We start from the raw sequence: 135,000 nt of genomic DNA on the forward strand, positions 1-135,000 counted from the left end.
GCATGACAGGTCGTACATTGAGTACATACTGGGAGTGTCATTGGGATCATAAATAATAGCAGTCCCTTTCAGGGCTCTTATTGCAGGATGGGGGTGGGTTGGTGATGAAGTGGTAAGAAACAAAATCTGCAGTTAATGGTCTCAAGTCAAAAGCAGAGCCAGCAACTCCAGTGCATATAAAATGTGGCTTAAACTTGGACTACCCTGTATGGGGTACCCTTGGGAAGGGCCACCCACCTCGCCTAACTTCAATAACCTCATTTCTACGTGGGAGAACATGGCGACCAAAGAGCACTGACAGCTTCAGAGTGCTGGGAGAATTAACTAAGAAATGATTGGGAAGCACTTGGCAAATGTGAAGTGCTATATAAATGCTTAATAGTAACAACCACCCTGTCAGGAATCCAGGGTTGCTTTTGAGCCCTGTGGTCCCTGCGTAATGATACTGAACCCTACAAAGTGCTTTACAAATAGTAAATAATTCATTTTCAGGGCACCCGAGGGAAGCGAGAAAGTATTCCTCTTACTTTAGAGGAATGGAGATCCAGCATTTGCTGGGTCTGCTCTGCCAGGAGGCCTTGCAAAGCCAAGTTTGGATCTTCACAGCCCTCTGGGTCGGGCCAGGCCAGGCCCAGCTGCTCAGGCAGAGAGTGAGCCTGTGCTCCCTAGGGATCTGGTCAGGCATTTATCTGGCTCTGGAGCAGAAAGCTGTGGCCTAGAAGAGTGAGAATCCTAGGAAAATGAATAAACATAGCTGGAAGTGGAAAACACACAGTGGCTTCTTGCTGTCAAGGCACTTGGCCTTTTAGTATTTGGATGTTTCTAGGGTCTCTGAGAAGGGAAGCAGCCAAGAAAGGGAGGAAATTACAATTCAGGGTAATTATAGTGAAAAAAGGACACTGATTTCTGTCATTTTTATATAAAGTTCAGGAACTTCCTCCTCCTCAGAGGTAGTCCTGAATTCAAGAGGGAATCCATTTCAGGCAAGACTTTTACCCTGACCTTAGACACTGAGACAGAACTTAGGAAAATAGGAAAAGCCTAACTTCCAGTGTGCTAAAACAAGAACCTCACTTCAGAGAGGCTGCCACCCCAATTCTCTGTTGTCTGGGTTACTACACTCTGAGAAGAAGGATAAAAAGGCCTGTCCACTATCCTCCCAAGAAGTGGATGTGCCAGATGTGCCAGGTGATCTTCTCCTCACTAGTGATGTTGCAGGTACCAGTAAGAAGTCCTAGGCAAGACAAGATGGCTCTGAGTGTCTCCAAAGGAAGCCTCTGAGTTAATTGAAGATATTAATAACTCTTGCTCCCTACTGGCTCACTGTGTGACACTGGACAAACCTCTTAACCCCCTTTTCAGTGATAAAAAGCAGATAACCATCACTGCCACTTTGTCCCCCATGTGGAGAGCAGATGCCCTGACAAGCTAATGGACTCTTGAATGATAGTTCTCTAGTACTGGGTCACTGTCTGGTGCCACGACAGTAGTATGTTCCTCTTCCCAGGTCTAGGGATGACACTTCCAGTATAACATAGCATCTGTACCTATAAAGACTGAGAGGAATATGGAAGAAATAGGAAGTAAAGATCAGTGCAATAGATTTAATTTTATATATATATATATATTTCCCTCCATGGTTATCGATGGGTCTCAGTGCCTGCACTATGAATCCACTGCTCCTGGGGCTGTCTTCTCCATTTTGTTGTTATTGTTATTGCTGTTGTCTTGTTGCACAGGACAGAGAGAAACTGAGAGAGGAAGGGAAGACAGAGAAGGGGAGAAAAAGATAAATACCTGCAGACCAGTTTCACCACTTATGAAATGACCCCCGTTAAGTGAGGAGCCAGTGGCTTGAACCGTCTTTGCACTGGTTCTGGCACTTCACACCATGTGCACCTAACCCAGTGTGCTACTGCCCAGCCCCCAAGATTTAACATATATATATATATATATATATATATATATATATATATATATATATATTGGATAAGGACAGCCAGAAATCAAAAGGGAAGGGGGTGATAGAGAGGGAGATAAAGAGACACCTGCAGCACTGCTTCATCACTCACAAAGCTTTCCACCTGCAGGTGGGGACCGGGGGGCTCGAACCCGTGTCCTTACACATTGTAATATATGTGCTCAACCAGGTGAGCCACCACCCAGCCCCTCCAGATTTAACTTTTACTAGAGCAGTGCACAGTTCTGTCTTATGGTGTTGTGGGGAATTGAACCTGGGGCCTTAGAACCTCAGGCATGAAAATCTTTTTGTATAACCAATAGGCTATCCCCTCTGTCCTAGTGCAGTAGATTTTTAACATGCATTGTTTAGCTCATTAAAAAATCATTTAAAAAATAAGGGGCACAGAAATTTGAATTATAATTAATAAGATTGTACTAACAGGTACAGCTTAAATTTTGTGCCCTAAAAAAAATACAGGTGCCAAGGATGCTGGGACATTTGTAAAACAAAATTCTAAAAAAGTGGAAGCAACACAGACAGCAGTACAAACCAAAACCCAACAGAAATGAGAAGTTGACAGCAAAGTTTAACAAACAAAAGAAAGTTAGACCCACAGGAATAAAATAAAGGAGGGAGAGTTCTTAAGCTGAATCATACAGCTTACAATTTCAATTAAAGATTCTTATAAAAAAAAAAAAAAAGACAAAAGCCAGGTTCCAGATGCCACCAGGATGCTGGCCAGGCTTCCCTGGATTGAAGACCCCACCAATGTGTCCTGGAGCTCAGCTTCCCCAGAGACACACCTTACTAGGGAAAGAGAGAGGCAGACTGGGAGTATGGACCGACCAGTCAATGCCCATGTTCAGCGGGGAAGCAATTACAGAAGCCAGACCTTCTACCTTCTGCAACCCTCAATGACCCTGGGTCCATGCTCCCAGAGGGATAGAGAATGGGAAAGCTATCAGGGGAGGGGGTGGGTTAAGGAGATTGGGTGGTGGGAATTGTGTGGAGTTGTACCCCTCCTACCTTATGGTTTTGTTCGTTAATCCTTTATTAAATAAAAAATTTTAAAAAATTTAAAAAAAAAGACAAAAGGGAAAAAAATATCGAATTTCAAAGACTGAAATATAACCCAAAGTATTTATTAATCTATTCTATCAGTGAAAGAATGAGCGAGATCAGATCCCCACTCAACTCTAGCAAATAACAGTGCTGGTAATCAAACCCAGGTCTTCTAGAATGCACGTTCTGTACTTTACCACTGAACTCTCTTCCCAAATCCTGTACATATAATTGAGGAGCATGACAATGGGGGTTATGTGAGGGGAAGCTTAAGTACTTAAGAAGAGGTAGATACAAACAGCAGAGATTAAAAAAAAAAAACCAGGAATCAGTATAGAAAACAAAACAATTAAGCTGAAAGAGACCCCCCTCGATCCTGAGAGGAATATTTATTTATGTAAATCCCTTTTTACACTGGAACTTTGCAAATGGGTTGGGGGAAACAGAGTCACTGTAAAATAGATAATTCTGATAAATCTAATCCAGGAAAAAGAGTGGCACACATAAATGCTATTAGTTGTGTGAGATGAGATGTAACAAAGGTAAGGAAATTACAAAAATCATTACGGAATTTCATGCTGAAATTGACTTCCAAAAGCCCAAGTGTTCACAATGGATGGAACTGGAGGTGATTATATAATTAGTGAAGTAAGGTGAAAGACAAATACTGATGGTTTCACTCATATGTAGAATATATAGAGAACTGAAGCACAAAAACATGGAAAAGGAAGGAGGGGAGGAAGGAAGGAAAGAAGGAAGGAAGGAAGGAAGGAAGGAAGGAAGGAAGGAAGGAAGGAAGGAAGGAAGGAAAGCCAAACTGCCTTTAAGATGTTGTTTTTTTTCCCTTTAAGATGTTTTAAGAACTATGGTGGTCTTCAGTGTTGAAGTGGTAGCAAAACCAGTATTATACCCACGTGGTCTTAAAATCTTGTAAACCAGTGTTAAATTAATGATAAAAGGGTAAAAGTGTGCAAATATGGTTCATCAATTTCATGGGAAACAAAAGGCAAATGGTTAATATCAGTTTCAGAAAATTAGGTAACCTGGGGGCAGTACTGATGCTCAATGTTCTCACTATTTCAAAATATCTCATAAAATTTGCTCCCAGTAGGGCACCAAAGTAAAAACCCTGGGTTGATGATGAGAGTGGATGTTCAGCTTCATGGGGTGGGAGGGGGGATTGTGGAAGAATGGTGTTTATGTACATTCCTATTAATTTATAGTCATAAAAGAAATTTAAAAATGCTCCCATAGCAAATGACTGTGTCTGTGTTTCCTGTCATGTATATATTTTTTAAAATAGATATACTATATCTTTATCTACAAAGGGTGGAATGGAGTGTGGTGGTGGCTTTCTCTATTTTTTTTAGTATTTTTTATTTTTATTTTTTAATTTATATATAAAATGGAAATATTGACGAGAGGGGTCTGGCAGTAGTATGCCCACATATGTTGCAATGCGCAAGGACCCGGATTCAAGCCCCTGGTCCCCACTTGCATGGGGAAAGCTTTATGAGTGGTGAAGCAGGGCTGCAGGTGTCTCTGCCTCTCACCTTCTCTATTGACCTCTTCCATCTTGATTTCTGGGTGTCTCTATCCAATAAATAAATAAAATTTAAATATATATATATATATATATGAAATATTGACAAGACCATAGGATAAGAGGGTATAATTCTACATAATACCAGCAGAGCTCTGTATCCCATCAACTTACTTGAAACCTTCCTATTCTTTATCCCTCTGGGAACATGGACCCAGGATCATTATGGGGTGCAGGTGGAAGATGTGGCTTTTTTAATTGTTCTCTGCTGGACATGAATTTTGAAAGGTCAATCCATGCCCCCAGCTCGTCTCTCTGTTTCCCTAGTGGGGCAGAGGTGGGGTTCCAGGAGGGGGTCATCTGCCTAGGGAAGTCAGGTAGGCATCATGGTAGCATCTGCAACTGGGTGGCTGAAAAAGCATTAAGATATAAAGCAGAACAAATTGTTTAATAATCAGGAACCTAAAGGCAAGAATATAGCAGATGAGATTTTGGATCTCAGTTTTGGAAAAAGTTAGTAGATCTATTTTAGGTACAATTACAAGGGGCCCACGACTTTACTAATTTTTGCCTGAGCCCAGCAGCTAACATGGAAGTGGGCTAAAGGTATTTATTGTCTGGGGAAATGTCAGAGTTTGAAATAGTACTAGAGAGCTGCATTGAATAGCTCCCAAATATAGGAAAAGTATATAAGTACCATTAACTGTAAACCCTATCAATTTCATTTGGGGCCTATATTAATTACAGGAGCCTGTGTAACCTCTGCATCCCTCTAGGTCTGAGTTTGCATTCTGTGGTCAGAGCTAGGAACATTCTAGGTTACACTCATTGCAGGACCCATCTTCCTTGAGTGGTAGAGTAGAGTATGTTGTCCCAACCGTCCTTCAGAGACTGGCTGTCCCTACCATTGTTGGTCCTCATAGAGGGCAACACTATGTTGTCATAGAAGGTAGAAGAGAGTATTCCTGTGTCTTCAATCTTTTGGAAGAGCTCAAAGAGTATAGGTATTAACTGTTTCCTGAAGGTTTTGTACAATTCATTTGTAAAGCCAGCTGGTCCATGACTTTTGTTGTTGGGAATTTTTTTTTTAATTTATTTTTTATTTAAGAAAGGATAAATTAACAAAACCATAGGATAGGAGGGGTTCAACTCCACACAGTTCCCACCACCCAATCTCCATATCCCATCCCCTCCCCTGATAGCTTTCCCATTCTCTATCCCTCTGGGAGCATGGACCCAGGGTCGTTGTGGGTTGCAGAAGGTAGAAGGTCTGGCTTCTGTAATTGCTTCCCCACTGAACATGGACATTGACTGGTCGATCCATACTCCCAGTCTGCCTCTCTCTTTCCCTTGTAGGGTGGGGTTCTGGGGAAGCAGAGCTCCAGGACACATTGGTGGGGTCTTCAGTCCAGGGAAGCCTGGCCGGCATCCTGATGGCATCTGGAACCTGATGGCTGAAAAGAGAGTTAACATACAAAGCCAAACAAATTGTTGAGCAATCATGGACCCAAAGCTTGGAATAGTGGAGAGGAAGTGTTGGGGGGGATACTCACTGCAAACTCTAGTGTACTTCTGCTTTCAGGTATATATTTTGCAGTAGTGTGAACATAAGCTCTCTCTCACGGAACCTGGTCTATATCTAGTTTTTGGGACTTTGTTAGAAAGTGAACCACCTGGCATGGAATTAGAGAATACTATGAAAGGAAAGGTCTCACCCGAGTAATGAAGCTGAATGGTTGTCATTCCACACGTGAAGTCTCTAGAAACAGTCTGAGCTGAAGCATGTTGAGGTGACAATCGTTGTGTCGATTAAGTTGCGACTGGCAGATGCAATATTATTTGATATAGATTGGGAGAGGCATACGGGAAAGTGGGCCCTATCCTATGGTTCCAGGAATGGGGGAAATATAGGCTCTATAGTGGAGATGTGAGGTGCTTGCTGTCTTAGGGTTCAAAAAGACAATGGATAGTTATTGTTATCAAGACATTATTTAGTAATTGGGTTAACTTTGAAAAGTCCTTTTGTTAGGGTTTGCTGTACAGTACCCAGTATCTTGTATATAGCTGTGCCACCGGTTGCTTCTGATCTACTTGGTCTAGGTTTTTGAGAGAGTCCGCATATCATACACAGCCTATATATTAAAAAGACTCAGTCTGTGTTTTAAAAATTCGAGACACACAATTAATTTTCCCCTCATATTAATTAACTAGTGATTTATATGACTACACTTTACCAGGAGTGTACATAAACACCATTCCCACCACCAAAAGACTGTGACCCATCCCTCCCACCCACTCCCACCCCTCACTGGCCCAGGAAGATGCATGTCTACCCCTCACCACTGGGTTTTTACTTTGGTGACCTACTTTCAATTTAGTCAGATTCTGCTTTTAGTTTCCTGTTGTATGCTTTACATTGGGTTCTAGCCCTCCCCCACCAAGAGAATTAGATCAGTCCAGTTAGTTTCGCGGGCCTGCTTGGCCCCACCCCGAAGGAACCCCGACAGAGTTCCTGGGTTCCTGAGTTCCAGAGTAAGAGAGAGTGCTTGCGCCGCCGCAAAGAGACAGCAGAGTTCTGTGTGGTGATTAGTTTGTCTTAGTTTATGAATCATTGTTCCTGAATAAAGAAATACAGCTTCCCTGCCCAGCTGTTGTCTCCGCGTCTCTGTTACCCGCCCGTGAAGCTAACCCGGCTAGAGCCTCCAAATTTTAACAACAGTTTCCCTTTCAGATCTTCTTAGTTAACTTCTGTTGATGAGTGGGATCATCCCATAATCATCTTTATCTTTCTGACTTAGCTCACTTAACATAATTCCTTCTAGCTCTGCCCAAGATGGGTCAGAGAAGGTGGGTTCATTGTTCTTGATAGCTATATAGTATTCCATTGTGTATATATACCACAGCTTTCTCAGCCACTCATCTGTTGTTGGGCACCTGGGTTGCTTCCAGGTTTTAGCTACTATGAATTGTGCTGCTATGAACATAGGAGTACACACCTCTTTTTGGATGGGGGTTATGGAGTCCTTGGGGTATAACCCCAGGAGAGGAATTACTGGTTCATATGGAAGGTCCATGTCTAGCCTCATAAGAGTTCTCCAGACTTCTCTCCACAGAGGCTGGACCAATTTCATTTCCACCAGGTGGTATCTTAGTGTTGTCTTAATTTGCATTTCTCTGACAATCAGTGACCTAGAGCACTTTTTCATATGTTTGTTAGCCTTTTGGATCTCCTCTGTAGTGAATGTTTTGTTGATATCCTCTGCCCATTTTTGGATGGGGTCATTTGCTTTTTTGGTGCTAAGTTTGCTGAGCTCTTTATATATTTTGGTGATTAGTTTCTTGTCTGATGTATGGCATGTGAAGATCTTCTCCCATTCTGTGAGGGGTCTCTCTGTTTGTTTAATAGTTTCTTTGGATGTGCAGAAGCTTTTCAATTTGATGTAGTCCCATTGGTTTGTTTCTGCTTTAGTCTTCCTTGCAATTGGGTTTGTTTCATCAACGATGTCCTTGAGGTGTAGGTGGGAAAGTGTTTTACCAATGTTTTCCTCTAAGTATTTGATTGTTTCTGTGCTAACATCCAGGTCTTTGATCCATTTGGAGTTGTTTTTTGTTTCTGGCATGATAAATTGGTTCAATTTCATTCTTCTGCATGTCTCAACCCATTTTTCCCAGCACCATTTATTGAAGAGAGCCTCCTTCTTTATTTAATACTCTGGGCCCCCTTATCAAATATTAGATGTCCATAGGTGTGGGGATTTATCTCTGGGCTTTCAATTCTGTTCCACTGTTCTGTGTGCCTATCTTTGTTCCAGTACCAGGCTGTTTTGATGATGATAGCCTTATAATATAGTTTGAGATATGGGAGTGTGATGCCTCCATTTCTGTTTCTTTTCTTCAAGATGGTTTTGGCAATTCTAGGTGTTTTCTGGTTCCAGATAAATGATTGTAGTTTTTGTTCTATTCTCTTAAAGAAGCTTGGTGGAACTTTGATGGGTATCATATTAAATTTGTATATGGCTCTGGGGAGAATATTCATTTTGATGATATTTATTCTTCCAGTCCATGAGCACAGGATGTCCTTCCATTTCTTGGTTTCAGCTTCTATTTCCTTGAATACTGACTCATAGTTTTCAGTATACAAGTGTTTCACTTCTGTGGTCTACTTTTTTCCTAGGTATTTTATAGATTTTGCTGAAACAGTAAATTGGAGTGAATTCTGGATGTCTTCTTCTTCATATTTTGTGTTTGCATAAAGAAATGCCACTGGTTTTTGTACATTGATTTTGTAGCCTGACACCTTGCTATACTGCTAACTTCCAGTAGTTTTCTGCTGGATTCTTTAGGTTTTTCTATGTATACTATCATATCATCTGCAAATAGTGAGAGCTGGACTTCTTCCCTTCCAATCTGCATTCCTTTGATTTATTTCTCTTGCCTGATTGCTATGGCAAGAACTTCCAATACTATGTTGAAGAGTAATGGTGATAGTGGACAGCCCTGTCTAGTCCCTGATCTGAGGGGGAATGCTTTCAGCTTCTGTCCATTGAGTATGGTGTTGGCTGAAGGTTTGCTATATATCGATTCCACTATCTTGAGGAATTTCCCATCTATTCCCATTTTTTGTAGAGTTTTGAGCATGAATGGGTGTTGGGATTTGTCAAAGGCTTTCTCTGTGTCTATTGAGATAATCATGTGGTTTTTGGCTTTGCTTTTATTGATGTGGTGAATGGCGTTGATTGACTTATGGATGTTGAACCAGCCTTGCATTCCTGTGATGAATCCCACTTAGTAATGATGAACAATTTTTTTTTATGTGCTGCTGTATCCAGTTGACCAAGATCTTGTTTAATATTTTGTCATCAATGTTCATCAGAAATATTGGTCTGTAGTTTTCGTTTTTCGTTGTGAACCTATTTGCTTTTGGTATCAGGGTGATGTTGGCTTCATAGAAGGTGGAAGGGAGTATTCCTGTTTCTTCAATATTATGGAAAAGCTTAAGAAGTATGGATACTAACTGTTTCCTGAAGGTAGAATTTGTTTGTGAAGCCATCTGGCCCAGGACTTTTGTTGTTGGGGAGATTCTTAATAACAGTTTCAATTTCTTTGTCTGTGATTGGTGCATTTAGGTTTTGTAGTTCTTCTTGGTTCAGTTTTGGAAGGGCATATGCTTCTAGGAATTCTTCCATTTCTTCCAGATTCTCTAGCTTGGTGGCGTATAGTTCTTCATAGAATTTTTGCATGATTTTCTGGATTTCTGTGGTGTCAGTTGTGATATCTCCTCCATCGTTTGCAATTCTATGAATTTGAGTCTTCTCTCTTTTCTGTTTGGTGAGTCTGGCTAGGGGTTTGTCAATTTTGTTTAATCTTTCAAGGAACCAACATTTGGCTTCATTGATCTTTTATATGGTTCTCTTATTTTCAATGTTGTTTATTTCTGCTCTAATTTTAGTGATTTCTATCCTTCTGGTTGCTTTAGGGTTCCTGTGTTCCTCTTCCTCTAAGTCCTTAAGTTGTGCAGTAAGGTCATTTATTTGACCTTTTCCTTGTTGCTTAATAAGTAATTGTATGGCTATAAGTTTCCATCTCAATACTGCTTTAGCTGTGTCCCAAATATTTTGATAGGTTATGTCTTCATTTTCATTTGTTTCCAGGAACATTTGTATTTTCCTGCTTGAGTCACTCTCTGACCCAGTGGTTCTTAAGGAGTATGTTGTTTAGTTTCTGAATTCTGTGACTTTTAATAATTTTCTGTTTGTTGTTACATGTTAGTTTTACTCCACTGTGATCTGAGAAGATACTTGGGATGATTTCAATGTTCTTGAATTGATTGATGCTGTCTTTGTGTCCTAACATGTGGTCTATTCTTGAGTATGTATTGTGTGGATTTGAAAAGAATGTGTATTCCAATTTTAGGGGGGGTGAAGGACTCTGAAAATGTCCAAGAGGTCTAGTCTGTCAATCTCTTCATTTAATTCTCATGTGTCTTTGTTGATTCTCTACTTTGTTGATCTGTCTAAGTGTGAGAGTGGGGTGTTAAAGTCTCCCACTATCATTGCATTACTAGTGATGTGTTTTTGAAGTTCTTTCAGCAGGTGCTTGATGTATTTAGATGGCCCCTTATTGGGTGCATAGATGTTAATAATTGTTAAATCTTCTTGGCTGATTGATCCTTTAATCATTATGTAATGACCTTGCCTATCTTTTATTACTTTATTTAATTTAAAATCTATTGTGTCTGAGATGAGAATGGCTGTTCCTGCCTTTTTTTTTTATGGTCCGTTAACCTGTATGATAGTTTTCCATCCTTTCACTTTAAGTCTGTGTTTATCTTGTTGGGTCAAGTGGGATTCTTACAAGCAGCATATGGTTGGGTTATGTTTTCTGATCCATCCCCCCACTCTGTGCCTTTTGATGGGTGATTTTAAGCCATTGACATTTATTGATATTATGGATTTAATGTATTGCAGTGCCATTGTTCAACAAATTTTTATTTTCTCTGATATATTGCAAGTATTATAGTGATGTTCTTGTTTATAAGAGGTCTTTTAGAACATCTTTCAGAGCCGGTTTGGTGATTGTTGCCTCCTTTAACTGTTGTTTGTCAAGAAGATTTTGATCCCTCCATCTAGTTTGAATGAAAATCTATCAGGATATATTATCCTTGGTTGAAACCCTTTTTCACTCAGGGCTCGATAGATATCTTGCCACTCCCTTCTGGCTTTTAGAGTTTGAGTGGAGAAGTCTGCTGATTGTTTTATGGGTTTTCCCCTGTATGTGACTTTTTGTTTTTCTCTTGCAGCCTTTAGTATCCTTTCTTTATCCTTATTTCTTCTCATTGTGACTATGATGTGTCTTGGTGTCTTCAGGTCTGGGTTGATTCTGTTTGGAACTCTCTGGCCCTCTTGAATCTTAATATCCTTTCAGATATTCAGATGTGGGAAGTTTTCTTCTATTATTTCCTCTAGAATGTTTGCTTCCCCTTCCTCTTTTTCTTCCTCTGACAGGCCAATTATACGAATGTTACTTCTTTTGAGATCATCCCATATGTCTCTGTTGTTGTTTTCAGTGTCTCTCAATCTCTTTTTAAGCTCTTTCATCTCTTTCTTACTTTTCTCTAACTCATCCTCTGTCTGACTAATTCTGTTCTCTGCTTCTGTTAGTCTGCTTTCCTTTCCCTTAATTGTTGTTTCTCTAATACTACCATTCCTTTCCTCCAATGTTGTTTTCATTTCTGTGATTAATAAGTATATTATTGCTTGCATACTTTTCTTATCTATGGTTATTTCTGGATGATTTGTAGTTTCTTCTGGGCTCCTGTCTTCATTCATTGCAGTAGCAGTTTTATTTGCTCTTGATCTACTCATTTTTTTGATTTATGTGTTTCTTATTTTTATGTTCTGTTGTTCCTCAGTTGTTGTGTTTTGAGTACAAGTTACACTGTATTAAATACCTTTATGACAAATGCAAACACCAACCTCAGAAATTACAATAGCAACTGAAGCAAGGATTCAAGCAGTTTAATCACTACCAGTTAGCCAATGTCTCCAGTCCATGAAAAAATAGCAACCAAGTCCAAGTGAAGAAGAGAGAGAAAGGAAAAAAGGGATAGCAAGAATAGAAAATTATGCAAATCTACTATCCACTGCATATTCTAGGGGTAGCAAGAGGAGAAAGGTAAGTAGAGCAGAGATACACACATAGAGTGTCCACTCTGAGTCAGATTTCTTCCCCACAATAATTCACAAATGAATATCAATGAATTCAGAAAGCCAAAGAAGGTGGAAGGAAGAAAGGAAGACAAGATAAAAAAAAGAGAAGCAAGAGAGAGAAAAGAGAAAAAATAAGAAAAAGAGCTGTAATAAAAGAGCAATGAAAGGAAAGGTTTTTAATTGATTAATTTATTTTTTATTTTATTTTTTTAATTAGCTAGGAGGGGGAAAAGGGGAGTGTGGGTAGAGAGGCAGGAGTAGTGAAACAAGTTCCTCTCACAATGGATAAGATGCCCAGTCCCCTAACAATGGAAGATACCCTAAGAATTAGTTCTGGTCAACCTAAAGGAAGGGGGAAAGATACACCTTTATATAATATTAATAATAAAATATAGCAGGGTAAAAAACCTGTTCAAGATTGCCTCAAGCCTCCTGAGCAGAGGCAGCTGATTGTTAAGAAAGTAAAACAAACAAACAAAAAACGGAAAGAAAAAAAACACCTCAGGAATATTCAAGAATAGCTAGAATAGACAAGTATAGCAAGTATAGACAGTTACGCAAATCTACTATCCACTGTATATTCTAGGGGTATCTAGAGGAGAAAGGGAAGTAGAGCAGAGATCCATGCAGAGAGAGTCCACTCTGAGTCAGACTTCTTCCCAAAAATCATTCCCAAATTTGTATCAGTGAATTCAGAAAGCCAAAGGAGGAAGGAAGAAAGGATGACAAGAATGAGAAAAAGAAGAAAAAAAAAGAAAGATAAAAGAAAAACGATAAGAAAAAGAACAGTAATAAAAGAGCAGTGGAAGGAAAGAGTTTTTATTTATTTATTTATTTTTATTATTATTTAATTAGCTAGGCGGGGGGAGGGGAGAGTGGGTAGGGGAAGTAGGAAGAGTGAAACAAGTTACTTTAACAGTGAATAAGACATCCAGTCCCCTAGCAATGGAAAATACACTAAGAGTTCATTCTGGTCAACCTGAAGGAGAGGGGGAAAGGGATACGTGTTTATCTTGTATTGATAATAAAATAGAACAGAGTAAAAAACCTGTCCTGTCTTCAGCTTGGATGGCTCCAGATTGCCTCAGGCCCCCTGAGCAGAGGCAGCTGATTATTAAGAAAATAAAGCAAAAAACAAAACAAAACAAAACAAAAACCTCTGGTGGTCTTTCCCTGTCTGAGTAAGGCTCTGCTTGGTGGAAAATTTGTAGTTGGAAATGGCCACTTAGAAAGAAGAAAGGCCAAGGGTTTCAAAAAGGAATAGAGTTGGAATTGGAATGACACCCCCTGATGGGACAGGAATCTTGGTACAGAAAGAAGCTCAGCAGGGGAGCCTGCTAGGAGCAGATCTCTGGCCCCCAGGGACTGGTTATGGGGGTGGGGTCAGGGGTGTGCTTCGGGAATAATAAAAAAATTTTTTTTCCTTTCTTTTTACTCTATTTTCTAACCCAAATTGAGTTATAGTCACCTCCTTGGTGTTACCGCTATGACCCCTTATTGACTGTCCTGCTAAAGGCAAAAAATCCTACCGTTTCCAGTAGATGTTGCCGGAGCTCAAGCCACTAGCAGCTTCTCAGTCTGCCACCTTCCGGAATTCCGATCGGGAAGATTTTTAATAACTGATTCTATCAATTTTTTTGTCTGTGATTGAAACATACAGGTTTTGTAGTTTTTTTCTAGTTTATTTTTGGAAGGGCATATGTATCTAGTAATTCTTCCAGGTTCTCTAGCTTTGTGGCATATAGTTGTTCATAGAAGCTTCACATGATTTTTTGGATTTCTTTGGTGTCTACTCTCTTATCCTCTCGCCCCCTCTTGCCCCCTCTCGAGGGGGTCGGGGGTGGAGGGAGGAGAAGGAGGGGACTTACCTTTCAGGCTTACCTTAGAGTAGGCACATCGGACTCCAGGGATTCAATCACAGGCCTCTAGCTTCATATCCAGCAACTTAACCTCTCGACCACAGCCATCAGCCATGCCGGGGAAAGGTTTCTAGTAATCTTAGCTTCTATCCATAATCATGAAAACCTGAGGACCCACTTCCTGCTTCCACTCACACCTTTCAGATGTTTTCCATTCTCCATCTCACTCTTGCCCTCTTTCTTCTCTTTCCATGCCAGATCTCGACAAAGACCAAACATCACTCAAATGAGACCTTTCCTTTCATAATATTCTCTAATTCCATTCCAGGTGGACCACTCCCCAATAAAGTACCCAAACCTAGATATAGTCCAGGTCCCCTGAGATAGAGCATAGGTTCACACGTGCCCATAAACTAGGGGAAAAATATATACCTGAAAGCAAAAGTACACAAAAGCATGCAGGGAATAGCCCCCAACACCTCATCTGCACTATTCCAGTCTTTAGGTCCATGATTGTTCAACAATTTGTTTGGCTTTGTATGTTAACTCTCTTTTCAGCCACCAGGTTCCAGATGCCAGCAAAATGCTGACCAGACTTCCCTGGACAGATGACCCCATCAATGTGTACTGGAGCTCAGCTTCCCCAGAGCCCCACCCTACTAGGGAAAGAGAGAGGCAGACTGGGAGTATGGATTGACCAGTCAACACCCATGTTCAGTGGAGAAGCAATTACAGAAGCCATATCTTCCACCTTCTGCAACCTACAATGACCCTGGATCCATACTCCCAGAGGGATAGAGAATGGGAAGGCTATCAGGGGAGGGGATGGGATATGGAGATTGGGTTATGGGAATTGTGTGGAACTGTAACCCTCTTATTCTATGATTTTGTTAATGTCTCCTTTCTTAAATAAAAAAATAATAATAAAAAGAAAAAGAGAGAGAGAATAGGGATATCATGCCCCCAACTTCAGCCTGTATTACAATTCAATAGTTATTAAAACAGTGTGCTACTGAAACAAAAATGGGTACTCAAACCTATTGAACAGAACAGCAAGCCAAGAAATAAACCAACACATGCAGAAATACCTAATATATGACAGAGAGGTCAAGACTGTTCTAACATTAAAAAAAAAAAAGATTGTTCAGTGGGGAAAAAAAGATCTCTTCAACATATGGTGCAGGGAAAATTGGACAGCCCTATATAGAAAAAAATGATACTAGACCACCACTTACCATCACACAGCTAAATTAACTCAACATGGATCAAAGACCTGGATATTAACCCTGGATCTATAAAATACATTGAAGACACCACTGGTAGTGAAAGCCAATGTTTCTGGATTCTAATATCAAAGACATATTTGGAGATTCAATCCCATGGGCAAGTGAAACTAAAACATGACTAATAAATGGGACTACATTAGGTCAACTTTTTCAGACAGAAGGAGACGGAGGTCAAGAGATAAAGAGTAAGACACCGCAGTACTGAACATCTCTCTTCAGTGCAGTGGGGCTTGGGCTGGAACCTTGGTTGTGTCCACTATCCAAGTGAGCTACTTTGTGGTCCTGCTTTGTTTCTTAACAGCCAAACATAATGATACCATCCAGTATTTGTCTTCCTCATTCTGTCTAATCTTACTTAGCATTGGCTTCTTCCAATTCTATCCATACTATAGCAAAATGTAAGGGTTTGTCTTTCCTTATAGTTTGATCTTAAACTTCTAGACTCCAGAGTTGTAGAAAAAAATATATATATTTTTCTACCACATCATTTATCAGCTCTGGCAGTCTGAAACTTGGACTTGGAGCCTCAGGCATGAGAGTCTCTTTGCATAACCATTATGCTATCTACCCTCACCCAATGTCTGTTTTTGTATTTTCTTAAGCAACTCAGTGTTACTTTGTACAACACTTCTAGAAAATGAATACAGGTGCGGGGGGCCAGTTGGTAGTACAATAGGCTAAACGCACATGGCGCAAAGTTCAAGGACCAGCATAAGATCCTGGTTTGAGACCCAGCTCTGCACCTGCAGTGGTGAAGCAGGTCTGCAGATGTCTACCCTTCTCTGTCTTCCCCTCTTCTCTGATTTCTCTCTGTCCTATCCAACAACAACAAGAGCAACAAAATGGGAAAAGAGGCCTCCAGGAACAGTGAATTTGTAGTGCAGGCACTGAGCCTCAGTAATAACTCTGGAGGAAAAAAAAAAAAGAAAGAAAGAAAGAAAAGAAAGGAAAGGAAAGAAAATGAACATAGTGTATTTGTGTAGGTCTACTTTGGAGTTTTCTACACTGTTCTGTTGTGTCTGTTTACCCAAGAATTCCACAATGATTAGATTACTGTAGGTCTGTTGCTAGTGGTCATTTTATCTTGTTTTTCTTATTATATTATTTAAATTTCAGTTTGAAAACACTTTAGGGGGTACGGTGGTGGTGTATTTGGTTGAGTGCACTGTTACCACGCACAAGGACCTGGGTTTAAGGCCTGGCTCCCCACCTGCAAGCAATGAAGCAAATCTGCAGGTGTCTCTCTTTCTCTCTCCCTGTCTTCCCCTCCCTCCCCTCTTAATTTCTCTTTGTCCTAACTCATTAAAAAAAAAAGTGCGGGGGGGGGGAAGGTTTCTGGGAGTGGTAGATTTGTAGTGTAGGCAATAAGTCTCAGCAATAACACTGGTGGCAATAAAAATAAATAATAAACAATAAAATAAAAAACAACTATTCTATCATTGTTTTTGCGGCATTGTTTTATAATTTCTTAGCACCCAGTAGGTTGATTCATGATCAAAACCATTGATGGTTTTCCTTCTTTCATTGCAACTCCAATTTTAACCTCTTTTTTTGAAAACTTTATCATTTATCCTTATCTCAATACCAAGTTCACATAGCACTGATTGCAATTGTTTTACAGAAATTCTTGCAGTTTGGTAGTCTAAGTCCTTAAACTTTGCTCTCCCTATCCCCAGATTGATTTCACAATTTTAGATGTTTGCATTTGTATCCAAATTTTGAATCAGTTGTCCATTTCTCACAAAATATAACCTGAAATATTACTTTAATTTTAATTGAAGTAAATTTACACATGCATTTGAAAAGAATTGATACACACACTCAATATGTAGTTTTTAAATTTTATTTATTACCTCACAGAGACAGAGAGAAGTTGAGAGGGAAGTGAGAGATAGAGAGGGAGAGAGACAAAGAGATACCTATAGCTCTACTTCACCAATCATGAAGCTTTCGCCCTGTAGGTGGGGACCTGGGTCTTGAACTTGGGTCCTTGTGCACTGTAGTGTGTGCGCTTAACCAGGTGTGCCACCACCTGGCCTTTTTTTTTTTTTAACTGAAATGTGTTAGAGATTGAATTTGCATGCTCGAGGGCCCAGAAATAGCAGATTAAATTCCCAGGACCCACATGAGCTGCTCTGCTCTGTCTCATAAAGATATATAAATATTTAACAATATATAAAGGTTTTGTACACTTCCCACTAAGTTTTATCTATAAAACTTTCACAGTCATGGTTGTGAATGGGGACTATTTATTTCCCTTTTCTAACTGGCAGCTGAGATCTCATTAGAATTCTGGGAGCTGGGAGTCAGGCAGTAGCTCAGGGTGTTAAGAGCACGTGGTGCAAAGCACTTGGGAGTAAGGATCTGGGTTGGAGGCCCTGGCTCCCCTCCTGCGGGGGAGTGGCTTCACAAGAGGTGAAGCAGGTCTGCCCGTGTCTGTCTTTCTCTCCCCCTCTTTGTCTCCCCCTCCTCTCTCCCTTTCTCTCTGTCCTATCCAACAACGACGACATCAATAACAATAATAACTACAACCACAAAAACAGCAAGGGCAACAAAACGGAAATAAATATTTTTTAAAAATCTTTTTTTTAAAAAGGGATCCTAGGAGCTCTGGGCCCCTTTTGAAGTTCTGGACAGTGGAGTAGACAGGTGTCACAGGGACCTCTAGGACCTGGGGTTCCCTTTGCCAGTGTAGCTGACAGCACCTATGGGTTTTACAAGGTCATGCACAGGAAAGGAACCTGACCTTATTTAAAGTTAAGAAAGACTTTTCTGGCTACAGTGTGTGTTTGGGGCACAGGAATGGGGCCCCAACATAGGCAAAGGCACTGGTTTGGAGAACACTTGTCTGTCACAGGAGTGGTTTCAGCTTAGATGATTTAGTAGTGAGGGAAGGAGTCAGTGATCCTAACTGAAGCTGCTTCCCTTTAATTCCTTTTCTTTGTTTTATTCGGTGAAACAGAAAGAAATTGAGAGAAGAGGGGGAGGTAGACAGGGAGAGGGAGAGAGAAAAAGAGAGAAAGACTTGCAGCACAGCTTCACAGCTCATGAAGCTTTCCCCATGCAGGTGGGGACTAGGGCTTGAACATATGCACTCAGCCAAGAACTTCCCAGCTTGCTGCTTTCCTAGTTGTGGACACTGTGAACAGGAAAGTCTTTTGTGTCTGACAGGTGTGGCATGTCCATATCCACCATGAGAACAGGTTGAAGGGACTTCTGGTATCCCCAGGACATATCTCAATTCATGTCTACCAACTTAGCACTAGTTGCCTATCATTAGCACAAACTCAATCTCAGAGGTCACAAAATGGGAGAGCCATGTGACCCCCAAGTCCAGCTGACAACTTTCCAAGTTCCACAGAGCTATAACCGACTCTGCAGAAGCAGATTTCTTGGTTCCAAACCACTAATGAACTCCTTCTAGCTTCAGGTTTAATTAGTTTTCATTGCAATATTAATGATCCTAGCAAACCATTTCAACTTTCCTGTTGCACAGCTGGAATTCTTTTATTTGGCGTTTGGTCTCTTTATAAGAAAATCTCACATGCATCCACCTCCCCTCCTGCCCCATCAAGAGGGAATAAGATCACATTCTTACTTTGCTTATCACTTTGGTCAGCCCAGGGACAGTCACTTTAATAATTTTGAAACTGGGAGCATTAAACACATCACACACTGCCATACAAATAACATATAATATAACTCCAGGATTTTAATTACAGTGACAAATATATGTACCAATCCTAAAATCTCTGTAGGACCATTAGGCCACATGCACAGACATTATTGGGAGGCTTAAAATCTGCACAAGGTGTGTCATTAGTTGATCCAAGACATTCCAGATCTTGAGTTCTCACCTGAGATTCAGAATTCATTTGTTAGGCACTTTGGACTGCCCAGCCAAATGTAGCACTATTTTCATTAATGACTATGAAAAATGACAAAGCCATGATGAAACCTTGCTACCAGTTCACGTGCTTATATGGAGGGCTGGTCTGGCTACCTGGCAAATGAATATCCTCTTGCCTATAGAAATAATGCAAATCTCATATAACAAATCACCAAGGACTTTTTCCAGTTAACTTTCAAATTCTTGTGTTGGGTACACAGTCTCTACTTTAGGTGTGACTGATGGATTTATAGAAGTATTTCAGTAAGCCAAGGAACCTGGGATGCCTCACTACTATCCAGTTCTTCCAACTCCCTACCAGCCTCCTTCTTAGTTTTCGAAGTCTCTAATCCTTGTCACTTTTCAGCAGCAACCTATAAAATCAGTAAAATACCTATTGAATTCCCAATGACATAATCCAAGGAAATTGAATAACTTATTCAAGAATTTATATGGAACTTTAAAAAAGCAAAAATAGCAAAAGTGTTACTAAGGAAAAAGAGGGAAAATGATGGGGTACATAGGGATGGTTTGAAAAAGGGGGTACGTAGGGATGGTTTGGTCTTTGTCGAGATATGGCATGGAAAGGGAAGAAAGAGGGAAAGAGTGAGATGGAGAATGGAAAACATCTGAAAGGTGTGATTGGAAGCAGGCAGTGCATGCTTGCAGGTTTTCGTGATTATGGATAGAAGCTAAGGTTACTAGAAACCTTGCCCCCAGCATGGCTGAAGGCTGTGGTTGAGTGGTTAAGTCACTAGCTGTGAAGCTAGAGGCTTGTGATTAAATCCCTTGAGATGGATAAGCAGGGGGCAGCTAATGCTTGTAACACAATTATTTCACTGAACTTGGCCTCCTTTCTCTCTTTTTAGTACATTTAAAAATATTAGATTCTAATTAGATATGTTAAACTTTAAAGAGTAAGGTTTTTTCTGATTCATTTCATTGATAAGCCCTTTGGTTATGTACTTCCCTTTGATAACCTAGGTACTAGTGACTCAGTCTGTGGTAAGAATACTGTTAACAACTGGATATTTATAAACATTAAATATGAATTGAATGCCCCCTCTTCCCTCTCACATTCAGGCTTAGAGTGGAAACATCGACTCCAGGGATTCGATCACAGGCCTCTCGCTTCACATCTAGTGACTTAACCTCTGGACCACAGCCATGCCAGGGGAAGGTTTCCAGTAATCTTAGCTTCTATCCATAATCATGAAAACCTGCAAGGATCCACTTCTTGCCTCCACTCTCACCTTTCATATGTATTTATAAAGTATAATGTATTTATATTTATAAACATCAAATATAAATTGACTGCCTGGCAATGCCTTACCTGAACGAGTGTCTGTGTTTGAGCCTCAGCATCACATGAGATTATCATGGATGGCTGTGGGGAAGATCTACAGATGGTGAACCTTGCTGTGCTGTCTCCTCTCTCTTTCTCTCTTTTTTCTCTTTTTTTCTCTCTTTTTCTATCTCTGTCTGTTGATTTCTCTATCAGAAATTTTAAAATAAAAAATCAGTTGAATCAAACATCTACAGAGGCTCATTGCCACACAAAATTGTTAATTATTGATTGTGTTCAGAAAAATTAGCAGTATTTTTTATATTACTCCTTCTACTTTTCCTCTGTTTTCACACATACACACATCTCTGAAGCCTAGAAAGCCTGAGATGTGGTTGCCTGTCTGACTGGGTTCTGGTGAGACTTTTCTTTGCTTACAGAGGTCACTTTCTTAGTATCCCTTTAAAAAAGCAAAACTAGCAAAAGGAAAGAGAGGAGGAATGATTGGGTACATAGGGATGGTTTGGAAAAGTGGGTTACGTAGGGATAGTTTGGTCTTTGTTGAGATACAGCTTGGAAAGGGAAATGAGGGCAAGAGTGAGATGGAGAATGGAAAACATCTGAAAGGTGTAAGTGGAAGCAGGAAGTGGGTCCTCAGGTTTTCATGATTATGGATAGAAGCTAAGATTACTAGAAACCTTTCCCCAGCATGGCTGACAGCTGTGGTCAAGAGGTTAAGTTGCTGGATATGAAGATAAAGGCCTGTGATCGAATCCCTGGAGTCCAATGTTCCTACTCTAAGGTAAGTCTCCTACCTCCCCTCCCTCTACGCCCAACCCCTTCAGGGGGTTGTAGGGGGGCGTATATTTCTATTTCCTTGAAGAGTGACTCATAGTTTTCAGTATTCAGGTCTTTCACTTCTTTGGTCAGCTTTACTCCTAGGTAGTTTATTGATTTTGTTGCAACAGTGAATGGGAGTGATTCCCGGATGTCTTCTTCTTCAGATTTAGTGTTTGCATAGAGAAATGCCACTGATTTTTGTACATTGATTTTGTAGCCTGACACCTTGCTATATTGCCCAATAACTTCCAGTAGTTCTCTGCTGGATTCTTTAGGTTTTTCTATGTATACTATCATATCATCTGCAAATAGTGAGAGCTTGGCTTCTTCCCTTCCAATCTGTATTCCTTTGATTTCTTTCTCTTGCCTGATTGCTATACTATGTTGAAGAGTAATGGTGATAGTGGACAGCCCTGTCTAGTCCCTGATCTGAGGGGAAACTCTTTCAGCTTCTGTCCATTGAGTATGATGTTGGCTGTAGGTTTGCTATATATAGATTCCACTGTCTTGAGGAATTTCCCATCTATTCCCATTTTTGTAGGGTTTTGAGCATGAATGAGTGTTGGATTTTGTCAAAGGCTTTCTCTGAGTCTATTGAGATAATCATGTGGTTTTTGGCTTTGCTTTTATTGATGTGGTGAATGACATTGATAGACTTACGTATGTTTAACCAGCCTTGCATTCCTGGAATGAATCCCACTTGGTTGTGATGAACAATTTTTTTGATATGCTGCTGTATCTGGTTGGCCAAGATCTTGTTTAATATCATCTATGTTCATCAGAGTTATTGGTCTGTAGTTTTCCTTTTTTGTTGTGTCTCTATCTGCTTTTGGTATCAGGGTGATGTTGGCTTCATAGAAGGTGGAAGAGAGTGTTCCTGTTTCTTTGATCTTATGGAAAAGCTTTAGGAGTATGGGTACTAACTGTTTCCTGAGAGTTTTGTAGAATTCGTTTATGAAGCCATCTGGTCCAGGACTTTTGTTGTTGGGGAGATTCTTAATAACGGTTTCAATTTCTTTGTCTGTGATTGGTGCATTTAGGTTTTGTAGTTCTTCTTGGTTCAGTTTTGGAAGGGCATATGCTTCTAGGAATTCTTCCATTTCTTCCAGATTTTTCTAGCTTGATGGCGTATAATTCTTCATAGAAGTTTCGCATGATTTTCTGGATTTCTGTGGTGTCAGTTGTGATATCTCCTCCATCGTTTACAATTCTATGAATTTGAGTCTTCTCCCTTTTTTGTTTAATGAGTCTGGCTAGGGGTTTGTCAATCTTGTTTAATTTTTCAAAGAACCAACATTTGGCTTCATTGATCTTTTGTAAACGATCTTATTTTTGATGTTGTTTATTTCTGCTCTAATTTTAGTGATTGTTTATTTGGGTTTTTTCTTGTTGTTTAATATGTGATTGTATGGCTATGCGTTTCCCTCTCAGTACTGCTTTAGCTGTGTCCCAAATATTTTGATAGCTTGTGTCTTCATTTTCATTTGTTTCCAGGAACATTTGAATTTCCTGTTTAAGTGTCTCTCTGACCCAGTAGTTCTTAAGCAGTATGTTGTTTAGTTTCCAAATTCTGTGACTTTTAATAATTTTCTGTTTGTTGTTAAATGTTAGCTTTACTCCATTGTGGTCTGAGAAGATACTTGGGATGATTTCAGTGCTCTTGAATTTGTTGATGCTGTCTTTGTGGCCTAACGTGGTCTATCCTTGAGTATGTGTTGTGTGGATTTGAAAAGAATGTGTATTCTAATTTTGGGGGGTGAAGAACTCTGAAAATGTCCATGAGGTCTAGTCTGTCCATCTCTTCATTTAACTCTCATATCTTTGTTGATTCTCTGCTTTGTTGATCTGTCTAAGTGTGAGAGTGGGGTGTTAAAGTCTCCCACTATCATTGTATTACTATTGATGTATTTTTGAAGTTCTTTGTGTAGGTGCTTGATGTATTTAGATGGTCCCTCATTGGGTGCATAGATGTTAATAATTGTTAAATCTTCTTGGCTGATTGATCCTTTAATCATTATGTAATGACCTTGCCTATCTTTTATTACTTTATTTAATTTAAAATCTATTGTGTCAGAGATAAGAATGACTGTTTCTGCCCTTTTTTGTGGTCCATTAGCCTGTATGATAGTTTTCCATCCTTTCACTTTAAGTCTGTGTTTATCTTGTTGGGTCAAGTGGGATTCTTGCAAGCAGCATATGGTTGGGTTATGTTTTCTGATCCATCTTCCCACTCTGTGTTCTCTCTCTTTTTCATAAGGCTCAAACTTCCTTTACAAAATGGCATCATGATTTCTTGTCTTGTCCAATTTCCTCTGGAATATCAACTCCATAATGGAAGGAGCACAGAAGTTCACAAACCCTTAGCCATTCTCAGTATTCTCAATGGATCAGCTCATCAGAGATGCAGAAACTGTACAAGGGAAGAAAACAAGACCCAGAGAGGTGAAGTCATTTACCCAGTTCGCTCAGGGCATCCAATCACAAACATTCTGGCTTCAGAGCCTAGGCTCCAAAGCATGAGCTCAGGTCTCAAAGAGGAGTCCGCTATGTTTATCACAAAATCCAGAACACAGAGTGGTCAGCCTGTAGAAGACCCAGCATACTGTGGTTATGGGAAGTGCATGGCACTACAAGAACTAAGAGAAAGAATTCTGTGCAGTGAGGAAAAGAGGGGAGAGGTAAAAGAGAAAAGAGAGATGGGAGAAGAAGGAATTAGAGGGAGTAATAGGATATGGAGGGAAGAGATAGCAGCTCTGACCTGGAATCGATGTATTTTGGGATGCAGACATGAAAGAGGAGACCTGATAGCTGAGGCGGCCATACAGGCAGAGCTGATTCTGAGACTCTTACCTGCTGGCAGTGATGGAAATCATCAACACATTCAGGTGTGGAATGTGATCAACTCTGAATACTCACTGGTGTTAGCATGTGTGTATGTTGGCGGAGGTGGGAAGGGGTGGCTCGAAGAGGGAGTCAGAGAGAAGTAGTGTCCAAGAAGCAACTGCAGCGACCCACTAGAGTGAAGATATGGCCTGCTGGGGGCTGGGCACTGGTGCACCCCGTTAAGCACACATAGTACTAAGCGCAAGGACCTAATGGAGGATCTGGGTTTAGCCCATGGCTCCCCACCTGCAGGGGGGGATGCTTCTCAAGCAGTGAAGCAGGTTTGCAGATGTCTCTCTTTCTCTCTTATTCTCTATTTCCTCTTCCTCTCTCAATTTCTGCCTTATCCAATAAAAATGGGGAAAAAATGGCCACTAGCAGAAGTGGATTAGTAGTGCTGGCACCCAACCCCAGCAATAACCCTGGAGGAAAAAAAAAAACTGTAGCCTGAGCAGGGGCAACAGGAGACCCCTCAAGATAAGATGGGGGGTATGTAAGCTCGTTTGGCTTATGTAATGCTTTGTCTTGAACAAGATATAGGTTAGAACCTGGCCTCTGCCACATTGAAGAACATTTTGATGCTGTGATCTTTTGTATTCTCTCTCTCTTCTTGTCTGTATCTATGAAAGAAAGAAACAGAAGGAGGGAGGGAGGAAGGAAAGAAGAAAGAATGAAAAAAGGAAGAAAGGAAGGAAGGAAAAATGAAAGAGATAGAGATAAGGAGGAAGGAAGGAAAGAAGGAAGGAAGGAAAGACATGGAGAAAGGGAGGAAGCAGTGGAACGATGCAGGCTTCTGTGAGAGGTGGACTCTGATTTCCACTCCAATGTCATAACCACTTTTTCACAAGTGCCTACAATATTGCAGGTCCTGGACCACGCTGTTGAGAGAAGGTCTGATTTCCTAACTATAGTAATGACTCGAGGTGGGCTTGTTCTTCTTCACTTTAGCGAAATCTGTTGAAGCCTCAGGGAAGGGCACTGAGCTATGGAAGGGACAGACCATTCCATGTGACACCAAAGTCTCTGTTCTCTCTATGGCTCATGTAATCACACTCTGGTCATTTTCACCCAGCAAAGAGCATGACACGGTGACAGCTGATCAGGCTTTGTGAGTGTCGTCATGGTGGAGTGCCAAGCTACAAATCATGCCACGTCACCACAGGAGCCAAAATAACAAACCCCTCTGTGTGGTCTGCTTACTCCAGCTGTCTTAGTTCAACCGGATCTATTGACAATTCACTAATCCAGCCAATAGCTGGGCACTGACCCGCAGACTCAGTGGATGCCAAGCCCAAGTCAACACGCAACTTGCGTCCAGCCCTCGGCTTAGGCGGTGTTAGTTCAACATTAAAGGGTCGCCTTCAGGATCAGTCTGATTTTCCTGGGCCCAAGGAGCCCCAGACAGTGGAGCAAGAAGCACTCTGTCAGTGTCCCTCTGTTGTAAATCCCTTTCTTGGACTTCAGCTTACCTGTCAATGGCCATTTCAGTCCATTTCACTTGTGACACCAGTTACAGTGGTTTGTCCCACCCCTCCCCTGCTATCCACCCCCAACATAGTATGATCATGTCCAATTCCATAGACCTTGTGACTGTCACCTTATTTAGGTATCCTGCTGGGCTCTAGAGCCAGTAACAAATGTCCTAATATAACAGCGATGTAGAAAGACATTCGAGATGAACAGAAGAGAAGGAGGCAATGTAACCGCAAAGATTTCAACAAGCCCAGCAACAAACGCAAGCCCCTAGATGCTGGAAGAGGCATAGGCAAAGGGAAAGTGACTCTGTGGACCCCTTGATTTTGGACTTCCGGTCTCTGGCACTGAGAGAGAATATACTTCTGCAGATTCTAGTGGCTCCATGTAACTTGTCAGGGCAACTACAACTGCAACTGGATAACACTCAAGCTGGCTTGTGGCTCTGATTGCCCAGTGTGAATTGCTATTTGCAGGCAAGTCTGTGATCTTATTCCTCAGGCCCACAGTCCATAGGATCCTGCTCTGCCCTTGGCTGGAAAGGGAATCCCGAAGTTGCCTCTATCTTTTGGGTGTGGAGCTCTGGACTGGAACAAGATGAGAAATGGGCCTATTTATAAATGAAGAGAGGCGGAGAGCAGGCACCTCAGGGTCGGACCAGGGCTTCACCAAGGTTAGAAGCTAGGGACAGGGAGGGACTTAGCAGAGAAGAGCCAGACTGGGAAAGGAAGAAGGGGGTGGGATCAAGGGGGCACAAGGGGCCTCTTGAAGCTGCAGGGCCACGGTCCATTTCTGAACAGCCTAATGCAGGAATGTCCAGCTGGCTTCCAAGTCATATCTGGTGTCACAGCAGGCCTGGCTGGGTGGGAGCAGATTCTTTCCCACTGCCTCATTGCTGCTCAGAGGGAGGAAGTGTGAGTGCCAGGGCGGGCACCCTGCACACAGCTTGGGGCCTGTCTGTGGGCTTCTGTAACCTCCATGTTCCTGCTGCCTCCGGGGGGACGCCGTCATGGTGAGTAGGACCTTTGTGCCTCCCTGCCTCTCCATCTGACTGTTCCTTTGGACAGTCTGAGAAAGACTTACTGGGTGGTGTCTTGGCCTTGGGCTGCTCCACAGAGGAGCTGGGTAGCAGGGCCTGGGGTAGGGGGAGTACGCATTGAGACTTTGCTGATTAGTGAGCAGAAGCAGGGTCCATGCTCAGGCTCTCTGGAGTTGGCACTGTTATTCTGAGAAAGTTCCACCATCCCGGTGAACCCTTCCACAAGCCTATCCGATGGTGATAGGCTGCTCTCCTGCAGCAGGGATTCTTGGAGCTAGCAGAAGGCCTTCTCCCAGAGTAGGAGCAGTCCCTAACCCAACTAAGAGGGCTGACCTATTCACACTTGTAAACTTGTCATGTCTCTGAGTCTTATAGGTGCCCTTAAGCACTTCTTTCTATGCCAGTGAATTTCTGATTAAATCACTCCAGCAGGAAGAGAGGGCTTGGGGGCTGGGGGGTGTGGTGGGAGGAGACTTTCACCTGCTTGGGCTCAGGAAGCACAAGGTTTTTTCAGCCTTGAATCTCAACTTTAACTCCTCTTGCTGTGTGACAATGGACAAATCACTCATCCTCTCTCTGAGGCTCATTTCCTTAATCTTCGAAGTAGAGATAACATGGTCTAGTTCAACAGGCTGCTGGAACAGTGAGATGGGAATGGGTCTGTGATCAAATACCCAATTCCCATCCATGGAACCAAGCCTCAATTCCCAAGTCTTTGGACATCTTCTGTCTTCTTAAAAGTATTTATTTATTTATTTAATAGAGACAGATAAATCAAGGAAGAGAGAGAAGGGGAGAGAATAAGAGATATCTGCAGCGCTGCTTCAGTGTTTGTGAAGCCTTCCCCTTGCAGGTGGGGAGCAAGGCTTGAACTTGGATCCATGTGCTTGATAACATGTGCATTCAATTGTGTGTCACTGTCCTGCCTGTTTAAACATAATTTATATTTAACTTTATTTTAAAAAGAAAGGAAGGAAGGAAGAAAGAGAGAAAGAAAGAAAGAAAGAAAGAAAGAAAGAAAGAAAGAAAGAAAGAAAGAAAGAAGGAAGGAAGGAAGGAAGAAGGAAGGAAGGAAGGAAGGAAGAAGGGAGAAAAGGTACACTGGAGCTTCAGGGGCCCAGTGCATCTAAGTTGTGGACCTGGTCACACAGAGCACTCAGCCCCATGGGATATGCAAACAGCCTCTCTCCCCCTTCCCGGGCACTTCCATAACTCAGCACCTGCAGCACACAGACACCCTCCCTCTCAGCCCTCTTCTCCTGCCTCTGGGCTCTGATCCAGCTGGTCAGAGTCAGGGGATCCAGATTCCAAGTCTGAAACCAAACCTGTATCTTTATCACTCACTTGTCAAGTCCTAGTTTTCCTGCAAGACTTCCATGACCTTCTCAGGGTTAAGCTCATTTAGAAGCAGACACAAAATCTGCATGAGCTAGGGGTTATCTATGGGAAAAGGACTTATCACCTCAGAGGGCACTGCTCCTTGATCTTGAACAAATCATTTTTTCCCTTTCTATATCCTCATCTTTAAAACATGATTCTAAGTCACGGTTGTTTGTTAAACACCTGACCTGGCCCTGCCATAACTGAGTGGACAGTTACAGTTAGATCCCTTTTCCTTCCTCTTGCCTGAACACTAATCTGCATGAGCACAGAGGTATGGCTCTGTCTGATCTCCCTGCAGGCCCCGTCTCTGCTGTCTTAGGTCAGACCCTCAGCATACCTATGGCAGTGTCATAACAGCCTCCTTGGTCATCCGACTACACCTCTTCCAGATAATCCTGCATTAGACAAAGAGTCTACTGCACAGGCTGCTCAGAGAACTTCTCAGAAAATAAGCATCATGCGGATCTGTTCACTGCTCCTCTAACTGCAGAGCCTAAGGTTTTCTCTTTCTTAGCATGTTGGGGCTGGCTTCCCCCCAGAATTGTGATTATGACTTTGTTCTGAGTATCTTTACAGACTAGGGTTGAAAAAAAAATCACCCTAGTGGACTTGACATTTAGTAACAAAGTGTTCTCGTAAAAGGTCCTCAGAGAGAACACTGAGTGATGGCACACCCGGTAGAGACTACATGTTATAGTGCAGAAGGAGACAGGTTCAAGCCCCCAAGTCCTCAAATGAAGAGGGAAAGCTTCACAAGTGGTGAAGCAGTGCTGCAGGTTTCTCTTTCTTCCTTTCTGTCTTCCCTCCTCTCAAGTTATCTTTGTCTCTATCCCAAAATAAATTTTAAAAATATATTTTAAAAAGAGACACTAGGCCTCATGACAATAGAAGTAGAAATTTGAGTGATGTAGCCTCCAGCCAAGAAAAGACTAGAGTTCTAGAAGCTGGAAAAGACTAGGGAGTTTCTCCAGTAAAGTCTTTCAAGGCAACTCAGCTCTGCTGACACCTTGATCTTGAACTTCAGGACTCCAGCACAGGGAAAAGCTGTTTTTTTAAGCCATTTGGTTAGTGGTAACATGTTACAGTGGCCACTGTCATAGTAAAATAGCCTAGAAATAGGTTGATGTACAGTTATGAGTTACAAAAGACTAAAATGTTAGTGAAAGAGTATAAAGATCTGGCAATAAGGGATCTGTATAGGTCCCCGCATTTACACAAAGAAGTAGGATGCAACCATGCAGAGACATTTGTGAAAAATTGTCAGTGAGGAGGCAACTGGTCCCCATTACAATGTCAAGTCAGACAGAAACAGAGTGCCAGACTAAAAAATGATGAATGTCATTTTGATTTTTTTTAGGTATGCTAAAAATAGGAGGGGAAATGGTATTGACCATCTCTGTGCAATATAATACCATGTTCTTTATTTTCTGTTCTTTTTTATTTTTTTCAAATTCTCTATTGGGGGGTAGAGCTGTTATAAAAATGATGTATTCTTGAAAATATTGCCTACAGTTACAAGAAGTTCCTGCTGTCATTCCATTTTGTAGGTGAGAAAACCAGGTTCCAAGAAATGATTTCTTAGCCACAGAGTCACTGGTGGCCAAACTGGGGAGAGGCATGCAGCCTACCTGCCTTTTGAGCCTTCAGGGGAGTTCTGCTCTCCTTATCCAAAAGCAGCCACCATCTGTCCTCACCTTCCTTGCCTGACCACACCCATTGCTTCGCCAAGTCCTTCCAGCCAAGATGGGGGATCTGAGGCTCAAGTGTCCTCTTGGCAGAGATAAGTAACAGATAGCAAGATCCTGGGATCCCAGTTTCCTGTTTCAACTGGAATCAGGGATAAATCATTTCAGCTAACTGTTTTTACCTGGCTGCAGGAAATGATGCATCACCATCATTTAAAAGAAAATTAAGCCTTTAATTCCATGGCACATATAATAAAATGGCACTTCAGCTCTCTGCCCTGGATATATGGCCCATCCTGTCCTAATTTACTATTTCAATGCTGACTGAAATGTTCTGGAGTTATTAATGTGGCAATATATTCATCCTTCAAATGCTGTTGAAGCACCCAATTAGCACAATGAATGGTCATGTGGGACCCAGAGGGTAACAGCAGGAGACACACCACCCAAGCAGAGTACATGGCTAACCCTGCCTCAGTTTACTCCTCTGCAAGGTGGGGATTGTGGTAGGAACTGGCAAGTGTCAGGTATCTGATCTGATGTAACCCTATGTAAATACCCTTCTCCCTCAAGACTAGAATGTTAAGTTGCACCTCCACTTTATCCTTTGTCAAGAAGGGCCCAAATGTCATCCTTCTTGCCCTGACTCTCTCATGGACTACTGGAGAGTTGCAAAGGTTTCCAAGACACACTAATGCTTAGTGTGTGTGCACACATGTACACACACACATACACACACACATGTATACATATAACACAGAGATTTTGCAACACAAAGTCTGAGCTGCCACATCCCACATCCCACTGTACTTTGAAAATCAAACCTTTGATCTTAGGGTATTGGCCCAATGATCCATGCAAAGATTTATTGGGTGTACTGAAATGATTTAGTGTGAGATAAAGGAAGCAGACTTGCTTCCAGGCCCTTTTTCATCACCTTGCATATCTCACTCCTCTCCCATGTAGATGCTGGCCCCTGTTTCCTTGTCTCTGTTTCCAAGTCAGCTCACCGTATGTGCTCCCCTGATGGATACTGGTACAATAGTCTATTGGTAGAATAGTCATAGGAAGGGGACACTTGAAGGAAATGTCTTCTGTTCTACAACCCCCCCCCAAAAGAAAAAAAAACAGGCTCAAAGATACTGCTGAAATCTCTAAGGTCAGGGATTTCAGATCTTTCTGTAGATGCCTACAGAGTGGAGACCCAGCAAGCTGGAAGGCCCAAGGCAGTCTACCATCTTTTACCTTCTCCTGAGTGAGGCACATCTGCTGCTTAACAGAGTAGCATTGGGACAATTCAATCTACTTTCAGAAAACGGCAACCTATGTTTGGAAGAGGTGAACTGTCAATTTCTCAAGTGTGGATGTGATCCTGTAACAATAGGCAAAACAAAACTCCTTCTGGTGACCAGAGCTGGTAGCCTGTGGACAAGACAATGGCTGCTGTCAGGAGTCATTTTCTGGAGAAGCTAGGATGCCGTGATGCTTTGGCAACTCTTGAACAAACTGCTATTTTAGATAACAACAACACTTCTCATAGGATTACTGTGATTGTTCAAAAACTAGTCAATGTATACCTCTCAGTCACAGACGTCGTTACCACTTGCTAGATGTGGATTTGTTCCACTGCTTGCTGACTTTGCAAAACATAAGAGGCCTTAAGTGAGTAAGTGCTCAGCACCAATAGTACAGCTGAGGTCTTCTCCTCATCATCATCCGTTACATCCACATTTTATCCCAAATCACCTTCTTCCCTGCTCCTCAACTGACTGATCCACCATCTCTATCACCTGAACCCCTACACATGCAGGATTCTACTGATAGAAGAGGACGCTCCTAGAATGTTCACATGGGTCTGTGAGGCATCCTTCAAAGCCCCCTCACTCAGTCCTGTCCAAATTCAGCTGTGATCCTCTGCCCTCTATTGATTTTCTTCATAAAACTTCTCAGGCTAGGACCAGGTAGTGGTGAACCTGGTCAAGTGCACATGTTTCCATGTACAAGGACCTGGGTTCAAGGGTTCAAGGCCTCCTAGTCCCTTCATGCAGGGGAAAAGCTACACAAGTAGTGAAGCAGTGCTGCAGGACTCTCTCTCTCTCTTAAATGTTTATTTATTATTGGATATAGACAAAAAGAAATTGAGAGGGGAGAGAAAAATAGAGAGGGAGAGAGGCAGAGAGACACCTGTAGCTCTACTTCACCACTTGTGAAGCTTTCCCCCTGCAGGTGGGCACCAGGGACTTGAACCTAGGTTCTTACGCACTATAGTAGTATATGTGTGTTTAACCAGGTATGCTACTGTCTGGCTCCTCTCTCTCCCCCTCTGTCGTCATTCTCTCTCAATTTCTCTCTGAAATATCAATAAAATAGATGAAGTAAAAAAAAAATCTCAGGCTAATAAGCCAAAGAGTAATGCAAATAATTACCAATTAGTGGTGGAGGAAGGAGGCACAGTGGGGTGTCAGACAAGGCTTGTGGAGACTTGCACCACTAACACAGCTTTCAGTCCTGTTTCTGCTACTTGCCATTGAGCTCATCATGTTTTAAGACTCAAACTCTGACCACTTAGAGACACTTTGAACACTTTGTCTGGACTGAATTGGGTATCTGCATGGCAGAGTTGAACAAGAGATGGCAAAGTTCACGCCTTCAGGCAAAACCCAGTATGAACCCAAGCTGCCAACATGGGGAAGCTTCATGGGGTCAGCCCATCCTGACTTTCCTTTATTCGTGGATCATGAGCATGGAGTCATCATCATCCCTTCTTGCACACAAGGCCACTGTGGCTCCAAGTTGAATGGCTGCCGCTGGTAGTAAGACGATAGCTTAGCTTGGTCCTACAGAAGGGTCTCACAGCTTTCACTGGACAGCCATGCTTGCAAGGAGGCATAGAAGTTGGAGATTTGGCTCTTCAGGATCCTGCAGTGCTGTCAGGTGAGGCTGTAGGCTCTCTTACAGTCCACCTGTCTTCCAGTCTTTTCTACAGGGTCCCTGTGTCTAAAATTGGAGTAGGGAGGAGCACGAGAGACCTGAAAACAAAATCCCTACGCCATAACCCAGCTTGGCTGTCAAGTCTCAACCTGACGCTTAGTCTGAAGACCTGGGATATCACTGTTGACAGCCTTGATGACAGGAGAGCTGGGAGAGCAGCTATATTTAGCCACGTGCTTGACCTAAGATGTTATCAGGAGCACAACCACAAGGTTGGGGAGCAGGAGGGAGCAAAGAGAACCCTCATCCTGGCTGTGCAGTTCTGGTGAACTCTGGGGGAAAGGCTCCACTTTCTTTTTTTTAATTACCTTTATTACTTATAGATACAGACAGATAGAAACTGAGAGGGAAGGGGGAGATAGAAAGGGAGACTGAGACACCTACATCACTGCTTCACCACTTGCAAAGCTTTCCCCTCGCAGTTGGGGACCAGGGGACTCAAACCCAGGCTCTTGTGCATTGTAACATGTGCACTTAACCAGGTACACCACCACCCAGCCCCCTGAAAGGCTCCACTTTCTGAAAACATCTCTGTTTCCAGCATTGGGGAGATTTTAATCATTTGCTAAGTGCTATGATTGCTTGACAAGTGTCTGAAACCACTCGTTGCCATTTGCAGCAGGAGAGATTTCAGCACAAGGGAGCTAAGGAGAATATTACATGGCCAGAGATTTAAAAAAAAAAAAAAAAAAAAGAGCCAGGTTTTTCTTCCATGTCTCTTAGTGTTTGCAACAAGAGGAAAGAGCCCTTTCAGTGCATCAGAGATGGGAAAGGGACCTGGGCACACAAAAAAGGATGGATCCACATGCCAGATACTCATGAGACATAGAACAAATGCAACACATTAAGCGCCCTCTTCCTTCTTCATAACCCACTGAAGCAGACTCGAGACGATGTGCCCTCATTCTACAGATGGAGAAACTGAAGTCATCACTCAGAGAAGGATGCTTGGTTTCTGAGGCACAACCAGAATCTCAGCAAGACTAGTGTTGCAGATGCATCAATATTTCCCAGCTCTGGGTTTGACCTGTGTTAAATGGTCCAAGAAAATCAAGGCTGGGGGAGGGGTGGTGCTAATTTCCCAGAAGCAATCTTACCTCTGCTCTTTGAAGTGTCACAAAATTGGCTGGGGGCTGCTCCTGTCAGCAACAGCACTGCACAAGGCTGCTGAAAGCACTTTAACACCTGATTAAAACAGAGCCTTATTCTCCTGAGCAATTACCAGCCTGCATCTCATGACCTCATCTCAAAGACCAGGGAGAAGAATGATGGGAGGCTGGCCACCAAATGCTCACCCCACAAAACACTCAGTGATCTGGCTACATCTATGGGGTATTCCAGGCTCTGCTTGGGCAGCACTGGCTGGAACTACTTGGTAGCAATCAAGATTTGCCATTAGGGAATGTGGTCTGTGTCCTTTCCAGCTCTGATTCACTGTACTTGGGCTGCAACAGCCATGAGCTGTATGCTGTGACCTGTATGTTGGGATGTTTAGAACGAAGCAAAAGGAGAAGGAAAATAACTTGGCTTGAAGTCCTTTTGAGAGGAGGTAAGCAGCTCTATCCTCCCCAGACTGCTCTCTAAGGGCCATTCAACTCTTGTCCAATGGTAAAGGAAACAGAGACCCAATGCCCCAAGCACACATTCAGGAAGTAGCAGAGAAGACATTCCAGCCCAGGTGTGGTCCTTAAACAGTTCCTTATATTTTGTTGAGTGTTCAGGTGATTTTTCTTTGCTTTTTCTAGTTGCACAGGAGAATGGTCTGAAATGACTCCTACTCCATAGCCACGCCTGCAAAAGTCTCAACTGCCTTATACTACTCTGTTCTGAGTTGTAGTACCCTTGGACTTTCTTTTAAGAGATTCTCAGACCTGATTTCAGCTTGGTTTTCTCCTTTTGGTTCTGCCTTTGATAACAACAAAGGTGCCCAGCCCTGGAGGTGCCTAGAAAAATTCCTACCTGCTCTGTCCTGTACTTGTGCCTCCCTGGGTCACTCCATGAGCATGAGGCTCCATTTCTCTGTGTGCCATTGACTTTTTTTTTCCCCCACCAGAGTTACCGTTCAGTTCTAGTTTATAGTGCTGCAAGGGATTGGACCTGGGACTTTGGACATCAGGCATGAAAGTCTTTTGCATAAACATTATGCTATCTACCTCCACCCCATAAGGCTCCATTTCATTTTCTTTTCTTCTTCTTCTTTTTAAATTGGGGATTAATGACTTACAGTCAACAGTAAAATACAGTAGTTTGTACATGTGTAACATTTATTATTTTCTAAATAACAATTCAAACCCCCTCAGGTCCTCCTCTGCCATCATGTTCCAGACCCTGAACCTTGCCCCCCACCCCAGAGTCTTTTACTTTGGTGCAACACACCAAACCCAGTCCAAGTTCTTCTTTGTGTTTTCTTAGTTTTCAATTTCGTTTTTAAATTAGTGATTCAATAATGATCCACAAGATTGTGGAACAAGAGGGGTACAATTTCATACAATTCCCACCATCAGAGTGCCACATCCTCCATCCCTCCATTGGCAGATTCCCTATTCTTTATTTTTTAATTAGTGATTTAATATTGATTTGAAAAATGATATGTCAACAGGAATATACTTCCACACCATTCTCACCACCAGAGTTCTGAATCCCTAATCTCCCCACTGCAAGCCACCTCAATTCTCCTAAGGTTGCAGACATGGGCCAACCATCATCTCTACAACTATCTGTATACATTTGTACATAATTGCCCCCTTTCTCTTCCTGGTCCAGTCCTCTCTTCCCCTCCAAGTCACTCATGGCACCATTACTACATCCAAATATCCCTCTCCTTTTCCTCCTCTCTTTCTGGGTGCTGATGAAGCCGGAGTTCAGAGTTCTCTTACCCTCTTCCTTCTATCACTTCTCCCCTACCAGGAGTATGAATCAAAAAAAAAAAATTAGGGGTGCAAAAGATAGGAGTTCTGGCTTTTGAAATTGCTTCTCTGCTGGGCATGGGTATTGACAGGTCAATCTACATCTTCTATTATTTTTTTTAATCAGCACAAAATTTATTCAGTTTACCTATTAAATGGATATAGAGAGAGAGACACACACACACATACACGTGTGTGTGTGTGTGTGTGTGTGTGTGTGTGTGTGTGTGTGTGTGTTTGTATGTATTAATTGGGGGGGACCCTAATCTTTATCGTTCTTCAAGTATGGACCAAAGATTTCTATGTGATGCAGAAGGTGAGAGGTCTGGCTTCTGTAATTGCTTCTCTGCTGAACATGAGCATAGACAGGTTGATCCATACCCCTATAGGCTCCTTTTCTTACAACTCACAGGAGCAAAGAGTCATAAAAAGGAAATGCTTAATGTTTCCAAAGATGTAGTCAAGGAGGCAGACCTACTCATTGGTAATGGCAATGAGAGCAACTTGGCAATATGCTTGCATACAGAGCTTGATAACGTGTATTGTTTTGATCCCGTGATTACATATCTACAAATATATCTTAAGGCAACACATCTCAATAAAAAAGGTCTTACCTACAAATATCCTCATTATATTTCTTAAGAAGTCAAATAAATTGAAGCCCCCTACTATGGACTAGCTAACCATTAACAGTAATGTTTCAGAAGAATTAATAACACAGAAGTAACTTTACTATAAAGTTTAAAGGCAAAAGAGGGTTATGGAATTGTCTATGGTGTGAACACAGTTATGTTTTTTTAAATATTATTTTTATTGCCACCAGCGTTATCCCCGAGGCTCAGTGCCTGTATGATAAATTCACTGCTTCCCATGATTATTTTTCCTTTTTTCCCCTCTTTTGTTTAATTTGATAAGACAGAGAAAAGTTGAGAGGGGGAGACAGAGAGGGAGAGAGAGAAAGTGAGACACCTGAAGCACAGTTTTACTGCTGACAAAGCTTTCTCTCTGGACTGGAACTTGAGTTCAGGTCCTTGCACATAGTAGCAAGTGTCCTCAACAGGGTGTGTCACCCACCCACCCCTTGTTTTTGTTTTGTGTAAAAGAACAGCAGCAGGGACTTGAGACTAAAATTGCTTGTTTTATTTTTGTTTTGTTTTGCTTTGTTTTGATTAGTGACCTTTATTTTTCAGAAGGGTTTTGGTATCACCATGAAACTAAGCAAAAAGTACAAAGATACCCCTTGTTCCTAAGGCTACACACATGTACAGACTCCATTATGAGTATTTGTGGGTGGGTGTTTCCCTTATTTTCATTTTTCCCTTCCAAATTGTCAAATTGATTATAATAAGAAAAATGAATTTTGTTAGGATGAGAAGAAGAAAGGAGAGAAAAGAGGGAGAGAGGGAGGAAAGACAAGAAGAGAATTCTTTCATACCAAAGCAAGGATGCTGTAGGGTTCTTGACTCTCTGATATGCCTTTTTACCATTGTGTTAACTAGTAGAATTTCTTACCATTTTAAGTTTGTGACTGCATTTCTCCTATCCAGAGAGGAGAGAACATGCTAATAATTTTTCAACATTCAACCCTCTTGAAAACACCAAACTTCTTGGGAAGCCTCTTTAAATCACTCCTGTCTCCTAGGCAAGCTTGCCTCCTTGGCCATGGAGTCATAACCTGCAGAGTCAAATACTTACCAACAGGGGACAGAATGTCAAGTTTGGGTGGGAGCTATATCTGTGTGTACATCTCAGAGTCCCCAGAATGAGGATAATGAAGAGACATGGAGTGAATGAGGAGAACATCTGTAGATGCATTTTCAGCACTCTTTGGAACTTTAGTTGGGAAGATGAACTTTTCTGAGAAGTGATAGAATTTACATGTATTAGACCAGCTCCCAGTAAAACAAGTTAACATCTAGTTAACTTTAATCTCTACTAGGTCATCCATTGGCCAGCTCCACACAGTTGTGTTGTAAAAAGAAAAAGACAGGCTAAGGTGTATCATCCACATATCACTTAGACCTGGCTCCTTCTTGCTTGGGTCCTCAGTTTCCCTAAAAACAGAATGAAGAGGTGGTTCTCCATGATTGTGGCTCATACCACACTAAATATCATTTGGATATGTGATGAACTCTAAATTTAAAAAAATTCTTCTTCTTTATTTGATAGGAGAGAGAGAATTTTGAGAGGGGAGGAGAAGATAGACAGGAGCAAATCAGAGAGACATCTGCCGTAATGTAGCTTCCATAATGCTAGAGATCAGCATCTTGTTATTTTTTGTGATAAAATAATTTAAAATCTAATCCACAAACCCATATGTGACACATGCTCATACTTGTGCTCATGCACATACACACACACACACACACACATCTTGCACACTCACACACAGTCATACTAATTTCTCATCATCACTGATCCCCACTGCCACCAAACAACTTTGCCTTAAGAACACATGGAAAATTACTAGGGATGGGACCACCTGATGGGACTTGAAAACAGAAATGGTGAAACTTGTGTCTAGCTTAAAATGACACTGGGGAAATAGAAGTAGTAAGCTTCCCATTAAGATTTAAAATAAATCAAAGACTGGGCCATAGAAAGACTATGAAAGGCTGGGGAAAGAAGGGTGAGTGGCCAGAGCTGACGTTTTTTGTTTTGTTTTGTTTTTGTTTTTGTTTTTGTTTTTTTATTTTATTTTACTTTTTAGCCAGAGCACTGCTCAACTCTGGTTTATGGTGTTGTAGGGGATTGAACCTGGGACATTGGAGCCTCAGGCTGAGAATCTGTTTGCATAAGCTTTATGCTATCTCCTCCACTCCCAGAGAGCTGACTTTTGTCTGACACACTTAATAGAGGCAAAGAACCTTGTAGGCATTGCTTTGTGTTGCTTATCCCACTGTGTAAGCAGAATCTGTATGAGGAGTCATCTTTTTGGACCACAAATAACAAAATTCTTATAAAGCAAGCTCCTTTTCACTGGGTGCTTCCTAGAATGAAATACAGAACTAAAGCTTGAAAACTCAGTAGTCTATTTAATTGATACAAAAAAAAAAAAACCCTGCCAGGTTAGTAGTATTACACTCACTTTACAGATAAGACCACTGAAGCAAAGGATAGATAAATAATTTGCCCATACTCACATAGCTAATGAGAAGGCAGATGAGACTTAGAGGGCAGATGCCAGCTTCCCTCTAGGCTCTGACTGCCTTCCAATCCCCTTTCGACCACAAGACTGAAAAGGACGAACAGGGGCAGCCAACATTCCCATGAGGAGGTGGAAAACATTCCCTTAGGTCACATCTCTGCCTTTAAGTCTTCCTCCTGTTTCAAGCCCAGTCACTTCGGAGGGTTCCAGTTCACTCTGAGCTGATCTGGCATTCAGACAACAATCTCTTTTAAAATAGTTGCTGAGGGGTGTGTCCTGGGTCTAGTGGTTTGATCTTGCTCCAAATTAAAATGATGTTGAATGGCAGACCTGCTTTCTGGGGCACATAATCCTCACTCTGCCCTGGGTGGTGACATCATATTTATGTCTGACTTGAAGAGTTATGAAATCTTTTGTTTTAAGGAGCTCTAGCCTTTTTATTGTAACTTAGAACCTTAGACCCTGGTTGATAAGATTTCTTGTTTGGCAGTGGGGGAGGGGAGCAGGGAAATTCTCTTTAGTTTAAGGGAGATGGAGGGAAGGTTGCTCCTGTGTTTATTGGCCCAAAATACTCTAATTTATGTGAAAGACTCATCCATAGGGTGTGCATTTCATTCCTCCCATTCTCTTCATATCCCTGCAGTGAAGTTAGAATCAGAGATAAGACTCTTCTGAACAGCTGTGATTACAGGCCCTGCCTTTGCAGACCCCACACTCTCCAGGGAAGGAACTCAAGGAGAGTTGAGGGAGGGGGATGGGAATACTGGATTCTGAGTATGAAACCCAGGACTTGAATTCCAGCTCTCCACCTCACCCCACCACCTTCTTCTCCTGCTTGTTTTGGTCTCTCTGGGTCTTGGCTTCCCCACCTATGAGGACAGAAAGAGAAAAATGTACAAAAATGTTTTGTTCAGATAAATGGTTGTAAGAGGATCCCCTATAGGATTTGTGATAACAGAGCTTTCTGAGCCCAGCTCTAGTGTTTCTGCTTTAGATGGACCTGGGAATCTGCATTTCTATAGAATTCCAGGATGTTGATGCTACCGGTCCAGGTGCCAGGCTTAGAGAACATCTCACTAAGAGTTGAGGGAGGGGCATGTCGTCATCATGCAAAACAGGCTACAGCACACACACCCCTCTGCCAGCCCCACACATCAGTGTCTCCCAAGACTAGATAACAAAACAGATTTGTGGCTGAACTCAGACTTGCCAAATTAAAAGTTCCAAGGGAGAAGCGTGGTCATCTATATTGGAACAGCCTCTGGGTCAGTCTGATCACTTTGAAATAGTTGTGAAGCACTGAAGCTTCCCACAATTTCCAAATCACAAAACTTCTTTGTGACAGTGAACAATTCATGTCTTCTCCAAGTGGGTCTATGGATAATCAATGACAGTCTCTTTCTCACAAGGATGATGTATTCCCAGACTCGTGATAAATATTTCATAAAACTCCATAAGTTACTCTTCAGGGGCTTCTGATGGCATCTGGGCAAGTGTCAAAGGAGGAAAGAAACCTCAGTGTGGTCCTCAACATCAGCATCAGGGACTCATGCCAGAAACAGGCAGCTTATCTGCATTCACCCATGTATGTCCCCTCCCTAGTCCTGAAGCATCTGTGTAGTGAAGAAGCAGTGGTTCCCAGCCTGGCTGAGATTTGCTTGGGAGACTTTCTATGCTTCTCCTAAATATTGTAACCATCACCCCAGGCCCATTCAGTCCTCAATTTGAGGGGTACGCCACAGCATCTTGATATGGCTCCGTTGTGCAAGAGGCTCTTCATCAGTAGGTAGAAGAGATATAAGGAACAGCCCACAAATCACACACCTTCCCAGGGTCTCATCCTTGGTCACCCATACAACTACACAAAGACACAATTGTGAACCACAGGACTTGGCATTTATAATGAAACCTCATTAAGTTGTTGTTTAGAGAAATAGAAAGCCAGAACATCTCTCTGACATACAGAGGATTGAAATTGGGACCTAGTTTTTGAGCCTATTATTTTTCACCACTTCGCCACTTTCCAGGTCACAAAATGACTTTGTGACTTTTTTTTTGGGGGGGGGGACTACTAATACTTTACAGTAAATAAAGTTGCTGATCCATGTGCAAAATTTCTCAGGTTCCCGCAAAACAGTCTCAGCTCCAGCCCAGGTCCTCTTCCATCATCATGCATCAGGACCTGAAAGCACCCTCCCCCAATTCCAGAGTCTTTTACTTTGGTGCAATACACCAACTCCAGTCCAAGTTCTGCTTTGTGTTTTCCCTTCTGTTCTTATTTTTCAACTTTTGTCTTTGAGTGAGATCATCCCATATTCATCCTTCTTTTTCTGACTTATCTCACTGAATGTGATTCCTTCAAGCTCCATCCAAGATGAGGTGAAGAAAGTGAACTCATCATTTTTAAATAGCTGTGGTATTTCATTGTGTATATAACCACAACTTTCTCAGCCACTTGTCAGTTGTTAGACATCTAGGTTGTTTCCAGGTTTTGGCTATTACAAATTATGCTGCTGTGAACATAGGTATACATGTATCTTTTAACTTTTTTAAATTTTTATTTATAAAAAGGGAACACTGACAAAACCATAGGATAAGAGGGGAACAATTCCACACAATTCCCACCACCAGAACTCGGTATCACCTCCCCTCCCCTTATAGCTTTCCTATTCTTTAACCCCATGGGAGTATGGACCCAGGGTCATTATGGGGTGCAGAAGGTAGAAGGTCTGGCTTCTGTAATTGCTTCCCTGCTGAACATGGGAGTTGGCAGATTGATCCATACTCCCAGCCTGTCTTTCTCCTTCCCTAGTGGGGTGGAGCTCCAGGAAAGCAGGGCTCCAGGACACATTGGTGGGGTCATCTGCCCAGGGAGGTCCAGTTGGCATCATGGTAGCATCGGAACCTGGTGGCTGAAAGAAGAGTTAACATATAAAGCCAAACAAACTTTTGACTAATCATGGACCTAAAGGCTGGAATATTGCAGATGAAGGTTTGGGGTCTCTGTTTTGAAGATACCTAGTAGACCTATTTTAGTTATATTCCAAAGGTCCCATGACTATACTAGTTTTTGTCCTGAGCCTGACATCTAATATGCAGGTGGACACAAGTTATTGTCTGATGATGCCATGGCTGGAAAAGGGGCTAGAAAGCTGGATCAGGGAAGAGAGTAGCTCCCGAATATGAGAAAGGTATATGAATATTGTTTACTGTAGACCCCCATCTATTTGATCTGGAGCCCATATTCATCTAAGATGTATCTTTTTGGATGGTGTTAGATTACTTAGGATATATCCCCAAGAGAGGAATTGCCAGGTCATAGGGTAGGTCCATCTCTAGCTTTCTGAGAGTTCTCCAGACTGCTCTCCACAGGAGTTGGACCAATTTACGTTCTCACCAGCAGTGCAGGATGGTCCCCTTACCCCTGCAACATCTCCAGCATTTATATTGTTACTATTCTTTCCTAGAGAGTTAGGAGGACAGAAAAAAGAACCAAAGTATCACTTTAACACATATGCTGCTGGGACTGAACTGAGGACCTCATGTTTATAACTCCAGTGCTATACCTGTTTCACTATATCCTGGACTGTAACTATCCTTTTTGGTGTATGACATTCTCATAGGAGTGAAGTGCTATCTCAATGTTGTCTTTATTTGCATTTCTCTGAAAATTGATGACTTAGAGCATTTTTCATGTCTGTTGGACTTTTTTTTTTTTTAATCTCTTCTTTGGTGAATATACTGTTTATATCCGCTCTCCACTTTTGGATGGGGTCTTGTGTTATTTTGTTGCTGAATTTAGTGAGGTTTTTTTAATGTATTTTGGTTATTAGCCTTTTGTCTAATGTATGGTATATAAAAATCACAAAGTGACTTTTTTTTAAAGGAGGCTCATCTTCACTAATGGCAAGGGAAATGTAAATTAAAATTACAACGAGATACCACTGCACATCGACTGGGATAGTCATAAAAATGTTGGTGAGAATTTGGGGAAATTAGAACTCTTATGCACTGTCAATGGGAATGGAAATATTGCAGCTACTTCATAAAAAGGCAAATAAAAAATGAAAAAGAATTACCATATGGCACAGCAGTTACACCTCTGGATACATACTCTAAATAATTGAAGGCAGGCTCTTGAACAAATCTTTGGAGTCTCATGTTTAGAGAAGTGCTAGTCAAAAAGGCTAAAATGTAGAAGCAATCCAAGTGTCTGTAACTAAATTGATATACAAAATGTGGTCTACCCATACAATGAAATATTCTTTTTTAATTACTGTTTTTAATTATTTATTTATTGGATAGAGACTAACAGAAATCAAAATGGAAAGGGGTGATAGAGAGGGAGAGAGACAGAGGGACACCTGCAACACTGTTTTACCACTTGTGAAGCTTTCCCCCCTGCAGGTGGGGACCAGGGGCTCGAACCTAGGCCCTTGTGCATTGTATTGTGTGTTCAACCAGGTGTGCCACCACCCTGCCCCCAGTGAAATCTTCTTTAAGTCCCCCCCCACAAAAAAAGGAGGAACTTATGGTGCATGCTACCTTGAAGACATTATGCTAAGTGCAATTAGCTTAATTAAATTAGCAAAAAATGACGAACACTGTATGAATCTACTCGCAGTAAGATACCTGTAGTAGTCACTAAGTAGCATGGTGGTAGCTGGGAGCTGGGAAATGAGCAAGCTGTAGAGATGGATAGTGGTAATGATTGTCCAACAATATCAATGCACTTCATGCCACAGAATTGTAAAATTAAAATACAATTAAGATGGCAAATTTTGTTTTAGGTGTACTTCATCATACTATTTGAGCTCATTAGGAAAGAAAAAAAAAGAATGATATTTTCTGGCAGTAAGTAAGGTCCTCTTTGTGTTAAGGAGATTTTACCTGAACCAAAAGCAGGAGTCGGGGCCAGTGCTAAGGAAGCAAAGTATATCTGTGTCTGTTTGCAAAACACCTCTTACCAAAGACACTGACTAGCCCAGGGAACATCTATGCTATTCCCAAATACAATGATAATCTGCTAGGGAATAAGTGTATGTGAAGAGATTTAGTCACAAAGATTCATGTGTCAATGCCAGACACACTTTGATGCTCATGTTTCTATCAAGGACTTTTTCCTGCCTTCGTGCATTTGTTTACTCTTTCACTCTTCCAATAGTGACCAGGCTCTGGAGGAGGGTGTAGTAGAGGGGGCCCAGACACAGGCTGAGCCTTACCAAGTTCTTTTTGGGAGAAGTGACATGGCGCTGGGAGATACAAAAGAAGAGAGAAAGAAAAAATGCAAAAGTGGAGTAGCCAGGAAACCTTTCACAGGCTTTTTTTGGAGAAGCTGCAGAGGGACAAATTTCCCTGAGAGACATTGTTCTGGCACCTGATTCCAGGAGACCTGAGCCTACATTAAGTTGCCCTAAGCAGCCCCAGCCCCTGACCCACAGCAGAGACCCAGGAAACACTGACTTGTGATACAAAGAGAAATATATAAGAGCCACCCAATATAGACCTGAGTGTGTCTAAAAAAGCAGACCAGGGTGTTCATGCCTCTTGCATCAAGAGAGGGTCAGCCATCTTCCAGATTTTGGGAGACCCTGCTCCTCATTTTAGGCAGTTTTAGAGAGAGTTCCCTGGTGCAACTATTTCTTCTCTAAGTCAGCGATGAATTGTTTTCATTTCACTCTAACTGAACAGCAAGACTAAACTGGATCCAATTTCTGATCAGCCAGCGTCATTTCTCATGCTTGCTCAGGGAAGACAAAAATCCATTAAATTCCCCGTGTCCCCTCCCCCATCCTCACTCCCCAATGAGAGGCATTGAGCTTCCCCATGGCAGCGAGATGGGACCTCTTGAGGGTAAAGACTCATTTTATGTGGATCAGTGACTGGCTTATTGTAGGTGCTTAATAAATATTCAATCATAACAATCTTAATTACTGGATTACATCATGTCTGTCTTAGGGTGGGATATAAATAAATAATGCCATAATAATAATGAGGTTCTAACAGAGAGCTGCTCAGTTTGAGTTCCCACTACGACCCAGGCGGTTTTAATAAATTTGGTGGGATTTCATATTTCATGAAGACATATCTGCTCACAGCAGGTGAATGTTTCTCAAGATAAGCCTTATTTAGCATTAATGCCAGCAGAATACTTTGTGTGTGTGTGTGTGTTCTGTTCCATGTGCTCTGGAAAGCTTAATTCAACTCAGCACAGGACACCCAGGGCTCCAAGGGTTTCAGGGTACCTGGTGTCAAGCAGAGTGATAACACTGTATGTTTGGGTCCAGACACCCCCCACCCCGGGAGCTTTAGGAGAAATATTGGGACATTCCCTTTGTCACAATCAGCAATCTTTTGTCCATCACTATTTCAGTGGTTTCCTGCTAAGAATGCAAGGATGACCTAGTCAATGTGTCCTGGAACTCCACCTTCCCAGAGCCCTACCCCACTAGGGAAAGGTATAGACAGGCAGGGGGTATGGATCAACTTGTCAACAGCCATGTCCTACAGAGAAGCAATTACAGAAGCCAGAACTCCTATCTTCTGCACCCTATGAAGACCTTTGGTCCATACTCCCACAGGGATAAAAAACAGGGAAGCTTACCTTGGAGGAGATGGGATGAGAAATTCTGGTGATGGGAATTGTATGGAATTGTACCCCTGTTATCCCACAGTCTTGCTGATTATTATCAGTAATAAAAAATGCAGTTGCAAGCATACTAGTCTTTAGCCCCAGAAGGACCTAAGGAAGTGAGCTGGTGGCCAGCAGCAGGGTACCTGCCCTGTCTTGAGGGGCAGCTCCACTCAGCCTCAGGTCCTAAATTCCAGATGGCAGTGAGGCCCAGGAGTACCCAACCTTCCACTAAAAAGGGTCAGAAAATGCCTCTGTCATCATAAAAAGATCCTGATGATAATGTTTTTTCTTTATTAGTCATTTGACACTGTTTTTACAAGATTCTAAGATTCAGGGGGTATAGTTTCACACTCATGCATATATTGAAGTCACAACACCCTCCACCAAGGCCCTGTGCCCTTTCATCTCACCCCAACCCCATAGCCACCATAGTTCCCACAGCATGTGAGAGACTGTTTGGTTACATGATTTGCTTTTACTAGTTTACTGGTCTATTCATTTATATCCCACTTACCAGTGATACCACCTGAAGGATGTCCTTCACTTCATTATTTCACTTAGTATAATCACCTCCAGTTTCATTCATTTTGCCCCAAATGCTGTGGTCTCACCTTTTTGATTGCAGAATAGTATTCTATAGTGTGTGTGTGTGTGTGTGTGTGTGTGTGTGTGTGCGCGCGCGTGTGTGTGTATCTGTCTGTCTGTCCCATAATATCTTTATCCAGTACCTTATGATCCAGTAGTACCTCTCCTAGGTATATATTCAAAGTATGAAAATAGTACAAAAGTATATAAGTACATCTATGTTTATAGCTGTATATAGTTTTGATGTTCAAATGCTGCTAACCAACCCAAATTCATTTTGAACAAATTTCCCTCATGGCCTTCTGGGTCATATCTTCAAAGGATTGCACTTAGGCAAATTCATGTACTGGTTACTCTACTAAGATCAGGAAAGAGTAAAGAGACTCCTGGCCTAGGAGTTAAGTGTTAAGTGCTGGGCTTGTCATATGACTTCAATAAGTCCCTGAGACTCTGCTCCCTCTGCTGGAAAATGGGGGGTAATGAGACTGCTTAATCTTACTCAAAGGAATGCATAAGGGGGCAATTTCCATAAAGTAATGGAGTGCTCCTCACTTACCCACAAACACAAAAGAGCACCGTTCATGCCAAGGGAGTGGGAATGGGGGTGCCCCAGGGATTTATATGAAAACCCCAGCTGGGGTTTGTGGGGGGGGTCTGAGTTCTGGTTTCTGGAAGTCTCTGGAAACTTCTAGAATCTAGAGGCTAATATTGGGTAATTGGGACCAGAATGTCAGGTTTCAAACCTGGAGGGGAGATGGTGACCTGCAAAGCTACTCATCTGAATATGGTCTGGCTCTGTCCCCACCTCACTAGACACCCGAGTCAGTCCCCATCTCTGTGGGTATCAGTTTCCTGCTTTGTGCTCTCAGATTGGACCGGGAGATACAAATGAATCTTGGCAGAGCCAGGTTTGGTGGGGGTGGGGGAGTTTGACTACTGCAGTCCCCCAAACAGGAGCCCAGAACTCTGGCAGAATTAAAAGGCTCTGAACTGGGCAGCCTATCTGTGGTTGTGACAACCTCTCCTCCCTCTTGGGATTGATTAGCAGGGACCCTTTGAAACATCCTGTGCCTCTAAAGAAACCTTGGGACATGCAAAGGTCTAAGAAGTAGCACTGGCCCCAGACTTGGTCACCTGGCCACATTACCAGACGTTAAGGAAATGACCTCTCTGGACCTCAAGATATAGCAGACAGTCTGGCTTTTCCAGAGAAATTCCTCCTGTACTGGGGTATTTTTAACCCCATGTGTCTATTCCAGGGGCGTTGGCATCATGGGTGAAATTAGCCACTCACCTTCTCCTGACTCCAACAGGAAAAGCCACAGGGAGCCGTACAGGATAAGGGGGACAGAAAGTGTCTCACTGACAGTCTGGACTCAGGTTTCCTTGCAAGTTGGTTCTACTATTTCATCTCTTTTTAAATGGAGAAGCAAGATTTCATCAGCTTACTGCAAACCCCTTCAGTGAGAAATGTAATTGTCCTCCAAAAACAAAAACTAAACAACAGGGGATTGGGTGGTAACGCAGTGGGTAAGGATCCTGGTTCTAGCCCTGGCTCCCCACCTGCAGGGAAGTCGATTCATAGGCAGTGAAGCAGGTCTGCAGGTGTCTCTCTTTGTCATCCCTCTCTGTCTTCTCCTCCTCTCTCTATTTCTCTCTGTCCTATCCAACAACAATGACATCATCATCATCATCAACAACAACAATAATAACTACAACAACAATAAAACAACAAGGGCAACAAAAGGGAAAAATAAGTAAATAAATAAATAAATAATAAAAACTTTAAAAAATCAAACAATATACACATAAATGTGTGTATGTATGTATATATATATATATATATATCCTGTTAACAAAATAATATCTGTTGGCTTCAGAGATTTTTTTTCTTTTACCTTATACTTAATGACATACTGTAAAGAATTTTTACATAAATTCATTTCATGTTTTTCCTTTTCTGGAATATACATATTTTACATTAATACATAAATTCTATTTGCATTCAGTGGCCTGATCTACCATAAACTAGTTTCCTCTACTTCTTTTTTTTTTTTTATTTATTTATTTATTCCCTTTTGTTGCCCTTGTTGTTTTATTGTTGTAGTTATTATTGTTGTTGTCATTGTTGGATAGGACAGAGAGAAATGGAGAGAAGAGGGGAAGACAGAGAGGAGGAGAGAAAGATAGACACCTGCAGACCTGCTTCACCGCCTGTGAATCGACTCCCCTGCAGGTGGGGAGCCGGGGTTCGAACCGGGATCCTTATACTGGTCTTTGGGCTTTGCGCCACCTGCGCTTAACCCGCTGCGCTACAGCCCGACTCCCCTCTATTTCTATTTTAAGCCTAAATCTACCAAGCTCTAAAATCAGATGTGAGCCTATGATGTTTTGCATACCTACCAATGTTTATAGAGATGTTGGCCTCCGCCTCCTTGAAGGCACTTCAAATAACCCAATGTGAGGTTACCAGACAGACTGGAGTCTAAAGGATGGCCCCATAGGTCCAACTCCAAAGATTCATCTCCTCAGTCATGTGGCCCCAAGATCAGTCTCAGGTCTCACCCTGGCTTCCACACAACCTCCATGTGTATCTTTAGTATCTTTAAATCAACAGATCATAAGTACCTCAGTTTTAACTTACTGGTAAAGAAACTGGTGTCTTGTCCTATAGCATTCTCTGTATCCAAGATTTTGCTAATGGCTCCCTTGTGGTGTCATTTAATGGTTTTCTCTCTCCTTGCAATTTGGTAGCTCAATTCAGGTTCAGATTTGTTCTGACTTAGGTCTGGCTTTTTTTTGTTTGTTTCGGCAGGAATACTTTGTAAACAGTATGTGCTTCCACAAGAAACCTAGTCAGCCATTGTCTCAATCACAATTTTGTTTTGAAAAAATGATGATTTTCTGTATCTACTCTTCTTCCTTTATTAGGGAAGTCTTTCTTTATCTATCCATAGGTACAGCTCAAACAGGGAAGTCTGGTTAGAGGGGACTCAACCCAGTTTCACTTATCAGAAGAAGATGTTTTGTATGTGCTCCAAAGAGTTGAATTGTTAATTGTCATCATGAACTCACGGGTTTTAAGCTCATGGAATGTCTTTTGGTTTATCATAGCTTTCATTCTTATTGTTATACAAACAACTGTAGTTTTTGCTGACAGGAACCTTTTTAAATAAGTTGTTTCATTTTTTTTAATATCATCCCAGAAAATTTTTCGTAGCCTGCCTGACTATGGGATGGTAAGGGGAATCAGATTCTTTTTATATATATTCTATTCCAGATCAGGAGATGATTATTCTATTAAGTAAGAGATTAAAAAAAAATCTAGCTACACTGAGGTTATTGCTATCAGTTACAGTTCCTGGGACTTTTCAATAGGAAATACTTTCCTTTTTTAATGAGAAACTTTGATGTGCTTCCTCTTTATGGTGATTTAAGTTTGATTTTTAATATTTTGTCTTTTTATACTGTGATAAAATTTCTTTATAGTCATATTACATATACAAGTACTATATTTTATTTACCATTTTGATTTTATATTTACACCTCTATTCTCTAATCCAAGAATACCTAATATATTATCATGTTGCTAATTTGCTTTATCTCTCTACATATATGAAGATGTTTTAATACTTAATTTTATGGTTAATTTTATATTAGGTTATATTCCCCTTATAAATGTTGAGTCAAATTAATGTTTTATAAATTCACTTGAAATAACTCTCATCTGTGAAATTAAGCCACCTACACATTAAGTTCATTTGTTTCATCTTGTTCTCCATTTTTAGATATTATCTTTTAAAAAGATTTAATTATTTTTCCAATCCTTAGGGCATTTACATACTCCATATCAAATATAGAAAGAAAGCAAGGTATACTCAGAGTAATTCTAACTTCAAATCCTATAAATACACGGGCTCCCTTCAGTTTCATATGTAACTGATCTGGGTTTTATTTATTTCTTTGCTTGCTTGGTTTGGTTCATTATTCTACTGTATCCTTTTTAAAAAATAGTTTATTTATTAATGAGAAGGGAAGAGAGAGAGAGAGAACCAAACATCACTCTGGTACATGTGTTGCTGGGGACCTCATGCTTGAGAGTACAATGCTTTATGCACTGAGACAACTCCTAGACCACTCTACAGTGGTCATTTAATGTAAGCAAATACTTAGAAATTCACAATTATTCACATACTCTCCTGCTTAGGAAAATGGTAGTAAACAATACCCATACTTTTCCCCTTGCCTAGAGAATTACTAGCTGCAACGATGCAGATATTTTCCTTGTCCCTTTCTATAACAACATAATATTCACCTTTGAGGAAGGAACCCATTTGCTCTCTTCTTGATTCTTTAGCTCCTTTCCCAGGTTTTATAACCACTACAGACTTTCTATTGCCTTCATGCCTGATTCTGTTATAGTCAAAGCAGTCAGATTTATACAAAATAATTTTGTTGACCTATTGAACTTAACTATGTATATAGTCACCTAAACCAAGGACCTGCATCATCTTGTTTAATATTAAAAATGGTAATATCATCTGTCCATCTCAGATTCCACAGGCAGAACCACTACTCCAGCCTGACAGTGTAGAGAAAGAGACACCTGCAGACCTGCTTCACTGCCTGTGAAGCGACTACCCTGCAGGTGGGGAACCTGGGCTCGAATAGGGATCCTTAAGATGGTCCTTGCGCTTTGTGCCACGTGCGCTTACCGCCCAACTCCCCAAAATAAAATATTTTAAGAAAAAAAAAGGGGGAGAATCTTTATAAAAGAAACAAGCAGGGAGTCGGGCGGTAGCGCAGCGGCTTAAGCGCACATGGTGCAAAGTGCAAGGGCCCGGCTTAAGGATCCTGGTTCTAGCCCTCGCTCCCCACCTGCAGGGAGTCGCTTCACAAGCGGTGAAGCAGGTCTGCAGGTGTTTGTCTTTCTCTCCCCCTCTCTTTCTTCCCCTCTTCTCTCCATTTCTCTGTCCTATCCAACAATAACATCAACAACAATGATAACTACAACAATAAAACAAGGGCAACAAAAGTGAATAAATAAACATTAAAAAATAAAAAGAAGCAAGCAAAGTCAAAATTTTCTTGGAGCTTGCATGGGGTGGGAGTGGTTATAGACACAATGTAAACCTATGAACCAAGGTATGAGGCAATTCCTGGTAGTGATCACTGCCTTGAAAGATACAAAGTGCCATGATAAAGGACAGTGGAGGTAAGAATCTTTAAATGAAATAGTCAGAAATGGCCTCTTGGGGCTGGTTGGTGGCACACCTGGTTGAGGACACATGTTACAGTGTGCAAGGACCCAGGTTCAAGCCTTAGGTCCCCTTCTGCAGGGTGAAAGCTTTCCAAGTGGTGAAGCAGTGTTGCAAGTGTCTCGCTGTCTCTCACCCTCTCAATCACCCCCTTCCCTTTTGATTTCTGGCTATTTCTATCCAATAAATAAATAAAGATTTTAAAAAGGTCTGTTAAGAAATGGTCTTTCTGGGGCTAGGTGGTGGTGCACCTGATTGAGCACACATGTTACAGTGCATAAGTAATCAGGTTCGAGCCCCCAGTCCCTCCCTGCGGGGGAAAAGCTTCATGAGTGGTGAAGCAGGGCTGCAGGTGTCTCTCTTTCTCTCTCCCTCTCTACCACCCTCTTCCCTCTTGATGGCTATACCTGTCTAATAACTAAATATAATAAAAATTTTAAAAAAAAGAAATGATCTTTATAAGGCAGTAACACTTGAGCTACTGTTTGAATGGAGATAAGGGCGCATCCATGTAAAGACCAGAGCAGTGTTCCTTGAAGAAGACACTGAGATTGTAGCGAGGACTGCATACATGAAGATGAGCAAGGAAGTCAGGGTGGCTGGAAGCAGAGTGAGAGTTGTGATTTTTATATCTCTTACAAACCTCTGAAGTCAAAGTAATCTTGCTACTCCTATGCCAGGTGGATGTGAGACTATTGTTAAATGGTGGCCTTCTTCTCCAGCTACTGTGGGAACAGAGCAGTCAATGTCCACTCCAGCTCTCTGACTGGGGGTATCTTCTCCAGAACAAAGCAGTACTGTTGGATTCCTTCCTGCCTCTCTTCACTGTAAGAAGAAAGTTCTTTTTTTTTAAATTAGTGACTTAATAATGATTAACAGGACTGTAAGATAACAGGGATACAATTCCACACAGTTCCCATTACCTGAGTTCCATATCCCATTCCCTCTATTGGAAGCTTCCCTAGTCTATATATCTTTATCTATATGTCTTTGGGGGGTATGGATCAAAGATCTTTTGGGGTGCAGAAGGTGGAAGATCTAGCTTCTATAATTGCATCTCTGCTGGACATGGAGTTGGCAGGTCAATCCTTAACCCCCAGTTGAAGAAACAGTTCTTCCTTTTTTTAATTTTTATTAATTTTTTGATGTTTGTTTATTTATTCCCTTTGGTTGCCCTTGTTTTTTTGTTTGTTTGTTTTTTGTTACTGATGTCATCATTGTTGGATAGGACAGAGAGAAATGAAGAGAGGAAAGGGAAGACAGAGAGGGGAGAGAAAGGGGTACAATTGTCTTACCACGCCCACCACTATCATAGCAATATCTTTCTACCATAGTCCATTGCCTCTACATTTTCAACTCTTTCCCCTTTAGTAACTTCCGTTCCATTGAATCTTCCTGTTTTCATTTCTCTCCAACTGCCTAAAGATGCAAAAACCATTTTGGGGTGGCATGTTATCTCACTTAGAGCACCTGCTTTGCCTAATATACCAACACCCACAGCATAGGAGGAAGCTCTCTGATGCTATAGTGTCTCTCCTCCTCTCCTTCTATCTCTCTGTTACTGTGCTCCCCCCTTTAATAAACAGAGCACTGCTCAGCTCTGGCTCAGCTCTGGCTAATGATGGTGGTGGTGGGGAGGATTGAACCAGTGACCTCAGAGCCTCTGGGATGAAAGTATTTTTGCATAAAAAGACTCACTGTGTCTCTTCCTGTCTGAAAATTTGTTTGGGGTGGTGAATCCCTAACAACAACATTATACTTAGCCTATGAAACTATACCCCAAAAGGCAGGGGCAGGGGGGGCAGAATAGATTTGACGTATAAGAACTAAAGTGCTGATCCTTGAGCCCCATTTCAGTCACCATCAACCCCTCATAGTCAATGAACACTGGAAGCTGAATAATCAGTATTGAGATGTGCTCTGAGTGCACACTTTCTATCCTCCCTAATCTACTTATGTTTTGCTCTAGGGTGAATTCTTTAGTTGAAAGAAAAGAAATAGTTAAATTTAGTATAATTTATTATCATAATATAACGGAAATTCACAAATATTCAAGGACAAGAAACAAAAAAATCCAGTTTCATATAAATTGAAATTAGTAAATCAGGAAACAAGAGTTTTCTTGTTATTTCTTGTAACATCTTAGTCTAGAGAGATAGCATAATGCTTGTGCAAAAAGTGAACATGTTTAAGACTTAGGGGAAAAAAGATCATATTATCTCCTTAGCCATGCACTGTCTTGAATGGTGTATTGAAATTATGTTGTTAGTAACTTGGAAATTTTTACTTTAATAAAATATATTATTATAATTTTTATTATTTATTCATTTATTTTTGTTATCATGATTATTGCTGGAACTTGGTGCCCAAACAATGAATTCATCATTCTTGGAAGCCATTTTTTCCCTTTATTTTTATTTGATAAGACAGAGAAAATCTGAGAGGGGAGAGGGAGACAGAGAGAGAGAAAGAGACATCTGCAGCACTGCTTCATCACTCTTGAAGTTTCCTCTCTGCAGGTGGGGAGTGCGGGCTTGACCCTGGGTCTAAAATACATTGTTAAGATGATTTTCACAGATTTCCTTTAGTTTTTCCAACTACTGGCAAATGTTAACTGACACACAAGATTTACAGTGTAGCTCTATCGGTAGGTTCTGGGATAGTTTTTTTCCTGGTCCTAGATCCCTATACTCTTTTCCCCTATTTCTACAAGGTCTGGTTCCAAAGACCAAGGCTGATGTACTCATGGTGAAAATGTCTTTTTTTTTTTTTAAACAATGTTTAGCTGCTAAGCAGAACTCTGTATTCTTAGATCATTAGTATTATTGTTCATAACCATGATATGTAAAATATTGGACATTAAGAGAATGTTTTACTATTGAGTAAAAATGATAATCATTACTATTTTTAATTATAGTTTCTATTAGTGATTTAGTAGTGATTTACAAAATAGTGACTTACAATATTATAAGATAATAAAGATATAATTCTATTGATACAACACTCCCACCACCAAAATTCTGTGCTCCCACCCCCCTCCAGCAGTAACCACCATTTTCCTTTATGTCAATTTAACACATGGATAAAAGAAAAATCTGTCTAAAATACATATTTCAGTACATTGCTTTTGCAAGTACACTACGATTACATTGGGAATGTATATTTAACAAGAGCACTGCTCAGCTCTGGTTTATGGTGGTGCAGGGATTGAACCCAGGACTTCGGAGCCTCAGGCATAAGAGTCTCTTTGCATAACCATTATGCTATTTCCCCAACCCCAAGAGTGTATATTTTTAAATTGTAAAATAACATCTTTGTAACCTGTATAAACCTGTTTTTCCTGAGATAAATAAGAGTGAAGACAGCTACTATTTTGACATTAGAAAAAGAAGGAGAAAAGGAATGAGTAAGAGAGATTCTGGGTCAAATGCCTGTTTTCCCTAGTGTTCATGTCATTAATAGCATCTTGGGATAGGCAGTGGTTTCAGGAAAAATTCAGATTTCATAAGGCTATAGAGTTAATCAAGAGTAGAGCCATTGCTGAACTCATATTTGGAAACTCCAAAACTCATACTAGGAAAGAGTCATGAGGCCAGGCAGTAGTACACCAGGTTGAACATACAAATTATGGTGCACAAGGACCCAGGTTCAAGCCCCCAGTCCCCATCTGGAGGACGAAAGCTCCAGCAATAACCCTGGAGGCAAAATAATCAAAAAGAAGATAACTTTTTTAAAACTATAGGATAACATTGGATATGAATGGAAAATAACTATCAGATAATAAGAGAAAAAGATCCAAAATACCTAAGCATTATTGAAAGAGGCTACAGTGAGAGTGATAGAAGCCAGGAAAATGTAATGTCATTGAGAGATCCAAAAGAGATGGACTTTGAGGAGGAAAAGAATCTGTTGAAATTTTTAAACACTACTGAGCATCTAAGAGAAACTCTCTGGAAAGTGCTGAGAATCAGAGCCAAGTTGAGGAGGAACTGGACTAAAGACTAGGAGATAAAAAGGAAGGAGCAAAAGAAGATAAGAGAGATTAGAGAAATTTGGCAACAATGGGTCCAAACTCCATCCAAATATCTATGAAGACAGAGGAGATCTGTATCATCTATCTGTACTTTTCATCTCTCATTTGAGACCAATGATTACCAATATAAAAGTTCATCATGATGGGGAAAAAAAGGCTTTTGAAAAGAAAAGTGTGAAAAAACATGTTAAGTAGGCAAATTCTGAATCACAGAGTACAATCTCTTCTGTGCTGTGCATCCCAACGAAGCCGGGCCTTCTTAGAAGAACTGTTTTTTTAGGAGTCAGGCGGTAGCACAGTGGGTTAAACACAGGTGGCGCGAAGCACAAGGACCTGCATAAGGATCCCAGTTCAACCCCCTGGCTCCCCACATGCAGGGAGTCACTTCACAAGTGGTGAAGCAGGTCTTCAAGTGTCACTCCCTGGCATTTTTTCGTTTCTTTGGTTGGTTTGTTTTTCTTCCAGATTTTTCATTGTAAAACCCTAAGCAAATAATCCCAAAGAACTTAAGGAGAACCCCCTGGCTAGGATGGCCACCCCATTGGTGGTGACATTCATCCTCCTGGCAAAGAGGTTTCAGTTTCCTAGGTGTGGGCTGTTTTCCAAGCCAAAGCTTTCTCAGAGATCCAACCCTTCCCTCTAGGCTAGACATTGGCTATACACTATCATGTAATGCCCTTCCACTAAAGTATAGAACCTAGAGTTCTATAAGGAAATCCATCTGAAGGAGGGTTCCAATTGTGCAGAACCCCTAGTGGAGAAGCCACCTAGCAGAGCCCAAGGCCCAGAAGTCGTCTCTTACAGTCACTTCCCTGCCCCCATCCTGCTACCAGCAAGGACATCCTTACTCTGTACCAACACTAAGGTGCAGAATCTTCTCAGTTCCCATAACAAATCAAACCAGTAGCTAAGGAGATGCTTTAGCCAGACTCTGCACTCTCATCAGGGAGAGGCAAGGATAACAGGTGGGTGGAGAGAAGCCATGTTCCCTGGCCTTGGACTGGGGCAGTGGTTAACTGAGAGAGGAGTAGGTTACAAGTAGGGAATTCAGGCTGAATAGGCAGGCGGATAAGTCCTCATCTATCACCTCAGTATCTCTGGTAGTTGTTGATATTCATAACCTCTATTAAAATAAGAACAAGTCTTAGTTTCCTCATCTATAAGGAAGGGATATGAACAACCATCACTAAAGTGATACAGTGAGAATTAGTGAAAGAAAACAGATAGTACCAGGTACATGATGGTCAGGAAATACCAGGCTCCTATCTCACATTTCTCTACTCCCTGACAAGTTCCCAGGGACAGGACAAAACAGTACCAGGCCCTAAAAGAGAGCACACAGTGGTAATGTTATTTTATTTTTTAAACTTTCTCTTTCTTTAAATGTACTTTGGGGCCAGATAGTGGTGCACCTGGTTAAGCACACACATTATACTGTGCCAGGACCCAGGTTTAAGCCTCTGGTCCCCACCAGCAAGGGGAAATCCTCATGAGTAGGGAAGCAGGGCTCCAGGTGCCTCTTTGTCTCTCTCCCTCCCCCTCTCAATTTTTCTCTCTCTTTCTACTAATATTTTTTTATTTTTAATAAATAAATTAAATAAAATGTATTTTGATTTTTATTTGTCATTATTATTTTCTTTGATAAGATGGAGAGAAATTAAGAGGGGAGAGGGAGGTACAAAGGGAAAGAGAGATAAAGATAACTGTAACTCTACTTTGCTGCTTGTAAAGATTCCCCACTGCAGGTGGGGACAAGGGTCTTGAACTCAGATCCTTGTGCATGGTGACATATGCGCTCAACCAGGTGACCCCAATGGCTGATTTATACAAGGACTCAAAAGGGTGCATGGCACAAAGGAAAGATGTTGTATGTTAGCTGCCATGAGTTTTTTTGTTGTTCGTTTAGCATGGGAAATGCACTAACCTCCTGGGGATGTTTATGAGAGCAGTTCCTAAACTAAAGAGAACCAGTGAAGAAAAGTTCCTGGAGCTTCCAGAAAAGCAGTCCCGTATACCCACGTCATAGAGTGGAATTGTTGGGAGAGTTTCTTTCTGTCATTTGCAGGGAAGAGGATTTTAAATACCCCAAACTAGAAATTGGCCTGAAGAAATTGGTTATTTGATATTACCTGTTTAGGTAATATCTATCTAACTAACATAAATGTAGAACAGAGTGAATTTACTGAAGAATTAAGTTAGCAAACATCTAGCACATCCAGGCAAGACTGGTGCCACTTCACCCTCACAGTCAGGCTGATGTACTGCTCCCACAACAGTCTACAGATTCTTCTGAGAACAGAGACCAGCACAGTCACAGTGCAGATGGGACCCAGTTTGTTTGCCTAGTGCGCTGAGGACAGCGTTATTTATGCTACTGCAGGGTGTTTTTCTGGATGATATGGGAGCTGGTTCACATAGCGTCCGTGATTCCACATTTAGAATTGTGTCTTCATTCACATTCTTTCCACGCAGCTCACAGCTCCTGAGCTGGAGTGAGTGGTCACTTTGCCTGGACCCATCCTTCAGAAAGATGCCAGCTCCAGCCATGTAGACCCTGGACTCTTGGTTTGGAGCTGGGGCTGAGTTCTCTGGCTGTGGTGTATGTGGGAGTGATCCATGCCTGACATTGGAGTTCCTGGCACAGAGAAGGTTGGGGGAACATTCCGGGAGACTTTGGAGTCTACAGTGGTCAGCTGTGGTCAGGTTAGGTGCATGGGACCCTAGGCCAAGTTCTGAGGTTCTTGCTCTTAAAACAGACTCTAGCTGGGTCAGCTTTGTTTCATTGTTCTCTTTCTCTCTCCCTTTTTCTTCCTTCCTTCCTTCCTTCCTTCCTTCCTTCCTTCCTTTCCTTATATCTCTCTCTTTCCTTCTCTCTCTCTTTTTAACTTTAAGGCTTTATTGGGTAATGGTTTACAGTATAGTCTTTTTCTCCCAGTCTTCCCATCACCAAAGGTCTGTGTCCCCATAAATAACTACTACAGTTCTCCCACAGTCTTAGATATTGGTTGACATTTCTTTTTGGCATATGAGTGAAATCATTCTGTAATTGTCCTTCACCTCCTTACTTGCTTCACGAGCATAATCTTCTCCAGTTCTATCCACTTTATCCTAAAGGACACAAAATCATCTTTTTTTTTTTTTTTTTTTTTTACTGCTGAGTGACACTCCATTGAGTATATGTTCCATAACTTTTTTTTTTCCATTCATCTGTTGAAGGGCATTTTGGTTGGTTGTTCTTTGTTGTTTGGTTCTTACTGTTCTCTCTTGACCCCTCCTGCTGACATCTTGACTAAGCTGCTGGTCACCGCCCTGTCCCTCTGAATGTTCCCGGGGCCATCTGCACGGTCTTTTCTCAGTAATCATTCAGCTCTTGTTGCACAGCAAACCTCATTGCTTCTAAGGTCCTAAGCCAGACATGAAATCATGATCTCCACCTGTTAAGAATTAAAAGTAAGCTGGTAAGAGAGTTGGGCGGTACTGCAGCGGGTTAAGCGCAGGTGGCGCAAAGCACAAGGACCAGCATAATGACCCTGGTTCAAGCCCCCAGATCCCCATCTGCAGGGGGATCAATTCACAAGTGGTGAAGCAGGTCTTCAGATGTCTATCTTTCTCTCCCCCTCTCTGTCTCCCTTCTCTCTCCATTTCTCTCTGCCCTATCCAACAACAACAACAATAACAACAACAACAACAATAATAACCTCAACAATAAAACAAGGGCAACAAAAGTGATTTTTTTTTTTAAAGTAAGCTGGTAAAGAAGTATACTAAGGAGTGGGAGGAAACCAAACTAGGAAGATCAGGAGTCCTACTATATCATTTCAGCTCATGGTACTCCCATTTGAAAGCAAACTCCTCCATAAAATGAGATTCTGCAATACACTGTTTCCTAAAATCTGGAATAAAATTATTTGAGCCAACAATGGAGGACATATGAATTGCCTATGTATTTATTTCAGTGTGTAATAGGGAATAAAAGAACTAGAACACCAAATTGACTCTGTAGGTATTGTTGTTTACCATGATGTTATCTGCTTTTTCTTAAGCAAGTTTTTTTAAATTTCCCTTTACAGAAAAATAGTAAGTAAATGTGGGTAGAGATAGTTAAACATTGGCAAAAGAAAAAATGTAAAAAAAAGGAGCCAGGGCAGTGGCACAGCAGGTTAGACACACATGGCACAAAGTGCAAAGAGCAGCTCAACAATCCCTGTTCGAGCCCCTGGCTCCCCACCTGCAGGGGATCACTTTGCAAGTGGTGAAGCAAGTCTGCAGGTGTCTATCTTTCTCTCCCCCTCCTCTCTCAATTTGTCTCTGTGTTATCCAACAGCAATAATGATAATAACAATAACAACAAAGGCAACAAAATGGAAAAAAATGGCCTCCAGGAGCAGTGGATTCAGTAGTGCAGGCACCAAGCCTCATGGATAACCCTGGAGGCAAAGAAAAAGAAAGAGAGAAAGAAAGAAAGAGAGAGGGGAGGGAGAAGGAAGGAAGGAAGAAAGGAAGGAGAGAAAGAAAAAAAGAAAAAAATCACAGTTGAGTTTTGCAATATGTAAGTGTACCTGTGACAAGAACAGCCTGGTTTTGAATCTCATGGAGCATAGGCACTTCACCCAGCTGAAAGATGGAAAAAAGGAAGTCATAGAGAAGTTGGGTAATTTAGCTGATATCAGATTGCTAGAAAGTGTTCATGACTCCAAATCCTACTTTCTGTCCTACTGTTTTCACGCTGGTTCATATCTTTTTTTTTTTTTTTTTTTTTTAATCTTTTAAATTTTTAATTTAAGAAAGGATTAGTGAACAAAAGCATAAGGTAGGGGGGGTACAACTCCACACAATTCCCAACACCCAATCCCTATAACCCACCCCCTCCCCTGGTAGCTTTCCCATTCTCTATCCCTCTGGGAGCATGGACCCAGGGTCGTTGAGGGATGCAGAAGGTAGAAGGTCTGGCTTCTGTAATTGCTTCCCCGCTGAACATGGGCGTTGACTGGTCGGTCCATACCCCCAGTCTGCCTCTCTCTTTCCCTAGTAGGGTGTGACTCTGGGGAAGCTGAGCTCCAGGACACATTGGTGGAGTCTTCAATCCAGGGAAGCCTAGCCAGCATCCTGGTGGCATCTGGAACCTGGTGATTGAAAACAGAGTTAACATATGAAGCCAAACAATTTGTTGAGCAATCATGGATCCCAAGCTTGGAATAGTGGAGAGGAAGTGTTAGGGAGGTACTCACTGCAAACTCTAGTGTAGTCCTGCTTTCAGGTATATATTTTGCAGTAGTTTATGGATACGTGTGCACATAAGCTCTCTCTCACAGAAACTGGTGTATATCTAGGTTATGGGACTTTGTTGGAAAGTGAACTACTTGAGATGAAATTAGAGTGTACTATTAAAGGAAAGGTCTCACCCGAGTAATGAAGCTGAAGGGTTGTCATTCCACACGTGAAGTCTCTGGATACATTCTATCTTAACCTGATTCTTTTCATCTGTTAGCTTGACTAGTGCTGATTTTGACAGGCAAGAAAGGTGGGAGGGCTAGGTAAAACCAAGGGGTTCCCTTTGGGTCTCTCTAGGCCAGATCTGAGTGCTAAGCAATGAACATAGTCTCTATAATTAGATCCAAAGGTCTCAGAATAAAAGGCAAGTTTTGAAATATCTAGGGGAAGGTAGAGCTGGATATTCCTGGTGTTTGGGGTATCCACCATTTGTGGGGTTATTCTTTCTGACTCAATTTAAACCAAAGTACATAGACTATTACTATTGTGATCCTGGACATCCCTGGGTTCAGGATAAGAGAGGTGGTAGCTCAGAAGACAGAGCTCAAGACTGGCATATGTGGGGCCTCAACCTTAATCTTTTGTACCACCTATGCCAAAGCAACACTCTGGCCTTTCCTTCTTTTTAAATAAGTAAATAAATAAATAAATCTTAAAGTAATAATAAGTGACTGGACCAGCAAACCAATAGGGCATAGGACTTGCAAGTGTAAGGTCCCAACTTTCATCTCTAAGACTGGATATGCCAGAGTGGTGCTGTTATTCTCTCCCTCTCTCTCTTTCATATATATGTCTGGAGGTGGTACCAGGCCCTATGTTGGGACTGAGACTATAAGGAGATCAGGAGATCATAAGGCTGAAGGAGGGTGTGTGTGTGTGTGTGTGTGTGTGTGTGTGTGTGTGTGTGTGTGTGTGTGTGTGTAAATAGATATAGAGAATGTGATATGGACCTCTAGGTCTTTTGTTTGTTTGTTTGTTTGTTGTTTTGCCTCCAGGGTTATCACTGAGGCTCAGTTCCTGCACTATGAATCCACTGATCCTGGAGGCCATTTTTCCCATTTTTGTTGTTGTTCATTGTTGTTGTTGTTGTTATTGTTGTTATGGCTGTTGTTGTTGGATAGGACAGAGAGAAATTAAGAGAGGAGGGGAAGACAGAGAAGAGAAGAGAAAGATATACACCTGCAGACCTGCTTCCCCAATTGTGAAGCAACCCCCCTGCAGGTGGGGATCTAGGGGCTCGAACCAGGATCCTTATGGCTGTCCTTGTACTTTGCATCTTGCTCCATGTGCGTTTAACCCATTGTGCTACTTACCCAGCCCCTGGGCTTTGTTGTTGTTGTTGTTTTGCTTCCAGGGCTATCACTGGGGCTCAGTGCCAGTACTACAAATCCACTACTTCTGGTGGTGTTTTTTCCTTTTTTATTATCATTTTATTTATTTTTTATTGAATATGACATAGAGAAATTTAGAGAGAAGGGGGAGACAGAGAAGAAGAGAGAAAGACACCCTTGGACCTGTTTCACCACTTGTGGAGTATCCTCTCTGAAGGTGGGGAGCTGGGAGCTCAAACTTTGCACAGGTCCTTGTGCTTCCTACTGTGTGTGCTTAACTAGGTGTGCCACTGCCTGGCCGACCTCTGGGGTTTTGAACACAGAGCCAGACACCTTGTGGGAGCTAGAAACTTTACTTTCCCAGGGAAAAGGGGAGAGTAGGAAAGGGCTCTTAGTAAGAAAGAAAGAAGGAAAGAAAAATAGAAAGAAAGAAAGAAAGAAAGAAAGAAAGAAGGAAGGAAGGAAGGAAGGAAGGAAGGAAGGAAGGAAGGAAGGAAGGAAGGAAGAAAGCTGGGGGCCGGGCGGTAGCGCAGTGGGTTAAGTGCACATAACGTGAAGCACTAGGACTGGTGTAAGGATCCCAGTTCAAGCCCCTGGCTCCCCACCTGCAGGGGAGTCACTTCACAGGCAGTGAAGCAGGTCTGCAGGTGTCAATTTTTCTCTCCCCCTCTCTCTTGCCCTTCTCTCTCCATTTCTCTCTGTCTTATCCAACAACGATGATATCAACAACAGTAATAAAAAAAAAGGGCAACAAAAGGGAAAATAAAATATATATGTGTGTGTGTGTGTGTTTTTACAATGGCCTCCAGGAGTAGTGGATTCATGATTCAGGCACTGAGCCCCAGCAATAATCCTGGAGGCAAAAAATAAAAATACAAATAAATTAAAATTTAAAACAAATAAAGGAGAGAAATCTTTTGTGCCAAACCCTGTGACAGATTAATTCATTAAACCAAGGTCATCAAACAATCAGGGCCAACTAAGAGAAGGTGTTCTTGGTGGGGAAAGGAGGACAAATGAGAACTGGCACAGTGTGAGCAAAGGCATATGGGGTAGACAGTATCTGAGGGTTGGGAGGGTTGTCTCCATGCTGTTTGGTGAGCAGATGAGCCCAGACTAAGACAGAAAATGGCCAAGGAGGAAGCGTGTATGTGCCCAGGGCTGGCTGGGCTGTGGAGAAGCCTTCACCTCCCAAAGGCAAAGAGGGGAGCTCTCACTTGGCAAAACCAGACACATAAACTGATATTTGTCAAGTGGACTTGCAAGCAACTGGCCGTGCCATGGCAAGGCTCACCAAGTGGGCACTCACATTTCCTTACCCCTAATTACCTAATGTCCCTCTGCAACTCTCCCTCTGAGCCTGGCCCGGCCTGAGGGTCTGTTGTTTTGCTCCCAGAGCACAGCAGATCATGGCTCCTTACTCGAGGAATGCAGGCTCCGGTCCTCCTAGCCGATGATGAAACGGGCTATTTCTGCCCCGGGACATCAGCAGGCTACCAGTCAGGCCAGGCGCTAACTCCAAAACATACATGGTGGTGTTTCCAAGTGTTCCCCTAAAAAAACATTTTCCTTTACACCTTAGGATGCCTTTATTTGAATTTTGGCAGTGGATTCACTTTTACAAATCATTGCAGATGAAAACTGGAATGGAGGCTTCAGGTCCAGTGAAACGGCCAGCGATTTCTCACTCCCCAAGTTATCTATTACCCGTGGCCGATCTGGATGTAAAAATAGCTGCTGAGGCTGTTTGTTTAATCTGACTGTTACTTGACACCACACGGGTGTCTTGTAGGGTGGACTGTTTGCCGCTTCCCCACCAAGAACACCATTTGGTTTCCCCCTGGCTGGGTCTCTACTTAGGTACGCTTCATGAACTTGCCTGGTCCAGCTGGTTCCTGCTCACTGACTTCCCTCAGGTCATCAGGTTTATGAAAGATAAGCATTTTGAGTGTTGGATCATGCCATCTCTCATCTGACAGCCCTGCTAAGGTGGAAAGTTTTAACTGCTGGGCAGAACCAGGCTGCTGGAAGAGTCAGGAGAGGCCTGAAAGAACAAACAGCAAGCAGCAGAGACACTTGACAAGTGGAAGGTATGATGAGGGCACTTGTCTGGTTTCTTAGCATAAGCAGGAAGGCTCAAGCCCCCTGCAACGGGTATATTTGCTCTGGGTTGGCAATGCTGGGATGGAGTTGTGTACTTACATCTTGTAAGAGGTGTGAGTGGCCAGGAGCACATTGGGGGATAAGCTTCCCAGTGTGCCACAGATGGTGGACGGCTGTGTGGACAATGAGGGTTATTCCATTCTCTGTGCGTGACTATGGCCTTTAGTTCATCTGTCTGTCTGCTCCCACATGGCTGTGGATGTTACTAAAAAGGGTGTCCCCAGGTCCTACAGGTTCTTGTGTGCCTCAGTGTAAGACCTGGCAGGTTCCTCCACCAGGAGTCTTAAAGGGAACAATTGACTATTGGAACAGCCTGGCCTGTGGGGTTTGAGAGAATGTGTGTTCTCCACCCAGCGTCCCACAGGCTGAATTCTCCCAGTCCCTGGGCATCCCAGGCCCCCTCCCCCCACAGAGCAGCAAGCCAATCTTGAAGTCATATATATATTTTGTACTTTCTCTCAATTGCTTGGTTTTGTTGTCTACCTAAAACTGCTCTAGAAAATATGGGCCACTTTGCTTTATAGTTAGGTAGCGGATGTTCTTTTTCAAGACGACTAATCAAATTGTCCTTATCAGGATGAGTGTGTGTGTTAGGAGGATTTATAAAGTATATTTGAAGCAATGTCTAAAAAACTAAGTTCAAAGTTCAAAGGGCTGGAGAGATAGTATAGCTTTAGTACAAAGGACTTGGATGTGAGAAAGCCCAAATTCAATCCCTGGCACCATCGATGGCTAGAGCTGAGCAGTGGTTTGATGAAAAATAAGTACAAGAATCATAGAATAGATTAAGCAAATGTTTGTGAAAAGTGAGGTCTAATTTTCCAGCACTTATATTTCTTTATAATAGTGGCACTAGCCACCACTGTGAGTTGAGAACCTGGCTTTGAAGATAAAGTTTTATTGGCACATAGCCACACTCACTCATTCACTTCCATATTGTCTCTACTTTCACACTAGGACAGCAGGAGTCATATGACCGGCAAGAGAAAAACAAAAACATTTACTATGGAGCCCTTGCTGTGTGTCAGAAAGTTTTCTGACCCTTGTAGGTGAAAACACCTTGAGGTGTGCCAATTTAGAACAGAGAGAGAGAGAGAGGGAGAGTATAAGCTCTAATTGTTTAATCCATCTGTGAGCTGAACCCTTCAAAACCAGCAGCCACTTCTGAGGCCCTTGCCACTCCTTTTTAAAGTCTAGCTAGTACAGGAAATGTTCAGTTTGTCACTGGGAGAGCTAGTTTTGCCATGGAGTATGGCTTGAGCTGAGCAGGGCAGATTATGCTTATCGGGGTGGTTTAAAAATAGGCATCTCTGGGTGACTCAAGTCCAGCATGTGTTTGCCCCTGGGTCCTCAGCAGGATAATGATTGTGCTTATTCTGTGGAGCCCAGAGGCTTGATGGGATCCTGCTTGGAGTAAAGGGCGCTTGTCAGATGCTGGATCCTGGAGACAAGAACTAAGACCCCCCTGCATTCTGAGAGGCAGAGCTGTGTGTAGGAGACAGGAATGCTGGAAAGGGTCATAATTCCTTGGAGAAAGTATGCATCTGCCCCTATCTGTTTTCATCAGGATGCAGGCAAGTGTGTTGGCACTTTCTGAATCTTTGCTTCTGACCCTTACAAAGCCCTGGAGACCCTTACAAAAGAGGGCAAAGCCCAGGTCTAGAAAATATCCCAATTCCTCTAACCAATGGCAGAAATCTCAAAAACTAAAACTTGTGACTGGTGGAGTCAGAGCTGGACCATCTTCCTTGTTGTCTCTCTTGGGATTTTATTCCTGCTGTCCAGGCTATTACAGAGAAGCAATGAGTTAAAAAAAAAAAAAAAAGTCAACTACAGTAGGTTTTATTTTCACTTGAGGATATAAACTTCACTTAACCAAGCCCAGGAAATTTTATAGCCCTATAAGCCAGGCTTACATAGGATTTATAGTTAGTTGGGAAAGTTCAAAATACCTCTTGACTTCTACTTGGTTTCCAGGAGTTGCATGACATGAGTTGGTGGGAGTGAGTGGAGGGGAGAAGACAAGAGATTAGTCAAGGCACATGGATCAAGACCCCAAAATGGATCTTGTAGAGCACTAATGAGTTGTGCCCCCTCATCCCTCAGTGAATGTCATCAGTGTCATTCTGGGGTACTCTTTAGAGAAAGCTGCAAGTATGAATCCCATAAGGCCTCCTGTGTCAAGGTGGAAGCAAAGCGGGCTCCAAGCTGACTTCAGTTCTCAGGGGAAGACTGAAGCCGCTTGGTGTGAAGTGTAGTTTCTTCTGAGCCTGCAGCTGTTGTTCTTCCTGGCATGAAGGCAGGGGTGGAGTTCTTGGGACTATAATAGCAGGAAGTATCAAAGAGCCTATCAGCCACCAGTGGCTTTCTCCCTGGAACTTGAGAGACCTCCTTTTAGTAGCATGAAGGGATGGCAGACCCTTCTAGGCCATGCAGATAAAAGTAGGGTGAAGGCCTTTCTAGAGTCCTTGCTCTGCTGGGACCACCTGGGAGACTTCAGCCGGCATGAGATAAGCACAGCACTAGGGTAAGATAAGCACAGACCTGAGCAGAAGGGACCCCGAAACATTCAAGATGACCCTACCTCCTAGGGGTCTCTGCACCCCAGTACTGTTCCCTGGCCTCTGTATGCCCATATTTCTCTATGAGGCCTCTTATAGGGAGGGTGTGGACTGTGTAGGACCATCTCCCATATGAAGCTGAATGGTGATAAGTGGGGAAGATGGCACTGAGATTTGCTTGACATCTGCAGTGCTTCTTCCACTCCTTGTCCAACCTAGAGGCTGGTTTTAAGCCTTTGTTCAGAGCCTGGCCTGCAGTGCTGGGCCAGCCCAGAGATACCTTTTGAGTGCCCTGTCCCAGGGCATGCAGGTGTCCCACAGTACCACCAGTCCATAACCAAGCCTGTCCTGCCCAACCTACTCTGAGACAAATCAGGTCTGAAGGCCATAGACATAGACTTCAAGGGGTCTAAACTCAGACCCACTGGGGAGAACTCAGAGCCATTTCTCACTGTTGGGGTGTCCACTGTTACCATGGTAGGTATCATCAGCTGTGATTCTTTGGATGCAATGTGCTTAGAGAGATTGACTTCATCCTTGAGTTATTTTAACATGATAGATATTTAGGAGGCCACTCCCAGAAGCAGGCACTGTGGCTTAGAGAATTTAAATATCTTGCCCCAGGAAGCACACCTCATGAGGGACTGAGATAAACCTTATAGGACCTGAGTCCAAAGCCCATATCTTTTCCCAAATACCCCCCTAGACCTAGAACTCACAACATTCAACCAAGTTTCTGCCTATTTAGCACTTCAGAGATTCAGTGCTCTCCCCAAGAGGATTTATGGGCCATCTCGGCCCATCTCTGCAAGCCCCTGAGCCTTGCTAAGACATTCCAATTTGCTGGACATTCTAACAGTTTTGGCTTCTAGCAATGGGGACTTCATCTCAAAAAATCTCTCATGAATCTAATGAACAAGCACCAGATAAATAACAGAAATACAGGAGTGGTTTTCTCTGTTTAACTGCCTTATCGCTCAGTTTTTCTCCTTAGGGCATAACCTCCAACTTGGATCTTTCCTTCCAGAAGTCAGTGGAGAAAAACCCCAGAGTGTTAAGTTGGTTAATGTCCACTGAGAACAGAACCCACTCCTAAAATCACAGGATATTCTCACATCGCTGTTACCTCCACTTTTGTATCAGAGGGCCATAGATCTGAACACCTTTAGCACTTGGGGGTAGAGAGTCTGACCTCAGAGGAAAAGGGATATTCCCAGCCACATATGTTCACCCTTTAGGAGAAGTGTCATGGTGTCCCAGAGAACCCTAGTGTCAGTCAGGACAGCCTGCTACTCTGCCCCACCAGACCTTTCCAAAGAAGGGTAGGAGAGGGTGGATTTAAAACCTCAGAGGCACTGTCACTGAGCAGGCCAGCTTTCCACATGTCGTCTCAGGTGCTTGGCTAGGAGTTGAACACATGTAGCTCAAGGGGAATACTATGCAATCTCAATGCTGCAACTGATCAGCAAGATCCATTGTTATTGTTATTATTGATTTAATAACAATTGATAACATCCTAGGATAAAAGGGGTACAATTTCACACAATTCCCACCACCAAGACTTCTATACCTCATATCCTCCATTGGAAGCTTTCCTATGATTTATCCCTCTGGGAGCATAGACCCAGGATCATTATGGGGTACAGAAGGTGGAAGGTCTGGCTTCTATAATTGCTCCTCCACTGGACTTGGGCATTGGCAGGTTAATCAATACCCCCATCCTATTTCTATTTTTCCCTAGTGAAGAAGGGCTCTGGAGAAGTGGGGTTCCAGGACACATTGGTGGTGTCATCTGCCCAGGGAAGTCAGGTTGGTATCATGGTAGCGTCTGCAACTTGGTGACTGAAAAGCATTAAGATATAAAGCAGAACAGACTGTTAAATAATCAGGAACCTATAGGTAAGAATATAGCAAATGAGATGTGGGATCATCATTTTGGCAGAAGCTAGGTCTATTTTATATATATTCCAAGGCACCCATGACTTTGATAAGTTTTGCCTGAGCCTGACAACCAACATGCAAGTGGGCTAACTGTATTGTCTAGGGAGATGGTGTCAGAGTTGGGAATAGGACCAAAAAGCTGGATCAGGGAAGAGAGTAGCTCCCAAATATAGGGGGAGTATATAAATACTGTTAACTGTTAACCTCATTGATCTGATCTGGGGCCCATATTCAGCACAGAAACCTTTGTAACCTCTGCATCCCTGTAAGCCTGAGCTCACATTCTCTGATCATAGCTAGGAACATTCTAGGCTGCACTCATTTCAGGACCTGTCTGCCTCAAGTGGAAGAGTGTGTTGACCCAGCCTCTCTTCAAAGAGTGGGGCAGTCCCTATCATTTTTGTTCCACATTTAGGGCAAGGTCCTGTAGAGGCCTACAAGAGGGTCCACGATGCTGTTCCTGGTGGAGATGACCACAGTGGTAGAGAGACATCTGTTAGAGGTCTAGACCCATCTATGTGGGAATCCCAGGACTCCCTAACTAGGACCCCAGATGATGGGGTGGCCTCATAGTGAGCCATCACTATGAGCCATCACTAAAATGTTCTGGTCAGCAGGATCTATTCCAACAACAAACCTCAGTGAGAAGCTGGCTGAGGCGCAGGGCAAGTGTGGGAGGTGGTTCAAGGACAAGGAGCCCTCTGGGAACTCTCATCAGCTGCTTTCACAGTTTCCTCTTATACACATTGGCAAAAGGCAAATTATCCTAGCGTACCTCATTAAACCCAACCATGTGTTAGGCCAGATGTGTGGTAGGGATGGTGGCCACATTTATTGATATTTAGTAGATGACAGTCCCCTCACAAACACAGATTCATTGAGTTCTCACAAGTATCCAGTGAGATGGGGTAGATGAGGAAGCCAAAGGGATGACATCATTTGTACTTAGAAACTAGTATAATCAAGAACTGCACTCAAAGGGGTTTGGTTTTCATATCCTTCCTACCATATTATAATCTCTCCATACGGAGATTAGAAAAGCTGTGACTCCACAATTAGTGGGCACCTACTGTGTGATTTTCACACAGGAGCTCTTTTTTTTTCTTAAGTTGGGAGATTAGTGATTGACAGGAATATAGTTGTTAATATACATGTAAAATTTCTCAAGTTTCAAGTTGTAAAGCACTCTCATCCCCAGCTCAGGTCCTCTTCCACCATCATGCACCAGGACCTGAAAGCTTCCTCTCATGCCCAGAATCTTTTGCTTTGGAGCAATTAGCCAAACCCAGTCTAAGTTCTACTTTGTGTTTCCCTTTCTGTTCTTATTTCTCAACTCTGTCCATGAGTGAGATCATCCCATATTCACCCTTCTTTTTCTGACTTCTCTCACTTAACATGATTCCTTCAATCTCCATTCAAGATGAGGTGAAGAAGGTGAATACATCATTTTTAATAGCTGAGGAATATCCCATAATGTTTATATACTGTAATTTTCTCAGCCACTCATCTGTTGCTGGACATCTGGGTTGCTTCCTGGTTTTAGCTATTACAAGTTGTGCTGCTATGAACATAGGTATACACATATCTCTTTGGTGTGTTTAATTTCTTAGTGTATAGCTCCAGGAAAAGAATTGCCAAGTAATAGGGTAGGTCCATTTCCAGCCTTCTGAAAGTTCTTCAAACAGGGACTGGACCAATTTACATTCCAACCAACAGTGCAGGAGGGTTCCTTCACCCCCACAATTTATAGGAGCTCTTCTAAGGCACTTGGTGATCTCCGTGCCAAATGTTAGTACTGCAGCAGTAGATACAAGAGTCCCTCCTGTGGCTCTAACTTCTATTCTAAACTAAAGTCTTCCCTAGTCTTGGAAGATTTTACCTTTATCATTCACAACCACCTAGAAAGGGAGGTATTTTCTGCACATGAAATAACACAGGCTTGAAGAGACGAGGTAACTTGCTGAGGTTGCACTGGGCCAGGAAATGGGATCACCGAACTGAGTCTAAACCTCAGACTCTTTCTACCACCCTCTGCCTGTGCACAGACTGGCAACCTGAGCTCCCTTCCACCTGCCTTCCAGAAAATTTTCCAGAAGAAACTTCTCTTTTTCTATCTTCGTGATTCTGCAGCTTGTACAGGTCTCTCTGCCTGTTTATCCTTTGTGGACAGACACCTCTTGCTAAAGATAGTATGTGTATGACATGCCCAGAGTCAGACCGAGAACAGGGCATTCACAGCCCAAACCATAGTCATCAGTAACCATGAAACTCAAGTGATCCAAGAGCCTGTGACTCATAAGTATAGTCTCTCAGAAAGAGGTACAATCCCCCACTGTTCAGGAGCTAAGGCAGCAGTGGTCCAGGTGTGGTCTCAATACCCAACCTCACTAGTGAGCATCAATCTGTGGGGAGTGGGGCCACTGCCTTAGTGAAGAAAGGGAGGAAAAGTTTCCCCCGTCTTTGTTCTCAAACATAGTGGAAGATGTTCCAAAAAGCTGGACTTCTCACATCCAGTAGAGCAATAGTCATAACTAACTTTGACTACTAGAGAAGAATGTTGTTTTCAAATTTTGAAAGGATAACCTGGGTGACCACATCTGAATTCTTTTTCTGGCTTCCATAAACCTCTATGAGGAATTCAGTGAGAGTACAGGGGGCTAGTTTCATGACCACGTTCCCCTAGCAAGACATTCTCTTGCTTTGTTTCCTTGGCAGATCCCCCAGTCACTAGTGTTGCAACGGTTGAAGAAAGGAAGTTTGCCACCCACCTACCCAGTCACCTCACATCTGCTTCTCAGTCTCTAGTGGAAAGTTAGAAGAAGGGCAAGGAGTAACATCAGGACTCATATAAGTGTGGAAGAGAATCATGAATTCCCAGCTCTCCCTACCTGTCCAGAGATAGGGAAATGTTTGCTTCTAGAATGTTCTTTATAGGACATCTAGGTCTAATGGATGCTCTGCATGTGCAATGCTACTGATCAAGAATAGGAGAATAGAAGGGCCATAGGCAATAGAAGAGGATTTCCCCCCTTCTCCATCATGTGTGGACATCATGACAGAGGGACACCCCACTACCACCAAAGTGCCTTTTTGTCTCAATTGTATAGGACAAAGAGTCATGGAATATAGACACCTGGGTCTGAATCCAGCTCTGTCACAACCTAGTTGTGTGACCTTGCATGAGGTCACCCATCTCTCTGACCCTTAGTTTGGCACTTGAGATACCTTTGGCACTATGCCCTTACCTGACATGCTGGTGGTTGTGGCCACTGAACAAGATGGTAGATAAGAAATGCATGGTATCCAACAACAGATAAGTGGCTGAGAAAGTTGTGATATATACACAACAGAATACTACTCAGATATTTAAAATGGTGAACTCACCTTTTTCATCTCATCTTGGATGGAGCTTGAAGGACTCATGTTAAATGAGATTAGTCAGAAAGAGAAGGATGAATACGGGATGATCTCACTCATGGACAGAAGTTGAGGAGAAGAACAGAAAGGGGAAACACAAAGCAGAACTTGGACTGGATTTGATGTATTGCACCAATGTACAGGACTCTGAGGTGAGAGCAGGGGGATGTTCAGGCCCTGGAGCATGATGGCAGAGAAGGACCTAGGTGGGGGGGGGGGTTAGAGTGTTATGTGGAAAACTGAGAAATGTTTCATATGCACCAACTACTGTATTTTAATGTTGACTATAAACCATTAATTCCCCCCAATAAAGAAAAATAAAAGAGAAAAATAAACGCTTGGCAGGTAATAGGAGTTAGGTAAAAAGAACAAGCCCACTTAGTCTCACCCAGCAAAGTGCTGATGCTCAGTGATGGCTCTTCCAGTTCTACTCCTTAGTTTTTGCCTCCCAGCCCCATGTCACCAGTTTACAGATGGGGAATTAGGTCCACAGATGGCAAGGAGATTATGCAAACCCCCTGCCTTGATGTAGCATTGGGAGTCTGCCTTGGAACCACCTCTCTCTTTCTCTCTCTCTCTCTCTCTCTCTCTCTCTCTCTCTGTCATGCTACTTAATACTATTTTAATTTATTTTATTATTTTGGGTTTAGTAGTTTACAGTTCGGTCAATGACACAGTGGAACCCTTCATGTCCTTATGATTTGTCTCCCATCATACACCAGGACCCCTGTGTCCTTTAATTCCGTCCTTTTTCCTTCTTCCCCAAAGTCAGGTCAAGGGTACCCAAGGTCTGCTTCCAAGGGGTTCCCCTTCTCAAATTGCCTGACTTTCTCCAGGGTTTGAGAGAGGTTGGTTCCTAAGGGACACCCCACTCCAACAAACCCAAGTGCTTCTTCCTCTTGAAATCTCCTCCCTGGACAAAACTCCCTAATGTATTGTCCAATCCCCAGAGTACAATCATCCCTACAAAATCCACTTCATGATCCATATGGGATTTCTGCAGGTAGTAGGCTACTGGGTTTGTCATCATCCCCTAGGTTACTAAAATAAGACTGAAACTCAGGTAGCTGAGGTGACTTGTCCACAGTGTACCATCTAATCCACAGCTCATTCCTGGAGAAGCATGTACTCAACAGTAAGGGGCAGGGCAGTCTTTCGGAGCTTCTGAATACAGAATGCAGACTCTTAGGTGTGATGGGATGCAAGAAATAGATGACACCCTCTGGTCATAAATCCTAAGATAATGTTCAAAGATACCTGAGTGTAGGGTGAAGAAAAAAGTCACCGCAGGGCTGAGCAAATAAGGAACTTTGGAGGCTCCTGGAGTAGTCTCTTTAGCTGCAGGCTTCAGGGACCCTTTCCTCCACTGGCTGTAGGCTGAGGTCCCATCCCTCCAGCTACCAAACTTATTTGGGCTTCATGGTCCTCCTCTACAAAGAGTAAGAGTAATTCCTACCTCATCAGATTCCTGTGAGTATTATAATAATTATGTAATGATAAATGTGGACAACTGGAAAACAGCTCACTGGGATAGTACACTGCTTTGCCATGTGCATGACCCAGCTTCAAATTCAGGCTCCACCACAAGAGAACTTGCAGTGCTATGATCCAGAAGCCCTGGAGATGAATAATAATTGTAATAATATGAACCAACCATATTGGGTTACACAAAATGTCTAATGCCAGGTGTTCCTTAAATGAGGAACTTCCCTATTCATTCACTTTTTTCCTGACTAATTCAATCATCTAGTATATGAATGGCCCTGTGCTAGGCTCAGGTGCCATATGAGGACTGGGAACAAAGAACCAGCAGTAACTTAATGATAAAAAAATCACTGCATATCATAACTCATTATTGTGTCCTGAAGTTCATAGGCAATTAATTGTAAATCTTTTTTAATGAATTAATATCACAGCATAGAAATGATGAAAATATCAGAACAGTACATATAAGCAGAGTAAGTTTGGTTTCTTGAGTTTTCTTTGATATGTTTCTTGTCTATAAATATATAGAGATATTTCTGAACATGTCTTGTGCTATAAGGTGATACACCTCTTACTATAGAATGAGGGGGCAAACAGATGGGAGATCTGTGTGTGTGTTTCTGTGTGTGTGTGTGTGTGTGTGTGTATGTGTGTCTGTGTGTGTGAGAGAGAGAGAGAGAGAGAAAGAGAGAGAGAGAGAGATGTATAAGAAGAGTGTGCACATGATTCTCTTGATTTATCTGCATTGTCTGCAGATAAAGCACTGAACTACCATGATCAGGATTCACTGGATTTCCAGTTCAGGTGTTACCTTGACTGCGGAAGGTCCAGAACCTGGTGAGTCTGGTGGCTCTGAATATCCAGTGACATTCAGGCAGTGACTGCCTTCAGGATCTGTTTCATGACAATTCCTTTTGTCAGTCTTCTTCAAAATGAAGAGAAGCCCAGTGAGGTGGGTTTGGGAATTGGAGAAAGGGTTTTCCTACTGTATCAATGTTGCAGGCACATGTAGAGGTTATGTGACTTGTCCAAGATAATGTCGCTTTGGAGCCAAGTCAGGTGTCCAGGTCTGTCCACTACCCAGAACTGACTATGATTCCTATCTCATAACTGTTCCTACTATTTCCAAAACTCAAGGCAATCTTTTTTTTTTGGAAGTGTGGAAGGGATGAGTGGATGGATGGATGGATAGATGGATGACAAATATTCAGTGAATTTTAATAGCAATCAAACTGACCTAGATTCTAGGTGGACTCTGTATGTTGGTAGTCTCTGTATTTTTGAAGGAACTGCACAACTGCCTTATGGAACTGCCTTGGTCTGGCTGGGAAGTGAGTTGTGACCCTTGGTTGAGTCTAACAAGGAGGCCTAAAGTCAGAGGATAAAGTGGCAAAACCCTTTCTGTTAATCTGTCCCCTTCTCATTTCCTAATGTTTTGTGGTTCAGACAGTTTTTTGATGGCCCCTTGTGGGCAGTAGATATCAGTCAGAGAAATGCCTTCCCCAACTCTGGAAGACATGAGTGAGGAGATGGAAGGGTTGTTTAGAGGTCAGTCTCTTTCCTCCTACTTTTACTTTTGATACTGGTGTAGTTCATTTTACCTCTAAGCCCATAAGGAGCATCAAAGACCCTCATCATTGCCTTGGTCTACAGACACTTTTTACCAAAGTAGTACTGAGAAATAGGGAGGCTTCAAACCTAGGTCCCTTTCTGGGGTGTAGGAGCACCCAAGACAGTAGTGTTGGCTAACTTCAGCTCCTCTGGTCACCAGGAACTTCTAGAAGTGAACCTTGACGGTGTTTGGCAACCAGAAATGGCCAGAAACAGCATGAAGGCATGCTGTGGATAAGTCCTGTGTGTGTGTTGGGGGGTGGGAACCACAGCCCATATTGCAAGCGCATGTGCAGGTGGAAAGCATGCAGATTCAGAGATGCCAGCAGCCACAGTGCCACATGGGGACCACTGTGCCTTCCTCCTTCCAACTTTGCCTCTGATGTAGAGTCATCAGTGGGAAATCAGCCATAGAAATAATCAGTGCTATAAAGCAAGACCTTTGCCCCAGAGAACCAATGGTTAAATATCACTTGGGCCCTCTGTTTATACACCAAGAAAGAGGAAGAGGAACTGGAAAGGGCAGGTAGCTGGGAGACCACAAACAGACAGTCTCTGTATCTTCTTTATCTTTGCCTCCAGACCTTGCTTGTCCCTTTTTTCTTATAATTGGGTCCCTCTCTAGATGTGTGATGCCAGTTGCCAGCATCCTTCTATCTTGGGGAGTCCTAACAAGACCAGTTCTAACATTCTATCTGCAGACGTGGCCCCAGGTCTGAAGATTCAGTTGCTCCTGTAGGAACATACATTCTACATACAGTAGATTGGTAGGTGTCCCAAGACAGAAGTGAGGCTCAGGCTGGGCTGAGTTACAAGGATAAGGCACCCCTCTCCCTCAGCTCTCTCTCAAGGGCAGCAGAACACCACAGCAGGGGTAGTGAAATAACTTACTTGGATACTGTGCTGCTTTGCTATGTATGCGACCCAGGTTCAAGCTCGACCACCAGCACACTAAAGGTGCTGTGGTCTCTTTCACTTTCACTCTTTTTCTCTGCCTCTGTCTGAAGAAGAAGGGCCAGCATTTGCTATAACCTACTCACTCATAACTAGCAAGTCCAGGCAATCCTGTTTCTTCAGCCACAGTCCCTAGGGTGTCCTGGATTCCCACATACCATAGGGCTGTAAGATCCCACATGGCAAGATACAATGAAGTCGGAAGTACCCAACAGGAAGACCCAGCAACCTTCCACTATTATTCCAACTCTACAAAGTGAGGGCTTAGGTCAGTCTTGGCATCTGCAACTCTGTCACCAGAATGGGATGTCACATAGTGAAAACTTCATGAATAACCACTGAGTCCATGAATGCAGGGGAAAAAATTCAAGTTTAGCTTCTGAGCTCCATGGTTTCTTCCAGTAGAATGTGAATGAACTTGAAACAGCTGATTTCTGAAATTCAAAGGGGTTTCAAGGACAGAGAAATCACCAACTTGGGAGAAAACTGAGAATAAAGCACCCTGGGGACAGAGATCTGGGCCCTGGATCAGAGATGGAAGCAGCCTCAGCCTCAGCCTCAGCTCTGTAAGAAACAAGCAGCTGACTATTAGTCTCAGCTGTAGTGTGGAGAGAGAAGCTTACTTTGGAGTTGGGTGAGGGCAGTCCTGTGCAGCCTGAGGGTCTGAGTCTGCACTCTGTAGACACTCAATGCATGCCTAAACTTAGGACAAAGTCACAGATGTGAACAGTAAGCAGGGGTGTCATTGGCAACTGCAGAGAGAGGTCAAGTTCTTAGCCTATGATTAAACAGCAGGGTATGGGTTCAAAGCAGCTCCTTTCTCAGAGTAGGGCGAGGGTGGTGGAGGCCTATCAGCTCAAGGAGAGGGGCTGTCACTGCTCGCTGCATCAAATACTCTTCAAGGTTGCTCACTGCACCAAATACTCCTCAAGGTGTGCTTGTGTCAGTGTCTCCAGGAAAAAAGGGGGGGCAGAAAGAGAAGCAAGAAGAATCAATTCCAATTCGTTAGGGCCTTCTGGGTGTGATAAAGCCAACCTCTGTCATCTTCACTGGCTTCCTGCTTCCCCTTTACTGAGAAGTGAAACACCATTCAATTAAGGTAATTAAATCCACCCAGAGTGCCTGGGCTCCAAAACCACACTACAGGCAGGTGGTCGACCCCAGCAGCAAAGCAAACCCCAATGGCTTCCTGTGCAAAGATCATCGGAGCTCGGAGAAGAATGAAATGGCCTCCTTAGCATCTCCAGTGTGAATTCCTAACCCACAGAGCATCACCCCTCCCAGACTGGCGGCCTAAGCCTCCTTCACATGCACCTCCCCATGCTTGATGCATGGATTATCAGTGCCAACACTGGATAAACTGAGCTCCCACTCAGAAAAGGATGAGCGGACAAACTGCATAGGATATACACAGGACTGAAAACTCTCCTTTTCTCCACCTCTGGCCCAGTTCCTCCATTCTCCCATCTTCACCTGGGTCCTAGCCCCATGTTCTTTTTTATATGCTGTGTGATATTAGGAAAGATTTTGCACCTCTCTGTGCCTTTATTTCTCACCCAGAAAATTATGGCAGTATCACCTAAATACTCAGTATCACAGGACTTGTCAGGTCATCAAATGAGATAATAGAGGTCAAAGTGTGTCATGAGCTGCAGGTTACACACCCCTGTGAGGTCATCAAATGAGATAACAGAGGTCAAAGTGTGTCATGAGCTGCAGGTGACACACCCTCAGGCATCATGTGGGTATCCACTCACTGCACTGATTTCCTCAAATGTTGACCCACTTTGGGTCCTAAAAGTTGGTGAAGGCCTTGGGTTACCAGATTCAAAAATAGAATGTCTGGTGAAATTTGATTTTCAGATAAACAATGAATACTAGGTTTTTGTTTTTTATAAATATTATGTGGTGGTATGTTTTATGGAACACGCTTCCATAGAGCCTATCCCAAATATTGTATGAGACGTACTTATACCAAAATAAACTATTGTTTATCAGGAATCTGAATTTCAGATTTGAGTGTCCTGTATTTTTCTTGCACTCACACTGGCTAGCTGGCAGAACCAAACTACCACTGTTTTCTCTTGGTTCTGATTCCAGGACCCCACAGGTCTGAGTCCTGTCCCAACTCTCACTCACCAGCTGTGTGGCATAAGACATTCACTTCACCTCTCTGAGGCCCCCTTATCTCATCTGAGAAATGAAGCTGATAACACAGTCATATGGATGATTATCATGTTGGAGCTGGGACTCCCAGCTGGGTGGCCAACTGGGGTCCTAGCTCTGTGGGCTTCTCATCCTCCCTTTTTTGTGGGATCAAGATCTTTATGGAGTGGCATGCTTCCAGATTCACAGCCTGGGGCAGATGAGCAGAAGTGAGGGCTGTGTGACCGCTCAGCCCAGGGCTGGCTGTTAGCCAAGAGTCAAATAAAAGACAAAGGGAGGGAGTTGGGCTGTAGCACAGCGGGTTAAGCGCAGGTGGCGCAAAGCACAGGGACCGGCATAAGGATCCCGGTTCGAACCCCGGCTCCCCACCTGCCGGGGAGTCGCTTCACAGGAGGTGAAGCAGGTCTGCAGGTGTCTATCTTTCTCTCCTCCTCTCTATCTTCCCCTCCTCTCTCCATTTCTCTCTGTCCTATCCAACAACGACAACAACAATAATAACTACAACAAAAAACAACAAGGGCAACAAAAGGGAATAAATAAATAAAATAAATATTAAAAAAATAATAAATAATAAATAAATTTAAAAAAAAAAGACAAAGGGAACATGGGTCCTCAGAGTTTTTAGCCTTCAATCCACACGACACACACACAGCAAACCTCTGTCATCACATCCTTGTGGTCCAAGAAACACACTCATTGATAGCCACTGAAAAGATGGAAAAGTGACCTCCATACACTAGACATCCTGTCAATCAAAGACAAGCTGGGCTGAGAACCTCACACCCTGGAGCCCAAAGTCCTGTTGAAAAGATGGATTCTAAGTGGTGCAAGTCATATCTTTTAACTATACAAGGAATGGGGGAGTGAGGCAGGAGTGATCAGCAAATGTGGCCAGAAGAGAAAGAGATATTTTGGTGGAGGGATTTCCACTCCAAGAAGCCAAACCAGGTGTCAGTCCTCACCCAGAGCACCACAGCCTTGAAGGGAGGGGGGATGTGAAGATAGCTCCAGTTGGAAATGCAAAGCAAAACCACATTGAGATTTCACCTCATACCTGTGAGAATGGGCTCCATGAATAAACCAAGAGAAGATAAGTGTTGGAGAGTATGTGGAGAGAGAGAAATTCTACTACACTGCTGGTTGGAATGTAAACCGGTACAACCACTATGGAGAATCTTTAAACAAATATAAATGGAAATGCCTTGCACCAATCAAAATTCCCTTTGACAGATGACTGGATAAAATATATATAGGGAGTTGGGTGGTAGCACAGCGGGTTAAGTGCATGTGGCACAAAGCTCAAGGACCGGCATAAGGATCCCGGTTCAAGCCCCCGGCTCCCCACCTGAAGGGGGGTTGCTTCACAAGTAGTGAAGCAGGTCTGCAGGTGTCTATCTTTCTCTCCCCCCTCTGTCTTCCCCTCCTCTCTCCATTTCTCTCTGTCCTATCTAACAACGACGACATCAATAACAACAACAATAATAGGTACAACAATAAAAAAAGACAACATGGACAACAAAAGGGAAAATAAATAAACAATTTAAAAAAAAGATCATGGGTCTTTTAAAAAATTATGGGACATATACTCAACAGAGTTTTATTCACCAATAAAAAGAATAATATTGTGTCCTTTGGGGTAAAGTGTATGGAACTGGAGAAAATTATGCTCAGTGAAGCAAGTAAGGAAGTGAAGGACAACTGCAGAATGGTTTCACTCTTATGCAGAACGTAGACAGTTGAATACACAAATGTGAACAACCAAAATGTCAACCTCTGTCTGGGACTGTGGGAGAACTATGGTGGTTATCTATAAGGGGAGGGGATGGGAACATAGACTTTTGGTGACAGTAGTGGTGAAAAAAAAGATAATTAAAAAATTAAGAAGAAAAGATAGCTCCAGTTGTTCTAGCAAGAAGTCTTGAAGATCATTTCAGAAGCATCCATAAGCCTCATTGGAAAAAGGAAAAATTGTATGTGCACAATGCTGCACATTTTCATTCATAATAGCTCGAAGGCATGGTGCAGCATGACATGGGCAAAAAGCACCATGTAAGGAAGCATTTGGAAGAATTATAATTTAGTGATGAATGTGCAAAAGGTATCTTCCTTGCTTATCATGAGGGAAAAAAATAATTCATAGTTCAGAAATGGAATGTTTGGAATACTGATTCAAAAAGACAACCCTGACAATGAAGAAGACAAAATGTATTCTGGAGCTAGTTCTCCCAGTCCCACGGCTACTTGTCCCCAAGCTACTGGCCTGTTTGGAATAGACCCCCTGTGTTCCCTCCTCAATGGCTGAACTAGAAAGTCCAGTCCACTAATTCTTGCCTACAGACCCTGTCTCCCTTCTTTGTTCCAAAGCTTTTGCAGGCGCTGCTGAAACTGTTGCCCACAATTGACCAACAGCAAATGCTGAAGACTAGTTACTACAGTGTGCTGGTATGCTCTCCAGGGTTACCCTTGCAGTACAGGACAGACGTCAACATTTCCTCTGTTGAAATTCATCATTTAGATAATGTGTCAGTTCATGACCATTGGCAAGGTGGCAGTAAACAACACCCCAGTCAGTGTACCCAACAAATATTTGCTGGATGTTGGCCCTGAAGAGAGACTCAAAGCCAACCCTCAGCTCAGGGAACTATATGCAGTTAGAAAGTCAATGGCAGCTGCTGGGCAGTGACTGAGCCGTGGCGCACCAGGTTAAGCATACATAGTACAAAGCAGTGTTAAGGACCCACACAAGGATCCAGGTATAAACTCCTAGCTCACCACGTAAGGGGGGAATTACTTCACAAGCGGCAAAACAGGTCTGCAGGTCTCTCTCTCCCTCTCTCCCTCTCTCCCTCTCTCCCTCCTCTCTCAATTTCTCTCTGTCCTACCCCCAAAATATAAAAAATTAAATGGCCACAAGAGCAGTGGGTTTATAGTGCAGGCACCGAGCCCCAGAGATAACCATGGAGACAAAAAAAAAAAAAAAAGCAATAGCAAAGCCATGAAGTCACTGGATGTAATTGCTAACCGAAGTCAGCTTGAAATTCAACCCAAACTTAAATGGTCTGTGCCAGGATGTGCCTGCATGCTTTCCACCCTGCCTACCACAAGCCATCTCTAAGAGTTTCTGTTGCACCTGCCTCTACCTTTTACCCCAGGCATATTTTGTATTTGGGGGAGGAGGGAGAAGGGATTGGAATCAAACAGTACAGTAAGTCCACTTGGATTCAGATTCACTGTTTTGAAGTTTGTGATAGTTCTGGAATTACTGGATTTCAGTTGACTTGTAGTAAACTGGTCTTGCAAAGTCACTCAGTAATATCAAGCTAGAAGAGATGGAGTTGCTCACGTATATGATGGAAATTTTATATTGCCACCAGAGTTATTGCTGGGGCTCTGTGCCTGAACAATGAATCCACTGTCCCCAGTAGGAATTTGTCATATATGACAAATTATATATATATAGATGTGTGTGTGTGTGTGTGTGTGTGTGTGTGTGTGTGTGTGTATAAAGATAATGAAAATTAGGGAAAGAGAGAGAGAAGAGTGACCAGAGCAATAAAGGGGAATTCCCAGCAGTTCAGGAGGGGAAGATAAGACACTGGGCGGCCAGGCAGGCAAAGACAAGTAAAGTGTGTGCATCCCAACAAGTAGGATGGGAGAGCATCAAGACCAGCAGTTTCCCCCCTTATTTCTTTCCCTTCTTTCTTACAGAGAGAGAGAAAAAAAACAGAGGGAGTGAAAAGACCACAACAACAAAGCTTCCTTCGGTGTGGTGGGGGACAGACTGAAACCTTGATGGCACACTTGACAAAGCAGTATACTATCTGAATAAGCTATTTTGCAGGCCCAAGACCAACAGTCTTGGTTGTAGATTAAGAGCTAAGTCTGGTGAGGAACAAAAAGTGCCTACCAGAAGGTCCAATGAGGGGTAAGGGCAGAAGGCTGCGCTAAATGTAGTAAAGAAATGATGAGATGTGAGGAGATGAGAAATAATACGAGAATAAACTGCTTTGGAAGGCTGTGAACACAAACAGCTTACCATGTTATGAAGATACTTAGTTTTTTTTTTTTTTTTTTCCTTCACAGTTATCATTGGGGCTTATTGCCTGCACTATGAATCCACTGCTCCTGGAGGCCATTTTTCACATTTTTGTTACCCTTGTTGTTACTGCTAGTGTTGTATAGATGTTGTTGTTATTGGGTAGGACAGAGAGAAATCAAGAGAAGAGTGTTAGAGAGAGGAAGAGAAAGATAGACACCTACAGACCTGCTTCACTGTTTGCAAAGTGACCCCCCCCCCCCCGCAGATAGGGAACTGAGGGCTCCATCCAGTATCCCAATGCCATGTATGCTTAACCCGCTACCGCCCAGCCCCCGATACTCAGTTTTTTTTGTATTCGTAAGAACAGATTCCAAGACCTTCTTTATAAACAGACTTTCCTCTTTTTTTTTTTTATTTGTCACCTGAGGATAAACAACACCCTTAGCAAGCATACCCTGAGTCAGACTTTTCACCAACCATGTCAATGTCACTTCCCTCAAACATTACAGTGAGTAATATAGCTTTGTGTCAGCTTCTAGAGAGGCTATTTCCAGCAGCAAAAACAAACACAGTAATATGCTTCCTAAAGTAATATGCTTCCTAACAGATCATAAAGTAAATACCTGCATCTTTTTTTTTTTTTTTGCCATCAGAGTTATCAATGGTGCTCAGTGTCTGCATGATGAATCCCCTGTTCCTGGAGAATATTTCCCCCTTCTTTTATAATATGATAGGACAGAGAGAAACTGAGAGGGGAGAGGGATAAGGGAGACACTTGCAGACCTGCTTCACTGCTAGGGAAGCTTCTCCTTTGCAGGTAAGGAGTGGGGACTTGAACCCAAGTCCTAACATATGAAATGTGTGCATTCAACCAGTGTGCCACTGCCTGGGCCCCCACTTGCATCTATTTCATTCCTGTAAGGCATGGATTGATTTCATCTTCTTCCCTGAGTTGTACTTCAGAGGGGCTGCAGGATACAGAATGGATTCACAATTTAGTGACACAAAATGGGTCAACCTGAACTTTTCAGAAGACCCACAGCCAGATGATCTTCTCAATAGAATTTCAACTTATTTCTTATTCTTTCTTTACCATGCCTGGCTTTATCCTCTAGAAAAGAAGCCAAGATAAAGAAATTGAATTCAGAGCATGGCCTTGAACATCTATGCACTTTCTGTGTCAGTTTGCACATTGAAGCAAGTTAAGATTTTCTTCCTGGGAGCTGGATGGTGGCACATCCAGTAGAATGTACATGTTACCATGTACTAGGAGCCGAGTTCAAGCCCCTGGTCCCCACTTTCAGGGGGAAAAAACCTCAGGAGTAGTGAAGCAGTGCTGCAGGTATCTCTCTTTTTATCTCCCTCTCTATTTCCCTTTCCCTTTCTACTTCTCATCACCACTAAAGAAAGGACGAAAAATAGCCACCAAGAATAATAGATTAGTCGTACAGACAGCAAGGCCTAAGGAAAACCCTGATGGCTACAGGAGAAGAGAAAAAAAGAAGAGTAGAGAAGAGAAGAGAAGAGAAGAGAAGAGAAGAGAAGAGAAGAGAAGAGAAGAGAAGGGAAGGGAAGAGAAGAGAAGAGAAGAGAATGAAGAGAAGAGAAAAATAGAAGGGGAACAGAGGGGAGTAGAGGAAAGAGAAGAGATTTAAAAAATTCTTCCTAGATATAAGGAATATTATTTCAAGTTGAGGAACGAAAGAAGCAGACATCAACTTCTAATACACACGATGTATATGAACTCTGGAAAAACTCAGTCCAGGATGCTATGGGAACAAGAAGGCAGTGTGGGGTGTCAGGTGCAGGCCAATCAGATGGTAGTAGATACAGCATACCTCTGTCAGTCCCAAAAGCATGCACTCCACAAATATAAAGTACTCATAATAAATTCCTCTGAACTAGATTAATACCCAGGAGCTACAAGATAAGGAAGGTCTTCTGGAAACCCCAGAGGTCTTCATTGAAAATTCTGCATTGTGGATATATTTTAATTAGTTTACACTTCGTTCTGAGTACTCTTACAATTCTCCTGGGCACCTTTCTGGTTCTTTTTGCTGTCAAAAGAGATACTCAAGCCTCCTGCTGACAATACATTGAACACTATGCTACGATTCGATGAGTGGATTCAAATTCAACCTCTCCTGCTTTTTGCCGCAGAATTTGAGTTATTAATTTGCATGAGCAAATGGCCTTTTCAAAGTATGTGGTCTTTTCTAAGGATTTATTTCTAAGAGGTGGGGGGATATCCTAGAATGTGGCAGTGCCTGGGGTCTCTGGGACCTCAGGTATGCAAGTTCTATGCTCTAACACGAGGCTATCTCCCCTGTTTATAAAGGGCCTTTTGTCAGATTTGACTAGCAAAAATAATAATAATTCACAGGCTGGGCCATTTATAGTAGAACTCCTGAAAGCTTAAAACAGATCCCTAGGATTTGAGAGAATTCACCAGATAGAGCATGTGCCTTGCCGGATTCCAGCCTCAACCACCACATAGGAAGTACTATGACAATGAAGGAAGCCCTGTGGTGTCTCTCTTTCCCTCCTTCTTTCTCTGTTCCTCTGTTTTAGTCTGAGTAATAATAATAATAAAACAGCCTGGAGCAGTGAGATCACACCAGCTAAAAACCCTGACTCCCCCCCCAAAAAAAAAAAGAGTTCAGAAGATATCTTAGACCATAAAAAAAATTAATAAATACTGGAAAGTGTATAAATTGGTTCTGTAGGTCCCAGGATTTAGCTGACCTGGCAGGATTCAAACTTTTAAAAAAAATTTTATTAGTGATTTAATACTGGTCTACAAAACTATAACAGGAGTATAATTGTACACATTTCCCACCACCAGAGTCCTGTTTCCCCATTCCCTCCATTAGAAACTGCATTAGTTCTCCCAAGATCACAAATATGGGTTGACTATCATTTCTTTAACTATTTGTATTTATATATATGGGGGGCTCACACTATAGGCTCTGAGTTTAGGACCACTGCGTTTAGGACCACATGGGAACACCAAGGGGAACTCCAGAGATCATGGAGCAGTGCTATAAATTCTCTCTCTCTCTCTCTCTCTCTCTCTCTCTCTCTCTCTCTCCCCCAACCTATCTATCTAGGATGGAAAGAGTAAAAAACTTTTCCCAAGAACAAAGATATCAAACAAGACCCAGGCACTCCCTCACCCCCATACACACACATACAGTTGTTCCTATATTGGTTTTCACTTAAAATGAGTATACTTGCAATTTTCTCGAGTTTAAATATGGATTAAAAACTTTGGAAGGTGGGTGTCAGGTGGTGGTGCACCTGGTAAAATGCACACATTACCATGTGCAAGGAGCAGAGTTCAATCGTTGCTCCTCACCTGCAAGGGGAAGCTTCATGAGTGGTGAAGCAAGTACTACAAGTATCTCTCTCCCTATCTCCCCTGCCTCTATCAATTTCTCTCTGTCCTATCTAATAAAGGGGGGGAAATCAAAAACATGGTCATCAGTATTGGTGGATTCAATGTGCAGGCACTGAGCCACAGTGATAATCCTGGTGGCAATAATAATAATAATAATAATAGGTAAAAAAATAAACTTCTGAAGGCTTACTGAATTACTAATACCTATGGAACTTTTAGCACTGAAATATGCTTGGCCCTTTGACCAACAGGTTTTAACCAAAATTAAATTTGCCTCTTCTTTCTAGATGGGCAGTGATGACAGTGAATACAAGCATGAAAGGAAGTTCTGAAACTCTATATCCTAAAGCCCAGAGAAGCAGGCACCTGCAACCCCCACTGCTGTAGCAGGTATGTGGAGGTGTGTGGCCCAATGATAGGTGGCTTCTGACAAAAAGTAACATCCTTAAAGGAGACCCAAAGAAAAATCACAAACCACCTTACACACTTTAAAACTTTTTAAAACTTTCAAAAGACCCCAGAAAGGCTCTTTGGTGTAGTGACACTGACACATTGTGGTAGATGGTATGAGCATGATACAGATGTGAAACTCTACTTCTAAAATCTTGTAATATTATAAGCCAATACTAAACCAATAAGAAGACCAAAAGACCCAAGGAAAGAGAATATCAAGCACTGATAAGGATGTGGAAAAATTAGAACCCTTGTACACTGTGGGTAGGAAGATAGATGGATATGGTCACTAGGAAAAAAGTATGGCGACTCCTCAAAATAAATATAAATGATGATGTAATCCAACCATTGACATTCCACCTCTATATCTTTATCCAAAAGAATTAAAATTAGGATCCTGATTTCAATGCTATTAGCAACATTCTTTACAATAATCAAGAGGTGGAAACAACCTAAGAGTCTATCAAGAGATGGATGAATAAACATACTATGGTTGTCTGTAAAATAGAATAATATTCAGAATTGAAAAGGAGGGAATTCTAATACATAAATTAATTTTGCAATCAATATTTTAAATGAATAAGCAAAAAGCAAAAAGATGAATATTGTATGGCTCGACTCATGTGAGGTAACTAAGTCAAATTCAGAAATAGAAAAGATATCAAGGGGATGGGCAGTTTAAACGCACTAAGTACTAAGCACAAGGACAGGGGCTCGAGCCTCCGATCCCCACTTGCAGTGAGGCTGCTTCACAAACAGTAAAGCAAGTCTGCAGATGTTTATCTTTCTCTTTCCCTCTCTATCTTCCTCTATCCTCTCAATTTTACTCTGTCCTCTCTAATAAAGTATAAAGAAAAAAGGGGGAGTGGTTGCCAGGAACAGTGGATTCATAGTGTAGTGCTGGCACTGAGCCCAGAGATAACCCTGGAAGGGGGGGGAGAGAGGAAGAGGGAAGATATCAATAACTAGTTGCCTTCCAGTACCAGAGAAAGAAAATACCAAGTTATAATGGAATGGTACAGAGTTTCAGTTTGGAATAAGGCAAAAGTTCTGTAAGTAGACAATGGCAATGACTGTACCACATAACACTACTGAGCTATACACCTCAAGATGGTTAAGTCTGTGCCGCGTATTTTTACCACCTTTTTTTTTTTTAAAGAACAGCATGTAATGAAGGCGCAGTAACAAAGTGTAGGCAGAGTTAGGGAGATCCCAGATGTACAATTACTGGAAAAGAATGGAAGTCTTCTCCCCAAAGTCCCATGGGAAAAGGAGGGAGTCAGAGCTCAGAGCAGGGGGCATATTAAAGAGAACTGCTGTGTACAGGACCCCATAACACAGCAGGAGCAGGAAGCAAGCTCCCCCTCCCTCCAGACTCTAACCAGCATCTCCAACTGGCCACACCCAAGGCTAAGTCAGAGAGTTAAAGGAACCAGGAAGGTGCAGGCAGTCACAAGTGTACTCTCTTGGGGTGGTTCTAGGACAGCCAGCAAACAGCCAGTCTGGTGGGTCCTGAACTTCTGTCACTTATAGTCTGGTGATAGGACAGGCAACAGAGAAGTAGAATTAATTTTAGATTATACTAAGAAGTAAATAAAGTTAATATGGAGGCCAGGATAACTTTATACCCAGTTGAGTGTACATGTTACCATGCACAAGGAAAGGGGTTCAAGCCCTCAGTCCCCACATGCAGGGGGGAAGCTTTACAAGTGGTAGAGCAGTGCTGCAGGAATCTCTCTTTGTCTCTGTATCTCCATCGTCCCTCCCAATTTCTCTCTGTCTCTAAATAAATAAGGGAAGGAAGAAGGGAAGGAAAGGAAAGGAAAGGAGGGGAGGGGAAGGGAAAGGAAAAGGAAGAGAGGAGAGAAGAGAAGACAGGAGAGGAGAGGAGAGGAGAGGAGAGGAGAGGAGAGGAGAGGAGAGGAGAGGAGAGGAGAGGAGGGGAGGGGAGGGGAGGGGAGGGGAGGGGAGGGGAGGGGAGGGGAGGGGAGAGGAGAGGAGAGGAGAGGAGAGGAGAGGAGAGGAGAGGAGAGGAGAGGAGAGGAGAGGAGAGGAGAGGAGAGGAGAGGAGAGGAGAGGAGAGGAGAGGAGAGGAGAGGAGAGGAGAGGAGAGGAAAATTAATCTGGCACTAGGAGAATAAGGATGAGGCATTTCCAAGGAATGGCAGGGAGCATCACTCTGCAAAATGATACTTCAAAGTTTTAAGCACTCTGTTTATTAAGACTCTCCAACAGAATAGAATTAGTGTGTGTGTGTGTGTGTGTGTGTGTGTGTGTGTGTGTGTGTGTATGTAGAGAGAGAAAAATGTTTTTTTATTTTTATTTATAAAATGGAAATATCGACAAGACCATAGGATAAGAAAAGCATAACTCCACACAATTCCCACCACCAGAACTCCATATACAATCCCCTCCCTTGATAGCTTTCCCATTCTTTATCCCTCAAGAGAGATGTATTCTAACAGACTGGCTCCTGCAACTATGGAGACTGCTAGGTAGGGAGGAGCTGTGTTCCAGTCATCATCCAAAGACTGGAGGTAGATATTCTTCTTCCTTGAGAAGGTCTCAGCCTTTCAGAATGCTACTCACACACAATTTAAAGGGAAATCCATTTTACTGTGGATCTACTGGCTTAAATGTTAACAATCTTAAAAGGGGGGGGGGACTTCATAGCGACATCTAGAGTGGCATTTGATCCAAAACTGGACACCATGACCCAAACACAGTGACACATGGCCAATGGCCAGCTGAACCAGCATGTAGTTATTGTGTGGAGCCATTAAGTTGGTTGTCCTGTTCACATCTTGCACCTTATTCCTTTTGCAGAGGAGAGAAAGACCTACTTTGCAATTACATCTGATCATCAGGAAGACCAGAAGGTTGCAGCTACCCCTTCCAGTATTATCACTCAGGAGCAACTACTGATTGACCAGGGACACTCTTCCCAAGACCAGAGATTCTCTTCCCAGCTGGCAGAAGATGCAGGGGAATAAGAAGTGTACAGATGGGTTCAGCGACACCTCCAGTATTGGCAGTGTGCTAGATGATGCAGACAGGGAGGTGAGCAGCCTCACGGACCGGGCCTTCCGGAGCCTTTGCATCTCAGAGGACACATCTTTCAATGACTCTGACCCGGCCCTGTCTCCAGATGTTACTCACCATGTATTTGGGAACTTTCACTCGGGAACAGTGAGCCACACCCAGAGAAAGAGTGGCATCTGGAGCCAGTTACCATCCCAGGGTACCGAGCATGCAGGCTGGGCTGCCACCTTACAACAGCAGCCCAAGTATGTGCAAGGGGAGGAGAAGTACCCTAAAAGCAGCCCCCCACTGATGCCAGCTCAGGGGAGACTGGAGGTGCCCATTTCTGGCCTGAGAAGCAGTACCAAGCCAATTTCCAAAGTGTCATCCCTAATTAAATCTTTTGACAGTGCAGAGGGCCAACACTGTGACAGCAGGTCTTCTACAAGCAAGCCCCCAGCTCTCAGAAATCCCCCCAAATTTGCCCCTCTTCCAGACAACGGAGTCAACTTCTGCTTTGACTCTGCTTTTCTGACTGTCAGGAGGGTGCCTGCTGAGGTGTCCAGCACCCACCAGAATAGCCACCAGCCTGTCAGGAAACATGGGGAGCAGGAGACCCCCAGGAACCCCGAATCAGCCTGTCATGGCTCCAGCAGCTTCCTCCCAAGTCCTGAAGACCAGGCCAGCTCCTTTGGGCCAAAGTTCCCCTCTCCACCCCACAAGCCAGGCCTCAGTGAGCCGGGACTGGGCAAGGAGAGAACTCATAAAGGGACCTTCCTCCACAGTGAAAACAGTGCCTTTGAGTCATGGAATGCCCATCAGCCAAGGCTTCTGGAGAGAAAAGATAGACCTGACACAGTCACAGACATCAAAGTCCCCAAACACTACAAGGACACACCATCCCTGCTCAGAGATCACCATGTTCCTCAGCGTCAAATCTCTCCCAGCCAAATTCGGGCAGGCTGTAGTCAGGAAGAGCACAGGCTAGTAGGAAGGGCTCTCTCCACATCAGGACACTGGGGATCTCAGGATCCAGGCCCTCAAATATTCTCAATGGAGGGACAAGCTTCCGGCTCCCAGCATGATCCTCAACTGAAGCCATCACAGGCTCCATGGAGGAAACCTAAGACCAGCAAAGGAGGCCCTCGAGGGAAAGAAAGTCAACAAGATGCCTCTGATGAAAAGAAGCACACAGGCAGAAAAGACCCAGTCTTGTATACCAAGCACAACCCTCAGGGGAAATTTCCAGAAAATGAAGCTCTTGACATGCCAGTGGAACCCAATGAACATTACAATCCCCCTTTCAACATCAGTAAGCTTCTGACCCCTGTCATCCCCACCAAACATAACCTGGATTCTGACAGCCAGCCAGTGGAACTAAGCCCATCACCTCCAGGACAGCTAAATGGATACCATGAGAAAGAGCCCAGTGAAGGTCAGTCTAGGGATAGCTACAAATCCAAAGCCCCTAGCCTGCTGTTCAACCTCAAGGATGTGCGAAAGTGTGTTAAAAGCACATACAGCCCCTCACCTCTCTTGAAAGGTCTGGATGACAAGACCAGAGGTAAGCAAGAAACTATGACAAATGGCATCATTCTTCCCAATGGTCATGATGAAAGTCCTCTGAATGAACCATCAAAGGAGAGACCAGCTGACAACCCTTCCACACCACACATCAATACCCAGCAAGACCCTGAAAGTAATTCTGATACAATGGCCACAGACCACAATCCAAATGTCAGCTCACTACCAACTAAGGCCAAAGCCCCCTTCTATGTCAATGGTGAGGCAGCTGATGGAAACTGCTATGATAAGGATGACAACAATGGAGAGTCAGACATGGATGTGACAAGGCCCAGCTGGGGTTCAAGATCCAAGGAACACTCCCCTAAGAAGAACCTGTCTCTAAAGCTGTGCTCTAGAGAGTCTGAGATAGGAGTGGTTGCAGAGAATCAAAAGATCCCTGAACTCGAGAATGAGTTCTTGAGATCTGTCTCTCAAGAGGAAGAACCTGGGAGAGAGGCAAGGCTTCAGAATCCCAACTTCAACCAGAAATTCTCCCCTGGGCCCCTCTCTCCTGAGGAGGAAGATGTGTTTTATAGTGACAGCCAGTCTGATTTCATGCCGAGCCTCAAGAGTAAGGCCAAGTTCAGTACCAGCTCTTCAGATCAGTCCTTTGCCTCATTTGAGGATCAGCAGCAGAAGATGTGGTTCACCGAGAGCCAGCAGGAAGGCAAGAAGAATGATGTGAGTGCAGGTGACAGTCAGAAGGACGAAGAGAACATCATGGGGAAAGATGAGCCGCAGTATGGCACTGCCTTAAGTAATGGGCACACATATGTAGAGGAGCTCAGCCAGAAGGAACCATTGCAAGGAGAAGGAGGAAGTTTGTCTAGGGGTAGAACCAGGAAGGCATCGAGCGAGGAAGCTAATTTCAGAGCCAGCCAGGTGGGGGCTAGTAAGGAGATGCTACCATCACATGCCAAAGACCTTATCCCCTCCTTGTCAGCAGCAGCAAACAAGCACCCACTGTTTGCAATTAAAGACAACACCCTCAGGGCCACCCCTGTGATAAAGCCCATCCTGCTGCCCCTCCTGAAGGCCATGTCCTCAGAGGACTTGCCTGGTGGTGGTCACAAAGAAGGGGACTTGCCAAAGCCAGGCTGGCATGAGGATGCTGGGCTCTGTGCCCCAGAGAGCCAGGTGGTATGCGGCACTCCCACATCTGCTAGCATGCGGGGCACACCCTACAAGCGTGTGGCCTGTGAGGGTGTGGAAGACCACAGGCAGGTGCCCAGCATGGCCAGGATGGAGACCTGCCAGTCAACTCCAATGAGAAGTGTCCCATCCCCTCTATTCCTGGGGGAGGATGGAGGGGCAAGGCCACCCCCTGCAGCTATAGGCAAAGAGGTGGAAAATGATGGCAAGAGCATTTCCCCAGGAGTTCCAAGGCCTGTCCCCACAATCACCTTGCCTGAAGGGCACTTTGAAGACCAGCCACCCCCACCACAAGTGGGAACCTGCTGGGAAGAGCAGAGGCAAGACTTCCAAAGTCATTTTTTGTCTGCACCCAGAACAGGGCCCCATGGGCGAAGACTGGCCCCTAGTGAGGCTGCAGTTTCCCCTAATGCCAGCTCCCTGGAGGAGAGTAGCCTGTATTCCCCTGCTGCCAGCATCATTTGGGATGAGGCCTCCCAGGCCCCCAGCGAGCTGGGCCTACCACCAGAGGAGCCTCCCCATACCAGGCCCTGGGCTAGCCCTGGGTTGGCTAGAGCCTCCCGGAGGGAGGACCTGACACACACCCTGGTGTGGGAGGCTGGCTGTGACCCTCAGCTGGAGGCAGCAGCAGAAGATCTCAGGATGCTTTCACCCAGGAACGCTTTGCTGGAAGCAGCTGCCAGCTCTGTAGGCCTCACAAGGAAACAGGACCCTCCTCTTCAGACTGAAAGGACTGCAGGCAAGCCACCTGCAGTCCCACCCAAAACAGAGAAGGCCCTGAGGCGAGCCAAGAAGTTGGCCAGCAAGAGGAGGAAGACTGAACAGATACAGGAAAAGGAGCCCTGTGAAGAAAAGCCTCACCTACAGAACTCAGAGCATAGGCCACTGTCCCCCAGAGAGAGGCCCCAACCCAGGTTCCCAGCAGTCCGGTCCCTGCCCCCGCCCATGCACCGCCACTCTGTGTCCACCTTCTCAGAGCCCATTAGGAGGCGGTCTAGGACATCCCAAGCCCTGACACCCCTTCCCACTTACCCTGCCACCCAGAAGGTCCTCCAGGACCCCCAGTCTGGAGAGTACTTTGTTTTCGATCTGCCACTCCAGGTGAAGATCAAGACCTTCTATGACCCAGAGACAGGCAAATACGTCAAGGTCTCGATTCCCACCTCTGAGGGGGGTTCTCCTGAGTCCCCCCCACCAGACACACTCTCTACTCCCTATGTGCTCTACCCAGGCTTCCGAGCCTTGCCAGTGACAGCCTTAACACCTCTGCGCTGCTCCTCTCAGCTCTCTGCCCCCACCTTCCTTAACCAAGACCCCCTCACCTCTGAAGCAGTGGGTCCCCGTGTAACCTCTATGGAGTACTCTGCAGGGGATGAGCTTTCTGATGGGCCTCCCCAGAGGCTGGGAGAGGCTGAGGGAGATGCCCCAGACCTAAGCATCATTTCCACCAATGACCTAGAGGACTTTGCCTCCGAAGGCATTTCTTGAGAATTAAAACAGAGAAAATCCCCATCCCAAATAAACCTAGCTGAGCTTATTTCTTCCTCCTCCCCCCACCCCCACATACACACCAATTGAAATCTTACAGTCCTAAAAGGAAGTAGGGACCTGAGAAAATAAACCAGATGAAGGACTCCCTGGCTGCCCTCCAGGAAGCAGCAATTTGCATGACTGGTCCCTTCCAGGATCCCAGATCTTCTATGTCCACTCTCCCAACAGCTCAGAGGGCAGCAGCACCACCACCACCACCACTCCCACCCCCCAGGCAGTGTCCCAGCTCACCTCAGTGCAAAGGGCTCCCTCAAGGCAATCTTGCAGCAACATTGATTTGAATAGAATGGGTTTTCTTTACTTGAGGAATTTTGCCTCTGAAGGCTATTTTCTGGAAAAGGCAACATTAAAAAAAAAAAAAAGAAGAAGAAGAAAAGAAAAGAAAAGGAAAGAAAAGAAAAGAAAAGAAAAGAAAAGAAAAGAAAAGAAAAGAAAAGAATGAAACAAGTTTGCAGATTCTGTCCTGGACTCCTGTTGTTCTTCTGTGGGCAGTGGTGGGTCTCTGAGTGTAGGGCCATGTGTGTCTCATCACAGGTGACCAGCCAACCAGGGTCTTCAAGCCCACACAAGGCAGCCTCAGTACCAACTGCCTCCCCAGCATCCCTCCTGGGTCCATTCACCATCTGTCCATGCTTCCTCAGGCCAGCTGCAGAGGCCAAGGGGAAAATTCAGTCCACCATTAAGGATGACCCCAGGGAAATGAGTCACACCCTACGGTTCCAATTTAGTTATCAATACATGTGTTCTGTGTCAAAAGGAAATTACATCTTTTCCAAGTCACTTGTCTTTGGATATTTGGAAGGAAATATCTGATTTAACTCAGAGTGCAATAACAGATTCCTCTCCCCACCCTCTCGAAGCAGGGAGGGTCTGTGAGCATAGATTCACTGTATGCAACTAAAAAAAAAAGCAGAGGGGGTTGGCCTGTGGCACACGTGGTTAAATACACACAGTACTAAGCACAAGGACCTGCGCAAGAATCCCAGTTCTAGCACCCCTCTCCCCACCACACACACCTGCAGTGGGGACATTTCAAAAGCAGTGAAGCAGGTCTGCAAACATCTATCTTTCTCTCTCCCTCTACATCTTCTCTTCCTCTCTCAATTTCTCTTGGTTCTATCCAATAAAATGGAAAAAAATATGTCCACCAGGAGCAGTAGGTACACAGTGCAAGCACCGAACCCTAGTGATAACCCTGGAGGCAAAAAAAAAAAAAGGAAGTACACCAGTCTTTTGGGCTGTCCCCTGCACTATCAAGGCATACCTCTTAGTTTTTGTGTTATGGCAAAGAAAGGTGCATGAGATCACCTCCTGGGTGAGCAAAGTAGCTCACTTGGATAGTCTGCTGCTTTGTTATGTGCAGAATTCAGGTTCAAGCCTGGTCCCACATTTAGGGAAGCTTTATTGTTGTACTCTCTCTCTTTCTTCTTCTATCTTTCTTTCTCTCCTATGTATCTATCTAGGAAAGGAAAGGAAAGGAAAGGGAAGGGAAGGGAAGGGAAGGGAAGGGAAGGGAAGGGAAGGGAAGGGAAGGGAAGGAAAGGAAAGGAAAGGAAAGGAAAGGAAAGGAAAGGAAAGGAAAGGAAAGGAAAGGAAAGGAAAGGAAAGGAAAGGAAAGGAAAGGAAAGGAAAGGAAAGGAAAGGAGTTGTGGGGGACCCAACATGACCAAACACGGAGGTCCTCCTAAGGTTCATGGTAGTTCCGATGAAAAGAAATTTTCACAGGAAAGGAGTTCAAGGGTGCGGTGTCTGGATCCTTTATTTAGTTGTGCAAAATATAGATTTAAGGAAAAAGAGAAGAGTCTTGTGAAAAGGATGTCCCAAGGGCCTATGGACCTAAAATAAAGCCAGAGAAGCAGGGAACCAAAAGACCCCTTTTCATCCTTCTGTCCCCCAGTTTTACCCTTCTGATGTCACCCCAGCACTTGCTTTTCCTTGGCTCTTCCCTCTTTCTATAGTGCAAAAGTAGCCTTCCAACAATTAGAAATCCACTTTTCATGTGCAAATTTCTATTCTATAAGCGTGTGTCCTTGGTCCAACCATGTGAACTTAGAAAAAAATAATCCTCAGGAGCTCCTTTCCCTGAGCACTCCCTCAACAAAAGGGAAGGGAAAGGAAGGGGAGGGGAGGGAAGGGGAGGGGAGGGGAGGGGAGGGGAGGGGATGGGAGGGAAGGGAAGGGAAGGAAAGGGAAGGGAAGGGAGGGGAGGGGAGGGGAGGGGAGGGAAGGGGAGGAGAGGAAAGGAGAGGAGAGGAAAGGAAAGGAAAGGAAAGGAAGGGGAGGGGAGGGGAGGGGAGGGGAGGGGAGGGGAGGGGAGGGGAGGGGAGGGGAGGGGAGGGGAGGGAAGGGAAGGGAAGGGAAGGAAAGGAAAGGAAAGGAAAGGAAAGGAAAGGAAAGGAAAGGAAAGGAAAGGAAAGGAAAGGAAAGGAAAGGAAAGGAAAGGAAAGGAAAGGAAAGGAAAGGAAAGGAAAGGAAAGGAGTCATACCCTAGATTGCATTGCATAGAAAGGGCAACTGTCAAGACAGTTGCTAGGGCTGAGCTTCCCCCATCCCAGAGAACCATGCAACTTCACCATTCTTTTTTTTCTTTGACAAATATCCTAAATTTCCAGGCTGGAAAAGTGGGCAACACACAGCTCACCGAGTCCCAAATTTCCAAAAATTGGAAGTAGAGGTGGAAGGGCTTTTTAATGTCATTGTGAAAATAGCGCACCAGTCCCCTAGCCTGATGCTGTTAGATTTGTTCACACCTGGAACTGGGCTAGCTTCACGGGTGGTAGAGAGATGACCAGGGACTCATGGCTGAGCTGGGAAGCAGTATCTTGTTTATTAATAAGATACATCGCCTTTTATGCATCTCTTCACCGGAAGTGGCAAGGGAAAGGAAATACTAGGAGAGGGGGCGGAGCAAAAAAAAGAGCACGAACAGAATATAGAAAGCGTCCATCTAACCAGTGGGGATTAAACCAATACCCTGCAGGCAGGGCGGGACCCAGGTAAAATGGTGATTATGTAAATAGAACACATCATAAGTAATACAAGCGAACGTAATGTGAGGATCAAAACAGAAGGTCTTATAAGCAGAATTTAGAAGCATACCAACAACCTGGTGAGTCAGGTAGCCGATTAGCCAAGAATTCAGACTGACCAATGTCCTGCAGTTTTCATGAATCACTCACCAGACAGACAAGTGAAAAGAACAAAATTTCAATCTTGTCTTTGTCACCAAATGCCCAAGTGTCTTCTCTACCATGTTCTTTATATTTATTTATTTATTTATTTATTTATTTATTATTTAATAGAGAGAGATAAATTGAGAAAGGTGGGGGTGACAGAGGGAGAGAGAAAGAGACAGCTGCAGCCCTGCTTCACCACTTGTGAAGCTTTCTTCCTGCAGGTGGGTACCAGGGACTTGAACCTGGATCCTTGCACATTGTAGTGTGTATGTCTAACCAGGTGCACCAGCACCTGGCCCTCCCATGCTCTCTTTTTACTAAAATAGAGCATGAGACACTTCACTTCAGAAATTCAAAGGGCCTAGGAAAAAGATATACCTAACAAAAAGAAAAATTATTCTCAGTTAAAAGAAAAAGCCAACCACAGTTATAGTAACCAATATTCCTACAAGGAAGCAAATGACAGTTCATAAGGAGACCTTATGTTTGGGGAAGCAGTCATCTGGATGGGTAAAACAGGACTCTTGATAAAGTTAAACACGTAAGATGGGTATGCGAAGATCAAGGTTCATCAAGATCTGTGGTTGGTAGAAAGCAGTATCCACTTACAGCAAAGACCTGGGCTGACTTGGAATCAGGCCTCTTCTGGCAAATTGCCAAAGAAGCAGATAATTCCTCCATGTTACAAAGATTTGTGAAGATCAACTCATTTGCAAATGATATTCTCTCTCTGTTTGGGGTAGAAGGGCATCATTTATAACTCCTCTCCCCTGTCTTCCTCCCTTCCTTCCCTGCTTCCTTCTGCAAACATTTTTGGGGTTTCTTTTCTGTGCCAGCCACACCACTGGGTACTGAAGATATCATGCTAATAAGATCTTGTCCCTTTACCCACAGAACTAAAATCTAACAAGGAAGAAAGGCAAACACAATCTCATGTGGTAATTATTAGAGTGATCTTAGGAAATCCTAACTCAGCTTGGTGGAGGTGGGGAAAAGGCTTCCTACAGGAGAAGGTACCTGAGCTCAGAAAACACTAATTCTTTCCTAAACATCTGTGTACCCCTAAAGTGGACCACCCACATCCGCATGTCTTCTAGGAGGTCTTCCCAATGTTCTCACCCCTGACCATAGACCCCACTTTCCAAATCTTATCACATGCTAAATTTTCCCCCATTCCAGTTCATACTATAACTGTCTACTTTTTCAACTGTCACCCTTGCCTGTTCAACAGCCAGCTTCAGAAGGAGAAATGTTGCCGGTCCATTATTATAGCTGTATATTGTGCCTGACCCAACACAGGCAGAAGGACTCAGTGGAATTTTTAAAAATATTTTTATTTATTTATTATTGGATAAAGACAGAGGGAAATTGAGAGGGGAGGAGGAGCAAAAAAGAGGGAGAGAGACAGAAAGACACTTTGCAGCCCTGCTTCACTGTTTGTGGTACTCCCCCCATGCAGGTGCATGAACTGGGTTCTTATGTATTATAATGTGAGTGCTTAACCAGGTGCACCACCACCTTGCCCCAGATTCAGTGGAATTTTTATCTGGAATTGGAGTTGAGGCCATAACAATAATAATAATTGCAGGAAAGCAACCAATGTCAATTGACCTCATTCTCCAGCTCATCCACCTAGCAGCATACTTGGTCACAGTAGGTAAGCAAGTTAATCAAGCCTGTGTTTAAAGCAGGCATTCTGTAACCCTGACTCTGTGTAACCCTGCCAAGCTGACAAGAACCCCACAAATGGGGGTCTCAGGGACCCAAGATCCAAAATAAGATGTCCCATAGTGTAACCTGTATGCCAGTATTCACATTTAACTAATAATCCTTTATGAGAAATTCTATACCTGCCAACAAAAGGAAGCCAAAAGTCTTACCCAGAGCTCTCAGCATCCAAAAGTCAAGTTGGAACCAAATTTTGATTAGGTCTCAAGATGATGAAATGATGAGGCCATTAGACAAATTATATCAAGTGGACATGGTGAAAGCACTTGAGCTCTGTGTTTACTGCCACATAGGGGGCTCAAAAATCAACCCAGTAATCTAAAACATTCCATCGTGTTTCATTGCCAAGTACAAAATCCAGGTGAGCGTAGATGAAGCTTTTTGTTTTTATTAGTGATTTCACAAAGATTTACAAAATTATAAGGTTTCCGAGGTATTCACTCCTGTATGTGTTATATGCAAATCATCACAACCTCATATATCTTTTGTCTATCATATGCCTTTTACCTCTTTGCTTATTTCATTTAACATAATTACCTCTAGTTCCATCCATTTTGTCCCAAATGAAACAATCTCAACCTTTAATTGTGCAGTAGTGTTTCATTGAATATAAACCCCATGTTTTTTTAATTTCTTTTCCCTTTTGTTGCCCTTGTTATTTTTCATTGTTGTAGTAGTTATTATTGTTGTTGTTATTGATGTTGTCATTGTTAGGTAAGACAGAGAGAAATGGAGAGAGGAGGGGAAGACAGAAGGGGGAGAGAAAGACAGACACCTGCAAACCTGCTTCACTGCTTGTGAAGCAACTCCCCTGCAGGTGGAGAGCCCAGGCCTCGAACTGGGATCCTTTCGCTGGTCCTTGCATTTCGTGCCACGTGCACTTAACCCGCTGCGCTACTACCCGACTCCCCCCATAATGATTTTTAGAGGAGGGGAGGGAGAAGGAGAGGGAGAGGGAGAGGGAGAGGGAGAGGGAGAGGGAGAGGGAGAGGGAGAGGGAGAGGGAGAGGGAGAGGGAGAGAGAAATGAAAGGGACTATAGCACCCAAGCTTCCTTCAATGTGGTGGGGACTAGGCTCAAACCTGGGTCACATACATGATATATCAGTGCACCAATCAAATGAGCTATTTCACTGATCCATCAATCCCATAACTCCCCCCCACAAAGCACTAATCAGTTCTGGCTTATGGTAGTACTGAAGATTGAACCTGGGACATCAGAGCCTTAGTCACTAAAGACTTTTTGAATGATCCTTATGCTATCTCCTCATCCCTCATCTCATAACATTTTTATCCAGTCATCTGTAATGAAGTATTTAGATTGCTTGTATATCTTGACTATTGTAAACAATACAGTTATGAACATGGAGGAGTATAGATCCTTTTGAATTAGTGTTTTCTTGTCCTTTGGATATATTCCTGGGAGAGACATTGCTGGATCATAAGGTATTTCCATATTTATTTGTTTAAGAATTGTCCATACTGCTTTCCATAAGGGCTACACCAGTCTGCTTTCCCAAAGGGGTGTGTCAGAGTCTCTTTTTCTCCACATCTTTGCCAATACTTATAATTTCTTGTTTGGTTGATATAAGTTATTTGCACAGGTATGAGGTAGAATCTCCTTGTGATTTTAATTTGCATTTCTCTAATGACAAGAGATATAGAACATTTGTCATGTCTGTGGTCCATCTGAATATCTTTTTGAGAGAGCTGTCTATTCAGATCTTTTGCCCACATTTCACTGGTTCGTCTGTTCTTGTGGTATTGAGCTGTATTTCATTATAAATTTATATTTGTCCTTTGTTATATACGTGAAGTACAAAAAAATAAGTTTCTCCCAGTTGGTTGGTTTGTTTAGCTTTATGAGTAGTATTTGACTACTGTAATACACAGAAGAATGCTAGAAAATTCCAAAGAAGACATTGCTTGACACGATCGGATCTCAATTTTTTTTGAAACAGGGCAATTCTGAAGTTTCTTTTTTTTTTTTTTTTTTTTTCCCCCTTTTGTTGCCCTTGTTGTAGCTTCGTTGTGGTTATTATTATTGCCCTTGTTGACGCAATTCGTTGTTGGATAGGACAGAGAGAAATGGAGAGAGGAGGGGAAGACAGAGAAGAGGAGAGGAAGATAGACACCTGCAGACCTGCTTCACCGCCTGTGAAGCGACTCCCCTGCAGGTGGGGAGCCGGGGGCTGGAACCGGGATCCTTACGCCAGTCCCTGCGCTTTGCGCCACGATTCTGAAGTTTCTAGGGAAGTCCAATCAGCCACTATAGGATTTTTCAATTGTCCCTCAAAGTTTCAACAGTTTCTTTGAGTTTGTTATCAAGGTTCCAAAAAACATAAAATGAGTTAATTTTTGCTAAGCAAATATTTTTTAAAGGAATTCCTAAGTGAGAGACATTTATTTAGTTAGTTATTTTGCCTCCAGGGTTATTGCTGGGATTCGATGCCTGCACCATGAATCCACTGCTCCTGGAGGCTATTTTTTCCCTTTTGTTGCCCTTGTTGTTTTATCATTGTTGTGGTTATTGTTATTATTGTTGTTATTGATGTCATTGTTGGATAGGACAGAGAGAAATGGAGAGATGAGTGAAATATAGAGAGGGGGAAAAAAGATAGACACCAGCAGACCTGCTTCACTGCCTGTGAAGCAACCCCCATGCAGGTGGGGAGCCAGGGGCTCAAACTGGGAACTTTACGCTGGTCCTTGTGCTTTGCACCATGTGCACTTAACCTGCTACGCTACCACCAGACCCCTGCTAAGCAAATATACATTTTTTAACTTCTTTATCGGGGATTTAATGTTTTACATTCGACAGTAAATACAATAGTTTGTACATGCATAACATTTCCCAGTTTTCCATATAACAACACAACCCCCACTAGGTCCTCTGTCATCCTTTTTGGACCTGTATTCTACCCCACACACACACACACCCCAGAGTCCTTTACTTTGGTGCGATATGCCAACTCCAGTTCTGGTTCAACTTGCATTTTCTCTTTTGATCTTGTTTTTCAACATCTGCCTGAGAGTGAGATCATCCCATACTCATCCTTCTGTTTCTGACTTATTTCACTTAACATGAATTTTTCAAACTCCATCCAAGATTGGCTAAAAATGGTAAAGTCACTATTTTTAAGAGCTGAGTGGTATTCCATTGTGTATATATACCACAACTTGCTCAGCCACTCATTTGTTGTTGGACACCTGGGTTGCTTCCAGGTTTTGGCTATTACAAATTGTGCTGCTAAGAGCATATGTGTACACAGATCTTTTTGGATGGGTGTGTTGGGTTCCTCAGGATATATCCCTAGGAGAGGAATTGCAGGATCATAGGGTAGGTCCATTTCTAGCCTTGTGAGAGTTCTCCAGACTGTTCTCCACAGAGGTTGGACCAATTTAAATTCCCACCAACAGTGCAGAGAGTTTCTTTGACCCCACAACCTCTCCAGCATTTGTTGCTGGCTGTTACCTTTTCTGATGTATGCCATTCTCACAGGACTGAAGTGATATCTCATTGTTGTCTTTATTTGCATTTCTCTGACAATCAGAGACTTGGAGCATTTTTTCATGTGTTTCTCAGCCTTTTGGATCTCTTCTGTGGTGAATATTCTGCCCATGACCTCTTCCCATTTTTGGATGGGGTCATTTGTTTTCTTGTGCTTGAGCTTGGCAAGCTCTTTATATATTTTGATTAGAGGTGTAGATCTTCTCCTGAGGTTTCTGGTTAGTTCTCTGTCCCTAAATGTCAGCACAGGGCCTCCCCCCTGCTGCTCCAGCCTCTGAGGGCAGTAGCAATGGAAACTCACAGTTGTATTTGGTGAGTCTTAGGGGAGTCCTCTCCTTCCTTCAGCAGTCTTTTTGTCGGTAAAACAGACTGGAGGTGGTGCCTCAACTGGTAAACTTCCAGACTGTTACCAGCCAATTAATCTCTCCTTAGGCTCCTCTCTGTCCATGAGCCACACGTATTTGTACTCACCGGTGATTTGGTGGGTTCCTGAAGTTGTTCTAGTTGTAAGAGCACTTCTGATCCAGACCCACACAAACTGACACGACTCCCATATGTAAGTGGAATAAAGGAATTTATTCTTAAGTTTGAAAGACTGAAAATAAGACCAGTACTCAGACTTAACACAGAGACGACACCAAAAGACAAAGACAAGACAAGACAAACCCAGCTGGGTGACCTCAGGCCGGTACCAAGTCTGGTCCCGTCACTCTGAGATAACCAGGCTTGAAATTCACCCTCCTTTAAAAGGGAAAAGTGGAGGGGGTGTCTGCATGATTGGAGGGGTCTGCATGTCCTTGCTAATTTATCTTTGGGGTAAAAGTCTCAAGAAGAACATTCTATTCTTATCTTCTAGAAAGAAAGCAAGCAGTGTTTACAGAAGCCAAATGGACAGGTTAACATATAGCTGAGGAGGCAGGGGCTGCAGGGTATGCAGTTTCAAGATAAACATTTGTATCTGCCAGGTGCAGAGCTGAAACAATTAGTGCATTAGTGTAATTTCATCTTATCTAGTTTCTAAGACATCTTCAATAAACTAGTCTAAATTTGGGGAATTCCATTTTCTCACATAGTCCTGCCTTGTTTTGGTTCCAGATAATCTCCTTTGGTATTCCTAGTTAACCTGGGAGAGGAGAGGCAGCAAATATTTTGATGAAGCCCTAACCACACTATCTTCCCAAAATATGATACCTTTGCTAATGCAACTTGTTCACCAAATTCTGGAAGTAATCTTCTATCTCTTATATCCTACATGATGTGTCAGGTTGCATCATGGGGGAGAGAGAAGAGACCAGGAATTTGTGGCGGTTTGGGAATGCAAGTCTTTATTCACACGCGTGCCTCAGAGTTGGGTGAGAGCACAATGGTTCGGGCCACATGGAGCTAGAAAAATGGCCACCTCCCACTATGCACAGCAGCCCTTCTCTGAGTCTCCGAAGAGGGGAAAAAGGCAAGAGAGAGAAAGGCGGAAGCAGGAGGGCTTTTATGGGAGAAATTCCGGAAGTGGCAAGTCGGGACGGGATTGGCCGGGAAAGGGGATGGAGAGAGGCAAAAGGCATGCTGGGAAGGTGGAAGCATCCTAGAAATTGTAGCAATACCCTGAGAGGATAACGTGGTGGTGGAGGAGTCACTTTAAAACAAGGCAGAAGACTGATACGTAAATAATAACACTCGCATGGAAATATGGTAGTTTGTGGGTCCTGCCTAACTCAACCACATCTGTACAATATCCCAGCACCTCCCCCTTTCTTTTTATCTAATGGCCATAGTATAAGAAATTTAGAGTGGAGCAGGCTTAAATGATTTTAAAGAATGCCAAACTCCAGTGGGAAGATGTAGGATGTTTCTGTGGGGGAGGGAAGACTTACGTAGCCGCCAACCTTGTGAGATGTATGTGTCCCCCCTTTTGCTCAACCCATCTGTAGAGAGAAAGACTTACCTGGAGGGACTCATCTCATAGGTTAATCTCTGCCAGGCTCCACCATCTCCTCACAATTTTTCTACGTCTTTCCCTTATCTTTCTATCTAATCGTCACATTTAAATGGGTCAATGTCTGTAAAAGACTCCATCTCTGACAGAGGAATAATAGTGTAGGGGTGAACAGAAACCTTTTGGGCATAAACCTGAATGATATCATGCAGGAATTTTCAAAAGAACTGGAACAAGACAGGAAGGGACAAGTAGAGCAACAAGAGCCAATGTGATGCCAAGGGGAGGTTTGGTGCGCAAAGGGGCATTTCCTGCCTCTGGGTGCATCTCCTGCCTCTGGGAGCAGGGCCTAGTAATGAGGGGACGTTTCCTGCTTCAAAGGATGAGGGGCTAGAAGGATACAGCACCAAAGCCACCAGAATCTAGGGGTTACAATTACACTTTACATGTTATCCCCTGTAAAAATACCCACAACATATTTGGATCTAATGTGACTTATGAAGGCTGTTGGCAAAAGATGCTCGGTGAGAGAACCTTTCTAATATTGCTGAGGCCCACATTGATGACAAAGAAAAGTTTTCTGAGATCCACTGTAACAGTACAGCACCCTTCTCTCTGCCTCTTAAATGGGAGACTCCAAAAAAAAAAAAACAGGTAAGATGTGTCTATTCAAGCTGACACCAGTAGGTCCACACAATTTGGCCATTTTAATTGAAATCAATAGCTTTTAATGCAAACTCAACATCAAAAGGAAGGAATCTGCTTAGGAATATTTTTTTTACCATTTTCCATAAATAAGTCCCTAATTAAATTTATCAAACATTTAGCAACTACAACTACATTTTATCTCCTCTCTTGACAATTAGAATTCTGTCACATGAAACAGTAGCTTGATAAGACTGAGACCATAAAGAAGAGAAACAAAGTGGGCCCTATTGTTGTAGGGTTTCTATTTTATTTCCATTTTTTTCTTTATTTGGGGGTTAATGGTTTACAGTCTATGGTAAAATACAGTAGTTGCTACATGTATAATATCTCTCCGTTTTCTACATTACATTCTAACTCCTCACCTAGATCCTCCTCTGCCATCATATTCCTACACACTCCTCCCCATACCCCAGAGTAGTCCCTTACTTTAGTGCAATACACCAAACTGCTGTGGGATTTTCAGACAGAGAGATGGGACACACAGAAGCAATTAAGCACAGGAAACAACATTTATTTAATGCCAACAGGTTCAGAGGACTCATGTCAAAAAAAAAAAAAATTGAACCCAGAACAAACTAGGACTATTGTTTATATATATATTTTCAACTATTTGATAGCAACAAGTTTACAAGCAACTAACATGAAGATCATTTTTATTCTAGATCAAGAGAGTACATTTTGAGTTGGATGTGATAACAGACTCCTTGGCAGATCCAGTAGACTCTTTGGTAGCTGACCAAGGTCACTTTGATTAGAAAGTCCCATTTTACTGGGGCAGGGAGATTGCTGCTTGCTGCCTTTCTCTTCTTCGACTAACAATTTAACACTATCTTCTCTGCTACCTCATTACAATTGTATGAGCATGCTTTATCTAGAGATAATTTTTAGACTATACTATAGCATAGTTCTAATAAGGGGAACCCGAACAGAAACCATTGATGCAGCTATGCAAATACAGAGATTAGAGTTTGAGGAGGCAATAAATAAATAAATAAATAAATAAATAAATAAATAAATAAATAAATAAATGTATGTCAAAATCTGCAGGGCAAAATCCTATGCCAGAGAAAAGCTGTGGAGATAAGTAGTGGTATCCTCTCGAGTACTCAACTGAGTGAGTAGTGATCTGCATATGTCTAAGAGGAAACCACCAGTATCAGGAAAAAAGTCATGAGAAATATGTCAACAAGATCAATTATCTGAACTCATAAAAAGTTGGGCCTAGTTCATATCCTTCTGATCAATATGAAAAGACCTTGTAAGATGCAGTGCGTTGTGTAGCATCTTCAGAAGGGTGTCCATCACCTGAGTAGAGGAGTTAAGTAAGTCTCATTGGATCTGAATTTAAAAAAAAAAAAAAAAAAAAAAAACCTTGCAAGCAAACCTCCAAAGTTGCAGTGCCCAATACGGTAGCTACTAGCAAAATGTGCATATTTAAAACTAACAAAAAAAAAAAAAAACAGAAAATAACTCCTCACTGGGCCAGCCAAATAGGAAGTATCCAAGAGTGATATGTGGCTACTACTTTGAACAGAGAAAGATATATTGGGGCTTAAAGTTGGGCAGATCACTAGGGAAAGACAGAAACAGGTTGGGAGTGTGGATCAACCTGCCAACACCCATGTCCAGTGGAGAAGCAATTACAGAAACCAGACCTATCATCTTTTGCACCCCATAATGACCCTGGGCCTATATTCCCAGAAGGATAAAGAACAGGAAAGCTTCCAACAGAGGGAATGGGATACAGAACTATGGTGGTGGGAATTGTGTGGAATTGTACCCCTCTTATCCTATGGTTTTGTTGATCTTTACTAAATTGATAAAAATAAACTAAAGTCGGGCAGAGCCCAAGGGAAGGCAGGTACCCTACCAGGTGAGCTACCTCTCTAGCCCTAAGGAAAAAAAAATTAGGAGGAGAAAAAAATTGAAGAAACAGTGGTTGTTCTTTTTCCAAAACTGGTAATAAATACAGGCCCCGAAAAATCTAAGAAATTTCATTTTAACAATCCTAAGTGATGATTAAGATCCCAGAGCAGTGAAAATTCTCATGCACTGCTTGTGAGAATATAAATCAGTGTAAATACTAACAGCAGTTGGTTTGGGGTATATATATTTATTCATTTTTTTATTAATGATTTAACAGTGTTTCACCAAATTGTAAGAGTTCAGGGCTATGATTTCACAGACATACATGATGTGGTTATGTCAATGCATCTTCCACCAAAAGTCGATCCCCCTCTCCCACCTCGACCCCCATAACCACTATAGTTTTCATGAAGTCCAAGAGACAGTTTGGTTACCACTGTCTTAGGAAATTCATTTGTTTCAGTCATCTATATCCCATATATGAGCAAAACCATCTGATAGTTGTCTTTCACCTCTTATTTCTCTTAGCATAGTCACCGCCATTCCATTCATTTTTGCCCCAGATTATGTAATCCTGTCTTTTTTCATTCAGAATAGTATTCCATTGAAGATTATAATATTTTTGTGTGTGTTATTGCTTTTTTAAATTTATTTAAGAAAGGATTAATTAACAAAACCATAGGGTAGGAGGGGTACAATTCCACACAATTCCCACCACCCAATCTCCATATCCCACCCGTTCCCCTGATAGCTTTCCCATTCTCTATCCCTCTGGGAGCATGGACCCAGGGTCATTGTGGGTTGTAGAAGGTAGAAGGTCTGGCTTCTGTAATTGCTTCCCCACTGAACATGGGTGTTGATTGGATGGTCCATACTCCCAGTCTGCCTCTCTCTTTCCCTAGTAGGGTGAGTCTCTGGGGAAGCGGAGCTCCAGGACACATTGGTGGGGTCTTCAGTCCAGGGAAGCCTGGCCAGCATCCTGATGACATCTGGAACCTGGTGACTGAAAAGAGAGTTAACATACGAAGCCAAACAAATTGTTGAGCAGAAGATTATAATATTTTAAAGTATCCCAAATGTCTTAAAGCAACAAATTCTGACTTTCTTACAGTATCACAGATCAGGTATGTGGGAGTGACTCTAGCTGCATGTCTCTTGTAAAACTGAGTCGAGATATCAGTTGAAGTTACATTCACTTGCCCTCACTCTGTCCAGGGTCTGAGAGAAGAGGACCCCTGACCTGCAGTCAAAATACATCAAGATAGCAAACCACTGCCTTGCCCCAAATCCATAGAGACACTTCAAATACTTGACTGAAGAAAGGCCCCAGTTAGGATGACTGGGTCTAAATCAGGCTGCTCAGTTTCACCTGTGCTTGATAATTTGTGTAGGTCTCTCTACTCCTCAGTATCTTCATCTGTAAAATGGAGATTATTCTAACCCTGTTCTGGAAGGGAGGCAATGATCTCACCCATTGCCAGCCACTGCTTGTTAATCCAATTCCCTCAACCACAGTGCCTCCCTCTTGGATAGAAACTCCAGGGATGGACTCCCTACAGGTAACCCCAGTAAACCAAGCAGAACCTTCCAGAAGGGGCCAAGGCAGAGTCCTGCACACCTGACCTGCAGGGTCCACACATCAGTGCTGAGGAAGTGATTGTCCACTGATTTCCTCTTACCACACAGGCCTGAAAAAGCTGCAGCAGGTATAGCTCCAGGAGCTCAGGGCTACGCAGTGCCTGGGGGCCATCTCCAGATTCGCTGCAGCTACAGTCCAGCCTCACATGAAGGCAACGCCTGGGCTTACTTAATAAAGGGTAATTCCTAGACTGAAGGACTGACAGGGAATTGGATTCAGATGACAAAGCGAATGCAGTTTAATTGGTAACTGGTTACTCCCTCCTTCCTGGGCAACTGGAGGGCAAGCAAGGCATGGGTAGCCACATCTCTCTCCAGGAGCAGACTTGCTCTAGAAGCAGTGCAAGACACACCACCATATCTGTGGCCCGGCCAGCTAGACATCTGGTCCAGAGTCCTGGCATTGGCATAAATAATGTCATTCATCTATGGACATGTGCTCTTCCTCCATAAGCCCCTCACTGCCAACATGTTCATCACACATTCTCAATAAGGAGTGGCTCACTTTATAGTCCATATAGATCACAGGAGTCCGATAGGAAACAGGTACACCAGGAAATATGCATCATGCCTACACAAGGTATACTAGAGACAGAAACTCGTATCTTGAATCCTAGCATTGCATCCTGTAGGCTTCAGACATTGCTCAGAGGCATAGCTGGCATCAAAGGATACTGCAAAGGAAGGCCATTCTAATTAGAAAGTTTGCACCTGAGACTGGTTGGGACTCCAGCAATGCTAAGCAGTGAGGAAACTTATGACTGCTTGGTGGCAACAAGTGCCATATACTGTCCCCCTCCCCAGGATCTGCATCTCCCTAGCTTCAAAACTTCCAAGAATGTTATGTTGGCAAATGATACTGAGTTGGAGGTGGGCAGAAGGAAGCCTCAGAAGCGTTATTTTTAGGAATAGGAAGCCTGGAAACCCAAAACATCTGTGTCATGGATACTTTGTTGTACATTATCACATGTTCCCTATGCTAGAGGGGAAGAAGTTGAAAGTAGCACCAGGAAATAGGAATGGCAGTTTATTTGGAAGCACATGTAGGAGGAGTTTCAATAAGGTAACTATACCTGGTGTTTTCAGTGGACCAATGGGAAGCTAGCCCAGGTATGACATAGATGATATGCAGACACAGGGCAATCTCTTTTGGCCTTCAGAGGATCCTTTCTCACAAGCTACATTTGCACTTTAATCACTTTTGCATGATTCCTAAGTCACATCTTTGTAATAAAGCAGTCTGAATTTTGCACATCTGATCACAGAGTAATAATTCTCTCAAGAAGCATTGTGATGAACCATCATGGGAGTGAACTGGAGATCTTGGGGCTTCCACAGACCTAGCCAGTTCCTCTCCACCCCTTGCCCCTTCCCAACATAATGATTCTAAGTTCCCCTAAGTGGGGGGCGGGGGGTGGAAGAGAGAAAAAGCATGAAGCTAATCACATGGTTCTTGTCTCTAGATGACAATGAAGCCAAGCCAAGCCTACAAGGCCATCTGAGACCCAGTGTGTGGTGTGGTGTGTGTGTGTGTGTGTGTGTGTGTGTGTGTGTGTGTGTGTGTGTGTGTGTGTGTGTGTGTGTATGGGAGGGTGGGGAGGGGGATGCAGCAGAAACAATGAAAGTGATATGGGGCCAAGGCTTTTGAATAGGGGAGGCCAGAGGGTGCCAGACTCCTGCCCCCACAAGCTTCCTCATTCCAGATTCATCCAACTAGTAAAATGAATCTTCCCCATAAAGAGGACCTCCAACTGATGCCATTACTAATCACAGGCAATAAAACTACTAAATAAAGAACAGAGACAGAATGATAAATCAATGGGAGGGATGCCCGACAGAACAATTAGACTTGGGGAAATGAGCATTCGTTCACAGACATCACCCACCAGGCATGTATTATTAATAAAATAGACATTGAGCTCAGTCAATAATGAAAGGAAAGGGGATCCCAGCCTCCCCACCCCAATAGTCTTCCACTGTCAGTCTTCAAAGCCTCACAGTGAGCTCTGGCTTATACCAATTCCAAAACTGGCAAGGCTGAGTGACACCCTGGATCATAGAAAGGACCCAATGTCCCTGTTGCCAGCTTATAGCCAGGTCTAGTTTCTCCTTTCCCTATTGTGGTAGATGTCTCCTACTATTGTTGCATAATGAATTGTCTCAGAATGAAGCCATTTGAAGCCATCAGCATGCATAATCTCTAGCAGTTTCAGGAGCCAGTATTGAAGCATGGTTTGGCTGACATCTCATGAAGTTGCCATCAAGCTGTCGGCCTGGCCTGTGGTCTCCTCTGAAGATCTTTGGGGAACAGTCTTCCAGTCTCATTCAGACAGACCTCTGATTCTCATGGTTGTTGGCCTGAGACTTCCTTCAGTTCCTCACCAAGCAGCTCCTCCCTCTCCAGGTCTGTCTCATGACAATGCATGTTTTCTCCCCTCTCTCCCCACAGTAGTAGTCCCCAGGCTAGAAGCCACCATCTTTTCACAGCTAATCTGGGAAGCCTCATAGTTGCTGTTGCTGCTTTCTTCTTCCTCTTCCTCCTCCTCCTCCTCCTCCTCCTCCTCCTCCTCCTCTTGCTCCTCCTCCTTCTCCTGCTCATCCTACTACTCCTCCTTCTTCCTCTCCTGCTCCTCCTCTTCTTCTCAGTGTTCCTTTTCGTATAGTCACCAAGTTTATTACTGGTGTCTGCATATTAATCCACCACTCCCAGAAAACTTTTTTTTCTTTTTTTTTCTTCTTTTCTTATGATAGAACAGACAAAAATTAATTGGGGAGAGGAATATAGAGAGGGAGAAAAAGAGTCCTGCTTCACTACTTGGGAAGTTTTCCCCTGCAGATGGGGATCAGAAATTTGAACCTGGATCTTTACACATAGTAGTATGTGAACTCTACTAGGTATGTATGCCACATCCTAGCCTCAACATCATAGCATCTTCTGTTCATTAAAGATGAGTAGCTAAATCCCACCAACACTCAAGGCAAGCAGATTACATAAAAGATGGGATTCACTGGGGGCTATTCAAGAAGCAGTTTGCCAGACTGATCATGTGTGCATGAATGGGGCTTACAAAGTGGTGGTCAGATGTAGCGAAGTCTAAGTGCACAAAACTCAGAGGAGGACAGCGTCAAGTAAAGTTTGTTTTAAGTTGGAGAAAAGCCATGGATATACTCAGCAACAGTGTAGAGGACTTGCATGCATAAGATTCCAGGTTCATTCTAAAGCTCTTCATATACTAGAACTGAGCAGCAGTGTTGTGGTTTCCTCTCTCTCTCTCTCTCTCTCTCTCTCTCTCTCTCTCTCATAAAGGGGATAGGAAGGAAGGAAGAAAGGAAGAAAGAAAGAAAGAAAGAAAGAAAGAAAGAAAGAAAGAAAGAAAGAAAGAAGGAAGAGAAGGAAGGGGAGAGGAGAGGAGGTGTTAGGGAGAGAGAAAAGGAATGTAAGAAAGGGAGAGGGATGAAGGATAGAGAGATGGAACACATTTATAACATTAAATATCTTTACCTATACTTTTCCCATATTTGGGAGCCACTCTTTTCCCTGATACAGCTTTCTAGTCCTCTTTCCAGCTCTGACACTATCTCCCTAGACAATATCTTTAGCAGACCTGCATGTTAGCTGTCAAGCTCAGGCAAAAACTAGTGAAGTCATAGGCCACTTGGAACATACCTAAAATAGACCTACTAGCCTTTTCCAAAATAGAAACCCTAAATCTCATCTGATATATTCTTACCTTTAGGTTCCTGATTATTAAACAATTTGTTCTGCTTTATATCTTAATGCTTTTTCAACCACCACGTTGCAGATGCTACCATTCTACCAACTTGACTTCCCCGGGCAGACAACTTCAACAATGTGTCCTAGAACCCTACCTATCCAGAGCCCTGCTCCAGTAGGGAAAGATATAAACAGGCTGGGGGTATGGATAGACCTGCCAATGCCTATGTCCAGTGGAGAAGCAATTACAGAAGCCAAATCCCACCTCTGTACCTCATAATGATCCTGGGCCCATGTTCCCAGAGGGATAAAGAATAGGAAAGATTCCAATGGATAAAGAACTCTGGTGGTGAGAATTGTGTGGAATTTTATCTCTCTTATCCTATGGTCTTGTCTATCATTATTAAATCAACAAAAATAAAATTAAAAAATATTTTTTACCTAAGTTGCATTTCCTTCATAGTACAATATGCATGGAAAGTAACAAGAAATTTGGGATTTGTGTCAAAAATTCCCCCATCAACATAGTAATGGGTATACTTTAAAAAAAAATCAAGGAGGGAGAGTAAGGATCTTGGGAGAAACTGAAGCAGTGGAAGCATGATTGCTGGCTTGAACTGGTTATCATTCATTCCCTTCTTCTCTCCCAACACTCTTATGACCCTAAATCCTATCCCTGCCCCATAAAGGATGTTGCCTGTGGAGCAGTAAGAACCATGATACAGACAATCTTTTCAGGATGAGAATAAGTCACTCCAAGGCAGGGAGGGGAGGGACTAGTGTCTTTTTTGTCCATAGGGCTCCAACTTAGTGGCTCCACACTGGCCACCCCAGAGCAGCTGTCTTTCTGCCAGATTCTTGAGAGGCCAGGGCTCAAGAGGAACACAGACTTTTGGCCCAGGACCAGTTCTGGGGAGCAGGGTCTCTACAGACATCTCAAGAAACAGATATGGACATTAATGAAAGTGAGAGAGTGGGCATGCCATTCATTTCCATGAGTAATTGATGACCACTTAAACTGTGAGGGGAGGGCCAGGCAGAGCGGAAGATGGGAGATCTAGAAATGTACAGAAAGCCCAGATGGTAATCAGCCTCACTGGGCTCCAAAGATACGGTGGAGGTGTCCCAGAGGACCTCAAAACTCTACTAAGGACTTCCCCCAAACACTCATGATTCCTTCTATAACTTCTCCCTATTTTGTTATGTAGTGTGCACCATCAGATTGGCTGGGGAAGAACTGACTTGAGTCAAGTTCATGGTGTTGGAACAGTAGGAGAACAGCCTGAGAGAGAGTCAAACCCATTTTCCAAAGACACCAGAGAGACAGTGTGCAGCACAGACTGTAGAACAGCCCCAGTCCCCTCCAGTGTCCCACTCCACATTGTTCATCTCAACCTGCTTTTATGGGCTCCCTTGTCCTCTTGCTTTCCATTCAGGTAATGGAGAACTGGTGAGGAATTGGGAACAGCAGGGAAAGGGAACTGACTCTGACTGGACTCCTATCCAAAGTCCTCTCCAGCAGCCCTCTTCAGGAAAAAGGGCTCTCTGGTTCCAGCACTCTCTCATCAGACCCATAGATAGGAATAGCTCTCCACTGTCACAATCCCTGTATGTTTTACCAACTCTTGCTGGATTCCTTCTGTCACTGCTAAAAGCTTGAAAACAATCTCCCGGTCACATACCACTGGGGATAAGGAGGGATGGAGCGCTGCTGGGCCTTGACCCATAGAGATGGGCTGGATTCTGCCAAGATCTGAAAGCTGATGAGCCAACACAAGAGGTATAGCTGAATAAAAGAGAGCAGACATATGTGTGCTGAATGCAGACATATGTGGTAGCTGCACAGAGATGTTCAGCTGCTTTGACTGGTTGAGGCAGTGCACAAAGCAGCCACACACCTAGGAAACTCTCTCTACCTCCATGCTAGTCTGTTCATAGAAAGTAGCATGGTTCCTGTCCTGACCTCAGAAGGAATAAGATGCCTGGCTCCCTTTACTGACAGACTGAAAATCAAGCTATCAGGGGCTGGGTGGTGGGGCACCCAGTTCAGCGTACATAGTACTATGAGAAAGGATCCATGCAAGAATCTGGGTTCGAGTCCCCACTCCCCACCTGCAGCAGGGATGCTTCACAAGGTCATTTCCCCTCAGGTAAACCATTTATCAGAAAATCAAGTGACACAACACATAGTTGTGGTAATAAACATGGTTTTGGCCATTGTTTGTTGCAAGGAACATACCACTTTGAAGTTTGCTCCCCCTCCTCCTCCTCCAGCATCCCCCCCCCTTTTTCCCAAAGCCTTATAATGCCTGTGAACACAATAAAATTTTGCAGCTTGATCAGAAACCTGTCTTGCTGTCGTTCTTTCGTGTCTCTTGTCCCTGTCATTCCAGGTCTTTAGGTTCCTAGCCCCTGTTCACTGCCCTGCTGGTCGGGCAGAATAAAAACAGGAAAAATTGGCAGCCCCAGAGCAGTGGATTTATAGTGCTAGCTGCTAGCAACAAGCTCCAGTGATAAACCTGGAAGCAAAAAAAAAAAAAAAAAAGAAAGAAAGTCAAGCAATCTGCTTGGAGAAGCAAGCCTTAAGGCTCACCTCTGTGCAGAAACTCTAGAGTAGACACACGTTCCATCCATTGATCATACTGCAGACAGCAGGACAATGCTCCTCCTCAAACAAGGTAGGCAGGCAGGCTCACAATACTTTGGTGTTTAGACAAAAGATAGCTCCCCTGGAAGAGCCTATACCTTAGCCTATATGTAACCAAGTTCAAGCTCAGGCACCATATAGAAGTGTCAAGGCATGGGGGTGGGGGAGCAACAGTACAGTTCCTTAATCCACTCATTACCACTTTTGTCTATGTCTTTATCTGTCTATCTTTCTCACTGTCTATCTATCTGAAATAAAAGGAATGAAAAATGTAGGTCCACAACAGTAAAAACTAAGCATATGTGAGATACTAATGTGCAAATAAATAAATACATGTATTTTGGATTTAAATGGATTAAAAACTAGTCTTTTCCATCAAAATTTTATAGGCATCTTCAATGATACAAATACAATTGCAAAGAAGACAAAAATAAAAAATAAACCAATGGGACTACATAATTTTGAAAAGTTTCTTCACAGTAAAAGAAACCATCACTCAAACAAAATGATTCATTACAGAACTTGAGATCTTTAAATGATATATATTAGACAAAAGGCTAAGAACCAAAATACATAAAGAGCTCAGCAACAACAACAAAATGACCCCATCCAAAAATAGAGAGAGGATATGAACAGAATATTCACTAAATAAGACATTAAAAAGGCAACATACGTATGAAAAAGTGCTCCAAGTCATTGATTGTCAGAGAAATGCAAATATAGACAACAATGAGACAACACTGCTGGTGGGAATGTTAATTGTTCCAACCACTGTGGGGAATCAGTCTGCAGAACTCTCACAAGACTAGAAATAGACTTTCTTTATGACCCAGCAATTCCCTTCCTGGGGATATATCCTAAGGAGTCAAGCACACCCATCCAAAAAGAAACATGTTCATAGCATGTTCATAGCAAACATGTTCATAGCAAACATGTTCATAGCAACACAATTTGTAATAGCCAAAACTGGAAGCTGATGAGTAGCTGAGAAAATTCTGATATATACACACAGTGGAATACTACTCAGCTATTTAGAATAATGAATTTGGGAGTCAGGTGGTAGCACAGCAGGTTAAGCACACATGGCGCAAAGCACAAGGACCAGCATAAGGATCCCAGTTCGAGCCCCCACTCCCCACCTACAGGGGAGTCACTTCACAGGCAGTGAAGCACATCTGCAGGTGTCTTTCTCTCCCCCTTTCTGTCTCCCCTCTTCTCTCCATTTCTTTCTGCCCTATCCAACAATAACAACATCAATAACAATAACAATAAAACATCGAGGGAAACAGAAAGGAACAAATAAATAAATATTTAAAAAAAGAATAATAAATTCACCTTCTTCACCCCACCTTGGATGGAGCTTGAAAGAATTGTGCTAAGTGAGCTAAGACAGAAAAAAAAGGATGAACATGGGATGATCTCACTCAGACAGAAATTGAGAAATAAGAAGAGAAAAGGAAACACAAAGCAGAACTTGTACTGGGTTTGGTGTATTGCACCAAAGTAAAAGACTATGGAGCGACAGTGGACTATCAGGTCCGCCTTAGGGGATGGGGGTAGGGACACAAAACTTTGGTGGTGGGAATGGTGTTAAGCTATACTCCTATTAACTTATAATCTCATGAATCACTATTAAATATTTTAGGAGGAAAAATTACTGAATATCTCAACTTCTTTAACTTCTTAGATTTCAGTCTGAGTACATATTTATTTAGTCTAAGCGCTTAATGTTTCAAATTTGTAAACTGACTTCTGATACAGGGTTTAGATTAGATTGCTAAAGCATTTCTAAAAATAACTTTCTTTTTTAAACACTAAGTTACCTACAACATTTTGGATCAGATAGTACAGAATCAATTGCTCCTGTCAGTATCTAAGATATAATTACTTGTAGATAACATTAAATGACATAAATCATGGGGTGGTCAAATATGGTATGGTAAGTCCTAACCATAGGCTATTCAAAATAAACTTGGTTATAGTAATAATTAATTATTGTCTTCTTAAATTCTAAGACTGCAAAGAACCATCCCCACTAGCTTCAAAATCTGTATTTCTCCCAGCCCTAGAACTTCTGAGACTTGCCTTGTATTTTTTGATGCCTCTTCTCTTGATCCCTTACCCTGTTACAGCTCTCTGTCTCCTGCTGAACTCAACTAAATTAATGCAACTAGTGTCACCATGCCATGTTACGCTGCCACTGCCTCTTTGTTTCTGATTGTATCCAGAGCTGCCAAGCCTGAGATAACAACCTTTCAACTCCAATAATCTGGTGAGATCTTTCCTAACACATGGGACTAACTAGTTCCATATCAAATGGAGCACTTTCTAATAAAGTTAAATATAACAAAGGTCCTAGATATAGGCTAGGGCCTAGAGGACTGGGTTCATGTGTACACATATCCATAAACTGGAGGCAAATACACACCTCAAAGTAAAAGAACTTAGTCCTCGTTTATTAGACGTAGACCTAATAGGCATGGCAAGCAAGTAGAAAGGTCTATAGAAGGGACAACAAATTGCCTAAATCAAATATTTACTACTGGGACTTCTGAAGGCAGGGCTATGAGCAGCAGTACATCTCTCTCTCCTCTCCTCTCCTCTCCTCTCCCAGATCAACTAGGAATATCAAAAGAGACCACCTGGGACTGAAACGAGACAGGACTGGGATGACTACAGGAACCCACCAGGTCACCAGTGAGTGCAAACACATGTGGCTGGTGACAAAGAGGAGCCTAGGGAGAGATTAAGTGGCTGGTAACAATCCAGCAGTTTGTCAGTTGAGACACCACCTCAAGTCTGTTCCACCAACAAGGGGACATCTGAGGGGAGGACTCCCCAGAGACTCACCAAGTGTAACTCTGGGTCTCCATTGCTACTGCCCTGAGTCTGGAGCAGAGGCAGGGAGGGACACCAGGGGACAGAGATCTAGCCAGGACACTCAGGAGAAGACCTACACCTCCATGGCATAGCAGTGGGGCTGTGAAAGTGTCTTTGCATAACCACTGGAGTATCTCTGCCACACCCTGCTTTATCTCTTGATCAGGAGTCAGTGATTAAGCTAAGAAGCCTAATTGTAGTTTAAAAGCCCTCAGGCTCCCATAGCCTACAGGGTAGAAAAAGAAAAATAGGCTTTTAAACCACTGAGCTCCAACTCAGGGATTAAAATACTATTGAAACAACCGTTAACTTCCACCACTGTGAACCCTTTAATTACCCTACTTAGACACAAGTCAATCCATGAAATAGTAATCAGTAATTTAAAAGTACTGAGAGAGGTAATTCATAACATAATATATAAAATGGTTAAACCAACAAGAAGAAATAATAAGGAAACAAGCCAGGACAAGAGTCCAGCTAAAAATGCCCATAAGGGTGAAGAACAAAATAATGAGTTCAACATCCAAACACTAGCTAAGGAAATAATCACAGGAGTGAGTAAAGAGTTTGAAAGAATTGTAATCAGAAATACAGGAACAACAAATGAGACTCTGGAAGAAAACACTAACTATCTCAAGATTATTAGAGAGCTGAAAACTGAAATACCTGAGCTAAGAACACAATTAGCTCAACAAGCTAAAACAGTATCAGAACAGGTAACAAAATAGATGAACTCCAGAAAACAGTACAGGGCAGAAATAATAGAATCAATGAGACAGAAGACAGAATTAGCAAGATCAAGGATGAATTAGAGACAACTAAAAAAGAAGTAAGAGGTCTCAAAAAGAGATTAAGAGATGCTGAAAACAACAACAGAGACCTAAGGGATGATTTCAAAAGAAACAATATATGCATTATTGGCTTACCAGAGGGAGAAAGAGAGGGAGAGGAAGAAAGAATTCTTCAGGCCATAATAGCTGAGAACATCTCTAGTCTAGACAACATCAAAGACATAAAGATTCAAGAAGCCCAGAGGATCCCAAACAGAATTAACACAGACTTAAAGACACCAAGACACATCCTATTTAGAATGGAAAGGAGTAAGAATAAAGAAAGAATCCTGAAGTCTTCAAGAGAAAAACAGAGTCACCTACAGAGGAAAACCCATAAGATTAGCAGCAGACTTCTCCACACAAGCACTACAGGCCAGAAGAGAATGGCAAGATATCTATCGAGTGCTCAATGAAAAAGCCTTTAAACCAAGAATACTATATCCTGCTAGACTGTCATTCAGACTAGAGGGAGGCATCAAAACCTTCTCAGACAAGCAACAGTTGAAGGAAGCAACTATCACCAAGCCTGCCCTGAAAGAAGTTCTGAAAGGTCTCCTATAAACAACCAGACCACCACAAATAGGTCATGTATGAGAACACTCTAAAACTCTACAAGAATGGCATTAAAATATCTTCAGCCTTTGATATCAATAAATGTCAATGGCCTGAATTCACCTATTAAAAGACACAGAGTAGAAAGATGAATCAGAAAATACAACCCACCTACAGAAAACCCACCTAACTCAACAAGACAAAAACAGACTTAAAGTGAAAGGATGGAAAACTATCATACAAGCCAATGGCCCACAAAAAAGGGCAGGAACAGCTATTCTCATATCTGACATGATAGACTTTAAAACAGATAAGATTAAAAAAGATAGGAATGGACACTACTTAATGTTCAGAGGATCAGTCAATCAAGAGGACTTAACAATTATTAACATCTATGCACCCAATGAGAAGCCATCTAAATACATCAAATGTCTACTAAAAGAGCTACAGCAATATATTAACAGCAACATAGTCATAGTAAGGGACTTCAACACCCCACTTTCTCAACTTGACAGATCATCCAGGCAAAAAATCAATAAAGACATAAGGGAGCTAAATGAAGAGATAGATAAACTAGAACTGTTGGACATTTTCAGAGTCATTCATCCCAAGAAACTGGAATACACATTTTACTCAAATCCACATGGGTCATTCTCAAGGATAGACCATATGTTAGGCCACAAAGACAACATCAGCAGATTCAAGAGCATTGAAATCATCCTAAGCATGTTCTAAGACCACAGTGGAATTAAACTAACACTTAACAATCAATAAAAGACTAGTAATAGTCCCAAAATGTGAAAGTTCAAGAGTACACTTATTAACAACTTCTGGGTCAAAGAGGAAATAAAGGAAGAAATCAAAATGTTTCGGGAGTCGGGCTGTAGCTCAGCAGGTTAAGCGCAGGTGGCGCAAATCACAAGGACCGGCATAAGGATCCCGGTTCGAACCCCGGCTCCCCACCTGCAGGGGAGTCACTTCACAGGCAGTGAAGCAGGTCTTCAGGTGTCTATCTTTCTCTCCCCCTCTCTGTCTTCCCCTCCTCTCTCCATTTCTCTCTGTCCTATCCAACAACGATGACAACAACAATAATAACTACAACAATAAAAACAACAAGGGCAACAAAAGGGAATAAATAAATAAAATAAAATATTAAAAAAAAGAAATCAAAATGTTTCAAGAGTTCAATGAAAACAAAGCCACAAGCTATCAAAATATTTGGGACACAGCAAAGGCAGTACTGAGAGGGAGGTTCATAGCTATACAAGCACACATTAGGAAACAAGAGAAAGCACAGATAAACAGCCTGATTGCACATCTTAAAGACCTAGAAGAAGAAGAAAGGAACCCTAGAGCAACCAGAAGGGCAGAAATCACTAGTTAGGGCAGAAATAAAAAAACATTGAGAATAAAAAAACCACACAAAGGATCAACGAAAGTAAATGTTGGTTCTTTGAAAGAGTGAACAAAATTGACAAACCTTTAGCCAGACTCACAAAACAAAAAAGGGAGAAGATCCAAGTAAATTGGATACTAAATGAAAGAGGAGATATCACAACAGACACCGCAGAAATTCAACATATCATGCGAGGCTTCTATGAACAACTATATGCCACCAAGATAGAGAACCTGGAAGAAATGGACGATTTCCTAGATACCTACCAACTTCCAAAACTAAGTTAAGAGGAAGTGGATAACATGAACAGGCCCATCACAGCTAATGAAATTGAAACAGTTATCAAAAATCTTCCCAAAAATAAAAGTCCTAGACCCTATGGTTTTACAAATGAATTCTACAAAACCTTCAAAGAAGAACTAATACCTCTACTTTTAAAAGTCTTCCAGAATATTGAAGACACTGGAGTACTCCCTGCCAGCTTTTGTGAAGCCAACATCACTCTGATACCAAAAGCAGACAAGGTCACAACCAAAAAAGAAAACTACAGACCAATATCTCTGATGAACATAGATGCTAAAATACTAAACAAAATTCTAGCCAACCGGATACAGCAGTATTTCAAAAAGATTGTTCATCATGACCAAGTGGGGTTTATCCAGGCATGGAAGTTTGGTTTAATGTATGTAAATCATCAATGTGATCCACCACATCAACAAAAGCAAAACCAAAAACCACATGGTCATATCAATAGATGCAGAGAAAGCCTTTGACAAAATCCAACATCCCTTTATGATCAAAACACTGCAAAAAATGGGAATAGATGGAAAATTCCTGAAGATAGTGGAGTCTATATGCAGCAAACCTACAGCCAACATCATACTCAATGGTGAAAAACTGGAAGCATTTCCACTCAGATCAGGTACTAGACAGGGCTGCCCACTATAACCATTACTATTCAACTTAGTGTTGGAAGTTCTTGCCATAGCAATCAGGCAGGAGCAAAGAATTAAAGGCATACAGATTGGAAGCGAAGAAGTCAAACTCTCCCTATTTGCAGATGACATGATAGTATACACAGAAAAACCTAAGGAATCCAGCAAGAAGCTTTTGGAAATCATCTGGAAACACAGTAAGGTGTCAGGCTACAAAATTAACATTCAAAAGTCAGTGGCATTCATCTATGCAAACACTAAGTTAGAAGAAATTGAAATCCAGAAATCAATTCCTTTTACTATAGCAACTAAAACAATAAAATATCTAGGAATAAACCTAACCAAAGAGTTGAAAGACTTGTATACTGAAAATTATGAGTCACTACTCGAGGAAATTGAAAAAGACACAAAGAAGTGCAAAGATATTCCATGTTCATGGGTTGGAAGAATTAACATCATCAAAATGAATATACTACCCAGAGCCATATACAAATTTAATTCTATTCCCATCAAGATCCCAAGCACATTTTTTAGGAAAATAGAACAAATGCTACAAATGTTTATCTGGAACCAGAAAAGACCTCGAATTGCCAAAACAATCTTGAGAAGAAAGAACAGAACTGGAGCCATCACACTCCCAGATCTCAAATTGTATTATAGGGCTATTGTCATCAAAACTCCTTGGTACTGGAACATGAATAGACACACTGACCAGTGGAACAGAATTGAGATCCCAGAAGTGAGCTCCCACACCTATGGACATCTAATCTTTGACAAAGGGGCCCAGACTATTAAATGGGGAAAGCAGAGTCTCTTCAACAAATGGTGTTGGAAACAATGGGTTGAAACATGCAGAAGAATGAAACTGAACCACTGTATTTCACCAAATACAAAAGTAAATTCCAAGTGGATCAAGGACTTGGATGTTAGACCACAAGCTATCAGATACTTAGAAGAAAATATTGGCAGAACTCTTTTCCACATAAATTTTAAAGACATCTTCAATGAAACAAATCCAATTACAAAGAAGACTAAGGCAAGTATAAACCTATGGGACTACATCAAATTAAAAAGTTTCTTCAGTTAGAAATGGACCTACCCTATGACCCGGCAATTCCTCTCCTGGGGATATATCCTAAGGAACCCAACACACCCATCCAAAAAGATCTGTGTACACATATGTTCTTGGCAGCACAATTTGTAATAGCCAAAACCTGGAAGCAACCCAGGTGTCCAACAACAGATGAGTGGCTAAGCAAGTTGTGGTATATATACACAATGGAATACTACTTAGCTGTAAAAAATGGTGACTTCACCGTTTTCAGCCAATCTTGGATGGACCTTGAAAAATTCATGTTATGTGAAATAAGTCAGAAACGGATGAATATGATGATCTCAGTCTCAGGCAGAAGTTGAAAAACAAGATCAGAAACAAAAACACAAGTAGAACCTGAAATGTAATTGGCGTATCACACCAAAGTAAAAGTACAGGTCCATGAAGGATGATAAATGACATAGTGGGGGTTGTATTGTTAAATGGGAAACTGGGGAATGTTATGCATGTAAAAACTATTGTATTTACTGTTGAATGTAAAACATTAATTCCCCAATAAAGAAATAAATTTTTTTAAAAAAGCTTCTTCACAGCAAAAGAAACCACTACCCAAACCAAGAGACCCCTCACAGAATGGGAGAAGATCTTTACATTCCATACATCAGATAAGAGTTTAATAACCAACATATATAAAGAACTTGCCAAACTCAACAACAAGACAACAAATAACCCCATCCAAAAATGGGGGGACAACATGGACAGAATATTCACCACAGAAGAGATCCAAAAGGCCCAGAAACACATGAAAAAATGCTCCTAGTCTCTGATTGTCAGAGAAATGCAAATAAAGACAACAATGAGATAACACTTCAGTCCTGTGAGAATGGCATACATCAGAAAAGGAAACAGCCAGCAACAAATGCTGGAGAGGTTGTGGGGTCAAAGAAACTCTCTGCACTGTTGGTGGGAAAGTAAATTGGTCCAACCTCTGTGGAGAACAGTCTGGAGAACTCTCACAAGGCTAGAAATGGACCTACCCTATGATTCTGCAATTCCTCTCCTGGGGATATATCCTAAGGAACCCAACACATCCATCCAAAAAGATCTGTGTACACATATGTTCTTAGCAACACAATTTGTAATAGCCAAAACCTGGAAGCAACCCAGGTGTCCAGCAACAGATGAGTGGCTGAGCAATTTGTGGTCTATATACACAATGGAATACTACTCAGTTGTAAAAAATGGTGACTTCACCGTTTTCAGGCTATCTTGGATGGACCTTGAAAAATTCATGTTAAGTGAAATAAGTCAGAAACAGAAGGATGACTATGGGATGATCTCACTCTCAGGCAGAAGTTGAAAAACAAGATGAGAAGGGAAAACACACACACACACACACAAGTAGAACCTGAAATGTAATTGGTGTATCACACCAAAGTAAAAGACTCTGGGATGGGGGTGGGTGGGTGGGCAGAATACAGGTCCAAGAAGGATGACAGAGGACCTAGTGGAGGTTGTATTGTTATATGGGAAACTGGGGAGTTTTATGCATGTGCAAACTATTGTATTTACTGTTGAATGTAAAACATTAATTCCCCAATAAAGAAATAAAAAAAGAAATGTAAATATATATATATATTTATTTACTACTTAGGTCTAGTCACCCTTGTCGCATACCCTCTACTTCATGTCCCTCAAACATTCTACTCAACTAACTACACAAAAGAAAGTAAGACGAATCTCCTAAATCTCTTCTGTCGGTACCAGCATTACTGTCAGCCCTTGATAATCTTTAGAAGAAACACTATATATCAACTAAAGGATAATTATTGTCCCTATAACAACTTTTATTACAATCATCAAGTAAGTAAATGCAGTAAAACTGAAGGTTAACATTGACCATACTGAAACCCTAGATCTATTCCCTTCCTAAATTCAGGCCTGACTCCATAAACCTAATTCCAGTTCGATACAATGAATGGCATTCAACACTTTAACAACTGGGAGAAAGTCTAAGCTCATCAGATAAATAAAGGACTACAAAATCTGGATACGGGCAAGAGACCCGATCACTTAATGATGGTCCTTTTGGCCAATACCAGGCCACCCCATAATCTGGGGGCCTAGTCAGGGAATCCTTGGATTCCCCCATAGACAATATGGGTCAATACTTGTAATAGATCCCTCTCTCCACCATCACTGGTTACTTCCATCAGGAACATCATCATAAGACCTCTTGTGGGCCTCACAAGGACCTTGCTCTCACTATAAAGTAACAATGCTAAGAACTGCCCCACTCTACAAAGGGAGGCTGACTCATCTACTCTGCCACTGTAGGAAAACTGGCCCTGAAATGAGTACAGCCTAGAATGTTCCCAGTTCTGACCATGGAATGCTAGCTCAAACTGACTGGGACTCAGGTTACACAGACTCCTGTGCTAAATGTGAATATATATACATATACGTATATTTACAGGCCCTGAGTCAGATTAATAAGGTAAACAGTTATTTGTATTTATATAGTTTCTTCAAGTTTAGGAGCTTCCCCTAATCCAGTTTTCTAGTTCTATTCTCATCTCTGACAACATCTTCCCAGACAATATTTTTAGTCCATCCTACATGTTAGCTAGCAAGCTCAGGCAAAAATAGGCAAAGTCATGGGCCCCTGGGAACATACCAAAGGTAGACTTCCTAGCTTCTTTGCACCCCAGGATCTCTAATCTCATCTGCACTATTCCTACTTTTTGATTCCTGTCTGTTAAACACTTTGCCCTGCTTTATATCTTACCACCATCAGCCACCAAGTTGTAGATGCTGCTATGATTTTATCCTGACCTCTCTGGGCAGACAACCTCACCAGTATGTTCTGGAAACTCGCTTCTCCAAAGCCCTAACCCACTAGGGAAAGATAGAAACAGGTTGGTGATACGGACCGACCTGCCAATGCCTGTATCCAGTAGAAGCAATTAAAGAAGTCATAACTCCCATCTTTTGTACCCCATTAATAAGTTTAGTCCATATTTTCAAAGGGGGATAAATGTTAGGGGGAAATGACCAGAGGTCTCTGAACTCCAATTCCTTCAGGACCCAAGGAAAAAATAGGAAAAAAGAAGGTAGACCATGAAAATAATGGACAAATATATATAAATACAGATAGTTACAGAAATAAGAGTCAACCCCTATCTGTGACCTTGGGAGAACTATTGCAATTTCCAGTGAAGGAAATGAGGACACAGAACTCTGGTAGTGGAAATGGTGTGGGATTATACGCTTGTTATCCCATACTTTTATAAATCAATATTAAATCACTAAGAACAAAAGAGGAAGAAAAAAGAACTAGTCTCATGGGAGAACTATGGTAGTTATCTTTGAGAGGTGGAAGGGTGGGGACACAGATGATGGCTGTGGTATAGAACTGTACACTGTAATATTATAAGCTTGTAACCCACTATTAATCACAAATAAAAATTGGAAAAGAGGGGGCCAGGCAGCATTGCAGTGGGTTAAGTGCACATGGCACAAAGTGCAAGGACCAGCATTAGGATCCCGGTTCAAGCCCCTGGCTCCCCACCTGCAGGGGGGTCGCTTCTTAAGTGGTGAAGCAAGTCTGTGTCATTTCTTTCATTTCTTTCTGTCCTATTCAACACCAATGGCAACAACAACAACAATAATAATAACAACAATAAAGAAGTAGGGCAACAAAAGGGGAAAAGTAGACTCCAGGAACAGTGGAATCATAATGCAGGCACCGAGCCCCAGCAATAACCTGGAGGTAAAAAATAAAACTGAAAAAGAAAATACAGAACTTGTCTCTGAAGATTATTCAAGAAGCCCAACCATAACATTAAATGGATCTCTCCTTAAAATAATATGTAAAATAGGGAGGTGGTAATGCAGCGGGTTAAGCGCAGGTGGCACAAAGCACAAGGACCAGCATAAGGATCCCAGTTCCAGCCTTCAGCTCCCCACCTGCAGGAAAGTCACTTCACAGGCAGTGAAGCAGGTCTGCAAATATCTATCTTTCTCTCTCTCTCTATGTCTTCCCCTCCTCCATCCATTTCTCTCTGTTCTATCCAACAATGACAACAACAGTAATAACCACAATAATAAAACAAGGGCAACAAAAGGGAATAAATAAATAAAAATAATAATAATATGTAAAATTAAAAAAGCAAAAACCAATGTGTATATGATACCACTGTTTGTGTGAAAAGTCTATGTACATCTTTGGATGGATATCCAGGACCAGGTGGTGGCTATATGTTTAGAAGAAGGAGCTGGAACAGGGAAGAATGGTAACTGGAAGAAAACACAACTTATTCTGTTCCTTTTTTTTCCTTGCCATGTATAATGCAAGAAAATACAGAGAAGATACATGTGTCCATACATTATGCTTACAATTTGCTGCACATCCCTCGAACAAGACAAATAAACTGGCATTCCATCCTCTCTTGACAAATTGCTCCAAAAATTAACAAGACAACATCAAAATCAATATCACATTTTCCTATTCAGACCTTCTCAGAGTCCCATCACATAAAATTTTCTTCAAAAGAAAAAGGGGCCCTTTTACTCTTGTGCAGCCTCTTTGGAAGGCAAGTATGGAGAGTCCTCAAATAAATAAAAATGGAATTACCTTATGGTCCAGCAATATCACTCTTAGGCATTTACCCAAAGGACGCTCAAACACTAATTCCAGGGACATATTCACCCCATGTTCAGAGCTACATTATTCACAATAGCCAAAGAGTGGAAGCCACCTAAATGCACATGGACAGTTGACTGGCTAAAGAAGTTATGGAATATACACTCTATGGAATACTACTCTGCAATTAAAAAAAGAAGTATATTGTGTTCTTTGGGATAAAATGGATAGAATTGGTGGTGATTATGCTTAGTGAAATAAATCAAGAGATGAAAGACAACTACCAAGATGGTTTCACTCATATGTGGAATCTAGAGTTCTGATACACATGAACATGCAAAAAAAAAAGTAAACAGTTTCTAAAAGTTGTGAGAATGATGGCGGTTATCTTTGAGAGGTGAGAAGGTGGGAACACAGAACTTTGTAGGTTGGTGCAGGGTGGAAATATACACAGGGAGAAATGAATTGTTTTCTAATGGGTATAGAATTTCAGCTGCATAGAATGAAAGCTTATGTATATTGTCTCCACCGCAATATAAATATACTTCACTCTACTGAATTGTACACTTAAAATGGCTAGGAGAATACATTTTACATTGTAGATATTTAACTACAATAAATCAAAAATGAATAAAATAAAATTTTGATCTCATAAATGTCACTGCATGTCTTTGACAGAATCCTTTAGGAGTTTGTGCTGTATATAATCAGTGCTTTTTTTAAAAAAAAATTAATATTAATTTATTAAGTTCAATTATTTGTCTTTCATATGCTAGAGAGACAAAGAAGGGAATTACATGAGTATAACTAAAAGCTCTACCCAAAGCATCGCCTGCCAAGCTGCGTGTGTAGTTAGTGTTTATTTTCTATATCTAATGTTTTGAATCATGATAAATAGCATGTTACGTTCAACACTCATTATTTATTTATTTATTTATTATATGTATTTATTTATTCCCTTTTGTTGCCCTTGTTGTTTTTATTGTTGTAGTTATTATTGTCGTCATTGTTAGGACAGAGAGAAATGGAGAGAGGAGGGGAAGACAGAGAGGGGGAGAGAAAGAGAGACACCTGCAGACCTGCTTCACTGCCTGTGAAGTGACTTTCCTGCAGGTGGGGAGCTGGGGCCTCGAACACGTGCACTTAACCCACTGCGCTACCGCCTGACTCCTCAACACTCATTTTTTTAAAAAACAGCACATGGTCAGTGTGTGATCCAATGTTTGAAAAACTTAAAATGAATGAAGAGGAGTAATGGTGAAAAAAAAAACAGTGAATGCTTGGCAGTAGGGGTGTGGGACCTGTTTGTGGGCTCTTAGAGTGGTTCTGAATCCTGACTGAAGTTACAAAAATCAGTAACTGAGGTTACTGATTATAAAAGTGTACACGTGATGATATTGGATGGAACTATTATCTACTCCCCCCAAATGAGCACATGTGAAACCTGGTGGAATTCCGATACAGTCTGCAGTTTTGTTAATCACGCTATGCAACTGTCAGCTTCCTAGTTTTGATCATTGTCCTAGCATTATGTCATTGTTGCCTTTGGGAAAAGCTGGGGGATCGATACAAGGAACTTTGCACAGTTTCTGCAACTTTGCTTGTGAGTTTAAAGCTTACAAAATAGAACGGGGAAGTAGGAAGTTGGGCGTTTTGGATTTTTTTGGGGGGAGGGGGGCTGTGGAATCCTTTATTCACAGGGAGTTAAGTGCTCATGACACGAAGTGCAAGGAACAGCATAAGGATCCCAGTTCAAGCACCCCACCCACCTGTAGGGGAGCCGCTTCACAGGCAGGTCTGCAGGTGTCTTTCTCTTCCCCTCTCTGCCTTCCCCTCCTCTCTCCATTTCTTTCTGCCCTATCCAACAACAATGATATCAATAACAACAATAATAACTACAACAATAAAACAACAAGGGCAACAAAAGGAAATAAATAAATAAAATTTTTTTTAAAAGAATGGGGAAGTAGAAGGCATAGGTGGAAGGCAGAAGTGGAGTTTTAGTGATGGCTGCAGGGGGATACTGAGTTGTCAGGAAAAGTCATATGTTTTTCTGTACAAAAATGCAACATGACTTTCCTGACAACCCAACAGAAAGTTGATAGATAAAGAGAGAGAGAGAAAGATAAATAATGCAAATATAGATATAAAACTGGGATAAAAATGGGATATTTATCCCATAAAAATGGGATAAATAATGCAAATATATATATAAAACTGTACTCCTGAAATCCTATAATTATGCAAGTAAATTTTTTAACATTTTTAGATATATATTCACTCTTTGGAAAATGTGTGTTCTGTGGGTCTCTGGAGACAGAATCCACTTGATAACTTATAAGACACAATCTCCACTACAGTACACAGGACTTTCATACCTACCTAGGTACACCTGAGTAAAAACAAAGCCATTGCTTTCTGGTCAATGTCCAAGACTCACCACAGTCTTGCATCCTTTGCACCTTCAGGGTTTCTTCCCAGTCCCACAGGAGCCTTCTGTCTTTGAATATTGTTACCTACTGGGGAGCCTTTGTCTTCCACTGCAGCAGAGTCTCCATGTGCCCCACATTATCTCGACCCTTTTACAGATGAGGAAACTGAGGCTTAGACAGGGCAAAAGACTTGCTAAAGTCCCAAGGTCCTGGATTCAAGGGTTGGTCTGGTCTTATCCCTCACTGACTTCCAGGTCCCCCAGCCACCTCTGAGACCACCTGCAGTCTGACCCCTGGCAGCAGGTGCAAGGCAAGCTAATGGGGACAGAGCACTAATTCATGGCTACAGGCAGAGCAGCTGTTCTCTGAGTCCTGGCGGCCTGGGGCCATGCTGCTCTTATTTCCCGGGTAGCTAAAGTGCTCTACTTAAGAGCAGTTCTCTCCCCACTGCAGAGCCATTAGCTCTCTGCATTCTGAAAGAAAAAAAAAAAAAAAAAAACATTTGGCCAAAGCTGACAGATGTGGCCATTACACAATCACTTAGACCTTCATGCTTGTCCAGACCTTGTGAGGGAGAGAGGCCTGGAGGCACACAAAGCCCAGGGGAGAATCCACAAGACCCACTTCCTGGCTTCCTCCAACCTCCTTCTCTTAGCCCTTAGGCTACATTTTGCTAGGCCCAGTTGCTACAGGAGGCAGATTTACATGGTGTGGCTTCAAGGCATTGCCAATGACTCAAACTGCAAGCTCACCCCTAGCCTTGGTAACCATCCTATGCAGTCAAGATAAGGATTGTAATTTCCACAATCTAGTTAAAGAAATGAGGAACAGAGGGGAGCCGGGCAGTAGCGCAAGGGGTTAAGCGCAGGTGGCGCTAAGCACAAGGCCCGGCATGAGGATCCCGGTTCGAGCCCCCGGCTCCCCACCTGCAGGGGAGTCGCTTCACAGGCGGTGAAGCAGGTCTGCATGTGTCTTTCTTTCTTTCCCCCCTCTGTCTTCCCCTCCTCTCTCCATTTCTTTCTGTCCTATCCAACAACGACGACATCAACTACAACAACAATAAAAAAGACAACAAGGGCAACAAAAGGGAAGATAAATAAATAAAAATTACAAAAAAAGAAAAGAAAAAAAAAAGAAATGAGGAACAGAGAGGCTAAGTAACTTTTCTATGGTCACACAGCTAACAACATAGTCAAAGAGTCCCGCCGCCCCAGAGTGTCCAGGGTTGTGGTGCTTCCCCCAGTCCATTGCCATGATCCTCTTACATATATGAAGAACTCAAGCAGGGGGCTGGGGAAATATCCAGGTTCAAAGCTCTGGTGTACCAGATGGGAATACCATGGTAGTAGGAGAAGCTTCAGTGCTATAGTCTATATCTGTATCTGTATCTGTATCTATCTCATCTCTCCCTCTCTCTCTGAAAAAGTCAGTCTGATTTAGTAAAACCCCAATGATAACAAAAATAAAGAACGGAGGCAATGTCAAAGCAGGCTGTCAGGAGCTAGGGACAGGGCGCCCTAAAGACTGTTCAGAATGTACTCTTGATGGTACCAGAAGCTATTGCCTTTCTCTGTAGGAGCGTTCACCCCACTGGCAGAGCCAAGGCAGTCCTCAACCTGGCAGATGCCCAGAATGGATCATTTTATCCTACATCACCCAAGCTCTCTATATGACCCTTGGTTCAAGCTAGATGAGAGCCCCCTCCCCACTGCATGCCCCAGGCAATCATCACAGTTGTTCAACAGCTGGCAGACTGCCTCCCACAGCCAGCAGCACAGGCATCTCAGGATAGCAGTTGCTGTGACATCTGGGGCACCCAGCTGCTGATCTAGGCCAGGGCTCTGCAACCACAGTCCCAGCACCACCTGACAATGTTCCCAGGCCCCTGGCTCAGCACTGGAACCCAGAAACACCCAGTAGAGTGAAAGAACGAGGGGAAGTGAGAGGGGAAGGTGCCTAAGTCCTAAGGAATAGCACTAAAGAGCAATGGCCCATTCCCTATACAGAGCCAGGCAGAGGAAGGAGGGGGTGGGAGGAAACAGATGAGCCCAGCAGGAGTTTTCCTCCCAGCTCAGAGGCCTGATAGCAGATGGCAGACAGTAGCAGCAAGAGAAGGCTCAACTCCAAGGTCCAGTCTCCTTAAATCCACCCAACAGAGTACACTAAGAAGATTCTAGAGACTTCTAGAAGCCAACATTGTTTTCTGCCAAAAGGATGTGCTTTGCCTTGAGGTACTTTAAAAAAGGGTGGATTAAAAGTCCAAGGCTGAGGAATCAGAGCTCCAGGACACACTGGTGGGGTTGTCTGTCCCGGGAAATCTGGTTGGCATCATGCTAGCATCTGGAACCTGGTGGCTGAGAAGACAGTTAACATATAAAGCCAAACAAATTGTTGACTAATCATGGACCTAAAGGCTGGAATAGTGCAGATGAAGAGAGAGGCAGGCTGGGAGTATGGATCAACCTGTCAACATCCATGTTCACCAGGGAAGCAATTACAGAAGACAGACCTTCCACCTTCTGCATCCCACAATGACCTTGAGTCCATACTCCCAGAGGGTTAAAGAATAGGAAAGCTACCAGGGAAGGGGATGGGATATGGAGTTCTGGTGGTGGGAATGTGTGGAGTTGTACCCCTCTCATCCTATGGTTTTGTTGGTGTTTCATTTTTATAAATAAAATAAATTTTAAAAAATTCCAAGGCTGGAGAGACATCATAATGATTATGCAAACAAGTTTCATGCCTAAGGCTCTGAGTGTCTAGGTTCAATCCTCAGCATAACCAGAAACTAAAACTGAGCAGTGCTCTGGTAATTAAAAAAAAAATTAATTAATAAAAGTCCGTGTCCAGGCAGAGAGCAGTGCTCCTTTACTAAAATGCCTTTTCTAGTGGTTTATCCAAACCTATCACAAGTCTCCTACCATGGGATTAAGGGAACATAAGAACTTGGCTTGACCATGTCACCACCTTTTGTGACAGTCTTTGTTGCACTGTGTTTCCTTTGGAGATGGTGGAACTACGTGGGGAAGGGAGGGTAAGTTGTAAAAATTGAGTGCAGAGTTTCTTTGTCATTGAAAAGGAGCCCTAGACATGAGCAGACACTGGACACTGGCTCCAGGGAACATGAAGGTGGCGATCCTCTGCCCCAAAATCCACAAGCTTCCTAAGTGTGGGGCATATCCTGTTTCATATTTTTGCACAAGTTCACAGTCAAGATGCTTGGCTAAATGCTGGAGAAAAAAATATATATTGGATTCTTTGAAGCCTGGTTAACTGTGTCCAGGAATGAAGCCTTAGGAAGGGAACTATGTTATTTTTCTTTAAAAATGAATATTCTAAAGGACTGATAGCCTTTGTCTCTAAGAATGAAAATAGCATCCTTGGATTAAACTTGCCTCAGCAAAGAGTTGACTTTTCTTTTTTTAAATTTTTTTATTTATAAAAATGAAACATTGACAAAACCATAGGATAAGAGGGGTACAGCTTCGCACAATTCCCACCATCAGACCTCCGTATCCCATCCCCTCCACTGATAGCTTTCCTATTCTTTAACCCTCTGAGAGTATGGACCCAAGATCATTGTGGGATGCAGAAGGCGGAAGGTCTGGCTTCTGTAATTGCTTCCCCCCTGAACATGGGTGTTGACAGGTTGATCCATACTCCCATTCTGAAGAGTTGACTTTTCTATGACTGTGCTCTTCTCTGCCTCTGTTGGGCTCTCCTAGGAGTGGACAAACAACCAGTATCAGAGAACTGGGTCCCTTCCCAAGGATAAGGCTGCAGCAATCATAATTGGGCACATCCAATAAGACCAGATGTGTCCCCCAAATTCCTCTGGAGGTATATATGGTACAGTGTACCTCTTCCTGGAAAAAGCTGAGTGGGGTGCTCTGGGAATGATGGAGGTGGGAAGAGAAAGGGGTACAGGATCTGGTAATATAGGGAAATAAGTAGAATGAAAAACCAGAAAGAAGCACACCTTGTTGAGCACACATATTATAATGCATAATGACCCCGGTTCAAGCCCCTGCTCCCCACCTTGGTGGCAGGGGGGGTGCTTTAAAAGCAGTAAATCAGGTCTGCAAGTGTCTTATCTTTTATTCTCCTCTTTATCTCCTCCTCCTCCCTCAATTTTTCTCTGTCCTGTCAAATAAGTAGGAGGAAAAAAAAAAAGGAAAAAATGGCAGCCAGGAGCAGTGGATTTGTAGTGTTAGCACCATGCCTCAGTGGTAACCCTGGTGGCAATAAGAAAAGAAAAGGAAAGGAAAGGAAAGGAAAGGAAAGGAAAGGAAAGGAAAGGAAAGGAAAGGAAAGGAAAGGAAAGGAAAGGAAAGGAAAAGAAAAGAAAAGAAAAGAAAAGAAAAGAAAAGAAAAGAAAAGAAAAGAAAAGAAAAGAAAAGAAAAGAAAAACAAAGGAAGCAGGGTCTCACTGCCCCCCCCCCCCAGCTTTTGGCAACTGTTCCAGTAGAGCCCCAAGACTTAGAGTCCCAGCCATCCTGTATGGTAGCTATTGTATCCTTCTTATAAAGTCACTTTTTCACCTAAACGGAATTCAGTGTTTCCCATCATTTGCAACTAAAACGGTCTTTGCCAAGACATTCTCTTTTTCTCTGGTTCGGCCCCTATGCCTGCCTTCTAATACTCAGGTTCCCATCCAAGTTCTCATCTCCCTAGACCCCACTGGTGTGAATGAACCTGCAGAGGAATTAGGAAGCAAACTCCTGAGCAAATAATGTGAGATAAAGATGGGCATGATGTCCAGGGAAAAGAGAGGGTGTAGCTTCTGGTTTTCACAGTCAACCTGTTTCCTTCTTGAGAATGTTACCCAAACAAAGGTCTTCAAGCCCTTGAGGTGTATGTAGACTGGTGGAACAAGAAGAGCTGGTACTTAAACTGCATATCCTCTGTTCCAGGGAGCATTCAAAGACTGATTTATACAGTCTTTAAAGAAACGCTAACCCGGGAGGTGGCTTCATGGTTGGAGTGCAGGACTTGCATGTGTGAGGTCATGGGTTTGATCCCCACCATCACTGCATATGTCTGAGTAGTGTTCTGACTTATTTCTCCCTTTCTTTCTCATGTGTCCAAGCCCTTGCACACTCTCAAAATAGTTACTTTTTTTTTTAACATGAGACTGATGTATTTTTGGACATAAGAGAGCACTGAAGCACAGAAAGGTTAGATGATTCTCCCAAAGTCACACAGCCAATAGGAGATGGGATTTGATTCGAAATCATGGCTCTTGGACAGCTCAGTCGGGCTCAAAACTTGTAAAAGTCTTGCTTTGCCTGTTAAAGCTAGGACCGGCATAAGGATCCCGGTTCGAACCCCGGCTCCCCACCTGCAGGGGAGTTGCTTCACAGGCGGTGAAGCAGGTCTGCAGGTGTCTATCTTTCTCTCCTCCTCTCTGTCTTCCCCTCTTCTCTCCATTTCTCTCTGTCCTATCTAGAAACGATAACTACAACAATAAAACAACAAGGGCAACAAAAGGGAATAAATAAATAAATAAAATAAATATTAAAAAAAAATTTTTTTTTAAAGATTTAAAAAAAAAAAAAAAGCTAGAAAATAATAAGTATCTTATAGACTTTGCCTCTAAGGATTTAATTTGCCTTCGCAAGACTTGGCTTTTCCATGTCTGTGCCTTTCTTGGCCTCTGCTGCATAAACAGAGATTCCATGATGTGCAGTGGTTCGTCCCTTCTTGGCATCTTTCCCTTTTGAAACAGTCATTTGAGGACCTCAGGAGTTTTGAGCCCCCAGACTGGGAATCCCTGTTGGACCTGCTTTTGGCCTGGCTGACACAAATGTATATGTCAT

General features: G+C 42.6%; 1 protein-coding gene across 6 annotated transcripts; it reads left to right on the forward strand.

Annotated features, from left to right (window-relative positions):
- The first annotated feature begins 26,561 nt into the window (after positions 1-26,561).
- Positions 26,562-94,316, forward strand: C1H10orf71 (chromosome 1 C10orf71 homolog). Of its 6 annotated transcripts, none has more exons than XM_060191501.1 (4): positions 26,562-26,804; positions 68,522-68,589; positions 86,081-86,183; positions 89,073-94,316. In XM_060191501.1, exon 4 carries the CDS (start codon positions 89,226-89,228, stop codon positions 93,471-93,473), a length of 4,248 nt encoding a protein of 1,415 aa, XP_060047484.1. In that variant the 5' UTR covers positions 26,562-26,804; positions 68,522-68,589; positions 86,081-86,183; positions 89,073-89,225; the 3' UTR covers positions 93,474-94,316. The 6 variants fall into 6 exon arrangements, with proteins under 6 accessions (XP_060047484.1, XP_060047457.1, XP_007526568.1 ...); XM_060191496.1 differs by lacking the exon at positions 26,562-26,804 and adding an exon at positions 63,843-64,139; XM_060191474.1 differs by lacking the exon at positions 68,522-68,589.
- Positions 94,317-135,000: the final 40,684 nt, after the last annotated feature.

Source organism: Erinaceus europaeus, chromosome 1, assembly GCF_950295315.1.
Source record: "Erinaceus europaeus chromosome 1, mEriEur2.1, whole genome shotgun sequence".
NCBI lineage: Eukaryota > Metazoa > Chordata > Mammalia > Eulipotyphla > Erinaceidae > Erinaceus > Erinaceus europaeus.

What these genes read in the sequence shown, in the direction of transcription:
- C1H10orf71 (XM_060191501.1), top strand. Translation starts at nt 89,226, where the DNA reads ATGCAGGGGAATAAGAAGTGTACAGATGGGTTCAGCGACACCTCCAGT.